The sequence below is a fragment of the Microtus oregoni genome, unplaced genomic scaffold, assembly GCF_018167655.1.
Source record: "Microtus oregoni isolate MIOR12 unplaced genomic scaffold, Mior012 000045F_ref0000178, whole genome shotgun sequence".
In the NCBI taxonomy this organism is placed as follows: domain Eukaryota; kingdom Metazoa; phylum Chordata; class Mammalia; order Rodentia; family Cricetidae; genus Microtus; species Microtus oregoni.
The window spans coordinates 4,260,168-4,401,561 of NW_024543219.1; the positions used below are offsets into that span (position 1 = coordinate 4,260,168).

The following is a 141,394-nucleotide window of genomic DNA, read 5'->3' on the forward strand; positions in this document are numbered from 1 at the left end:
TATATTCTGGGAACCAAACCTGGGTCCATAGCAAGAGAAGAAAGAGATCTTAACCACTGAACCATCTCTCCAGCCACAGATTTATTTTACTTAATGATGGAGGAAGGTCATTGGCTAATAAAGGAACTGCCCTGGCCCATTTTATTGGTTAGAGGATAGGTGGGAGGAGTAAACAGAACAGAACGCTGGGAGGAAGAGGAAGTGAGGTCAGAGACTCCACAGCTCTGCTCTCCGGAGCAGACGCCTCAGCAGAGACGCCATGCCCTGCTCCCTGGCAGACACACGCCATGAAGCTCCGACCCAGGATGGACTAGGCTGGAATCTCCCCGGTAAGCGCACCTTGGGGTGCCATACACAGATGATTAGAAATGGGCTAAATTAATATGTGAGAATTAGCCTGTAAGTGCTAGAGCTAAAGGGCCAAGCAGTGCTTGAAAGAATACAGTGTCTGTGTAATTATTTTGGGGCATAAGCTAGCCAAGCAGGTGGCCGGGGTGCTGGGAATGCAGCCCCACCGCCCTTATTACTTCAACTTTTAATTATGCCTGAGTGTGTGTGTGTGTCCCTGCCCACAGAGATCAAAGGTGTCAGTGAAATTACCTGGCGTGAGTGAGAAGGAAACACAGAACATGTAACAAACCCGCTTAGGGGTTTATTAGAGGGGGCATGCACAGTCCTGGGGAAGTCAGTGTGCAGAGAGAGGGAGGAAGATGGCACGTCCAACTTTTAAAAGCAGTTTAGCACATGCGCACAGGGGTTGACGTGTCTAAGTCATAAGCAGGTGACGGGTCTCATGCATGCGCCCAAGGGCTGTCATACGTGGATGATGTAATCCACGCCACAGGTAGGTCATGCGGGGCCCTTTAACATCCCTGGGGGCCATTAGGAACTTCTGCTTGAGGGCTTGTCTGCACATGCACGGCCCCTAGAACCCAGAAGTATCAGCCTTATTGTGGCTGAAGGCATGACAGTCAGACTGGAGGAGTTGCATGTCATTGTGAACCACTCAATACTAGTGCCAGGAACAGAAGTCAAGTCCTCAATAAGAGGAGCAAGGAGCACACATTCTTAACCACTGCACCATCTCTCCAGCCTCATGGTTTTCGTATTTTGGTTTTTCATGCCATGTCTTATATTTATCAAATTTTACTTTCAAACTTTCTCATTACTTATACATCTCCCCACCCCACCCCCCTTTTAGCTTTGGGAGGATTTTAAATTTTCATTTTTTTAAAAAAAATTGTTTTGTTGTTTCTTTTTCCTCTCTGTCTCTTGGAGGATCTCACTGTGTAGTCCTGGTTGACCTCACGCAATCTTTTGCTGGGGCTACACGTGTGAGCTGTCATAGCTTTCATTTGTTCGGTAGCTTTTGCTGAGAAAAGTTCTCATGGAACCGGACTGACCTCAAATTGAACTTGAGCTCTTACCCTCTCATCCCAGATGTTGTGCTTATTGGCATGAGCCTCCACTTCCTGTTTCCTTTTCCCCTCCAGAACAGGCTTTTCCTCCTCTTCTTTCTGCACCGCTGGCTTATACTGCTTCCCCCTTTCCCTGACTTCTACCTTTATCTCTGTCGTTATTTCCAAATTCTTTGAGAGTTATTTATTTGATTGTATGAGCACTGTATGTTCACGTATGACATTATGCCAGAAGAGGGCATCAGATCCTACTATAGATGGTTGTGAGCTACCATGTGGGTGCTGGGAACTGAACTCAGGACCTCTGGAAGAGCAGCCAGTGCTCTTAATCACTGAGTCATCTCTCCGGCCCTATTATTTCTAATTTATCTTAAATAATTTTAACTTCATAGCACACTCTATATCAGCTTTCCCACTGTCTATTTTATGGTTTCTGATGATGAACTAGTGGGTTCTCACTGATTTTAAATGTATTTTAATATTTTTTTTAAATCTATTTATTTATTATATATGCAATATTCTGTCTGTGTGTATGCCTGCAGGCCAGAAGAGGGCACCAGACCCCATTACAGATGATTGTGAGCCATCATGTGGTTGCTGGGAATTGAACTCAGGACCTTTGGAAGAGCAGACAATGCTCTTATCCTCTGAGCCATCTCTCCAGCCCGTATTTTAATATTTTGATTGGTTTCATGTTGTTCCTGTTATAGCAACTTGTTTTTTCTTCCCTGGGAGGTGCTGAGAATTGAGAACACGCAAGTAGGCTCCTCAATGAGAAGACCTCTCTATAAAACGGAAGCAATATCAAAACAACAGAGGAGTAGGTCACAGCATAGAAACCAGGAAGTAAGAAAAAACAAGGTAACACGACTCTTCCAAATGATCAGACCTCTTCAACTACTGAACTCAAAGATACTAAAACAGGCAAAATGCAAGAAGAGATCAATCATTTACTAGGGAAAAAAAATCACTTCCTCCAAGAGATATGTGTATTTGCCTGACACAAACAGGGAGATAAATGCAATCCAGGAAAGGAAATATAGTAACAGAGAGGTTAAAAAAATCAGAAGGTGGGTTATCACCAAAGATCAGCACCATGGAAGAATAGGATTGACAGAAAATTGGAATTTTGAAGACAAATAGAAATGTTGGAGATGAAAATTCAATGAATCAAAAGAAAAATCAGTGAAAAGAATTACCAATAATCTTGACCAAGCAGAAGAATATCAGGTACAGAAGGCAAGGATACAACATTCAAACAGCAACAAAGGAAAAGTTGTACATCATCAGAGCTTCCAGGACTCTGGGGTATGTATGATCAAAAGACCAAAGACCCGAGACATAGAGAATCTTTTCAATGAAATTATAGCCGAAAATCTCTCTAATCTAGAGAAAGAAATGACTATCGGAACACAAAAAAACCTTTTAGAGCAACAAATATACATGAGCAGAGATGGGCGGGATGTGGAGAAAGATGTACTCTCATTCGCTGCTGCTGAAAGTGTTAGCTGCTGCAGCTATGATAGAAGTCAGTGTAGAGGCTCCTCAAAAATTAAACCTACCCCAGGCATGGTGACGTACATCTATAGTCCTAGCACGAGGAAGCTGAAGGCAGAGCACTCAATAATTCAAGCTCATGTTTGCCTGCAGAGTAAGTTTGAGTCCTGCCTGTGTTACATGAGACCCTGTATTAAAAAACAAAACAAAATGAAAACCTAACACTAGAAACAGTTATACAACACCTGGTACATACCCAAAGATTCTAGATCAACAGACCACGTGGACACCCAAGTTAACTCGGCACTATTCACAGTAGATAGGAAGCTGACCCAGCCCAGATGACCGCAAACAGATGAGTGGATGAAGAAAATGTGGTTTACGAACAGGAATGTTTTTCAGCCATAAAGAGAAATGAAGTCATACGTTTTCAGGAAAACGGATGGAACTGGAAATAATTATGTCAAGTGACATAAGCCAGACTCAGAACAACAAATACCATATGTTTTTTCTCAAATATATCTTAATATGTATGTGTGTGCATGTGTGTGTGTGTGAGAGAGAGAGATAAAAGCAGAAAGGAGACCATGAAAGAGGAGAAAAACGTCTTAACAGGAAAGGGGTGGGTACAAGACTGTAACAGAATGTGTATAACAAGAATGTAGGGGCTGGAGAGATGGCTCAGAGGTTAAGAGCACTAGCTGCTCTTCCAGAGGTCCTGAGTTCAATTCCCAGCAACCACATGGTGGCTCACAACCATCTGTAATGAGATCTGGTGCCTCTTCTGGTGTATATAAGTTAACAAAACATTGTATGCATAATAAATAAATCTAAAAAAAAAGGGGGGCTGGAGAGATGGCTCAGTGGTTAAGAGCACTGCCTACTCTTCCAAAGGTCCTGAGTTCAATTCCCAGCAACCACATGGTGGCTCACAACCATCTGTAAAGAGGTCTGGCGCCATCTTCTGGCCTTCAGGCATACAGACAGAATATTGTATACATAATAAATAAATAAGTAAATAAATAAATATTAAAAAAAGATTTAAAAAAATAAATCTAAAAAAAACATAAACGTAGAGGGAGGGTGATTTCAGAGGAGGAAGGGCAATGGCATAAGGGTGGAACAGTGAAAGGGGAGGGCATATGGGAGAGGAGTGGATGCAAATATTAATAATACTAAAACTTTGTAATAATAATACTAAAACTTCGCATGTTAATTTGTTTTTTTTTTGTTTTTTTTAAAAGATTTATTTATTTATTATGTATACAGCATTCTGTCTGCATGTATGCCTGCAGGCCAGAAGAGGGCACCAGATCTCATTACAGATGGTTGTGAGCCACCATGTGGTTGCTGGGAATTGAACTCAGGACCTCTGTAAGAGCAACCAGTGCTCTTAACCTCTGAGCCACCTCTCCAGCCCCTTGCATGTTAATTTGAAAAGAAAACAATTAAAAATGGTTTTAAACCTGGAAAGTCTTAGAAGAAGGAAGATCAGAAGTTCAAGTTCATCCTCAACCACATAGTACATTCAAGGTCAGCCTACCCTAAATGAGAGTCTATCTCAAAAGAAAAATTGGGGCCTAGGGCGACAGCTCAGCAGTTAAAAGCACTCTTGGCTCAGAGAACCCAAGCTCAGATCTCGAATCCAAGTCAGGATGCTCACAAATACCTGTTACTCTCACACCAGGGGATTTGATGCCTTCTTGTAGCTTCCTGGGACACTCCAATGTGTTATACACACAAACACACCCACACACACACACACACACACACACACACTCACTCACAGAGCCACACACATACACACACAATAAAAGAAATATTTTTTAAAAATCGAACAAAGTACAAATCAAAGTTGGAGAATAACTCAGTGGTTAAACACTTGCCAAGACTATAATGGATAGGGTGTGGTAGTGCAATGCCTTTAATGCTGGCACTCACTCCTTGTCTGTGCAGTTGCGAGAAGTTAGGGATACGTGGTGTAATCCTGTCTTTAAAAAGGAAAGAAGGAAGAAAAGACTTATACACACACACACACACACAGAGAGAGAGAGAGAGAGAGAGAGAGAGAGAGAGAGAGAGAGGTCTGTTGCAGAGCCTGTAAGATTTGAGGAGAGAGTGATAATGTTTGCCTTATGAACATCTCTGAGCTTAGGAAGGATTGGGGAAGGTCTCCCAAACATACTTTCAAATGGGGTGACAGCTTTTTGGTATGGGGTGCACCTGACCTTGGGAGGGCAAAGGTAGAAAGCTGTTCCAATTTTTGCTGGCCTTTTCAAGTCTTCTTTAGGGACTTATTTATTGGAGCTGGAGAGATGGCTCAGCAGTTAAGAGCACTGGCTGCTCTTCCAGAAGAACCAGGTTCAATCCCCAGCACCCACCTGGCAGCTCACACCTGTCTGTAACTCCAGTTTCAGAGATTCTGACACCTTCACAAAGACGTGCACTGCCAGGCAGTGGTGGCGCAGTCCTTAATCCCAGCACTCTGGAGACAGAGGCAGGCAGCTCTTTGTGAGTTCAAGGCCTGCCTGGTCTACAGACTGAGTCCCAGGACACGCTCCAAAGCTAAACCCTATCTCGAAAAAAAAAATTTATCTGGGCAGTGGTGGCACACACCTTTAATATCAGCACTTGGGGGCAGAGGCAGGCAGATCTCTGTGAGTTCAAGGCCAACCTGGTTCTATAACATACTCCAAAGCTCCAGAGAAACCCTGTTTCAGAAACATACACACACATGCACACAACCCACAAAAAACCCAAAGACATACATGCAGACAAAACACCAATGAACAAAAAATTAAAATTTTTATATATGTACATATACATATGGCTGACAAAAAAATTCCACTGTATGTATAATACAGTACCACATTTTCTTTATCTGTTCGCCTTTTGATGGACATCTCTCTGGTTCTCTTTCCTGGTTACTGTGAATAATGCAGCCACGGACATGGGATGTCCAAGTACCTTCAGTGCTGCCTTAGAGTCCACAAGACAGATAGTAATAAGTGGAGTACCTGGGCTGTACAGTGGCTCTATTGTTGGTTTTTCGAGGAACTTTCATACTGATTTCCTTAGAAGTTGTACAAATTTAAATCTCTTCAGTGAATGAGGGCTTCTCTTTCCTGCATCCTTGCCAGCGTTTGTTGTCATTGTTTTCCTCTTTTTTAAAAAGATTTATTGATTTTCTTTTTTTATGTATAGGAGTGATTTTGCCTGTGTTCATGTCTGTGTACCACGTTTGTGCCTGGCACCCACAGAGGACAAAGAGTTTGTAGATTCCCAGGAACTAGAGCTCTGGGTGACTGTGATTTGGGGTGGGAAATGAACCTGGTCCTCTGCAAAAGCAGCAAAATGTTCTTAACCAGCAATCTTTCCAGCCTCATTTGCTTTCTTGAAAAAAATCAGTCTAACAAGAGTGAAACAGAACCTCAAAGTAGTCTTAATTTACATTTCCTTTTTGACTAAGGATGTCAAATACTTTTTCAAGTTTTTGTGGGTCATTTGTATTTTTTCCTTTGAGAACTGTTTGTTTGCCAGGCTGTGGTTGTGCGTGCCTTAATCCCAGCACTCCAGAGGCAGAAGAAGGCAAATCTCTGTGTTTGTGGTCAGCCTGGGCTACAGAATGAGTTCTAGAACAGCCAGAGCCACACAAAGAAATCCTGATTTTGTAGATCATCTTCTTTTTTTTTTTTTTTTTTTTTTGGTTTTTCGAGACAGGGTTTCTCTGTGGTTTTGGAGCCTGTCCTGGAACTAGCTCTTGTAGACCAGGCTGGTCTCGAACTCACAGAGATCCGCCTGCCTCTGCCTCCCAAGTGGTAGATCATCTTCTTAATGCTACTGAATGTTTCTTTTAATATGTAGAAAAATTTTTTGTTTCATGCAATTCCTTTTGTCAATTCTTAGAATCATTTCCTGTGCTATTTGGTCCTTTTAAGAAAACTCTTGCCTGTTCCTATATCTGGGAGTGGGTTTCCTCTAGCAGTTTCAAAGTGATATAAACAAAGCCTTATGCCTTTGTATGTGGAAACTCAGCAAAAAATAGGTGCTATTTTCCAAAATTATAGACCAGACCATAGAACCAAGAAGCGTAGAAACTATAAAAGTCCGTGGCTCCTTAGTTAAGAGAGCTCAAGACTCTTGTGGAAGACCTGGGTTCCATTTCTAGCATGCATGTGGGGGCTCATGCCACCTGTAACTGCCTGTAACTCCAATTCTAGGGGATCTGATGCCAACACATATGTTGCAAGATAACATTTTAAATTTATTTTTAAAAAAGAAATCTTTCACCTAGATAATCTAATGTTATAGTGATAATTTGCACGCTAATAAATAAAGTTAGATTGAAGATCAGAGGGTGGAGCTAACCACTAGTTAACCATAAAAGCCAGGCATTGTTGGTACACACCTTTACTCCCCGAATTTGAGAGGTGGGAGCAGGAAGATCAGGAGTTCAAGGCCACACTAGGCTATGTGAGATTTAACCAGTCTAAAAGACAGACAGAGTCCACATCTTTGATCCCAGCATTTGGGATCCCATGTCTTTAATTCCAGTGGTGGAGGAGGAGACAGGAGATAGGGTGGTGGAGACAGGAAGCGATATGCCTGGGTGGAGAGAGGAATATAAGGCAGGAGGAGACAGGAACTCAACCCTTTTCAGTCTGAGGATTTTGTAGAGGTAAGAACTCTAGTGGCTGGCTGTTGTGCTTCTCTGATCCTTCAGCGTTCACCCCCTAATATTTGACTCTGGGTTTTTATTATTAAGATCAACTAGGATTTGCAGTGCGTAATGTGACATCCACCACAGTAGGGAAGGAGGAATGATTATGGCACAGCTATTTTCCTCTGGGTTTGACATAGCCACCACTGTTTTGAGCCAAATGGCTTTATTGACCCATAATCTAGGTAAGAAGTTTATAGAACTAGACAGGCCTGATATCCCAGGACTATAATGCCAGATAATCTAATAGCAGATGCAAAACTAGTAAGAGTTCAAGGCCAGTCTAGGTAACTTGGGAGACCCTATCTCAAAAGCAGGAAAAAAAAAAAAAAGACTAAGGATGTAATACAGCAAAACACCTGACTAGATGTACAAAGTCATAGGTTCAAATGCTAGAATTGGAGAACGTGATTGGGAAAGGGAGATATAACTCCGATGTTAGGTCTCTAGTAATGAGGTTAGTTTCCTTTGTTTTTGTTTTTTTGAGACAGTTTTCCTATGTAGCTCTGGCTGTCTTGGATCTTGCCAGGTAGACTGGGCAGTCCTGGAATTCAAAGAGATCTGACTGTCTTTGTTTCACGAGTACCACTACTAAAGCTGTGCTCCAACATTGCCAAGCTGGGTTTGATTATTTTTTTTCAACCTCTCTGGACCCTATGGACTTCATGCGACCTTCCCCTGTGATTCCTATTATTACTTTCTATTGCCCAACTTACTGTGGTCATGTGAAACAGAAAAAGAAAAGTGCCTAGAGGTGCACTCGGGAGGCAGAGGCCAGTGGATCACTAAGTTCAAGGCCAGCCTGATCTACAAAGTGAGTTCCAGGGCAGTCAGGGACACACAGAGACCACCCAGGAATGGTTGGCTCAGATTAAAACCCGGACTTTAATTCAGCTTGATTGGCTTATTGCATTGGTAGCGTTACCCACAACCAGGAGATATTTTTACTTATCACAGGTGTCCATGAAAATAAAGAACAGCTACAAAGGAAGAGTCAGTTCTTTTGCAATGGTAGCAGTTTGGAGCAAAGCAACCCCTCTTGTGGGCTATCAAGAATTACAGATCTGAAGAACTGAAGAGATTTCTCTGCAGTTAAGATCATGTGTCTGTGTTGCAACCAGGCAGTGGTGGCGTACATCTTTAATCCCAGTACTGAGGAAGCAGAGGCAGGCAGATCTCTATGAGTTTGAGGTCAGCCTGTTCTACAGAGCAAGTTCCAGAACAGGCCCCAAAGCTAAAGAGAAACCCTATCTCAAAAAAAGAAAAATAAATTATTTTTACTCCTTTAATCTATGACTGTCTTACTCTGTCTCTTTAAAGACTTTACCCTTTTTTAAAAAAGCGTTAATTTTATTTTATGACTCTCTATACTCTTTTCTTCTCTCTCCCAAGCCTATGTACATTTATCCAACACTGTGACTCATTTATAGGTCTTTTATGTCTGAATCTTTCCTCCTTTGTATCTGTAATTCCTTACTGTCCAGGAGCACTTCTTAAAATGCTAAGTGCTTCTTAAAAACTTAAGCTGTGTCTTTACAGAGGTAATACAGCAATGCCTGCTTGCCCGGCCCAGTCCAGCATGGCGAAGCTGCTTGCGACTCTGAGCCCCGGACACCGCCCCACTTCCAGGCATACAGCTGGTCCAAGTTGCAATGAGCAAGCCTGAGCAATATGCTCACAAACCCCATCCAAATACTCTGTCTCACAAAAGAGTCAGAGATCGTGCTGTTGGTACATCCCAGAAAGCCAGTATTTTTAAAACCACCACTTTTTTTTCTGCTGTGGCTGAGCCAGGAAAATCTCTCTTAAAGGAGCTATGGCATGCTGCCAACAAACAGCAAAAAACTGTGTTAAACTCTGTATTTTGTGTTTAAAATTAAGCTCTCTCAGGTTTTTAAGTGGATTAGTCCATCATGTTGGCGCTAATTGTTGCGTGGAGGGGGCCACTTGTTTGTCCTGGCCGCCTGGCTAGCTTAGCCCTGAAATAACCACACAGAAATTGTATTAATTAAATCACTGCTTGGCCCATTAGTTCTAGGCTCTTATTGGCTAACTCTCACATCTTGATTTAACCCATTTCTATTAATCGTTATATTGCCATGTGGCAGTGGCTTACCGGGAAAGATTCAGCATGGCTGACTCTGGCAGCTCCATGACGGCTCTCTGACTCTGCTTTCTTCCTGCCAGAATTCTGTTCTGTCTTCTCCACAAACAGAAGGACCTCCTGTACCACATAACAGTTTTTTCTGCTGAGTATCTATGAACCACATACATGTCTGGTGCCCACGGAGGTCAGATAAAGACATTGGGTCCACTGGAACTAGAGTTTGTGAGCTACCATGTTGGTGTTGGGAGCCAAGTCTAAGTCCTCTGCAACAACAAACGCTTTTACCCACTGTGCAGCCATCTTTCCAGTCTTTTAGGATGCAGTTGAATTTTAGTTTGTAGTATTTGGCTAAAAATTTTTGTATCAGTACTCATCCGAAATTTTGGTTCATAGTTTTTTTCTTATGATGCTAACTTTGTCTAATATCCAAGTATTGCTGGCTTCAAAGAAAGAATGGAGAAGATGTGCTTCCATTTAAACATTTTCCAAGAGTCTATAGAATAATGATATTGACTTATTATTCCACAAATGTATGGCAGAATTTATCAGTGAAGACATTTGAAAGATTAAAGAATTTCTGTTTTTTTTTCTTTTTTGCTCACATTTTTTTAGCAATTAGTTTAATTTCCTTACTAATAATAGATTTGTAAAGATTTTTTTCTTTCTTTGTGATTTATTATTGGTAGGTTTCTAACCCATTTTTGTGGATTATCTAATTTGGTGATGAACACTTTTATAACAACTTTCCCATGGAAAATCTTTTTATTAAACAGAAAAGTATGCCTGAAATGTAATTTTAAGTTTTGAAAATCAGGTCCTAAAAGTGAAGGAAAATGTTTATGGTTGACAGTTACATATTCAGGCAGCTAAGGTCATTCATCAAATCTTATGCTAACACATATTATTCCAAGATTAAACTAACCCAATACTTGTATCTATAAAGTACATTTAATCTATTCCTAGTATAATTTTTAATATTATTTCTTTTTTTTGAGGGGGGGATTTTTTTCAAGGCAGGTTTTCTCTGTAGCTTTTTGGTTCCTGTCCTGGAACTAGCTCTTGTAGACCAGGCTGGTCTCAAACTCACAGAGATCTGCCTGCCTCTGCCTCCCAAGTGCTGGGATTAAAGGCGTGTGCCACCACTGCCCGGCTTTAATATTATTTCTGATATTACTTTTGATTTACTTACTGTCTTAGTTAGGATTTTATTGCTGTAAAGAGACACTATATCGAAGGAAACTCTTATAAAGGAAAACATTCAATTGGGGCTGGTTTACATTTTCAGAGGTGTAGTCTATTATCATCATGGTGTGAAATATGGCAGTGTTCAGGCAAACATGGTGCTAGAGAAGTAGCTGAGAGTTCTACATCTTGATCCACAGGTAGCAGAAGGAAACTGTGTATCACACTGGGCATAGCTTGAGCATAGGAGACCTCAAAGCCCCCTCCTCCCCACTGATACTCTTTCAACAATTTCAGAGTCCACAGTTTTGTATCCATTCCATCTTTTATTTTTATTATTATTAATTAAAACACTACTCAGCCAATCACTTAGGCATATTGCTAGCGAGCTATCTGTTTTGTTTTTGTTTTTTTCAAGACAGGGTTTCTCTCTTGCTTTGGACCCTGTCCTAGAACTAGCTCTTGTAGACCAGTCTGGCCTCAAACTCACAGAGATCTGCCTGCCTCTGCCTCCCAAGTGCTGGGATTAAAGGCATGCACCACCACTGTTGTTCTTAATTTCCTCGGGTTGTTCTTAATTCCTGCGGGTTAGACGAGGGTTACGCTAGAAAAGACACAGACACGCGGCGGTACCACTTGGTACACTTTTTAATGGGAGGGGGAAACACACTAGGAAAAGTAAAAGGAAGGGACAAAGGGAAGGGATAAGAAGAAGGAAGGGAAGGGGCGAACTCGTGGCTTGTCCTTGCTTTTAACGGAGGATGCAAAGGCTTCTGGGAAATGTGTCCCGCGCTTGCGTGCGCTGGAGTCCAGAGGGATGTTGGGAGTTGTAGTGTTGCAAGAGAACAACATTTCACCCTTTTGGTTTGATTAAAAAAAATTGGGGGACCTTAAAGGGTAGGGAATGGGGGCGTAGTCCAGTCTCTCATGGCTGCTTCCTGCTGACTTTGGGCGTTGAGGGGTCCAGGGAATGTCCGATTATCTTGGCAATGTCCCATTGGCGTTTGCGGTCGCTGGTGTAGTTGCTCAATGATGTCCAGGGTTGCTGGCTGGTGTAGTCGGTCAATGATGTTTGAAGTCCTGGCTGTCGTCTGAGGCGGCTGATTGAAGAAATCTGTGTGGCTTTTCCTGAGTAGCTGGGTCATCATTAAGATGCTGGAAGGCAAAAGTTGCATTAGTAAAAGAAAAAAAAAATTAAAAAAATAAAAAAAAGAAAAAAAATTAAAAGAAGGGGAGGGAATTTTTGGGGAGCTGGGGTGAAGAGGGGGGGGGAGAGGGTCTTAGGATGTCCGGGGTTAAGAAATGATAAAAAAAAATAAGTGATACTTATTCCTTTGTGTTTGATCCGTTGGGCTGGCATCCCGGAGCTTAAGGAAACTGTCTTAAAAGAAATAGATTCTAACCATACATCTCTTAACATTTCAGGGGCCACTGCTGCAGTCAGCGCTGACCTGTTACGTAAAAGAGCTTTGTAGAGGAGAATCTGCTTACCACTTGCCTTTGTATTTGATGGGGGTACCTGTAACGACAGCTAGACAGTTATTTATGAATTTAAAGAAGGGAGGGTGTGTTAACACAGCGACGGATCGGGACCATTGTTGTCCTTAGACTGTAGTAGGGGGGCTGAATCTGGCGTCCTTTGGAACCTAAGAGAACAGGGTCCGGTTTGGGTCACCGTGTATGAAGGATTATCTTGAGCTGTGGAGACAAACGGTTAAGTGAATATTTGGTCCTGGGATCTGACTTTTGGCAGATCTGACAGGAGGCTGCTGTAGCTTTTAGGAGCTTGATATCCTTAGGTGTAACAAAGGGAGAGTGGTGGTTAGTGACAGCGGGAGCCTAGATGGGCCTTGGAAGATCGAGGGGGAGGCGTAGGACAGGGAGGAGACGCTCCAAGCTGCCTGTGTGGCCTGTGGCGGAGAGGAGACAGGGAAGAAACGGAAGACTCGCACGACCTGTTGCGGGAGAAGTGGGGCGAGGCTGGCCTGGAGAAGGAACGGTAATGGGTGAGCTGTCGCTGTCGCTCAACTGGGCGGAGCGAGAGCGAGTGGCCCCCCCCAAGTGCGGTGGGGGGGGGTGGAGGCAGGGGGGTTGAGGTTTGTCTGCGGGATCCATAGCAGCGACGGAAGCAGAGGGTCCCCGGAGGGATGGCATTGCACCAGCCTTCCAGATGTGGGGGTTGGTTACAGAGCCCACGACTGAAACGAAGTCTGTCCGCAAAAGGTAACTGGCCCGAACCCAGCTACCGTACGGGGGGAGGAAAAGCCCCGGCCCCGGCTGGGAGGAGACAATTACCACGAACATGGCAAGCCAAGAGCGCTGGCGTCCCGGGCGTTCTTGGGGCGTGCTAACTCTTAACTGCCCCGACCCAGCAACCGTGCGGGAGAGAAAGTCCCGGCTGAGAGGAGGCGATTAAGCTCTTTAGGGCACAGGGCCCGGAGGTGCCACAAGAAGCGGCCCGAAAGTGGACAGGAAAAAGTTAGAAAAAAGGAAGAAAAAAGAGAAAAAAGCCCGGAGCACCGAACTCCGGGTGCGCGGACTGAGCGTTTCGGCCGAGGGCAAAAAACCGGGGGAGGTGGGTTAGCAACCTAGCCCTAGCCCGAGGTGCGCAAAGAAAGCCGGCCAGACAGTCTTTGAACGCCCCGTGGGGAAGGAAGCCAACTCAGGGTAAATCACGGATCAGGATGAAGCTGTGGAAATGGCCGTGGAAACAGGTGGTGGTGAGTGAAGGCTGTCGGTTCTTTGGACCTTGTCGGCGAAACCCAGAGGCAAAAGCCTCGGGCACCGGACAGAGAGGTCTCCGGGTCGATGCGGTGGCACCAAAATGTTGTTCTTAATTTCCTCGGGTTGTTCTTAATTCCTGCGGGTTAGACGAGGGTTACGCTAGAAAAGACACAGACACGCGGCGGTACCACGTGGTACACTTTTTAATGGGAGGGGGAAACACACTAGGAAAAGTAAAAGGAAGGGACAAAGGGAAGGGATAAGAAGAAGGAAGGGAAGGGGCGAACTCGTGGCTTGTCCTTGCTTTTAACGGAGGATGCAAAGGCTTCTGGGAAATGTGTCCCGCGCTTGCGTGCGCTGGAGTCCAGAGGGATGTTGGGAGTTGTAGTGTTGCAAGGGAACAACAACCACTACCTGGCTAGCTAGCTCTTACATCCTAAATTAACCCATTTCTATGCATCGTGTATCGCCATGTTACTGTGGCCTACTGGTAAGGTTCTGTCTGTTGTCCAATGCTTGTCTTCTGTGGTGGTTACATGGTGTCTCCTTGACTCTGCCTACTCTCTCCTCCTCTATCTGCTCAGAGTTCCCGCCTTGTCCTACTCTGTGCTGCAATAGGCCCAAAGAAGCTTCTTTATTAACCAGTGGTATTCACAGCACACAGAGGGAAATCCCACATCACTCCCACCCTTCTGTCAGTAAGGCTCGGTCTTGACTAAAGGTCAGAGAGTTCAAACCCTTTCTTGCTTCTCAAAGGACAAATAACAGGATGTTTGACCAAAGGTGTGGCTTCTGAATGTTTTGCTCCTCAAAAGCCTAACAAAAGGATGTTTGACTTAGGGCATGGTTACTGGGTGTTTGAGATGTAAGGAGGTAATTACACTTGCTTGTTCTTTGTATCATGAAAGTCTTGTGCTTTCCCCTTGTGATTGGGGTATATAAGCACTATGAATAATAAACTTGAGGCTGTTACAGTATTCACCGGATGCCCTCAGAACTCTCTCTTCTGTCTCTTGTCTATTTCTTTCCTCAATCCTCACTCCCCTTTTCAGGAATGTGCAAACAAGTTGGCTGGCTGTGACACTCTAACAAGGCCACACTTCTTAATAGTGCCAATTCCTATGGGACAAGCATTCAAACACATGAGTATATAGGGCCCATACCTATTCAAATCAACAAACACACCTACCAAATGAAATGTATAAATTAAATTTCTATAAATTAGACTGGCGTGATGGTGTGTGTCTTTAATCCCAGCACTTAGGAGACAGAGGCAAAAGGATCTCTGAGTTCGAGACCAACCTCTAAGTACTTTTTTTTTTTAAATGTTTCACATGACCACAGCAAGTTAGGTAATAGGAAGGGATAATAGAAATCACAGGGGAAGGACACATGAGGTCCCTAGAGTCCAGAGAGGTTGCATGTTGGAAATTCGACACCTTTATTACCTGGTCACGGTCCCTCTCCCTATCTGTCTGCATACCTAGCTACCTAACTCCTAGTCTCTCAGGATAAAATAATAAATAGTGAAGGAGAAGAAAATAAATTCAGAGAAGCAAAGCAATTTCTAAAGTCACTATTTGTTTACTGAACCAGAAGGAGGTGGAAAAGCTGTTGTTCCCACAGCCTGGTCTTCTGAGCTGACTTGGTGTTGGGAACAGTCATTCTCTCTGAAGACAAAACAGGTTGAACCAGAAATGGCTGTCTCCAGGCTGAGCCCTGTTATGCCTCTCTAACAGGGTGGGAGGTGCTATACAGAATTCTTGGGAGTGCTATTCAATATGCAGGCCTAGCAATGCAAGGGGTGAGGAGCCATCTTCAAGCCTCTCCAGCTGCTGAGCCTGAGGACCCAACCCTTGGAATGCCGGTCTGTGGCTTTTAATTGGTGATTGTTGTTCTGGTGGAAGCTTCACCCCAGCTCCTGGCACCATATATCCAAAGAGTCTGGAATGTTCAGGAGGAAGTTCCACTCCAAGCCCCCCTCCCTGGAGTTGCCTCAGTGCAGACTCTGCCCCTGAGAAAGCCCACCACCAGCAGCTACATCCCTGAGGGTATTAAAAGCCCCCACCTCGTTGTTTCTCCTCCCAGTCTCCTCAACTTCCCCTGGGACCCCCCAGGTATACTTTGTGTTGTTCCTTTTGGAGACTACAGCTCCCAGCATCCCCCTGGACTGGAAGCCACACAGGCGCAGGGCATTTCTCCCAGACAGCCCCCGTGTTCCCCGTTAAAAACAGGGGTTGCCACGAGCCCCCTCTCTCTCTCCCCCTCTCTCCTTTCGTCTCTTCACACCCGTCCCTTACCTGTTGTTACCCCCCCCATTAAAGTGCACCCACGTGGGACCGCCACGTGTCCGTGTCTCCTTCCTAACCCCGCAGTGTGTCTCACATAACGTCTCCAATCTCTAACCACGCAGACAAGAAAGACAAAAAAGAATTAACACTTTGCTCAGAATAAACCAGGATTTATTAATTTGGTTTGGTTGGCTTACTACATCAGCAGCGGCAGATTCCCATTAACCAGGAATTTAAACTTAACAACCGTGATTTGTTTAATTTTAAAGAAATTACTGATAAAGACTTATTACTGTCATTTTGCTCTTTTTCCACAAAGCTCCTATCTTGGTTTGCAACTCTGTCTCCATTCTTTCTTCTGTTTATCCCACTAGTCAATGTTAGGAATATTTCTTAGTTGAGTCTCCCCGCTGATTCAAATCAATCAGACCAAATTAGACCAAATAAAGATGCCCATGTTTAATGCAGTGCTACCGGATGGCACGGGGAAAGCATGGCGAGGCGAGGGGAAGAGAAAGAAGGGGAGACCACGCAAAACCCAGAGACCATGTGTTCTTTCTGGGAGGGGGGGGAGAAGAAGACCGAAATAGCCTGTAGGAGTGGTCTTGACCCTCCCTGGGGAGAAGTCACCGTTTGGAGTCCGGACCAAGGCAACTCCCAGGGGTGGGGGCTTGAAATGGAGCTTCCTGCTCCATTCCAAAGATGGGTGCCCGGGACTGGGATGAGGCCCCCAAGTATAATAGTCAAACATAAGCCTGTTTGGGTGAAGGCCTCACCCGAGCCCCTTGCATCCATATATCCAGAGTCTGGATGTTTTAGGGTGGAAGTTCCACCACAAGCCCCATCCCCCTGGGAGTTGCCTCAGTCCAGACTCCGCCCCCAAGAAAGCTTGCCAAATGATAACCCCTCCCCAGAGATACTCAAGACCACTCCTGAAGGGTATTTAACCCACCCCACCAAGAACAAACACATAGTTTTCCAGTCTTCCTTTCTAGTCTCCTCTCTGGCGGGGAGGGGCTAAAAGCCATCTGGAGCATTTGTATCCATTAAACCTGGGCTTTTTCTAATTCAGTTTGATTTGTTCTGATCCCCATTACTGTGTGGGCAGAGAGACTCATTGGGGTACAAAAACTTTTCAAAGACCACTATCACAGTTTAAAGCCTAAGCAAGCTTTAATTAAATATTGGCCAGATTGATGGACCCTCTAGCCAGGCTCATCTTTGGTTTCCCAGAAAATGACCCTCAGTCATTTGCAGGGGCTTAATGTATTTCCTATCAGGTCCAATCAGGGGCAAGCAAACCTCCTGACTTTCTTCCTGCTACTGAACCTCCCACCCTCATGTGATCAAGTGCAATTGGGTCAACCAAACTTGTTTAGGGGAGTGGAAACCATAAGTCTTTTTATCTCCCATAAAGAACAGCTTCCAGCATTTCAGGAACTATCCGTCCTTGGGCAAAGGGCTGGCAGTTCAGAGGCATTTTTGTTTTGTGGATCTCTAAAGCATAATAATTAAAACTTAAACTGTAACTTCGGTTCTCACACCTCCTCTGAGTAGTTGATTTCGGACTATTTGCACCAATTCCTACCTCCAGGCAGCCACCATTCCACCTTTTTCTGAAAATGAAAACTTTAAATATCGTGTAAGGATGAAACCTTACAGTACTTGTCTAGTGTGATTCATATTTCACTTAATGCAGCATCTTCAGGTTTCGTCACATTGTAACAGGGTCAGAAGTCCCCCTCCCTTTTGTAAATGGGGGACTATTGATCTGGTGTATGTTTATACCACACAGCACTGAGTAGAGACCCAGTAATAGCCACATTTCACCTAACGTCAACAATGACAGACAATGAATGCATGCATAAGGATACCTCTTTGTGCCTCTGCTCTCGGTTCTTTTTGGTATGTACATAGAAGAGGAATTGCCTGACCATATCATCATTTTTTTTAAATATTTATTTATTTATTATGTATACAATATTCTGTCTGTGTGTATGCCTGAAGGCCAGAAGAGGGCACCAGACCTCATTACAGATGGTTGTGAGCCACCATGTGGTTGCTGGGAATTGAACTCAGGACCTTTGGAAGAGCAGGCAATACTCTTAACCACTGAGCCATCTCTCCAGCCCCCCATATCATCATTTTTAATACTTTTATTTGTTTGTTTAATACAGGGTTTCTCTGTGTAACTCCAACTGTCCTGGAACTCATCCTATAGACCAGGCTGTCTTAGAACTCAGAGATCTGCCTGTATCTGCCTCCTGAGTGCTGGGATTAAAGGCATATGCCACCATGACTGCCATTTTAACTTTAATTTTAATGTGTTGAAGAAAAGCCATGCTGTATGAACTCACAGAGTCTGAGGCAGCATGCACAGGTCCTGCGTGGCTCTGCACCAGATCATCTGAATAAGGCATCATATGTTACTGGTTTCTTTTCTTTTTTTGTTTTTTGGTTTTTTGTTTTGTTTTGTTTTTGAGCAAGATTTCTCTGTGTAGCTTTGGAACCTGTCTTGTAACTCACTCTGCAGACCAGGATGGCCTCAAACTCACAGTCTACGTGCCTCTGCCTCCTGAGTGCTGGAATTAAAGGTGAGGGCCACCACTGCCCAGCATGTTAGTGGTTTCTTTTTGTGACTCCTGAGCGTGCAAATGAGTCAGTCTCTGATACTTAGCCTTTCTCTTGGGGTCTTTTTTTTTTCTTCTTTTGTTTGTCACAACTCTGATGTAATAGGTTATGTTTTTATCTTATTATATTACCCCTTATATTATTATTCCTTAGAAGCCTGTTTGTCTTCTAATGAAAGACAGAACAGGAGCAGACTGAATGAGAGGAGAAGTGAAGAAGAACTTGGAGGAGTACAGGGAGGAAAAATCGTAATCAGGATATATTATTTGAGGGAAAAAATCTATTTTCAATAAAATGGGAAAAAATTTAAAAGGACTAGTCATGCTGTTTTTCACAGACGATGCCCCCTTTACCTTCTTTCCACCCGTGTGCAAGAGCTCCCATTTCTCTACATTCACATCAAAACTTATTTCGTTATTTACATAGAAGCACATACTTATACAAATATATGTGTGTAAATGTTTTATGCGTGTAGGTGTTTTGCTTACATGTATTTCCGTGCATCACATGCCTGCTGTGCCTGTGGAGGAGGAAGAAGACATTAGGTCTCCTTGAACTATAGTTACATAAGATTGTGAGTCACCATGTAGGTGCTGGGAATTGAACTTGGGTCTTCTGCAGGAGCAGTTAGTGCTCTTAACTGCTGAGCCATCTTACTGGCCACCCAGATAGTGACAGACTTCATATACAAATGGAGTCCCTAAGATTATAATGAAGCTGAAAGCATTCTGTCACCAGTGACTCCCCAGCGGCCTCACCCAGGGCAGCTGTATAACTCATGCTTTTGTAGTGATTCTCATTCTGCAGTGCCATTCACACACAAGTATAACATATAATTGTCTACAGCACATAATACTTGATAAGGATAATAAACTCTTGACAGAAGAGATGGTACCAGTTTATTTACTACACTATGTTTTTGTTTTTGAATTTATTGCCCTCTTCTGGCCAACAGACAGTATACTGTATAAATAAATAAATAAAATTTATTTATTTATGTATACAACATTCTGCCTCCATGTATGCCCACACACCAGAAGAGGGCACCAGATCTCATTACAGATGGTTGTGAGCCACCATGTGGTTGCTGGGAATTGAAAGCAGGACCTCTGGAAGAGCAGTCAGTGCTCTTAACCGCTGATACATCTTTCCAGGCCTTTGCTTTTTATTTTCTTACAGCACATTGCTGAGAATTGAACTAAAGGCCCAGAAATGATAGGCAAGTGCTGTAACACAGAGTCGTTCTTGGCCTCCACACTGCTTTTCTTTCTCTTTTGCCTCATCATCTTCTCCTTCTTCTTTTGTAGTTTTTATCATTTTTAAAAAAATAATGTATTTATTTCATGTGCATTGGTGTTTTGCCTGCATGCATGAGGGTGTGAGGGTGTCAGGTCCCCTGGAACTGGAGCTACAGACAGCTGTGAGTTGCCATGTGGGTTCTGGGAATTGAACCCAAGTCTTCTGGAAGAGCAGTTCAGTAGGATGTAACCTGACTTGCAGCTGTAATAACTCACACATGATATGGACTAATAAAATTCTCACCTGATGATGGGGTGGGGGTGTGGCTCGTGAGACACCAAGGAGCTTCACCAAGTCCTCTCCCCACGGGTGTGAGAACTCTCCAGGGTACACTGTCGGGGGCTGTGTGGGTCCAACATAGATTCCCTAACTGGACTGGAACGGAGTCGCGAGGAATAAGCAGACGCAGCTTACATGGTCATCAAGGAAGGGGGAGGATCTCTCCGAAGATCTCTCGTTTATTCTCTAAACAGCTTATATATCATCACATAAATTGAGCAGGAAAACACCTTAGGCTGTATCCTAGTAACAACGGTGCCTGGACTCAAGTCACATCCGCATGTACCTGTATGCTAGCAGTCAGGTAGGCCATGAATTAGCATCTCTATAAGATATCCTCCAAATTACAAAGGGAGGAAGCATCAAACCTCTTAACTCTTAAGTCATCAGCTTCAGCCAACATCTCTTCTCAGGTAATCTACATTATAACAAAAGAAACTAGGAGCAGTACATCCTGGCTATTGTTAAACAGAGACAGCTTGTCTGCAGAGTTACGTGATCAGCTCAGACCGGGCTAATGGCTCTTGTGCCATACAGAAATATGGGCCTACAGTACACTGCTGCTGAAGTCAGTCATGATCCAGGTAGAGCTTCCCAGTGTACAGATGTCTCTGAATAATAACCCAAGAAAACTCATTTGTTCATGAACCTGGACATGAATGGAATGATTTCTTTGTTGTGTTGGTGCCCACGAGAGAGAGAGAGAGAGAGAGAGAGAGAGAGAGAGAGAGAGAAACAGCACATAGAATAGTTGTCCTAATGGTATAAGGTAATTTTAAAAATATATTTTCAAGAGCACTCTCATGTCTCACTAACCAAGTTGAGCAGGATGAATAATGGCCCCCAAGAGATATCAGACTTAGTCCCTGGAATAGGCCAATGTTTTCCACTAAGCAGAGATTACTCTAATAAAATTACTTTGATTAAATTCCCTACTGTGTTAGGGAGAAGGTAGGATATGTAGTTCTAGTTGTCCTAGAACTTACTGAGATCTTCCTACCTGTGCTTCCCAAATCCTGGGACCTGGAACCATCTTGCCTGACCCAGATCTACTTTTAAAAAAATGTAGCAAAAGAAACAAATTTAGTGCTGAGTGGCAATAAATTCATAACTGATCCAGGTTCTTTCTATCAGCTTGGTCCAACCATCATAAACATTTTTATCAATGATCAGTGTCTTTATTATCCATTGGTATTAAGCTGAATTAATGAGCCAGGCGGAGGAAGCCTATAATTTTAGTTCCAGCACTTGGGAGGTAGAGGCAGGTAGATCTCTGTGAATTCAAGGCTAGTCTGATTTAAAAAGAGAGTTCTAGGAAAGCAAGGGCTATTATACACAGAAACCCTATCTCAAAAGTAAAACAAATCAAAACAAAACAAAAAGAACTGAATCAATGGGGGCTGGAGAGATGGCTCAGAGTTAAGAGGACTGGCTGCTCTTCCAAAGGTCTTGAGTTCAATTCCCAGCAACTATATGGTAGCTTACAACCATCTATAGTGGCATCTGATATCCTCTTTCGGCATAAAGGTGTACATGCAGATAGAACACTCATATACATACATAAATAAATAAACAAACAAACAAACAAATAAATAAATCTTTAAGAAAAAAACCAAATGAATCAATGAGATGTACGGTGGTGTCATACGCCTTTAATTCCAGCTCTTGGTAGGCAGAGGCAGGTGGATATCTGAGTTCGAGGCCAGCATGGTCTACAAAATGAGTGCCAGGACAGGCTCCAAAGTTGCACAGAGAAACCCTGCTCCAAAATCCACCTCCCCCAAAACAAACAAACAAAATCCACTGAATCAATGATTACCAACATGTTTTATTTTGATAGGGGTCATCTTAATTCTCTTCAACTTAAGTGATTATTCACTTCTGCAAGTAATTAATTATTCAACATGTTTCAACACATTTTCCAACATGTATGCACACATGGTTTTGTTTAATCATCACTTCCTGAATTCTGTTTTGGATCGTGTTTAAAATTCATGCTCACCGCAGTACATCTGGCCCTTGATATCCTTAGGTTTTGCTTAGTTTGAATCTGTGGATTCAACTAAACCAAATGGAAAACAGAGAAAGCAATGTACCTATCTCAAGTTTATACAGCCTTTCCATGTTATTACTCCCTAACCAACACAGTCTAGCATCTGTTTTCATAGCATTTATATTGTACTGGCTATTATAAGTCATTTAGAGATGATTCAAGGTATATAGGACAATGTGCATAACCTCGAAGCAAACACTCTGCTGCTTTTGCTTTGGGGCATGCGGTGGACTTTCTTTCACAAGTCAGGACCTGCATCCAATCAATCCCTCACAGACACTGAGGGACAGAGAAGAACCTGTGAAAAATAAACTTTTTTTTAAAAGTGACTTTTGGGAGCTGGATAGAGTTCAGGGATTAAGAGCACTTGCTGCTCTTTCAGAGGACCTGAAATTGATTCCCAGTGTCCACTAATGACAGCTCACAACTACCTGTAACTCCCTCTCTGTGTGATCCGATGTTCTCTTTGGACCCCTGTGGGTACCACATGCATGTGCACACACATACACAGCCATATACATAATCAAAAATAAAGTAACTCTTGGGGCTGGAGAGATGGTTCAGAGGTTAAGAGCACTGGCTGCTCTTCTAGAGATCCTAAGTTCAATTCCTAGCAACCACAGAGTGACTCACAACCATCTGTAATGAGATGTGGTGCCCTCATCCAACATGCAGGTAGAACACTGTATATAACTAAAAATACATAACATAACTTGACGCTGGAGAGATGGCTCAGGAGTCAAGACTGCTGATCTTCAGTTGTGGTGGTAGCACAGGCAGAGGCAGGTGGATCTCTGTGAGTTCGAGGCCAGTCTGGTCTACAAAGTGAGTTCTGGACAGTCAGAGCTGTTACACAGAGAAACCCTGTCTTGAAAATCTGAAGGAAAAAGAAAGAGTGCTGACTTTCTGGAGGACCTGAGTTCCACTCCCAGCATTCATATTAGGCAGCTCACAAAGACCCGTAACACCAGCTCCTGAAGAACTCATACCTTCTTTTGGCTTCTCTGGACAGACACAAATACACACACATGCTCACACACATAAAAATAATTTTATAAAGCCAGGCAGTGGTGGCACATGCCTTTCATCCCAGCACTTGGGAGGCAGAAGCAGGTAGATCTTGTGAGTTTGAGGCCAGCCTGGTCTACAAGAGCTAGTTCTAGGACAGGTTCTAAAGCTATAGAGAAACCTTGTTTCGAAAAATCACACATAAACAAAAAGATAATAATTTAAAAAATAATTTTTTAAAAAAAATGCGGAAGCCGGGCGATGGTGGCGCACGCCTTTAATGCCAGCACTCGGGAGGCAGAGGCAGGCGGATCTCTGTGAGTTAGAGACCAGCCTGGTGTACAGAGCTAGTTCCAGGACAGGCTCCAAAGCCACAGAGAAACCCTGTCTCGAAAAACCAAAAAAAAAATAAAAATAAAAATAAAAAAAAAATAAAAAAAATGCGGAGTGTGAGTGCACACACCTTTAATGTCAGCACTTGGGAGACAGAGGCAGGGCATATCTCTGTGAGTTCAAGACCAGCCTGGTCTACAAGATAGCCAGGGCTACATAATAAGTGCCTGAATAACATAACAACACTCAGAAAAAAAAAAAAGATGCAGAAGTGCAATGGTGGCATAGTCCTTTAATCCCAGTACTTGGGAGGCAGAGGCAGGCAAATCTCTGTGAGTTTGAGGCTGGCCTGGTCTACAAGAGTTAATTCCAGGTCAGGCTCCAAAGCTGCAGAGAAACCCTGTCTCAAAAAATAAAAACAAACAAAAAAAATGTGTATGGGTGTTTTGTAAGACTGCTAGAAGCCAGTAAAGGGTGTCAAATTCTATGAAACTGTTATAAGTGGTTTTGAGTGGCCATATGGGTGCTGTGAACTGAAACTGAGACCTATGCAAAAGTAACAGGTGCCTTTAATGGCTAAGTAATCTCTCTATTCCCTAAATATTTTTTTGTTTTTCAACACAGGGTTTCTCTGTGTAGCTTTGGCTGTCATGAAACTCACTCTAGCCCAGGTTGACCTCAAACTCACAGAGATCTGCCTGCATTTCATGAGATTGCAATGATTGTAATTCTATCATTTCTTCCCTAACTCTTTTAGCTTGGTGTGGTGCATTCACTTGTCAATTTAGAATGGGAAGGTTGAGGCAGGAGTACCACAAGTTGCAGATCATCCTGGGCTGCAAAGTAAGAGCCTGTCTCAAAGCACACAGTTCTTCCTCTGCTTGGATAGTCTGCCATTTGGACATGGTTGTAAAGATTTGTTTGGGGTTTGTTTGTTTTTGAAGCAGGGTCATTTGATGTTATCATGGCTGTCCTGGGAAAGGGATTTGCTTTTAATTACCCTATTTTGAATTAAGTGCTCTTCCATTCTGAATTGTGTCGTTCATCCACTCTAGAAAATCCTCTACAACTTTATTAATGTTGCCACACATCAAATCCAGGGTTTACTTCTGGAATGTTTAATAAACATAATATCCAAAATTCCTATGTGCTATGTTAACTACTATCTTTTAATTCTTGTAACATTTCAGTATTTTCCTGAGGAAACACATTTTATTTTTGAAACAAGAACTCATTCCTTTGCGCAGGCATGACATCAGCATTCCAGTTTCCTGCCTCAGTCTTCAAGGGTCTGGGTTGCAAGCATGTGCCTTTCTGCCTGGGGCTTACTGTGAAAATTTTATCTTATACATTTTTAATTTATTTTTGTCATTTTGACACAGAGTCTATGAAACCCTAGTAGGTCTTGAACCCACAATCTTTCTGCTTCATGGTCCCAAGTGCTGGTGCTATGGACATGCATCAACACACACGAAAGATTCTAAATGCAGGTTGCTAATGGAAAGTTCAGTCTAATTTAGCTGTATCAAACTGTCTCTGAAGTTTTCTCTAATAGAGTCTTTGTGATTTTTTTTTTTAATATTTATTTATTTATTAGGTATACAGTATTCTTTCTGCGTGTATGCCTGCAGGCCACAAGAGGGCACCAGATCTCATTACAGATGGTTGTGAGCCACCATGTGGTTGCTGGGAATTGAACTCAGGACCTTTGGAAGAGCAGGCAGTGCTCTTAACCTCTGAGCTATCTCTCAGCCCCAGTCTTTGTGATTTTTAAAAAGTTTTGTGGCTTTTGTTTTGTTTTTTGAAACAGGGTCCATTATGTAGCTCTTGTGGACCAGGAACTCACTGTGTAGACCAGGTTGCCCTTAGACTTACAGATATATGTCTGCCTCTGCCTACTGAGTTCTGGAAATAAAGAAGTGTGCACCACCTGACATTAAATTTATCACTTATCAGTAATGAAAAAACATGGTCTCAGATTTTCAAATCTCCATTATACTTTGAATGTTCCCTCCAAAATACATATTAAATTTTATCTGCTGCTGAGATTGCCAAGGAAATCAGGACATTGAGAGATGTCTGGATCATGAGCTTTCTACCATTTTAGGTGGACTTCTAGAGAAACCCTGAGTCAAACAGTTATTGAAGGAGTGGCTTCATTATAGACGTGATTTTCTGTAGTGCTCAGTTCCTGCCCTCTCTATCTAGCACTTATGACACTTAAGAGTTGCACACCAGATGTGGCTCACTGTTGAAATTTCTAGTCTCTAAAGCCATTAGCTAGGCAGTGGTGGTGCAAGTCTTTGATCCGCACTTGGGAGGCAGAGGCAGGCAGATCTTGTGGTTTGAGGGCATCTGGTCTACAGAGTGAATTCCAGAGCAGTGAAGGCTACACAGAGAAACCCTGTCTTGACAAACCAAAAATAAATAAATAAATCCATTGATGTGGGATTCCCCTCTGTATGCTGTGATTGCCATTAATGAATAAAGTATCTGCCTTGGCCTGTTGATAGTGCAGAACTTAGGTAGGCTGAGAAAACTAAACTGAATGCTGGGATAAAGAAGGACGGAGTCAGGGAGAAGCCATGTAGCTCCACCAGAGACAGATGCTAGAACTTCATCCAGTAAGCCACAGCCTTGCGGCAATACACAGGTTAATGGAAATAGGTTAAATTAATATGTAAGAGCCGGGCGTTGGTGGGACACGCCTTTAATCCCAGCACTCGGGAGGCAGAGGCAGGCGGATCTCTGGGAGTGCGAGGCCAGCCTGGTCTACAAGAGCTAGTTCCGGGACAGGCACCAAAGCTACAGAGAAACCCTGTCTCGAAAAACAAAAACAAACAAACAAAATTAATATGTAAGAGCTAGCCAATAATAAGCTAGAGCTAATGGGCCAAGCAGTGATTTAAACAATATAGTTTCTGTGGGATTATTTTTGGGTCTAAACTGCCCAGTGGTTGGGAAACAAGTGGTTGCCTCTTACAACACGCCCATTGTGGGGTGCCAGATGAAGATGGGACACTTAAAAGAAATCCCACAGTAGCTCAGAATTGAGTATCATAGAGGGTTATTTATTTAGGGGTAGACTCACAGGTTACAGTTCTCGGCATGAATGGGGAACAGCAACTGAATACCGCAGTTGGAACAGAGGCCAGACGTGCACTTTACATGGGCATTTATAGTAATAAAAGGCCATGCCTAAGTCGGCACGTAACTTAAAGGCTACTGGCTGTAGGAATTCCTACAGCAATCCATTAGTCAAATAAACTGTAGTTCTAACTTACTGTGTGTGGCACTCTTGTATAGTACCATCAAACTAAACATATCAGCATAAAGGAACAGTTGTTGTTTTTGTAATTACTAGGGAAAACGTACTTTAAAGTTTAATTATTCACAATACTAATGCTAAATATTGGGGAGATGGACTTTCAGAAAATACACAACTTGTAGCTCGCAAACCTAACATTAAATCTCTCCAGGAGCTTTTGTGTATCAACTCAATGTACCTACAGCTTCGTATTTCCAAACGCCTAAACATAAAAAGATGGTTATCATCTTCAGCAATTATTGAAATGTTATGATTATCACATTTATGTTCAAACAGTAGTTGAAGACTTAAATAAAATACTGATGTTGGGAATGTCCACGATGTAAAGCATCAGAAAGGCTTATTCAGCCTCCCATTGATACATAGACAAGAGCATGACTTAGAGGTCTATATGCTTGTCATTGCATAAATGTGCTTTTATCGTACTTCAGAAAAAAGGGGGGAGGGGATTGGACATGGGTTTTAAACATTGAAAGTATGCATGCAATAAATGCGTTCCTGTATGTATGCACACACCTATGTACGTAGGTTGGCCAGTAGAGGGCACTGGCTCTCCGGGAACTGGAGTGACAGGCAATTGGAAAAAGCCACAGGAGGATGCAAACCCTGGTAGTCTCTAAGAGCAGTATGCACTCTTAACCGCTGAGACGTCTCTCTATCTTATTCCTCCCCAGCTTCCTGTATATGAGACAATGCCAGATGTCCCAGGGCGCCTTGACTGATCCTGCTACTTACACCCCTTGAATGTTGGTTTTATAGGCACGTGTCCGGTGATGTGGGATCTGTTTTGAAATCGTACGTGAGGCAAAAGCAAAACAGCGGTGGTGTAATTCTTACAATTCCAACATTCCAGAGGCAGGAAAAGGATCTATAGTTTGAAGCCTGACTATGCTAGATAGTGAAAAACTGTGTATAATATATATATTATATAGCCATATATTATGTATAGTCATATATAGACCATACAGCAACTTGGTCTATCAAACACTACTTCGATCTAATGCAACAACATCAGCTATAAACCAAACAAACCACCAGACTAGGTGTAGACGACGAACAAAAGACCCTCCCGCGGCTCTGCTCCAAACGCGCCCAGAGGGGCTCCCGGGCAAAGGTCGCTGCCCAAGCGGCCACGTCGGGCAGGAGGAGCGAAAGGCGCGGGTGGCCGAGGCCCCGTCAATGTAGGGCACAGGCGCTGGGCAGGCCCGGGAGCGCGCGCTCTGCCAGGCACCGATGGCCGAGCCCGGACAGCCCGGGTCCCCGGGGCGCGCACCGTCGTGTGGCCCGGCCGCAACCTAGGCGCGCAGGCCCTTAGCCGCCGAGGGCACGGCCGCAGGCAGAGCGCGGTCGGGGCTGTTCCGGGCCAAGTTTCCCGGCCCCACGGGGTTCGGTTCTGATGGGCACCAAGTTGTCCCAACAGATCCCACAAAATGGAGGACGACGTCTCCTCCCGCCGCAGCCATGGCGGAGGTGGGGGACCATTCCCACGGGCGAGGCAAGGTGGAAGTGCCCGCACGGCCGCCAGCGCGCCCGTCCCCTGCAGCCGCGGCCCCTCGGCCCGCCGCAGGCACTGCGGGGTTCGGCCGTCTCCCCGGGTCTTGCGGCCTGGACAGGGAGGACGCCGGGGCATCGAGGCCGCGTAGCTCCTCGGGCAGAGTCGCGGGGGACCGCGGCGACCGTCTGGAGGCCGATGCCCGGTGGCCCGATCCCGGCCCCGCGGGAAGCCTCGACGAAGACTCCTCCGCCCCGAGGCCGCACGGCGATCCGTACCGCGGGCCTCGCCTCTCGGGCTCCTGACCCCGGCGGACCCGGCGAGTGGGGGCGGGGCGGGGCGGGGGCAACGAAGGAGGGAGGGAGGAGGGAGGGAGGGAGGAGGAGGGAGGGCTAAGCCTGAGGCTGGCGGGGGGGTGGGGTGGGGGGGAGGGAACGGCAGGCACGAGGGCGTGGCCGAGCTTTGACGGACAGCCGGTCTGACTACCTCACCCTGAACGAAGGCCGACGGAGCCAATGGACATGCCCGAGGCACTCCGGGCCGCCTTCGCCAGCAGCCAATGAGCGTGCGGAGGGCGGGGCCTCCCTGGGCTCCGCCGCGCCGCCGCCTCCTCTACCTCCTCCTCACCAGCGCTAAAGCCGGGACTGGACCGAGCGGAGTTGTGCGTGTCGCCGAAGGGGGGTGGGCCGGGGGAGGGGAGGTTCGTTCCGCGGAGCTGCAGCCAGAACCGGGTGAGGCTTATCCCCGCTGTCTTTCCTGTCGAGGGCCGCGGAGAGTGGGGGTGGCTGGGAGCAGCGCAGCCTCGGGAGGAGGAGGCGGAGGCGGGGGCGACTGGGGAGGCGGAGATGGGTGAGGGCAGCCTCGGGAGCCTCCCACCGACCCGGGCTTAGCAGCCCGCGGCGGCCGGTGTCGGCGCTGCTGCGTCGGGGCCTCGGGGTGCGCTGGGGGCCGCGTTCATGTCCCGGGCGGCTTCGCGTGCGACTCGAAGGCTGAGGGGCGCGGGAGCGTCTGGGTGGGGCGGATGCTGGGGCGGGGGGACGCAGGGTGGGGGTGGCGGCGGCCGGAGGTCTCGGGGTGTTTTCCTTTCCTTGCTGTGGGCGGGTGAGCGCGTGGGCGGGTGGGCAGTCGGGTGAGGAGCCCGTTAGACCCTCCCACCTAGTGGCTGCACTCTCACCTCGTCTGTCTGATCTAGCTTCCAAGTTTTCTGTGGTGGGGGGGAGCCGCTTAAGTCCTGCGGCATATTTTCTTTCTCTCCTCTCACCGCGCTGTGCAGCAGCTTCTAGTCTTAGTGGATCAATTTCTTATGTCTGACTTGTGCATGTCGTGGTCTCCAGAGGCGTAGGAATCTTAGGTCCCGGGCAAGTGCTTGCGGCAAATGGAATCAGTTGTTGAACACCTTCCACCTTCTTGGTACTTAATTGGTGGCGGTGACGCAGGGTGGACATGGGAGAACTAGGATTCGAATCCCTTGCTGGCTTGGAGGACGCGCTTATCCTTCTGCGCTGCTGTGCACTCTTCCTAATTCTGAAACTGCAAGGACTAGATCGAGCTTGATTTGCTGTAATTTTTTTTAGTAGTTGGTCTCTGTTTATTTGGAGAAGTTGCTAGAAAAGCTCTGGAATGATTTCACCTTTATACTGACTCCTCTGGTGGTCAGGGTTGGTGCTACCTCCTCGCTATTGGTGCTAAAGGCTTTTGTTGTTGTTTTTTCTTATTCTAGAACCTTCAAGCCATTCTGGTGAAGTAAGGAAAACATCTCCTTTGTGAGTCATTTTGCGTATCTTTCCTTTTTAAAACTACTAGGATAGACTATTGCATATGAAGTTTGCTTTTCTGTTACTTCGAAAAATTGCTGCTTGAGTGAGTGGTCTCTGGCCGGAAAGCCGAGCCAGTGCAATCTATGGCAAGAGTCACACCCGTAAGTACCACTAACGTTGCTGTTTTTTAGAATTCTTTAATGAGACTAAGCTCGAATTCATTAAAATGAGGTTTTAAAGTAAAAGTTAAATACCTAAAAAATTACTGACAAATGCTTTAAGACTGAGGAAGAGCAAATTAGCGAATTACAGTTCGTTCCCTTTTTTTTTTTTTTTTTTTGGTTTTTCAAGACAGGGTTTCTCTGTGGCTTTGGAGCCTGTCCTGGAACTAGCTCTGTAGACCAGGCTGGTCTCGAACTCACAGAGATCCACCTGCCTCTGCCTCCCGAGTGCTGGGATTAAAGGCGTGCGCCACCGTCGCCCGGCTCGTTCCCTTTTTGAAAGATTTTCTTTCCCATGTATAGGTGTTCTGCTTGTATGTCTGTGCCATTTGGATGCAGTGTTCAAGGAGACCAGAAGAGGGCAGGGGATCCTTTGGAACTGGAGAGCAGGTTGTGAGCTGCGTCAAACCCTTGGAAGAGCAGCCAGTGCTAAAGGCTTTTGTTTTAAAGGCTTTTATTTTAACCACTGAACCTTCTCTCCATGTAGCCTCTGTGATCTCTCATGTAGTACTTCTTAGACGTATCTTTTTATTTTTAAAAAATACTTAGTGTGTGTGTGTGTTGTCTTTGTGTTCCTGAGGAAGCCAGAAGAAGGTGTTGAATCTGCTGTAGCTGGAGTTACAGGTCTTTGCCAGTAGGGTCAGTTGGATGCTGGTCCTCTGGAAAAGCAGCAAATGCTCCTAACTGCTGAACATCTATCTATCTAGCCCCTGTCCGATGTAGGGTATAGTATCAGACAGTAGAATTCTCTGTCTACACCCCCCCCCTCTACAAGAGTTACTAGTGTTTTTAACTGCTGAGCCTCTCCATCTCCCTAGTCTCCTTCCCACCTCCCTTAGCAACCCACATCCAACAGGGTTTCTCTGTGTAGCCCTCTCTGTCCTGGAACTTGCTGTATAGATCTGACTGTCCTCCAACTCAGAAATCCTCCTGCCCTTGCTTTGTGAGTGCTGGGATCAAAGGAATACAACACCACACACAGTTCAGTCTCCATTCTTAAAAGCTAAGAGAGAGCCTGGTGCCCTCCTTTAATCCCAGCATTCAGGAGGCAGAGGCAGGAGATCTCTGTGAGTTCGAGGTTAGCCTGGTCTACAAGAACTAGTTCCAAGACAGGCCTCAAAGCTACAGAGAAACCCTGTCTCAAAAAACCAAAAGAAGGAAGGAGGGGGAAAAAATGACTATGTCAGCCTTTGCTTCCCTTTGAAACTGCACAAGTCAGGCTGCTATCAACTGCGTTTTTCTTCTCACTATCTTACATTTACAGTTCATCATGAAGGGAAGTTGGTGCAGGAACCTAAAGGCAGAAACTCTAGCTACTTGCTTGATTGTTCCCCATGCCTGTTTTCTACAACCCAAGACCACCTGCTCCTGGGGTGACACCACCCACACTGCGCCAGGCCCTCCTACATTATTCAACAACCCAGGAAATGCCCTACAGACTTGCCTACAGGCCAGTCTGACTGAAAGCATGTACCAATTTTTATTCTTTTTTAAATTTTCATATAAAAGCACCACATAACAAAATTAAATTGACCCAAGGTCTAAACAACTGTAAAGCTTAACATTGAATGAACAAAGGATGTGACTGCTTCAAGGTATGGTTGAGGAGAAGGTTTTTATTGTAGCCTTGAGGATAGTACAGGCAGAGGCATCTGTAATAGTCCAGAGCAGGGCCTTCAGAATGGTTTGAATCATGGACTTGGAGGGGGACCAAAGAGAAGAGACTAAGAGGGCACATGGCCAGAATGGCCAGGTTATATAGGAATGAGAACTTGGGACGGGAAGCCTCGAGGTTTAGGGTGGGGTCAGGGTGAGAGGAGAGAAGATCCACAGGCACCTAAGGCCCGGAGGTCAGCAGACCTTTTTGGTATGCTGGGAGGCACCACTTGTTAATCATATATCCACAGTTTCATTGGACCTCATGAGATAGAAGTTTTAAAGTATTTGCCTATACATTGCCAGTATACATTTAGAGACTTTACCATTTCATGGTTTTTTTGCTTTTTTTGTTTGGTTTTGAGACAAGATCTTGTTATCCAGACCTAGCTGTCCTGGAACTTGGTAAGTCAGTGGTTCCCAACCTTCCTAATGCTGCAACTCATTTTTTTTTTATTTGTTTTGAGACAGCATCTCTGTAGTCCTAGCTGTCCTGAAGCTCTCAAAGTAAACCATGCTGCCTTGAACTCATAGAGATACATTTGCTTCTGCTTTCTGAGTGCTGGGATCAAGGAAGTGCACCACACAAACTCTGATTCATTTTTTAATGGCAGTTTTCACTATGTTGAAAAAAATCAGAATCTTCCATTTTATCTATTAGCTAGGTATCCTATTAAAAAATATTACTGTTTATAGGTAAAATTTTCTATTGGAAAAATAAAATCAGAGAACAGTAACCCGTCAAGATTTAAAACATCTAGGGCTGGAGATGTAGACTAGATGTATGACACTTGCCTAGCATGTATAAGGTTCTACCGTCAGTCTTGGAACATATTAAGCTATACTCTTGTTTTATATCCCCATTTTGTTTACAATCCAGAGAACTTAATTCAGTGAGATGTAGTAACTTGCTCAGTGTAGTATAACTAAGTGGTCAAACAGTAACTTTTCTCTTTTGAGCAGAGTAACTGAATGGTTTCATGTCAACAAGCTAGACGCATCAGTTAGTAGAGAATCTCAATAAAGGAAAGGTTTCTGAACCAGGCAGTGGTGGCGCTTGCCTTGAATCCCAGCACTTGAGGCAAATGCAGGCGGATCTCAGTAAGTTCAATGTCACAGCCTCCTGGCGATACACAGATTAATGGAGATGGGTTAAGATAGTTGTGTACTGTCATGTGGGTGCTGGCAATTTGAACCCTGGTCCTCTAGAAGAGCAGCGTGGTACTCTTAGCCACAGAGCCATCTCTCCAGCTTTAGTTTGGTTTTTGTTTTCTTGCGTTTTTTTGTTTGTTTGTTTGTTTTTGGGACAGGGTCTTTGTTTAGCTCTAAATGTTCTGAAACTTGCTATATAGACCAGACTGGCCTCAAACTCAAGAGATCCTCTTGCCTCTGCTTCTGCCTCTCAAGTGCTGAGCAAAGGTCCACCTGCTCTTCAAAGGTCCTGAGTGCAATTCCCAGCAACCACATGGTGGCTCACAACCACCTATAATAGGGTCTGATGCCCTCTTTTGTTCTACAGGTATACATGCAGAGTACTTATACATTTAAAAAATATATAAATAGGTGGGCAGATCTCAACCAGAACTGTTACACAGAGAAATCCTGTCTCAAAAAACCAAAACCAAACAAGCAAAAAACACCAAATAAATGAAATTAGAAAAAAAAAGAAACATACATTTTTTTTAAAAAACAAAAAGGTGTGTGCCACCATGCCTGGCTGAGATATATATATATATATATATTGATATTGTTTTTCAAGTTTATTGTTTTACTTGTGTGTCTATGTGGACATGTGCAGTTGTGGATGTAGGTGGTTGTGTAGTCTAGAAAGAGGGTGTCACAACCCCTGAGCTGGAATTAAATGCAGGTGTGAGCCTCCTGATAGAGGTGCTGGAAACCGAACTCGGGTCTTATGTAAGAGAACAATACAAACTCCTAACCGCCAAGCAATCTTTCCAGCGCAAACTTTGTTATTTTAAATTTAAAGAAAGCCTAGGCTATTTTTGTTGTAAGTGGAGAGTAGCATAAAGTGAGCAAGCACTGTTAGCATCAAATTGCATAATTCCCATCAAACACCAGAAGTAGAATTTAACAAAGTGGTGAACAGGAAAATAGAATGAGTATCATTTGAGTTGTTTGTTACAGTTTTATCAGTGCTATTACTACAGTAAAATGAAAATGCTCCTTTCTGTCTCTTACAGATTCTTCGGTGTGGGTAAACACTCAGTGGGAAGATCAGTTGACGGTACAGGCTCATGCCTTCCTAGGAAAATTGGCCATGGCGGCTCACCTCACAGATGTGGGTTCTTCAGCCAGTGCATCTGGAAGCTCACCAGTGGAAGATGATGATGTTGTGTTCGTTGAATCAATACAGCCTCCAATTTGTGCTCCAGCAGTAGCTGAGGAAAGAAACTTTGTAATTGCATCTTCAAAACATGAAAATCCACAAGGAAATTACTCCATAATTCCTCCTTTAAGAGATTTTACATCTCAGAAGGGAAATATATGTGAAACGATTGTTATTGATGATGAAGGGGACACAGAAACAGATGGAGGGGAGGAGAAAAATCCTACCAATTTTACTGAATGGGGACCTCGTGGAAACAAAAACAGTACCAAAAATTTGGATTTCTTCATTTCCAGTCTATCAAGAAGTAAGGTAAATTCAGGAATGGGTACTAATAGTATCACTACAGAGTTTACTAATTCTAATGTTACAGTTTTAGAAGCAGGTGAGATAGGGAACGTAAAGATTGTACATCACTACCAACTTAGGAGATGTCACTCACGGGTTTAGTGTTAATGTACAAACATCCTCATCTTTAACTTCACAGACCAAGCCTGGAGTAGGACCTTTTAATCCTGGTAGGCTGGATGTAGCAGATGCGCTCCAGAATGGAAGGTGTGCAGCACATCCCAATCCTGGTAAGCAGTAAGTTGTATTATTTGCCTTGTATTGAGTACATTTAGATTTCTGTGAGTCTGTACTCATGTGCCTGGAAGTCAGGGCTGTCTTCCTCTCTTGGTCTCTACCTTATTTTTTGAAATAGTATGTATGTATGTATGTATGTATGTATGTATTTATTTATTTATTATGTATACAATATTCTGTCTGTATGCCTGAAGGCCAGAAGAGGGCGCCAGACCTCTTTACAGATGGTTGTGAGCCACCATGTGGTTGCTGGGAATTGAACTCAGGACCTTTGGAAGAGCAGGCAATGCTCTTAACCACTGAGCCATCTCTCCAGCCCCCTGAAATAGTTTTTTTTTTGTACTGACCCTGAAGCTCACCAGTTCAGTTAGATTGGTTACCTGGCAAGCCCCAGGGATCTATTTTTCTGTCTTCCAAACAATGATGTTATAGATAAATGCTCCTTTTTTGTTTTTTCTCTGTGTAATCTTGGCGATCCTAGAACTTGCTCTGTAGAGAAGACTGGCCTTGAACTCAGAGATCTTTTTCTTTCCTTTTTAACCTTATGTAATCATTAGCTGCTCTGAAACTCACTATGTAGATCAGGCTGGCCTCAGACTCAGAGATCCTCCTGTCTCTTGTCTCCTGAGTACAGGGATTAAAGGTATGTGCCACCATTACTGGCTTAATCTCTCTCTCTCTCTCTCTCTCCATCTCTTATCTATCTATATGTCTTAAAAATTATGTGTGTGTGTGTGTGTGTGTGTATATATATATATATATATTTTTTTTTTTTTTTTCAAGACAGGGTTTCTCTGTAGCTTTGGAGCCTGTCCTAGAACTAGCTTTTGTAGACCAGGCTGGCCTAGAACTCACAGAAATCTGCCTACCTTTGCTTCCCAAGTGCTGGGATTAAAGGCATACGCCACCACTGCCCGTCTTATTGGTTTAATTTAAAAAGAAAATTTTAGATTATAGTGTGTGTTTGTGTGTCTGTGTTTGCGTTTGCGTGTTTGCTACAGCTCATGTAGTGGTCAGGAGGGCAGCTTGCAGTGATCAGTTTTCTCCTACTGTATGGGATCTGAGTATGCAAGTCGAGTTTTCAGGCTTGGCTATAAGTGACTTTACCCACTAAGCCATCTCATTGGCCTGCCTTTTGTTTGTTTTATTCTGTTTCCCACTTGATTTATTTAGTTTCACGTGGGTACTGGAGATCAAACTCAGGTCTTCATGCTTGCACAGTGTGGGACAAGCATTTTACTAGTTATGCCAGCCATCTCAGCTCCCATCGCTGTTCTTTTTAGAACTCATATCTGTTATGTTCTATATAGAATAATTTATTGGCTTTCATATGAAGATAATGTTACTTAATATACTTTTTTTTTTTTTTTCGAGACAGGGTTTCTCCGTAGCTTTTGGTTCCTGTCCTGGAACTAGCTCTTCTAGACCAGGCTGGCCTCAAACCCACAGAGATCCGCCTGCCTCTGCCTCCCGAGTGCTGGGATTAAAGGCGTGCGCCACCACCGCCTGGCCCTTAATATACTTTTGAAGTCTTGTATCTGGAATTTGGAGAGGGTAATTTTTGTAAAATCTAAAGTAATGTATGTCTTAACTGTTTTTAAGGGCTGAATCAGTGACTCTTAGGGCTTTTCTAAAGTTATGTATGTGGCTGAGAAGGGGACAAATATGCGGTTTGATATTTAGTGCTTTTTTTTAGGGTGTTGACTTTTAAGGACCTAACAACTCAAAGTTAGGTTTGTGGTGCATACCTGTAACCCTAGCACCTACTTCATGGGTAGCTGTTTTCACATGCAGCTTTATCTAAAGAAACTGATGAAAAAGTCCAGGTGCAGCGTCACAGGTCTTTATTCCAACAGTGGGAAGGTAGAAGCAGGTGCATCTCTGCATTTAAGATCAACCTGGTCTATATAGCAAGTTTGAGACCAACCAGGGCTACACGGTGGGATTCTGTTGCCTCCGAAAGAAATCTATAGAATTTTTTTTGTCATCCTTGTGTTTTTTTGTTTTGCTTTATAAACATTTCTAGCTAGTTAATAATTTAATTTATTTATTTTACACTCCAATCACACAGTTTCTCCTCCCTCCTTCCCCATTCCCTCCCCCCATGATGATTCAAAGGCATTGTACTTTTAGTAACTAGGTAATTACTGTTTCTCCTGAAACTTAATTAGGAATAAGATAAAAACTAATAAAATATCCAGCTGGGGAGATAGCTCATAGGTAAAATGCTTGCTGCCTAAGGAGCGGTAGTGGCCCATGCCTTTAATCCCAATATTTGGGAGGCAGAGGCAGGTGGATCTCAGTGAGTTCGAAACTAGTTTGGTCTACAAAGTGAGTTCCAGGACAGCAGGGTTGTTAAACAGAGAAACACTCAAAAAAACCAAAAAGGAAACAAAAAAAAAGATTAATAAAATGCTTGCTGCCTAAACATGGAGACCAGAGTTCAAATGCCTAGACTCCACATAAAAACTGAGTGGGTGTGGCAGCCTACCTAAAATCCTAGCACATGGGAAATGGAATCTTGCAATCCCTAGAGCAAACTATGTAGTCAGATTAACTGAATTCAGTCAGTGGAAGAAATGGCCACAGATTTTACAGTGGTTCTACTGCTTGCTAAACTTTTGGATGAACTGTCTAACCTCTAGGTCTTAATTTCCCGTGTGTGTGTGTGTGTGTGTGGTGTGGTGTGGTGTGGTTTTGTTTGTTTTGTGTTTTTGAGACAGGGTCTCACTATAGCTCCTAACTGTCTGGAAACTCACTATATAGAATAGGAGAGCCTCAAACTCACAAAGGTCCAGTAGCACCATGCCTGTCTGCTTCCAGCCTTAATAATCATGGGCTTAACCCTCTGAAACTGTAAGCAAGCACCTAATTTAATGCTTTCTTTTATAAGACTTGTCTTGGAACCAGGCGGTGGTGGCGCACACATTTAATCCCAGCACTTGGGAGGCAGAGGCAGGAGGAGCTCTCTGAGTTCGAGGCCAGCCTGGTCTACAAGAGCTAGTTTCAGGCCAGGCTCTAAAACTAGTGAAACCCTGTCTGGAGAAACCAAAAAAAAAAAAAAAAAAAGACTTCTCTTGGTCATAATGTCTCTTCACAGCAATAGAACAATGACTTAAGACAGCTTCTTCCAGTCTTAAAATACATCCCGAACATGTGGCATAAGAAATTTTGACTAAGACTTTAAGTAGAATAGAAACACTAATACTTCCCTCTCCCCCCTCCCAGTTGGTAAATTAACTGATTTATTTAAAGGCAGGATATACAGAACTGAAGCCGTTCTAGAGCTCAGCCAGTCATGTTGGCCTCTGCAACACCATACCCAGCCAGAAGTTCTTATTTAGGAATTTAAATATTTGCCTTGTAAAATTGTACACACTTTACGTATGTGCCAAACTTAAAGTGATTTTTTATCAGATAAATTACCATCTTAGGCAATATAATAATGGTATCTTAGCCCTGGAGAAATGGCTTAGCGGTTAAGAGCACTGCTGTTCTTCAGAGGACCAGGGTTCCATTTCCAGCACCCACATGACAGCTCATAACTGCCTGAAACTCTAGTTCCCTGGAATCTGACCCCTTCACACCTATGCACATAAAATAAAAGTTAAATAAATTTTAAAAAAATGATATCCTTGTTTCCTAATTATGTAAAAATGTGCTTCCCTTAAGTATCAGTAAGTCCACAAAACACAACTATTTTGGTAGTTGAGGATTTATTCCCCCATAGTCTTAGCAATGACAAATCTTGTAAAAATTGCTGTTTTTTTCCTGCTGCTGCTTAAGTCTGGTTGGCTGTTTAAGTTAAGTAAGCAGAGGAAGTGATCCCAGTGTAACTTCTATTTACTCTACAGTTGGTATGTATTCCATTTATTCCTTACAGCACTAGGGAATTAGGTATAATCTCAGTATATAACAGGAAAGCCCTTCCCCTAGCCCCTGTCTCTACCAGGTAGGCCCTGTATCCACCAGATGGAGACAATTGTGGAAACAGGTGAACCCACGGGAAACATTTCATACCCATTTGAACAGTAGGAGGAATGCTGGATTGATTGTAAAGTTATTTTACCTTAACCACATGCTTCTGAGTCTCTTAAAGCCTTAAATTCAAATGTGTCCTAATGTATATTTTTATTTATTCTATGACTTTTTCTTACGCATTTTGCTTTTAAGATTCTTGGATTTCCCAGTCAGCATCATTTCCTCGTAACCAGAAACAACAAGGAATGGATTCTTTATCACCAGTGGCCTCACTTCCTAAACAGAATTTCCAGCCCTCAAACCAGCATCTTACTAAGCCTGTTAAAATCACTTGTGCAAACTGCAAAAATCCTCTACAGAAGGGGCAGACAGCTTATCAACGAAAAGGATCAGCTCACCTCTTTTGTTCAACCACCTGCCTTTCTTCTTTCTCTCATAAACGGACTCGAAAGACACGGAATGTAGCTTGTAAAAAGTAAGCAGACCTCAGTGTTTCTCCATGTGGGTTAATGCCACCAATATAAACAAATACTCTGGATACAATTGTAAGCTAGACTTGTAGATGTTGCAGAGATGTTTTCAAGTTGTTTTTTATTTTCTTAAAGATTTATTTATATATATGAGTGTTCTATCTGCATGTACACCTTTATACCAGAAGAAAGCATCAGATGCTACTGTAGATGCTGTAGCCACCATGTGGTTGCTGGGAATTGAACTCAGGACCTCTCGAAAAGCAGCCAGCACTGTTAACCACTGAGCTGTCTCTCCAGTCCCAAGCCCCCATTTTCAGGTTTTTAAAAATTGGGGTACTTAGTTCCCTTCTCTTAGGTGCTATGATTGCGCCCCCCCCCCCTTTTTTTTAGGTTTTTCTTGAGACAGCGTTTCTCTCTGTAGCTTTGGTGCCTGTCCTGGACACCACTCTGTAGACCAGGCTGACCTTGAACTCAGAGAGATTTGCCTGCCTCTCTGTAATTAAAGGTGTATGACCACCGCCCGGCTTATTTTTTTAATGTAATATATATATAATTTTGTTTGTTTGAGACATGGTTTCTCTGTAGCTTTGGAGCCTGTCCTGGAACTTGCTCTGTAGACCAGGCTCGTCTCACATAGCGAACTCACAGATATCCACCTGCCTCTTTTCCTCCGAGTGCGGGATTTAAGGCTTAGACTACCACCGCCAGGTTCAAATTTATTTTTATGGGGCTGTAGAGATGGCTCAGTGCTTTAGAGTACTGGCTGCTCTGATTTTTCCAGCATCCAGGTTAACTATAGTTAACTCCAGTCCCAGGAAATCCAGCACCCTCTTTTGGCCCCAATGGGCATTGCATCCATGTGATAAATATACATGCAGGCAAAATAACGATACATATAAAAATGAAAATAAAGAAAAAAAAATTTAAGAGTGTGTGTGTGTGTGTGTGTGTGTGTGTGTGTGTAGGTAGGTAGGTACAAATGCCCCAAAATTCAGAGATGTTGCATCACCCAGTAGCTAGGGTTAACAGCTGGTACTGAACTGCCCCATGGAGGCTTAAGTTCTCTCTACAGCAGCACATGCACCCAAGAGCCATCTGCTTAGCACCATTGGTTTTGCTTTTTCTTACCAATGGTTTAGTTTGTTTGCCTGTTTTAGCTTTTTTTTTTTTTAAAGAATTTATTTATGTGTATGAGTGTTTTGCCTGTGTCTTCAGTATACTCTGTGCATGTCTGGTTTCCTCAGAGGCCCAAAGAGGACGCTAGGTTCACTGGAACTGGAGTTATGGACAGTTGTGAGCCACCATGTGGGTGCCAGGAACCAAACCTAGGTCATCTGCAAGAGTAACCAGTACCCTTTTTTGGGGAGGAGTCAGGGTTTCAAGATGGTTTCTTCATGTATCTGGCCTCCAACTCAAAGAGATCTGCCTGACTTGCCCCAAGTGCTGGAATAAAAGGTGTGTGCCACCACCACCCAGTACAGCCAATGCCCTTAAACACTACGCTGTCTCTAGCCCCAATGAACAGCATTTTTAAATCTTTCTAGAATGCTAAGAATTTTAGTGCTTTTGTTGTTTTGTTTTGTTTTGTTTTTTTTGAGATAGGGTTTCCTTATGTAGCCTAGCTTTCCTGGAACTTGTTCTGAGACAAGACTGCCCTCAAAGTCACCTCTGCCTGCTTCTGCCTCCCAGGTGCTGGGGTTAGAGGCGTCTGCCGACACTGCCTGGCCTTCTGTGCATTTCTAGAGAGTTTACACTTGAGTTTTCTTCTGTATTATTTAGGGAATATAGTGGAAGTAAAGTTGAGAGTGGATTTTAAATCATGGTGATCGTAAGACGTTTGTTTTCCCTTGTGTTACAGAGATTCTCCTATGAAGACAGCAACGGTTATTCCTCCAGTGGAGTCAAGCAAGTCCTCACCAGAATTTTATACTGCATCTCTGTCTCCCTGTGAATACTACCAGGATCTCAGAAAAGAAGTTTTTACAAAGTCAAGATGTATCATGTGTAATAAGTTAGGAGAGGTCTGATTCTTTATACAACTACTATTTAGGCTCATAGGCATAGTGCTGAGTTTTAAGTCCCACTGTAAGCTCTGTCATCTACATAATGTCTAGATTCTAGATTCTTAGGTTGGAGAAACTACTAAGATGTTAGAATTCTGTTTATTAAAAAGATTTACCACTGAGTAGTGGTGCACACCTTTAATCCCATCATCTGAGAAACAGGAACAGGGAGATCTCTGAATTTGAGCCCAAACTGCTCTACATATAGTGAGTTCCTGGAGAGCCAAGGCTATATAATAGTGAGACCTGTCTCTCCCCTCAAAATATATTTATGCATAGAGATAGATATACATCATTTTCATAGTGTAGAAAGTACGTGTCTATTTCTGTGGAATTAATTGTAATTCAGTAATTTAAGGACAATGAAGAAAGCAACAGATCCTAAGAATGTGTGGGGTAAATAGTTGGATACATGTTCAAGAGGAGGAACCAGATATTATTCAGGCAGTCCTTTGTTTTATATTATCCTCATTAGCTAAATCTGATGTTGAGTAACTGGGGGCCATTCAAATGAAAGACATAAATGTATTTTAGTTACAGCTTTAGAACCACCTTACTGCTAAATGCACAGACACATTCTACACATGGCTGATGATTCCCTTCATCCACCTCCCAAATATTTTTTTTTTTTTTTTTTTTTTTTTTTTTGGTTTTTCGAGACAGGGTTTCTCTGTGGCTTTGGAGCTCGTCCTGGAACTAGCTCTGTAGACCAGGCTGGTCTCGAACTCACAGAGATCCGCCTGCCTCTGCCTCCCGAGTGCTGGGATTAAAGGCGTGCACCACCATCGCCCGGCCCTCCCAAATATTTTAAAGAGATTCAAATACTGTAGGGCAATAAATTGTAAAATACTATCTTAAGAAATTTTGTTTTCTTTTAGGTTCGTCATGAAATCAGTATTAACAGTGTAACACATAAACTGTGTAGTAACAATTGCTTTAATGAATACAGACTGACTAATGGTCTAATAATGAACTGCTGTGAACAGTGTGGCAAGTATATTCCCAAGAATACTGGACACAAGGTTCTGATTTCGGGTCAGCAAAAGAGCTTCTGCTGCCAGAATTGTGCCAGTGAATATAAAGAGGTAATTCCTTGTTTCATTTGTTTCTGTAATACTATTTCATGTATATGGGTGTTTTACATGCATGTTTGTCTGTGCATCATATGTATCCTTGATGCTCTCAGAGGCTAGAAAAGAATGTTGGCTCCTCTGGAACTGTAGTTATAGACAGATGTGAAGCTACCATGTGAGTCTAGGAATCAAACCCAGATCCTCTAGAAGACCAGCCAGTGCACTTAACTGCTTATGGAATTTCTCTAGCCTTAATTTAAAAAAGAAAAAGAAAAATATTTATTTATTATGTATATAATATTCTGTCTGTGTGTATGCCTGCAGGCCAGAAGAGGGCACCAGACCGCCTTACAGATGGTTGTGAGTCACCATATGGTTGCTGCGAATTGAACTCAGGACCTTTGGAAAAGCAGGCAATGCTCTTAACCACTGAGCCATCTCTCCAGCCCCCCTTAATATTTTTTTAAAAGATTCATTTATTATGTACACAATGTTCTGCCTGCGTGCATGCCTGTAGGTCAGAAGAGGACACCAGATCTCATTAAAGATGGTTGTGAGCCACCATGTGGTTGCTGGGAACTGAACTCAGGACCTTTGAAAGAACTGCCAGTGCTCTTAATCTCTTGAGTTCTCTTTCCAGCCCTGCCCCTAATTGTGTGTGTGTGTGTGTGTGAGTGTGAGTGATTGTGTGAGATTGTGTGCATGTGATGGCAGTTCCCGTGGAGGTAAGAAGAAGGCATCAGATCCCCTGGAGCTGGAGTTACAGGCATTTAGGAGCTAGCTGTACAACATTGGTTCTGGGAACAGAACTCAGGCCCTCTTCAAAAGCAACACTATCTGCATGCCTCTGCCTCCTTAGTGCTGGGATTTAAGGTGTTTACTGTCTTAGCCAGTTTATGCTTAGTTTTTTGTTTGTTGTTTTGTTGGTTGGTTTTTCAAGACAGGGTGTCTCTACATAGCCCTGGCTGTTCTGTAATTTACTCTGTAGATTATGCTGGCCTCAAACTGAAAAGATCCACCTACCTCTGCCTCCCAAATGCTGGGATTAAAGGCATGCCCACCAATGCCTGACTTTATACTTTTTTTTTTTTAATATACCTTGTCTGTATGGATCATGTTTCAAAAGTGTCAGATGAATTGCCAAACTTCTTTCCCAATTCAACGCACATTGTTTCATTCCCACCAGAGCTTTCGTGAAGTTGTTATTTTTCACTGTGTCCCTATGTTTCCACTTCTGCCTGTCAGTTGCAGCGTCCTGATAGGTGTGCTCTGCCTAGTTCTGCTTGGTTTTATATTTAGCAGTATGAGTGCACTGCTTCATGTATCTTTGTACACTGAGTGCAGATCTTGATAGACCTTATTTCTTTGATAGCTAACTGTGAGCCATTGCCTGATCTTATTTATGTATTTCAGTTTTTTAAATGTCAATAAAATTATAATCTCTATTTCTTTACAGATAATGGAAACAAAATCAAAAATGTCACTTTTACAAAATAGAAAAAGGAATGCTGTCAGAGAAGAAAATGAAAGACGATTATATGAATCAAGTACACTTTCAGAGAAAGTAGGAGAAATACCAGAAAAAAAGGAGAAGATTTCAGAGGTAATAGAAATTGCAGCAGAATGTAACTTAGACACATCGAAGGAGTCACATGTGAACTCAGCCCCTGAGACAGCCATGCCTGATACAGTTCAAGAGCACCTGGGAGACGGGAGTTCAGACTCTGGTATGTCAGGTGTGCTATCTTCAGATCCAGGCTCCTGGCCCCGGATCTTGAATATGAAACAACGTGATATTCTTGTCAAAAATGATCCACCTCAAATAAGAAATTTTCATTTTCCAAAGGACAACACGGGGAGGAAGTTTTCCGAAACGTACTACACACGGATCCTTCCCAGTGGTGAGAAGGCCTCCAGGTCCTGGCTGCTCTATTCAGCCTCCAAAGATGCGGTGTTCTGCCTGTATTGCAGACTGTTTGGGGAAGGGAAAAATCAACTGAGAAATGAGAATGGGTGCAGAGATTGGCAGCATCTGTCCCATATTCTTAGTAAACACGAAGAGAGTGAGATGCACATCAACAACAGCGTTAAGTATTCAAAGTTAAAATCTAAGCTGGAAAGTAAAGCCGATGACAGTATAGACCACAGACTTTATGAAGATGGGGAAAATGGTGTACTGCTGTTGTACACATAATGTCCTGTCTGCTCTAGACATGACAGTGTCTGCATCACCCAGAAAAGTTTAGTACCAGGAGCCAGTACCATTACACTGTGGCACTCTTAAGTGGAGCTCTTACAGGAGTTCATTTCCAGTGTGTCCAATAGCAAATAAGTAGTGAAAATATTCCTGTCCAGATGCAAAGGCAATTGGAGTGATTATTAAAAGCAGTTTAACCTTGTTAAAGTTATTCTCAGAGGACTCCCACTTAACGGCCCAAGAGCCAGAGAATTCAAGATACATACGTAATAAGCATTTTTGACATTGTTAAAGGAAATATGTTCAGGCCAGGCAGTGGGGGTGCACACCTTTTAACTCAGCACTCGGGAGGCAGAGACAGGTGGATCTCTGTGAGTTCCGAAGCCAGCCTGGTCTACAGAGCAAATTCCAGGACAGCCAGGCTATACAGAAAAAAAAAAAACCCTATCTTGGAAAACCAAAAAAGAAAATACTCAAACAGTTTAAGAACAGAATAGAATCTGCAGCTACAGCTATTTGCTAGTAAACCAAATTCTTGTTTTTTTTTAAAACATTTTTCTCTTTGTGCAAATCAGTTCATTTGTTACACTAAATAAAGGTAATTTGAATTTATTGGCTTTATATTTTTTGTTTTCAATTTAATCTGTAAATGTTTTAGCTTTTGTTATATGAGAATTATAATTATAAAGAATATATAGCTATTTTTATGTTAGTATGAATACAAGAATCATTAAAAAGTGTATATGTGTATGTAGCTGCATGGTAGTGGCACATGCCTTTATTTCCGGCACTTGGAAGGCAAAAGGCAGGCAGATGTCCGTGAGTTCAAAGCCAGCCTGGTATCCATAGCAAGCTAGGACAACCAGGGCTACACAGAAAAACCCTGTCTAAAAACTAAACAAAAATGTGTGTGTGTGTGTGTATTTAACATTTCAGTGGTATACTTTTTCCTGTGAAAGTATATTCCATGTATGAAATTTGAAAAATTATGTATCTAAGAAAAAAATTTTCAAGATTTAATTCATTGTATTTTTTTCTTGTATGAAAATCCTTATGTGGTAGCCATAGTTGGAGCTTGGGACAGAGACTCAGATATGGGTTTTCTCAATATGGCCAGTGAATTCCTGATAAGGAGACTTGGTGAATACAGTATTTTTCCAGACGTTGGGGGTCAGGTAGCTGTAGGTCTTAGAGATGGCAAAGGTTGGCAAAGTTGCCCAGGGTGGCAGCCCTTGGCTGATTTTAGATAGTCAATACCAGCCATCATCAGAAGCTTCTTGGGTACAAGAGCAGAGACGATGCTAGTGCCTCTGGGGGCAGGGATGAGACATACCAGCAGAGTCTCAGTGACCTGTCACCTTTCATGGAACAGTGTGGGACTTGTCGATCTTGTTCCCACAGTAGTCTCTCTGTGTAGGAACAGTGGAAACCTTGGTCAAGATGATGGCCCCTTGGATGGCAGCTGTTACCTTCTTGGAGCACTTAACAAGATCAGCATGACCATTGTAGTCCCCAAAACATAGTGACAACGGGCTGGAGAGATGGCTCAGTGGTTAAGAGCACTGCTTCTCTTTCAGAGGTTCTGATTCAATTCCCAGCAATTACATGGTGCCTTCATCTGGAATATAGGCATGCACACAGACAGAACACTATACATAGTCAATCTATTAAAAAAAAATGTGACAAAAGCCTTGAACCTGGTCTGCTGGCCAGCCTGAGTCTGCTTCCTCACTGGCATGATCTTTAGAACCTCATCCATTAGGGATGAACCCAGGAAAAAAGTCAGTAATCTAAGATTCCTTAATGGACAGGGAGAACAGGGAGATCTTGAGATCTCCAAGGACTTTGGTAGTAAGCCCACAGAAACTTAAACTAGCTCTTCTATTTCTATTCACCTATATTCTGTGGGCTTGGTTATTTTTCTCCTGCCATGTATGTTTGACTTGTTCCATTGGTGTCCCCGATGCCTTTCATCCCTCTGACTTCCTCTCTCTGCCTGAAATCCCACCTCTTCTCTCTTGCCTAGCTATTGGCTGTTCAGCTCTTTATTACACCAATCACAACAACATAATTTTCACACAGTATACAAATATCCCACAACAGACTTCATGTCCTTGACTAGACAGCCTAGCTTGGTGATGTGTTTCTATTCCTTGTTTTTGGCTTCACCTCCACAATCCTGGAAGCCTGGACCACAGCCACAACCTCTACTGCTACTCCCGAAGCCTCCCCCAACCCTGGACTCCAGGGTTCTCCATGCCCTTCTCGCACCAGCATCATCTGTCATTTGATGTTTTCCCAAAGAAGAATAAGCAAATCTAAAAATTTTGATGGCCATCTAGGTTCCTGATCACTCTGAATTTGATAATTTTCTCTTGCTTCTGATTTCTGATAGTAATTTTATCACCTATTAAATTCTTAGGATGTATGAGTTGGTTTTTTTCCCACCTTTGGGGCTTGTGATTTGAATAGGAATGGCCTCCATGGACTCCTGTTTAAATATTTGACCCACAGGGAGTGACATTATTAGATGTGGCCGTGTTGGAGGAAGTGTGTCACTATGGGTGGATTTTGAGGTCTCAGCTCTCAGCTCCTTCCCTAGCACCATGTCTGACTACACTGCCATATTTCCACCATGATGAACTATAAGCTAGACCCAATTAAATATAAGAGTTGCTGTGGTCGTGGTGTCTTGTCTCTTCACAGCAATAAAACAGGGCTTTTCTTGTGAAACTGTCTTTATTAACAATGACCTAAGTGATGCTTTCTTCTCCGTGGGAACACTTGCACATTCAATGATGCTACTGCGTGAGAGCATTTGTCAGAATACCCACTAAATCATTTGTGTTAAATTGTACCTTGTTTCAAGCCAAAGATGCAGTTTCAATTGGTGGAGTGCTTGCGTAGCATACAAAAAGCCCTGGGTTTGGTCTTGCAACACTGCATTAGCCTGTTTGGCAGCAGGCCTATAATTTCAATACTCAAGGTAGAAGCAATCAGCAAGGGTCAGGTCACTCTGGGGTATATGAAACCCTATCTCAAAAAAAGAAAAATTACTTTTAATTATTCAGGATTGGGTCTAAATCATTTATGATGGCTTATACCTGTAATCCCAGCACTAGGGAAGCTGAGGTTGGAGGATTGTTATTAATTCAAGACCAATCTGGGATACATAATGAGTTCCAGTCAAACATGAGCTATTGTGTTATATAAGATACAGAGGTAGGAGGGTCTCTGAGTTCAAGGCCAGCCTGGTCTACAAGAGTTAGTTCCAGGACCGGCTCCAAAGCTACAGAGAAACCTTGCCTCATAAAATAAAAAAAAAATAGAAATGGGTTAAATTAATATAAGAGTTAGCCAATAAGAAGCTAGAGCTAATGGGTCAAGCAGTGATTTGAATAATACAGTTTCTATGTGATTATTTCAGGTCTAAGGTAGCTGGGCAGCCGAAAGAACAAGTGGCTTCCTCCTACAGCCAGGTCTGCACAGAGAAACCCTGTCTCACAAAACAAAACATACATCTGTACATGCATACATACATATTGTTGTGGGGAATTCACCAGAAAAGAATACTCAGACATGTATTTAAGCCAATACAAAATCTTTATTAGCTGATTAGCTGGCTGGCAACTACTCTAGGTGTTTGTAGCCCCAAGTCTTTCTCAGGGTGAACTTTTAAACACAAAAACCATGTCCTGGGTTGACATACTTCAGTTAGCAAGAACAGTTATCCAGAAGTAGAGTTGCAGAAGTCAAAACTCAAGGTTAATACATTAAGAGACGTCCCTAGAACTATGAACTTTGATGGATTATGTCTTTGTCTTCACTTTGGTAGGTGGTGCTGTCTAGGTGTTGAATTTTACAGCCTGAATGATATTTCATGATGGAGTCCGTTGTGCTCAGGTCTGGGGTCCTTTTGCAGTATGTGTGTTTATGTACACACACATAAAACCAGTGAGATGGTTTAATGGGATGTCATGTTTTAATTATTATTTTATGTGAATTAGTGTTTTGCCATGCATGTCAGGTCTCCTGGAACTGAAGTTACAGACAGTTGTGAGCTGCTGTGTGGGTGCTGGGAATTGAACCCAAGTTCTCTGGAAAAACAGAGCCCTCTCTAGTCTTATTTATTTTTTTTTTTTTTTGGTTTTTCGAGACAGGGTTTCTCTGTGGTTTTTGGAGCCTGTCCTGGAACTAGCTCTTGTAGACCAGGCTGGTCTCGAACTCACAGAGATCCGCCTGCCTCTGCCTCCCGAGTGCTGGGATTAAAGGCGCCCTCTCTAGTCTTAATGGGATGTTGTTATTATATGCTAGAAACCATGTTACCTGCTCCATCTATATTATTTTTTTGAGACAATGTGTCATGCATTCCAGGCTAGTCTCCAACTTTCTACTACATAGCAGAAAGGATGGCCTTGTACTTAGAGTCATCCTCCCTGGATGGTCCATGAAAGCCATCAATACATTTTCAGGAGACAGGTGTGGTGGTGCACACCCTTAATCCCAGCATTTAGAGACAAAGACAGACAGATTTCTGAGCTTTTAAGACCAGCCTGGTCGAGTTCAGGACTGCAAGTGTTATGCAGAAAAACCCTATCTCGAAACCAAAAAGAAAACAATTTTTTTTTCAAAGAGTCAGACATCAAAAGTGTTTTCATCATGGCATGGAACTTACCTTTTTGCTGTGTTGACTTTTCCACTGACAAGCACAAACAAAATTAGCACTATGAGTCCCAGTAAGTATGGTGGCATTCTGTAATTCCAGGATTTGGGAAGTTGAGCAGATTGCCATAGGTTTGGGGGCCACCTTAGCTGCCTACTGAGTTCAAAAGCAGCATGGGCTGCATATCAAGGTCATGTCATGGGGGTAGAGATAGCTCACTGGGCAAAATGCTTGGGATGAAAAGCCAGCATGGTGGTATGCATTTATAATCCTAGTTAGTGGTGGAGAGGCAGAGGCAGGCAGATTCCGTGGATGGAGTGGCCTATAAGCCAGTCTCATTTAATCAGTGATCTCTAGGCCCCAGTGAGAGAGACAGAAACACACACACACGTCTCTATTTATGTGTGCGTGTATAGTAATATATCCATATAGGTACAGTAAATATATAATATGCATATACATACATACATATTGTAAAAATACTGGAAGAGGAGATCTTGTGGGGAGCTTTAAGTATGCAGCTTTCTATGAGTTGTCACCCAGGCTGGGGTAAGCTTTGGGTGACACAGCAGCAGCCTTTGAGTCACCCATGCTCCTGTAACTAAACCTTCATCCATACTGCTGTAGATAACCCCAATAAATTTATTGACTTACTAAATTGATATTGGAATATTGTTTCTTTGGTCTATCATTGATACCCTATAGGGGGTAAGTAGTTCGACACCGTGTTTCAAAAATAGAATGGACAGCTTCACAGGAAAGACCTACATGAAGACTTGTGTACCTGCACACGCATACATACAACACAAAAGCACCTGTTCCCTTGCTTAGTATGAATGGAGGGGTTAAATCAACATGTGTTTTCAGTTGTGATGGTAAAGTGTCGTCAGTGTGACAAAATCTAGTCACCTGAAGACAGGTCACTCAGCATGTCTGTGGAGACTGGTCACTCGGCATGTCTGTGGGAGACAGGCCATTCATTCAGCGTGTCTGTGGAGACAGGTCCTTAGCATGTCTGTGGGACATCATCTTATGTTAGTTTGGTGGGAAGACTCAGCTTTTTGTTTGTTTGTTTTTTGAGACAGGGTTTCTCTGTAGCTTTGGAGCCTGTCCTGGAACTCACTTTGTAGCCCAGGCTGGCCTCGAACTCACAGAGATCCGCTTGCCTCTGTTTCCTGAGTGCTGGGATTAAAGGCGTGTGCCATCACAGTCTGGAACTTACTTTTGTCTTGACTTAATTTCCTGCTCTCTATCTGGAAGCTATGTTCCTCTATGACAGCTCTTTCCTTCAATCACCTGCTAGAGTGATTTCCTAACAACAAAAAGCAGTCTTCCGCCTGAGTATTTTACTGATCCAGTTTTACTAGCTTTTAAAGGTTGCCTTTAGAAAATGTCAGGGGTTGTAGCACGTTGAACTCCAGAGACAGAGCCCAGCAAGTGAGAGACTGATGGGCCCTGGGCCACTCTGTGCCTTCAAGAAACCAACTATACACAGGCAAAGGAGAGAGCCTAAGAAACCAAGAGGCCAATGCCATCAGACGCATTCTCTGTGTGTACCTTCCTTTCTGGGAGCACAGGAAGTACCCAGATGCTTCTGTTAACTTCTTAGTTCTCTAAGAGGGGCTCAGAGAGGTGACAGACCATGTCTGCTGAAGAAAAGGGGAAATCTAAAGTGGCCACACTTTAATCCTAGCACTTGGGAGGCAGAAGCAGGAAGATCTCTGTGAATTTGAGGCTAGCCTGGTCTACATTGGGAGCTCAAGGACAGCCAGGGTTATATAGTGAGACCCTGTCTCAAAATAGCAATAAATGATAATAATAATGAAACTTTTAAAAATGGAAAATTATGGCCAGGCAGTGGTAGTGTATGCATTTAATTCTAGCAGTCAGAAGCAGAAATGGGCAGATCTATATGAGTTTGAGGCCAGCCTGGTCTTCAGAGCAAGTTCCAGGATAGCCAGAGCCACACACAGAGAAACCCTGTCTCAAAAAATAAAAAAAAAAAGAAAACCTATATTCTGCCTTCAAGATGAGAGAAAAGAAAAGAAATGCAAGGACTGTAGTGTGTCCAAGATTTTTTTTAGGCCTTCTTCTTGGTCTGTTCTGAATACTGCCCCATGCCCAACCGAGCTCATCCTGGTTCGTCATTGATGGCATCGTGAAGAAACTGGGAGAGATGAGCGTTCTGTGATAATTTCCTCTGAGGTTGAAACACTCCATCCTGCAGGATGCTCTTTAAACAGAAAAGCCAGCAACTCAAAGGAGCTTCAGAGAGTTCCTGGGAGACTGAAGGAGCAGACCAGCTGAGCTGACTGGAAGCAGTTTAGATCAACTGAGGAAAGGACAATCTCCAATCTACTGAGCTGCCTGCAGGCTGTGGACTGTGCTCTAGGTTCCTCGCTTTATGAACTATCGCCCAACCTGAGGTGAGCCTTGGTGATACAGCCGTCTTTGAGTCATTTCTGCTCCTACAAGTGTCCCCTCACCCATATTCCTGTAGGTAACCCTAATACTCTGGTTCACCAAGTTGGACTTTGGAGGTGTCTGTGCTTTGGCCTGTTGTGGGCTCCTTATCTGGAGTGAGTAAACATGTATGTTGTATCCCTCAGGAAAAATTCTGTCATTTAACAATGTGGAACAACATTACTGCAGAGAACAAGCAGCACAAGGGAACGAAGGCTGTGAAGAAGGAAAAGGAGGAAAAGAACACTGCTGCCTACAGAGCTAAGAGAAACCTGATGCAGAGGAAAGGGGGTAGTCAGGGCTGCAGAGAGCAGGAAAATGAAGAGGAGGACAAAAAGGTCGAGGAAGAGCAGGGAGAAGATGAAGGAGATGATAGCTGGGCATGGTGGCGCACACCTTTAATCCCAGCACTCAGGAGACAGAGGCAGATACATCTCTGAATTTGAGGCTAGCTTGGTCTACAGAGTGAGTTCCAGGATAGCCAGGGGCACGCAGAGAAACCCTGTCTGGAAAAAACAGAAAAAGAAAAGAAAAGAAAGAAAAAGATGATGATGAATGAGTTGGTTTTGGCAGGTCTTGTCTATCTGTAAGCGTGTAAGACCCCCTTCATAGCTCATCTCTTTTCTAAGTTATTTTTTATTTTATGTGCATTAGTGCTTTGTCTGCATGTATGTCTACATGATGGTGTTGAATTCCCTGGAACTGGGTTTACAGACACTTGTAAACTGCCATGTCGATGCTAAGAATTGAACCTGGGTACTTTGGAAGAACAGTTAGCACTCTTAACTACCAAACTGTTTCTCTAGCCCTACAACTCACCTCTTTTAAAAAAAAAATCAGGAGCCGGGCGATGGTGGCGCACGCCTGTAATCCCAGCACTCGGGAGGCAGAGGCAGGTGGATCTCTGTGAGTTCGAGACCAGCCTGGTCTACAGAGCGAGTTCCAGGACAGGCTCCAAAGCCACAGAGAAACCCTGTCTCGAAAAAAAAAACCAAAAAAAAAAAAAAATCAGGGGCTGGAGAGATGGCTCAGTGGTTAAGAGCATTGCCTGCTCTTCCAAAGGTCCTGAGTTCAATTCCCGGCAACCACATGGTGGCTCACAACCATCTGTAATGAGGTCTGGTGCCCTCTTCTGGCCTGCAGACATACAGACAGAATATTGTATACATAATAAATAAATATTTAAAAAAAATCATTGAGAGAGTCTGCAATCTCCACGTGAACCAGAGTGGGACTGAACCAGTTACCTAAGACACAGAGAGAGCCGGGCGGTGGTGGCGCACGCCTTTAATCCCAGCACTCGGGAGGCAGAGGCAGGCGGATCTCTGTGAGTTCGAGACCAGCCTGGTCTACAAGAGCTAGTTCCAGGACAGGCTCCAAAACCACAGAGAAACCCTGTCTCGAAAAACCAAAAAATAAATAAATAAATAAATAAATAAAAATAAAAAAAATAAAATAAAAAATAAAAAAGACACAGAGAGAACAAGCTCCACGAGGAGCAAATCCAGTCCCCAGGACACAGGCAGATCAGGATTGAGCCAGTGATCAGATCCAGAGTCAATGATCTCTACCGGAACAGGTACAGGGGAGTAATGTTGAGCAAGTGAACCAGAGACTGCTGAGGGTCCAGACATGAATCTGGGACATTAAAGGCAGTAGACCTAAGCCAACACTCCAGTGGGTCTGAGCGATAGTCTAGGACCTCCCAGGAACTAGGCCGGAGCCAGGACCACTGTCAGCCTGGGCGTGAGTGAATCTGGGTCCTCCAAGGGAATAGGCAGGAACCAGAGATCTCAGCGGGGCCAAACGCAAGTCTGGGACCTCAGAGAGAGTAGGCCTGAGCCAGGTCCTCTGCGGGTTGGGGCATTGGTCTGGGACATCAAAAGGAATAGGCAGGAACCTGAAACCCCTGCGGGTCCCAGGGCAAATCTGAGGAAGTAAGCAGGTCCTCTGTGGCGTGTTCAGGCGCATCCAATCCTGGGACCTCCAAGGCAATAGACCGGAACCAGAAACCTTAGGTCCAACTCCAACTCTGGGACTTCTGCAGGAGGGAATCCAGACCAGGATTTACAGATACAGGTCAAAGCCAGCAGCCTAAGCCAAATTTGCCCTGAGATAGCAAATTCCAAGGGAGCAGACCAAAGCACAGGAGCACTAAGCTACCTCTAGGAACAGGAATAACCAACAGGGTAAATAGAACTGTTACATTGATTGTACCATGAGGAACAACCAACCATCTGAGCTTTGGATTCACTGGCACCTAGAAAATTATTCAACAGAATCTCAGAGCAATGGTGACGCTCGCCTTTAATCCCAGCACTCAGGAGGCAGAGGCAGGCAGATCTCTGTGAGTTCGCGGCCAGCCTGGTGTACAAAGGAAGTTCCAGGACAGCCAGGACTGTTACACAGAGAAACCCTGTCTTGAAAAATCCATGAAACAAGCCTCTGATCTGCAAGCCTCCTGTATAAGATATTCATAAGATGCTGGGAGGCTATTGTTTATGGGAGATAACAAGCCATATGTTTTCAGTCTCATAAATACCTGCTCTGGATGTGCTTGATCACACAGGCAAGAGCTATGTAGGCAGGAAATACATGTCAGGATGTATGCTTGCCCCTGATTGGACCTAATGGGAAATGCAATGAATTATGGATTTTACTTAATTCCTTGCCATACATGATTCTAGTCCATTTCCCAGGAACCTGGGTATGGACCAGCCCAGAGCCCATCCACCTGGTCAGTAGTTAAAGTTTGCTTCAAATTTGACTTTCAGCTGTGATAGTGGTCTCATTCCTGTTCGGTGGGATTAACAATCATTCAAAGAATCAGTGTTTTAGTCCTTGATGGGCAGGAATTGAGAGACCCATCTGCCTCTGTCTCCCCAGGGCTGGGATTAAAGGTGTGCGCCACCACATCCAGCCAGTATGGAGCTGCTTGAGTCACTGTGCTCCTCGAGCCAGTAGTCTGTTTCTGAGTAGTATTTTACCACAATTACACGCTGTTTAGGTTTCTAAGCAGGTGCCCTTCCCATTCCCAAGCTCACTCCTGTCTTTGGGAATGCCCTATTCTTTCTTTTCTTTTCTTTTTTTTTTTTTTTTTTTTTTTTGGTTTTTCGAGACAGGGTTTCTCTGTGGTTTTGGAGCCTGTCCTGGAACTAGCTCTTGTAGACCAGACTGGCCTCGAACTCACTCAGATCTGCCTGCCTCTGCCTCCTGAGTGCAGGGACTAAAGGCGTGCACCACCACCACCTGGTAACTTTTTTATTTTTTTAATAAAGTGTCTCTGTTTCTATTACCTTTAGAAACACACCTTTAATCCCAGTAGCTGGGTGGCAGAAGCAGGTAGATCCTGAGTTCCAGGTCAGGTTGATTCACATAGCAAGTTCCAGAATAGCCACGGCTACTAGTAAGACTGTCTCAAAACAGAACAACAACAAGCCAAGAACAAAACCACACCACTAAGTACAATGCTTAATCCCCTACCAGTGCAAGTCTTTGTTTACAGTTTTTGTTGATTTCATCGAAAGTACCAGCGTGTTCTCAACCCTCTGCTGCTTGCCATCGTGATACAAATTTGTAATGCCAGTACTTGAAGGGTGAAGGTGTACTGATCATGATTTCAAGGTCACTATCAGCTACACAGTCAGCCTAAAGTGTAGGAGACCCCGCCACAAAGAAATAAAGCTCCTAAGAAGATTTGCATACAAAGTCCCATGAACATATTTTTCCTTTTTCTTTTTTTTAAACTTTAATTTTATTTCATGTGCATTGGTATAACGATGACAGATTCTCCTGAACTGGAGTTACAGACAGCTGCGAGCTGTCATGTGGGTGCTGGGAATTGAACCCGGGTCTTCCGGAGGAGCAGTCAGTGCTCTTAACCACTGAGCCATCTCACCAGCCCCCATATTTTTTATTTTTCTTGAATAAAAATTTAAGAATAGGTTTCAGGGGGGAAGGCAAGGGAAGGAAATGGGAGAATAGGAGGGAGGGGGGCAATCTTCAGTTGGATTGTAAAAGATATGAATAAATTTAATTAATAATAAAAGGTTTCATACTTTTACTAATTTTTAAAAAGCTGCTATAATACACACACACACACACACACACACACACACGAAATGACTGTTTTACCTGTATATATGTGTACCATGTGTATGCCTGGTGCTTAGGACCTGGTGTCGGCGCCCTTAACCACTGAGCCATCTCTCCAGCTCTTGAGTTCCTTCCTTCCTTTTTTTTTCTTTCTTTCCTTAACAAGGGTATAATTCTACTTTATTGACATTCATGAAAACAGCACATACAATCAGTCAGTCTCTCTCTCTCTCTCTCTCTCTCTCTCTCTCACACACACACACACACACACACACACACACGTCAGACAATCACCCAGATGGAAACAACATGAAAGTCACAGGCCACGAAAACCAATAACTACCACCTCAGTGCCCTGCCATCACAACCACCTTCACAGCCAAACCAGTTATGCGCAGGATACACACATCCAACCACCTGGTTACAGCACCCTTCCTCCGCTATACACGTGGTGCCGACACAATCACTGTCACAGAAACATTTCCAGTCAGGCACGCACACAATCACACACCCTAACCACAAACCTGGGTCGCAACAGGCTCCCAACGCTGGCAGGCTTGCAGCACACCCAGAGGAGACACAGCCACCTAAGTCACTGACACATCCTTCAGGCGTTCCTGACACTCCCACCTCCATGGAGTGCATCTCAGGGTTCAGCCTGCAGCGCCTGACTTTGGGACCACCTCATCCGCAGGATGCCTAATGAACTTGTCCCACTCTTGAGTTTCATATTGTAAAAAAATATTAAGTTGAAGTTGGGCTGGAGAAATGGCTCAGAGGTTAAGAGTACAGACTGTTCTTCAAGCGGTCCCCAGTTCAATTCCCAGCAACCAATGGTGCCTCACAACCATCTGTAATGAGATTTGGTGCCCCCTTCTGGCATGTATGCATGCATTTAGACAGAACACTGTATATGTAATAAATAAATAAATCAAATTAACTTTTATGAGAAGCTGCTGAAGTTCTTTTGGGTGGCATGTGAGCTTAGTTTTCATGGCCTTTGAGGATTCTCTTTGTATGTGGCAGGAAGTGTATTCGATAGGGTTGAGAGGTTCAGAACTGCTCACAAATCTTAAAGTTTTGCTCCTCGCATCCTTAGAGAATGTTTGTGATGTTAAGTCTGTGGTCCATAGAAGTTCATGATCTAAAAAAAAAAAGAAGTTCATGATCTGTTTATACTAATTTGTTTCTGTTTTTTTTTTTGTTTCATTTTTTGAGACTGTATGTTTCTGTATAGCTTTGGCTGAAAGACCCCAGTGGTGGGCAGTCTTTCAGGCTAAGGAGACCCTCCCAAGGAACAGCGAGATCACTCTTCGGATGCAAACAGCAAGAGGCTTTATTCAGTACACAGGTACCTGGGGCGACTTAGTCTCTCGGAAGACAAGCGCGCCTGCAGACTGGGGGAAGGTCTTTTTATAGGAAAGAGGGCAGCAGAAGCAGATTACAGAAGCAAATGCATTGTTAGTGGTCAGTTGGAATGGGGCAAGGGGCACAGGTGGTTTTTCCTTTCCCAGCACAGATGTATGGGAACAGATATCCTGTTAATTGATGTCCTGTCCAAATCTATGGATATAAATATCCTGTTTTGCAGCCAGGGACCCTGACCTTACTCTGCACTTACAGTCGTTCATCAAAAGCTTTGTGAAATGACGTTACAGCAGCCAAGCTGGGATCTTTCATAGGGGGAGTTGTCTCTTCTGTGAATTACTGATATTCTAAGTTGGGTACATGTGCTGACTATAGGCATCCTGTTTCCCTAAGCAAACGGGATGTTCTCATTAGAGCAGGCCAGCTGCGGGTTCCTTATCGCTTGGGGCCAGATGGCTGACCGGCTGACCGCAGATATCTTGCCTGGCTTCTCTGCCCTTGTTCTCAAGTCGAACTTCCCTGCTCTAATGTTACTTGTGTTGCTCCAAAGTTTAAGCCTGGAATTGCTGCTGCTTAGCTGTTTGTCTATACTGTGGGGGTCTTTCATGGCTAGCCTGGAATTATTACTACTAGTAGACAAGTAGTAGAACTAGTCTACTCTGTAGACCAGGTTGGCCTTGAACTCGTAGATACCCACTTGCCTGCACCTCTCCAGCGCTGGGACTGAGGGCGAGCACTACCACCACCACCAGGTTCTGATTATACTAATTTTATAAGTAATTTCTTGGAGTTCTTGTCTGAAGTCAACAATCAACAACACATCCGCAAGGTGGTGCAAGCCTTCAACCACAGCTCTTGGAGGCGAAGACAGTGGTGGCAGGGTCTCTGTGAGCTCAAGGCCAAGCTCTACTGAGAGAATTCCTGGATACCAGGGCTAGGTAGACCTCGTCTCAAAAAAAAAAAAAAAAAAAACTGAAAACAACCTCTCCCCCAAAAAAACAAAACCCAAAAACAATTGTTTCAGAAAATTGGATTGTAAGGCTTTGGACAAAGTTCAGTGCTGGCATGTGCAAAGACTCGCGTTCAGGTCACAGCTCTGAAAAAATAAAATTGGATTGCTTAATTAGGAAATTATTTTTAACAATTTTATTATTTTTGTTATGCTTTTCTGCTTCCGAAGAGCTAGCTAGGATTATGGGTGTTTTATTTGTTGAAAATATTGTTTTATTTACATTTTGTTTTGTTTTTTTGAGTTAGGGTTTCTCTGTGAAGCCCTGGCTATTCTGAACTAGCTCTGTAGACCAGGCTGGCCTCAAACTCACAGAGATCTGCCAATCTCTGCCTCCTGTGAGCTGGGATTAAGGGTGTGTACCACCACCACCCAGCTGGAAGTAATGTTTTATTAAACGTCGTTTACAAACATGTTAAGTTGCAGGGGGGTGGTGGCCCGTGGTGTCAGGTGTGGTGTGGTACACATCTTTAATTCCAGCACAACTAGGTGGATCATGAGTTGGAGGCTAGCCTGGTCTATAAAAGGAAGGGCAGTCAGGGATATACAGAGAACCTTGTCTCAAGAAAAAGGTAGGAAGACATTTTTTTTCTTTTTTCTTTTTCTTTTTTACACTACTTTGCTGCGCAGCCTGAGCTGACCTTGAAATCTGTATCCTTCTTCCCCGGTCTACCCAGTGCTGAAAACATGCAAATTTTCATTTTCCTGTCCAATGATAATTACCATAATATTCAAAAGGGTAAATACATTCCCGAAATTATTGTATTTCACACCGTAGTGCACACATATAATTTGTTCCTTACATGCAGTTTCTGACCTGGTGTCTCAGGGCTGAGGCCGGAGAATCGAAAGTTCAAGGCCAGCCTCAGACACGGACGCGTCCAGATGCAAAAACCGAAAACAACCCCCTACCCGAGAAGTCTCCACTGTTTTAGGACGCGTCGGCCCCTCGGAGTGGACTGCACGGATCGGCTCGCCCCCGTGTGCGCACGCGCCCAGCTCGTAAACGGTCCACGAGCGCGGAGTTTGCGCAGGCGCGTGGCGGAGGGGCGGGCCTCCAGCCCGCGTCTCTTCTCCCAACCGCAGTTTGAAGCGGCGCCATTTTGAGCATTCGGCCACCGCGGGCGTGATTGCGGGGAGGCAGGGCTCCCCTCCTTTACCTGGCTCTCCTTGCTTCGTTTCCATAGATACATGTGGAGACGGGCGTGCACCGACGTCTAGGCCGCACCAGCATCCGGGGCGAAGTCGCTACGATGATGTTAAGAGGAAACCTGAAGCAAGTACGCATTGAGAAGAACCCCGCTCGCCTTCGCGCCCTGGAGTCGGCGGCCGGCGAGAGCGAGCCGGTGGCCGCGGCGGCCATGGCGCTGACGCTGGCCGGGGAGCAGGCGGCGCCGCCCGCGCCTTCGGAAGAGCACCCGGACGAGGAGCTGGGCTTCACCATCGACATCAAGAGTTTCCTCAAGCCGGGCGAGAAGACGTACACGCAGCGCTGCCGCCTCTTCGTGGGGAACCTGCCCACCGACATCACGGAGGAGGACTTCAAGAGGCTCTTTGAGCGCTACGGCGAGCCCAGCGAGGTCTTCATCAACCGCGACCGAGGCTTCGGCTTCATCCGCCTGGTGAGTCTGCGGCGGGGAGCGAGGAGACAAAAAAAAAAAAAAAAAAAAAAAAGACTGCGGGGGCTGCGGCTCGGCGTGGGGGCGCCACAGCGTTTCTGTCCCCTGCCAGCCTCAGGTTTGTCGCTGCGAGCGCCCAGGTACCCGCAGGGGGGCGGGGTCCCGGTTGACGGTCTGGCCAGACTGAATTAGTGTTGTCACGAGGTGAACTGGGGGAGGTAGGGGAATGAACGAAGTTGATGAGAAATCTGAGCTGCGGATTTGTTCCTTAAAAGAATGATCCACTTCATCGTTTTGCTCTTTAGGCGATGTGTGTCTTGAAGGACAGGGGATGTAGCTTGGTGGCGGAACGCTGGCCTAGCATGCTCAAGGCCCAGGGTTCCATCGCCAACATTTTAACAAGATTTCCCCCCCCTCCCCCTGCACTGACTGCCTACAGTCAGTCTACCCTAAGTCACCCAGGTCTGCAGACTCCTGACATTGGTAATTGGGGCAAGAATGGGTGCTACGCTGTATTTGATTTAATCCAGCATTTAAGTATTATCCTACAGCTTCTTTAAAGAAGAAAAATGTCAGTATGTAAGGCAAGATTATTCCTGGTTTATCTGTTTGAAGCAGTTTTATTATCACCGCGTGTGTGCCGGGGCATACGTGCATGCCATGGCATTTGTAGCATGTGCTCTAGAGGTCTGACCATCGCGGTGAGCAGTGTGGCAGCAGCAGGAAGGCATGCATGGTGCTGGAGCAGTAGCTTAGAGCTTACATCTTGATCCAAGAAGCAGGAGACTAAAAGAGCTAACTGGAATGAATGGCTGGGCTTTTGAAACCTTAGAAGCCCACACCTTTTCAAACTACCACACTAACAACCATTAGTGCAGGGGGGCATGCATTATACACAGAAGTGGTTTTTGTTTTTACGGTTAGACCTTTGTGTCTGACTTTTCCTTGTTTTTCTATAGTGCTGGCTGTCCTGACCAGTCTAGTCTTGAACTCTGACTGCCTCTGCCTCCTGAGTGCTGGGATTAAATAAAGCTGTGAGTCACCACTGCCTAATTTGTATACGTTTTATCTGTTTTTGAGAGAGAGCCTCTGTATATCTCCCAGACTGACCTGGAACTCCGGATCCTCTGACCTTGGTCTTGTGTGTACTGGAGTTCCAGACACTACTGAGAGGTCTTGTGGAAGCTTTCCATTGGAGCTTCTTTTAAAATTCTTCTTTTGGTATTTGTATTTGTGCATGAGTTTATTTTTATTTTATGTGCATTGGTGTTTTGCTATGGGTCTTCGGGAACTGGAGTTACAGAGAGTTGTAACCTGTCTTGAGGGTACTGGAATCGAACGCGGGTCCTCTGGAAGGGCTGTCAGTGAGCCATCTATCCAGCCCCCAAGGCAGTTTCTCTACACAGAGAAGACTGTTCTGGAACTCACTCTGTTGACCAGGCTGACCTCAGACTTAGAGATCTACCTGCCTCTTCCTCCCAAGTGCTGGGAGTAAAGGTGTGCGCCACTGCACTGCCAGATTTACTATTTTTACTTACGTGTGTTTGTATATGTCTGTGTGGTGGTATGTGAATGCAAGTGTCCCTCCCACCAAAAGAGGGAGTTGGATTCTCTGGATCTGAAGTCAGAGGTGGTTGTGATCTACCTCATGAGGTGATGGGAACTGAAAACAGATCCATACAAGAACAGTACACGCTAGGGCGATGGTGGCGCATGCCTTTAATCCCAGCACTCGGGAGGCAGAGGCAGGCGGATCTCTGTGAGTTCGAGACTAGCCTGGTCTACAGAGCTAGCTAGGTCCAGGACAGGCTCCGAAGCCACAGAGAAACCCTGTCTCGAAAAACCAAAAAAAAAAAAAAAGAACAAGTATACATGCTTAACATTTGAACCATCTTTAGCGCCCCCCCCCCCCCGCATAATTTTAAATTTTGAATTTATGATCCTCTTTTTCAGCCTTTTGAGTAGTGGGGATTATAGGCCTGAACCACTAAGACAAGGTACAAATGTTTTGGTTATCTCTGAATAGGTTGGACTTATTAGTGTTATTTATAAAAATAGTTTTATAGATATGATTTTCCAGAGGAATGTAGTTTTTAGATTGCAAACATTTATCTACTTTTAGGAGAATTTTTTTGTTTGTTTTTCGAGACAGAGTTTCTCTGTATAACAGCCCTGGCTGTTCTGAACTAGCTGTTTTAGACCAGGCTGGCCTCGAACTCACAGAGATCCTCCTGGCTCTGCCTTCTGGGTGCTGGGATCAAAGGTGTGTGCCACCACCGGCTGGTGAGAAGTTTAATTTTTTACATTCATTTGTGTGTTTGTAAATGTTTTGGGCATGTAAACGTAGTGCAAGTGTAGATGCCACAAGACAACTTGTAGGAGTGTTAGTTCGGGGGATTGAACCCGGGTTATCAGACTTGGTGGCATCACCTTTACCTGCAGGGCAATCTTGCTGGCCTTTTATTTACTTACTTTTTTTTTTTTTTTTTTTTTTTTTGGTTTTTCGAGACAGGGTTTCTCTGTGGCTTTGGAGCCTGTCCTGGACCTAGCTCTGTAGACCAGGCTGGTCTCGAACTCACAGAGATCCGCCTGAGTGCTGAGATTAAAGGCGTGCGCCACCACCACCCGGCCTACTTACTTATTTTTAAGTAAGTTCATTTTACTTTACATCCCAGCTGCAGTTTCCCTTTCCCCCCTCCTGCTATTCGTCCCCTTCCCTGCCATGTCAGCTTTTACTATTATTATTTTTTAAATATTTATTTATTATGTATACAGTGTTCTGTCTGTATGCTTGCTGGCCAGAAGAGGGCACCAGATCTCATTATAGATGGTTGTGAGCCATCATGTGGTTGCTGGGAACTGAACTCAGGATCTCTGGAAGAACAGTCAGTGCTCTTAACCTCTGAGCCATCTCTCCAGCCCGCCTTTACTATTATTTAAAAATAATTTTTTTTAGATTTCTTTTCAGTTATAAGTGCCTGGTATAGATAGATTTCTTAATTAACAGCTCTTTGTGGTTCTTCTTGAAGAAGTCCCAGGGCACAGTGAAGAATATTTCTGTTTTATCATTTATTCATTATATATACTTATCTTGTAGCAAAAGTGTGAAATCTCCAAGTAGGAGGAAATTTTTTCTCTTTCGATTTTTTTTAAGATTTATTATGTATACAATGTTCTGTATGTATGCCTGCGCGCCAGAAGAGGGCACCAGATCTCGTTATAGATGGTTGTGAACCACCATTTGGTTATTGGTAATTGAACTCAGTACCTATGGAAGAAACAAGCAGCTCTTAATCTCTGCGCCATCTCTCCAACCCTCTGTTTGGATTTTTTGCTAAATTTGTATATGCGCATGTGCACACACATGCTCTCAGTAGTATCACACATGTAGAGGTCAAAGAACACCTTTGGAAGTCTGTTCTCTTCTACCTTTTGTGGGTCTTAGGAATCAAACATCAGTCATTTTGCTTGGTAATAAGCACCTTTACCTGCTGAGCCATCTTACTGTTCCAGTGTTTGGAGAGATAGGGTCTCATTGAGAATCAAGTAGCAAGTAATTTGTGGACTGTAACAGTTCTTGCCTTCCTGTTAAGAAGCAAATGTGAGGGCTGTAGAGATGGCTTAGTAGTTAAGAGCACTGGCTGCTCTTTCAGAGATCCTGAGTTCAATTCCCAGCAACCATATGGTGGCTCACAGCCATCTTGTAATGAGATCTGGTGCCCTCTACTGGCCTGCAGGCCTTCTTGTAGGTAGAACACTATATACATAACAGATAGATAGATAGATACATACATACATACATACATACATCGTCTTTATAAAACAAAGAAGCAATTGTGAACTGGATGGTGATGACTTATAGTTTTAACCCCATCACTTGGGAGGTAGAGGCAGGTGGACCTCCTGGATTCGAGGCCAACATGATCTACAGAGTTCCAGGACAGCCAGGGTTACACAGATCCTATCTCGAAAAACCAAACGAAAACAAAACAAAACAAAACAAAAACAACAAAACAACAACAAAAGGAAATCAAAACCCTACAAGAGCTAATGGTAGTGTTTGCAAATAATGTGAATGAGGCTGACAGTGGAGATTTGATGCTGTGTCAGCCAGGCATGGTAGCACATGTCTGTATCTCAGCACTCACAAAATAGAAGCAGGGATGGTGGAAGGGGCGCCTTTAAGGTCTGCCCAGGCTTCATAGGGAGACTCTCAAAAAACAAAGCCCATAAATAAATGAACCAATCAACCAGTATCTAAAATACTGAGGTATGTATAAAGAATTATTGTTTGCGTGGTAGTTCTGGAAACTGATACTTATTCTCAAAGACACCATTTTTATATTTGTTTATTCATTCATTCATCCATCCATTCATTCATTCATTTATTGAGGCTGGTTTCTCAGTGTATCCATCCCTGGCTCTCCTGGAACTCACTTTGTAGACCAGGCCGAATTCAGCTATTCACCTGTCTCTTGTCTCTCAAGTGCTGGCTGGGATCAAAGGTGTGCAACACACATCCTGACTGAGGTTTTTTTTTTTTTAAGCTTAGAAATGTTTACAATGATATTTTTAATACCTAGTAAAGAACAAGTTGATGATAAAAGGGACCCAGTATTACCCAGTCTCCTTAGAGCTTAAACCACTAGTTTAATTTTTTTGTTATTCGACTTTAAAAATAACTTTTCCTTTTAAAAAGGAATCCAGAACACTGGCTGAAATTGCAAAAGCAGAGCTGGATGGCACCATACTGAAGAGCAGACCTCTCCGAATTCGCTTTGCTACACATGGAGCAGCCCTCACGGTCAAGAACCTTTCTCCAGTTGTTTCCAATGAGCTTCTAGAACAAGCATTTTCACAATTTGGTCCAGTAGAGAAAGCTGTTGTGGTTGTGGATGATCGTGGTAGAGCTACAGGAAAAGGTTTTGTAGAATTTGCAGCGAAACCTCCTGCACGAAAGGCTCTGGAGAGATGTGGTGATGGGGCCTTCTTGCTAACAACGTAAGTTTTCACTGTCTTCCTATGTCCTCTTAAATATAGAGTGTGTCTGTTTGGAATTCTGATGTTTGTTGGTTTCTTTATTTTATTTTATTAATTTTTTTGAGGCAAGGTCTTGCTGCATAGCTCTGGGTGACTCAGAGCTTGCTATGGAGACAGGCTGGCAACTGGACTAAAGCTGTGCATGCACCACCAGGCTTGACTTTGGTTTTTCAAGACAAGGTTTCTCTGTGTAGGACTGTCCAGGAACTCACTCTGTAGACCAGGCTGGCCTCAAATTCAGAGATCCTCCTGCCTCTGCCTCCCGAGTGCTGGGATGTTTGGTATGCACCACCACCACCTGGCCTGGAACTCTACGTATAGCAAACCTTGAATTTATAATCTTCCTTATTCAGGTTCCCAAGTACTAGAATTAAAGGCATGTGTAGTGCCTCACTGGCTCAATGAAGTAAGTTTTTGTTGTTGTTTTGAGACATAATCTTACTATGTAGACCAGGTTGTCATTAGCCGTACTGTGTAGCTGTGGATGACTTAGAACAGCTTAACTTATCTAGTTGCTGGAATGACGGGTGTACGTCCATGCCCCATCTGGGGACAAATTGCTGATTGTTCAGCTTAATGACTGTCAGACTGTTTTGCAGAGTGGTCGTGTCACTTCTCATTCTTCTTTTTCATCAGCAATGAATGACAGCTTTGTATTTCACTGGAGGTTAAATTAGATTGTTTTGTTTTTCAAGATAGAGTTTCTCACAGGGCGGTGGTGGCGCATGCCTTTAATCCCAACACTTGGGAGGCAGAGGCAGGCGGATCTCTGGGAGTTCGAGACCAGCCTGGTCTACAAGAGCTAGTTCCAGGACAGGCTCCAAAACCACAGAAAAACCCTGTCTCGAAAAACCAAAAAAAAAAAAAAAAAAAGATAGAGTTTCTCTGTAGCCTTGGATCCTGTTCTAGAACTCACTCTGTAGATCAGGCTGACCTTGAACTCACAGACTTGCTGGTCTCTGCTTCCGGAGTGCTGGGATTAAAGGTGTCTACCGCCACTGCCTGGCTAAATTAATTTTTTTTCTGATAACTAAGGTTTTGTATGCTTTTTTGGTCAGTGTATCTCCTCATGAAGTATGTAGACACCCCCCCCCCCCATTTTAAAAATTGTGTTGTTTGTTTCTTTTCCTGAATTACATAATCTAGGTACACATAAATATTGTAAATATTTCTTTTAGTGTGTGGCTTGCATTTTCTTTTTTTCTTTTTTTTTTTTTTTTTTGGTTTTTCGAGACAGGGTTTCTCTGTGGCTTTGGAGCCTGTCCTGGAACTAGCTCTTGTAGACCAGGCTGGTCTCGAACTCACAGAGATCCGCCTGCCTCTGCCTCCCGAGTGCTGGGATTAAAGGCGTGCGCCGCCACCACCACCCGGCCAACATTTTCGTTTTGTTTTGAAACAGGGTCTCACTATGTGCTGTTTATGTAGACCAGGTTAGCCTCGAGCTCCCAGAGTTCTGCCTGCCTCTGAAGAATTAAAGATGTGTGCCACCATGTCCAGCTAGTGGCTTGTGCTTTAGGAAGAATGGGCAGTGCTGGGGAAGATAGCACTTGGTAGCCAGGCTCAGTTGTTGAACTTTGCCAGTCTTGTAGTGTGTAGTTTAATTTTTTTTTCCCGAGACAGGATTTCTCTGTAGCTTTGGAGCCTGTCCTGAAACTAGCTCTGTAGACCAGGCTGGTCTCAAACTCACAGAGATCTGCCTGCCTCTGCCTCCCGAGTGCTGGGATTAAAGGCGTGTGCCACCATCGCCCGGCTATCAAATCATCATTCTTGTATGACAAGCACTTTACTGACTGAGCCGTTTCTCTTGTCCCATAACTCTGGGTTTGGCATCAGTTGGGCACTTCATTTGTGTTTTTCAGTCATTTTTTCTACATGTTCCCATATTTGTTAAAAATGAATAAAATAAATATCAATTGTGCCTATAAATGCAATTTAAGTCAAGATTTAAAAACTTTTGTCATGTAGAATGAAATTTAAGTTAAAGTGAGATAAAAGACAAAGGAATCTTCCATAAGGAGTGGTAAGCATAATGAAACCACAGGTGCTGACATGTTAGCACCTTCCCAATTAAAGATAAGATGGGGCAGTCCCTTAAATACTTAACTCCACTTATTCCTCATTCTTTTTGGTATGTGATGTGATAATGGAGCTTGTGACTGATTTTTTTCTCATTTGTTTCTGAGACTATTTAGAAACAACAAAAGGGAGAATTAGGGTGACATTGTAAATTTTTTTTTGGCATTGTAAATTTTTTATTTGTCAAGTTCGGTTCCCGAAGGTTATCCTTTCCTTCTTCCTTAATGTTACCTAGTGGTAAAGGTTAAATTTATAGTACCTGACATGCTTGGATGTTCCCTCCATCCCCCCCCCCCTTCCTCCTTCCTTCTTCTTCTTCTTTTTTTTTTTTTTTTTGGATTTTCGAGACAGGGTTTCTCTGTGGCTTTGGTGCGTGTCCTGGAACTAGCTCTGTACACCAGGCTGGTCTCGAACTCCCAGAGATCCGCCTGCCTCTGCCTCCCGAGTGCTGGGATTAAAGGTGTGCGCCACCATCGCCCAGCTTTTTTTTTTTTTTTTTTTTTTTTTTTTTTTTTTTTATAAGCAGGATCTCACTATGTAACCCTGGTTATCCTAACATTTCCTATGTAGACTAGGCTGGCCATAAACTCACGGAGATCCATCTGGCTTTTATATTGTATCTGTCTGAACTTGATTCTCATTATCCTTTGGCTTCATATAGTTAACCTTGTCATTTCTGAATTGTATGATGTGTTGTCAGAGGTACTTAGTGTATTTCCTTCTTGAGTCTGTAAAACACTTTTGAGCTGGGTGGTGGTGGTGCACACCTTTAATCCCAGCACTTGGGAGGCAGAGGCAGGTGGATGTCTTTGAGTTTGAGGTCACCCTGGTCTACAGAGTGAGTTCCAGAACAGGCTCCAAAGCTGCAGTAAAACCCTGTCTCGGAATTTTTTTTTTTTTTTAATGGGACTAGAGAGGGCACTTGTAACTCTTGCAGAAGGCCCAGATTTAGTTCCCTAACATGTACAGCATTTCACAACCATCCCTAACTACAGTTCCAGGAAAGCTGGTATCTTCTTGATTTATGGGCACCAGACATACATGTACTGTACTCACATACATGCAAGCAAAACACTCATACACATAAGAAAATGTAAATAATTTTTTTTTGACAGATGGGTTTGGAAGCAGTTATTGAAGCAGTGTGATTGTTTCAGTTTTTGTGGGTCCTTTACCCTACAACTCATTCTAGCCCAGACTGACATGGACTTGAGATCATTTTTGCCTCATAGTCCCTAGTGCTGGGATTATAGGTAAATCATAGTAACCATTGAGACCCCCCCCCCGCCGACGTGCATTGGTGTTTTGCTTGGATTTATATCTGTTGAAGGTTCAGATACTCTGGAGCTGGAGACACAGACAATTGTGAGCTGCTATGTGGGTCCTCTAGAAGAGCAGCTAATGCTCCTCAGTATGCTAAGCCATCTCTCTAGCCTGAGAAATCTTTTTTGGGGGGGGTGTTATCATATGGGGGAGTTGACACAAGGTTTCTCTGTGTAGCTCTTGCTGTCTTTAAACTTGCTCTGTAGACCAGGCTGGCATTGAATTCATAGAGATCCACCTGCCTCTACCTTCTGGATGAAAGTCTTCTGCTATCACTGCCCAGCAAGAAATAATTTTCCACCTTTCTGCCCTCTTCTTTGTTCTTTCTTTAAATTATTATTATTATTTTTTCATGAAGAAGGTAACTTTAAGTTATTTATTTAGGCCATCTCCTCTTGTAAGCAAAGGGATGGAAGATCAGTGTAATGGTCACTGTAGGATACAAGGAAAGATGAGCTTATCGCCCCATGCAATAACCATGGTCCACAAAGTAATGGTCCAAACCAGTGCTGTGGTCTCTTGCTGCCTGGGGGAAGGTCCAGGTTCTCTACTCATCTTCATAGCCAGTCGGAAGTGGGTTCACATGATGGTTGTGGAAGAGGGTATGGTTCCCATCTCCCCAGGGGAAGGGCTTGGTCCTGATGCGGAGATGAGGGTAAGCGACGAACTCGGGTCTCTCGTGCTCTCCATGCTGCGACTTCAGGAAGATGTTGATCATGCTCACTCCCACCCCGGGTAGCGCCACGAAGTAGGTGAGGGCCTTCCACATGCGACCTGAATCCTCCTCGCCGTGGGCGCCACTCGACATGGGCTGCCCCACCCGTGGCCCGGCCCAGCAGCCCCGACACCCCAGACCTGCACACCGACGACACCATCTTGGAACTACCCTTTCTTTAAGTTATTTAATTTTTTTTTAATCTTTTTTTTTTTTTAAGTTTTTCGAGAGAGGGTTTCTCTGCAGCCATTTTTTTTTTTTTAGGTGTATAAGTGTTTTTCTGCATGTATGTCTGTACTGGTAGAGCCAGGAAAGGGAGTCAGATCTCTGTTGTGAGTCACCACGTAGGTGCTAAGAATTCAACTTGGGTTCTTTGGAAGAGCAGCAGTGTTCTTAACTGTTGAGCTAGCTTTCCAGCCCCGTTCCTCCCCTTTTTTTTGAAATGAGTTCTCCATCCCACCCCCCCTTTTTTTTTTTCCAAGACAGGGTTTTCCTGAATAAGTCTCTAGCTGTCCCGGAAATAGCTCTAATTAAAGATTTATTTATTTTTTATGTATACAATGTTCTGCCGACATATATGCCTGCATCCAGTAGATCTCCTTTAAACCACTACTAGAAAGTTTGTGTCAAGTCGACAAAACAACTAAACAACACAGCTATCTTGGCTACCTATTTTGACCCAGATATTAAAAATTAACTGATTTTGTTGCAGGGTCTCACTGTGTAGCACTGACTGTCATGTGGAAACTCAGGCCGTAGACCAGGCTGATCTTCAACTCAAAAATCCTTCTGCCTCTCCAGTACTGGGGGTTATATATAGGCTTGTGCCACCACACCTGGCTTTATTTTTATATATGGATATGCATGATTCTTGGGACATTTTTCTTTACTGTGACATTTTTCAAGTGAATATTTTATTATAAATTTTATTTATATATTTCCTTTTTTTTTTTTTTGAGACATTGTTTCTCTGTAACTTTTAGTGCCTGTCCTGTAACTAGTTCTTGTAGACCATACTGGCCTCAAACTCACAGGGTTTCTCAGTGTGGCCCGGGTGTCTAGGAACTAGCTGTTTAGATCAGACTGGTCTCAAACTCACAGAGATCTGCCTGCCTCTGCCTCCCGAGTGCTGGGATTAAAGGCGTGCGCCACCACCGCCTGGCCATTATTATAAATTTTAGGAGAGTGCTAATTGTAGTCATGAAATTAATTTTCATTAATGCCTTTATACCTACCCAGAACACCTCGTCCAGTAATTGTGGAACCCATGGAGCAGTTTGATGATGAAGATGGCTTACCAGAGAAGCTAATGCAGAAGACTCAGCAATATCATAAGTAAGACTTGATTAATAAAGTTATTTTAGATGTGTGTGTTTATTACTTTTTTTTTTTTTTTTTTGGTTTTTCTAGACAGGGTTTCTCTAGCTTTGGAACTTGTCCTCGAACTTGCTCTGTAGATCAGGCTGGCCATAGAGATTTCGCCTGCCTCTGCCTCTGCCTCCCAAGTCCTGGGATTAAAGGCGTACTCCACCCCTGCCCAACGTGGTTTATTACATTTTTCTAAAGTACTATTAGAGCATAATTTGGTTAATAGAGTGGTTTGGTCTATATGGAATGTTGTTTTTATTTTAAAAACTATTTAATTTTATGTGTATATACCTAAGGCTATGTATATGCACTACATGTGAGCAAGAGCTCGCAGGAGTCAGAAGAAGTGTTGGAGCTTCTGGAACTGGGTTATAGATGGCTCTGAGCTGGCTTATGGGAGCCAAACATGGGTCCTTTGCAATAGCAGTAATTGCTCTTAACTGTTGATCCATTTCTGTTGTAATAGTAGGGGCGGCGGGCCGCTTCCTGCCACCCAGCCGCCCGCATTGTTAGCTTTACCCGAAATAATTACATGGAAATTGTATTCTTTTAAACACTGCCTGGCCCATTAGTTTTAGCCTCTTAACCCATTTCTAATAATCTGTGTAGCACCACGAGGTGCGCTTACTAGGAAAGATCTTAACCTGTGTCTGTCTGGAGTGGGAGAACCATGGCGACTCCTTGACTCAGCTTCTTTCTCCCAGCATTCTGTTCTGTTTACTCCGCCTACCTAATTTTATGTCCTATTAAAGGGCCAAGGCAGTCTCTTTATTTAACCAATGAAATTAACACAAGCCAGAAGTCTCTCCCCCATCACATTTCTTCAGCCACATTATTTCCCCCTTTTTTTTTTTAAAAATGTTTATTTTATTTATTATGTATACAATATTCTATCTGTGTATATGCCTGCAGGCCAGAAGAGGGCACCAGACCCCATTACAGATGGTTGTGAGCCACCATGTGGTTGCTGGTAATTGAACTCAGGACCTTTGGAAGAGCAGGCAATGCTCTTAACCTCTGAGCCATCTCTCCAGCCCCCTATTTCCCCTTTTTAAACATAGATAAAACTTGATAGTTTTACTTAGAAATGTCTCTACTTTTGTCTTTGTTTGTTTGGCTTTTTGTGACAGGGTTTCTCTATAGATTTGGAGCCTTCCCAAGCCTGTCCTGAAACTAGCTCTTATAGACCAAGCTGACCTCGAACAGAGATCCACCTGTCTCTGCTTCCCAAGTGCTGGGATTAAAGGTGTGCGCCACCACCGCCTGGCAAGTTTCTACTTTTTATTATTTAATTCTTTTTATTTTTTTTAATCTTCACTGTGTAGTTCTGGCTGGTCTGGAATTTGCATGTGGGTATGTGCACATGAGTGCAGGTGTCAGTGGAGGCATCAGAGCCCTGGAGCTGGGATAGAGGCTTAGTTTTTGAGCTGCCTGACATGGGTGCTTGGAATGAAGCTCTAGTCCTCTGTAAGAGCAGGGAGTGCTCTTATGTGCTGAGCCATTTCTTGTCATTTCTTTCTTTAAATTTTCTTGTTATTATTTTAATTTTGAGTCAGGGTTTCACTGTGTAGCCCTGGATGGACTGGACCTCTCTGTGTGGACCAGGCTGGTTTCAAACTAGACTCTCCCTGTTTCCGCTTTAGGAAAGCTGGGGTTAAATTTGTGCAACACCATACCTCTTATTTTTCTTTTCTTTCCTTTTTTTCCCTCCACCCCAATTTGAGATAGGGTCTTTTTTTTTTTTTTTTTTTTTTTGGTTTTTCGAGACAGGGTTTCTCTGTGGTTTTGGAGCCTGTCCTGGAACTAGCTCTTGTAGACCAGGCTGGTCTCGAACTCACAGAGATCCGCCTGCCTCTGCCTCCCGAGTGCTGGGATTAAAGGCGTGCGCCACCACCGCCCGGCTGGTAGTTTGTATTTTTTCTTTTTTTTTTTTGGAGACAGGGTCTTTAATTCAGACAGCTCCCCTCCTTTCTTAGACTCTGCATGCCCTCCCAATATCAAATCCTGTGCCTACTACTGACCTAAATTCCCAGTCCTTATATGTGGTTCTTGTTTTTATTTTTTTTTGGATTTTCGAGACAGGGTTTCTCCGTAGCTTTTTGGTTCCTGTCCTGGAACTAGCTCTTGTAGAACAGGCTGGCCCCGAACTCACAGAGATCCGCCTGCCTCTGCCTCCCGAGTGCTGGGATTAAAGGCGTGCGCCACCACCGCCTGGCCTTTATATGGTTCTTGTTATTTGCCTCCTTTTGCTCCGTGATAATTTTCTTTGTTAGTGCTTGGAATTGTGTTGCTTCAGCTCATCTTTCCTTTAATTACAAGAAAAATGAAAATTCCAATTGTGAGGTTTCTGTAGAAGAGATGAAAATTGTGCCATCATTAATTATTATTATTATTTATTTATTTTTTTGGAGATAGGGTTTCTCTGTAGTTTTGAAGTCTGTTCCTTGATGTCCTAGAACTCAACCAGTCTGCTTCAAACTCACAGAAATCCACCTGCCTCTGCCTCCTGTGTGCTGGGATTAAAGGTGTGTGCTGCCACCACCCAGCCTTTTTTTTTTTTTTTTTTTTTTTTTTTTTTTTTGAGCCATTGGTCTCACTATGTAGCCCTGATGGCCAGGAACGTAGTGTGTTGACCAGGCTGGCCTTCATCTCATATAGATAGATCCCCCTGGCTTGCTTCCTGAGTGCTAGGATTAGAGGCATGCACCACTAAGCCCGGCCCATTTTTTTCATTTAGTTGTTTGCTCATTTATTATTTGAGTATTGAAAATAAGTATATACTTAGTTGTGATATAAATTATGTTACAACAGCACAGCTGTTAAGTATATAATTACAGACAGAGTATCAGTTTGTTATCTTTAACCCAACTACTTAACTTGGTACATAACAAAATATTTTTATTACTAAGAAAATCTGATTCTAAGACTCATTGGGTTTGTATGTTGCAGGTTTTGTTATATATAGTTGTTGAATGAAAATGAGAAAGTCTTTATGGGTGGTAGTAATGATAACATGGGTTAGAGTATTGCATTTTGTAAGTTTGAATCATTGTCTTATTACTTATTAGTTGATGTTCTTGTGAAGTTTCATAAATTCATGTATATAGACACTTTCATGATATTGTCATGAGACAATCTATTATGCCTCACTGTTCAGGCCATAAATACTATAAATGTCCAATAAGTAATAGTTGTTATTTTTCTCTATTGTGGTTTACCTTTTAAGCATACATTTTTGTACGTTTTTAATGTTAATATAGGGAAAGAGAACAGCCACCACGGTTTGCTCAACCCGGGACATTTGAATTTGAATACGCATCTCGATGGAAGGCTCTTGATGAAATGGAAAAGCAGCAGCGTGAACAGGTTGATAGAAACATCAGAGAAGCCAAAGAGAAACTGGAGGCAGAGATGGAAGCAGCTAGACATGAACATCAATTAATGCTAATGAGGCAAGGTAAGAGATGTACCACTGATATGTGTTAGTATTTTGTTGTGATTGTGTTTTTGGAGATAGGGTCTTTCTATGTATACCAGCTGGCTTAGAACTTAGTTCTGCTTTTCTCTGCCTTCTGAGTGCTGTGCATTTGCATTAACTTGCCAATTAGGAGTTCAGAAACGAGTTATGATTCAATATATTAGTTAAAAATTTTTCATGAGAACTTTTGTGATTGTTTTAAAGACAGAGTCTTACCTGGTAACTCAGGTTCTTCTTGAATTCCTGATTATGAATTCTTCTTGAATTCCATCTTGAGTATTGGGATTGTATTGAGTATTGAGTATTGGGATTGTAGATGTAAGCCACAACTCCTGATGAGAGTTTTAACGACAAAAACCAACCAAACAAAAAACCCCAGAAGTTGAGTAGGATTGAGTATCCCTCATCCAGAAAACTTGGTAACAGATTTGTTTCAGATTTGGATTTCTGGGTTTTAGCTTTTCCAATGTAGAATGTTCATTCAGCCTCTGAAAGTGTGAGGGAGCTGGAGAGATAGCTCTGGTTTTTCTGGAGGATCCAGGTTTGATTTCCAGCACCCTTATGGCAGCTCACAACTGTCTAAAACTCCAATCCCAGGGATTCTGACGTCCTCTTCTAGCCTCCTTGGGTACTGAATGCAAATAGTTCACAATCATACATGCTCTCAAAACACCCAAACACATGAAAATAAGGGGGAAAAAGGTGTTAGTAGGCTGGGTCTGTTGGTAGGTTACATGACTAGAATGAATAAAGCCCACAATTATATTTGAAGTGGAAGTGGTTGTTGAATGCCTGTACTTCTAGGACTTGGGTGAAACTGGAGAATAGGAATTTCAAGGTTAACCTTGGTTAGCAAGTTCCAGGGCAGCCTGGATTACAAGAGACACTGAAAAAAAAAATTTTTTTTTTTAAAGATTTATTTATTTATTATGTATACAGTGTTCTGCCTACATGCATGCCTGCAGGCCAGAAGAGGGCACCAGACCTCATTACAGAAGGTTGTGAGCCACCATGAGGTTGCTGGGAATTGAACTCAGGACCTTTAGACATGCAGGCAATGCTCTTAAGCACTGAGCCATCTCTCCAGCCCTGAAAAATTTTTTTTGAGTTTCTTACGTGAGTGGCATTGCTGGAGGTAGTTGAAGTTTGTTTAACTTTAGTAGTAATACAGATATCATTCCATTGAAAGAAAGGGAAGCATAGTATACAATTTGTGTAAGATAGGAATGAAATAAATATCCCCCTCTCCTCCCTTTTTTTTTTTTTTTTTTTGAGACAGGGTTTCTCTGTGAAGCCTTGACTATTGTGGAAATCACTTTGTAGACCAGGTTGGCTTCGAACTCACAGTATCTGCCTGCCTCTGCCTTTGAGTGCTGGGATTAAAGGTGTGCATCACCACTTCCCAGAGCCATATGTAAAATTTTATTTGGTAGAAAGATTATGATTAAGTACTGGCTTTAAGGTTATATTACTATGCATTAGAAGAGCACTAAAATGGCGCTATGATTTTTGTTAAATTATAGAGTACTTTTTTTAAGCATACACAAAGCTACGGATTCAATCCCCAGTTGGACCTCAGGTTTAGGGGAGGGAGGAGGGAGTATCAAATGATAACTGGTAGAGAAGAAAAGATTTATGTGTTCAAATAACTTTGGGGAATCAGAAAGATTAGGTCCTTTTTCTTTTTTTAAAAATTTTTATTTTTTGGTTTTTTTTTAAATATTTATTTATTTATTTATTATGTATACAATATTTTGTCTGTGTGTATGTCTGCAGGCCAGAAGAGGGCCCCAGACCTCATTACAGATGGTTGTGAGCCACCATGTGGTTGCTGGGAATTGAACTCAGGACCTTCGGAAGAGCAGGCAATGCTCTTAACCACTGAGCCGTCTCTCCAGCCCAATTTTTTGGTTTTTTGAGAAAATGTTTCTTTGGAGCCTGTCCTGTAACTAGCTTTTGTAGACAGGCTGGCTTTGAACTCACAGAGATCTGTCTGCCTCTGCTTCCCAAGTGCTGGGAATTAAAGGCGTGCGCCACCACCACCCTGCTAAGAATAGGTTCTTAAAAACTGGGAAGAACATGAAACTGATAACTCAGTTTGTAAGAGCAGTCTTTGAACAAAATTTTTTTTAAATACATATATATTTTGCCTGCATGCATGTCTTTGTAACACAGTATGCCTATTGTCTTGGAAGCCGGACTAGGACATTGAACCCCCGGGAATTGGAGTAACCCGTGGTAGTGAGCTGTCATAGTACTCATACCTAGGTGCTGGCATTCAACCATGAGGTTCTCTGGAAGAGCAGCCATTGCTCTTTTGAGCTCTCTCTAGCCCCCAAGAGCAGTCTTTTCTTTTTTTTTTTTTTTTCACTTTGAGACAGGGTTTCTCTGTGTACCCCTAGCTGTCCTGCAACTCACTCTGTAGACCAGGCTGGCCTCACAGTGGAGATTTCTAGAGGCCTCTCAAGTACTGGGATTAAAGGAGTGTAGCACCAGTGCCCACCTTCTAGCCCTGTTTTTTTTTTTTCTCTTTTTCTTTAATGTAGATTGTTTTGTAACTAGATGACCTTGAAGTTCTAACTCTGAAGCAGAGGATGACCTTGATTACTCTTCCTACCTTCAACTCCTAAATTCTGGAATTGAGTATATCAGTATCCCCCCCCCCCTTTTTTTTTTTTTTTTTTTTCGAGACAGGGTTTTGCTGTAGTTTTAGAACCTGTCCTGGAACTAGCTCTTGTAGACCAGGCTGGCCTCAAACTCACAGAGATCCCCCAGCCTCTGCCTCCCAAGTGCTGGGATTAAAGGCGGGTTAAATTTTCCTTTTGAGATGTAGGGCCAGAGAGGAGGGGAGGTCTCAATGTAGCCCAGGTTTACCCAAAACTTGGCTATAGTGGAGGATAAATTTGAGATCCTGATTCTTCGCTGAAATGCTGGAAGTATAGGTGTATACTACTATGCCTGGTGTGACAAATGTTCACTGTTATGTGGTACCATATGCTTGAATTCTCAACGTTTGGCACATACCGGCTGGAGAATCAGGAGTTTAAGGTTATTGTCTGCTATATATAATGATTTAAAATTTGGTCTGGATTTTATGAGGTCCCGTCTCAAATACCCCTTTCCGCTATTACCAAAAGAAAAAAGAAAAAAACATTGATGACTCATCTCTAAATCCTTTTGCTAAATTCTAATTTCTGTTAGGATAAAATAGATGTCGTTGCTCCTGTATATAATCCCAGCACTTTTGAAGCTTAGGGAAGGTGGATTGTAGTGAGTTTGAAACCACCTCGGGTTACATAGTGAGTTCTAGTTTGTTCTAGGGCAGTTATTCTCAACTTTCTTAATGCTGTTATTCTTTAATGCAGTTCTTCATGCTGTGGTGACCCTCAACCATAAAATTATTTCTATGCTAATTTATAAATAATTTTGCTACTCTTATAAATTATAATGTAAATATTTGTTTTCCCATGGTCTTAGATGACTCCTGTGAATAGATTGGCCCTATCTTTTAAAACAACTCACAAAAAATTAAGATTAAAATAAAAAAGAGATAGCCAGGGAGATGTCTCAGCAATTAAGAGCACTGACTACCTTTCCAGAGGACCCAGGTTTGATTCCTAGTACCTACAGCTGTCTGTAACTCCAGTTCTAGGGGATCTAATGTCCTCTTCTGGCATCCTTGCATACCAGCCATGCGTGTTGTAGACAGAAACTTGGAGGCAAACTATTCATACATATAAATCTTTGAAACAAAAATAGAAAGCAGTAGAACCAGTATTTTCTTAGCTCTTATATGCTCCAGTAATAGACATTCCACGCTTGGATGTGAAAACTCAGAAAAGGAAGGTTAAAAAATTCTAATATGTAGTAATATTTTTTTTAGATCTAATGAGACGTCAAGAAGAACTCAGACGCTTAGAAGAACTCAGAAACCAAGAATTGCAAAAACGGAAGCAAATACAACTGAGGTAAATTAATACCTAACATAGATGTATTTCGTTGTATGTTTTATTGATAAAATTCTCTTATCCTTTGTAAGTTGTGAAAATAGTAAAAATAATGAATTTTTTTTTTTTTTTTTGCTTTTTTGAGACAGGGTTTCTCTGTGGTTTTGGAGCCTGTCCTGGCACTAGCTCTTGTAGACCAGACTTTTTCCAGAGATAGATACATTTAATGCCGGGCGGTGGTGGCGCACGCCTTTAATCCCAGCACTTGGGAGGCAGAGGCAGGCGGATCTTTGTGAGTTCGAGACCACACATAGGAAATTGTGTTTCTTTTGCTGGTAAAGGGCACTCTTTGCACAGATTTTGAGGTTAAGTGTTGCATGTAATTAATTGTAAGAATGTTCAGTGATTTGCCAGACTTTTTCCAGAGATAGATACATTTAGATTGCTATTTTGCTTTAGTTTTGTTTTGAAATAGGTTTTCACTGTGTAACCTGAGTTGGCTTGTCACTGCTATTGTCTACCAGGTTGTCCTCAAAGTCTAGAACATCGAGCCTTATTTTCCCAAAATGCCAGAAGTATAGACTCTCTGGGCGATGGAGGCACACCCTTTCAATCCTAACTTCTGGTAGGCAGAGAAACCCTGTTTCAAAAAAACCAAAAAAAAAAAAAAAAAAAAAAAAGTATAGGCTCATGCTACTGTGTTCAGTTTATGCAGTGCCTGGGCTCTTGTGTGGTAGATAGACACTTTACCAACTGAGTTACATCCCCTGCTCAGGGGCATGGGCATTAAAAACACTTAGTCTTCAAAGTTTCAAAAAACATACGTTAATTTTTTTTTTTTTTTTTTTGGTTTTTCAAGACAGGGTTTCTCTGTCGAACAGTCCTGACTGTCCTGGAATTCACTTTGTAGACCAGGCTGGCCTCTAACTCACTGAATTCCTCCTCACTGAGATCCTCTGCCTCTGCCTCCCAAGTGCTGAGATTAAAGACATGTACCACCACCACCTAGCATAAGTTAACGTTTTTAAACAAGACTATGATAGATAAAACAAATTTGAATTTTTTTCATATAAAAGTAGTAAGGGGTAGGAGAGATGGCTCAGTGGTTAAGAACACTGCCTGCTCTTCCAAAGGTCCTGAGTTCAATTCCCAGCAACCACATGGTGGCTCACAACCATCTGTAATGAGATCTGGTGCCCTCTTCCGGCCTGCAGATATACATGCAGACAGAATACTGAGAATACTGTATACATAATAAATAAATTAAAAAGAAAAGAAAAACACTAGTTGCTTTTGCAGAGGACTGAGGTTAATTCCCAGCACTCAAAACTGTCTGTAAATCCAGTCCAGGAGATTCTATGCCCTCACACAGACACACATGCTGACAAAATATCATAGCCTGGTTGAGAGCTACTCTTATACTTTCAGTGTACCTCACAGTTTGAGAGCTCCTGAGGTGCTTTTCCTCATCAGGAAAAGGACACTCATGGTTTCTTTTTATGTAAACAGTTTTTTGTTTTCATGGAAACTGGTCTAGATCTTCTCAGTTTCTCAAAGAAAAGGAAGCTTCTTCCCAAATTTAAAACCTTATTTAAATCCAGCTTTCTCTTTTATCTCAATTTGTCAGCTAGACTTTTGTATAGTAATGAATCCTATAGATAACTGCCACCACCCCTTCCCACTCCAGGAAGGAAGACAACTAATCAAAACCAAATAGAGTGTGTAAGAGAAAATCCTAATTGCTACATAAAATTTAACACATGAGTCTGATAGAGTTGAATAACATAGTCACATTGAAAAAGTGATTTGAGAGCTGGGCGGTGGTGTCGCACTCCTTTAATCCCAGCACTCGGGAGGCAGAGGCAGGCGAATCTCTTTGAGTCCGAGGCCAGCCTGGACTACAAGCTATGGAGAAACCCTGTCTCAAAAATCAAAAAAAAAAAAAAAAAAGTGATTTGAGAGTACTGAAGAGATGGCTCTGTGGTTAAGAGTACTGACTGCTCTTCCAGAGGTCCTGAGTTCAATTTCCAGCAACCACATGGTGACTCACAACCATCTGTAATGAGATCTGTTGCACTCTTCTGGCCTGCAGCCATACACGCAGACAGAACACTGTCTATACAACAACACATAAGTAAATCTTACAAAAAAAAAAAAAAGAAAGAAAGAAAGAGAAAAAGAAAAGAAAGGAAAAACGTGGTTTGGAACCTAAATAATCTTTTGTTATTTTGTTTGGGTTTGAAACAAGGTCTCTTGTAGTTCAGACTGGTTTCAAATGTAGCCTAAACTGGTCTTGAAGTTAGTATGTAGCTGCAGTTGGCCTTGAAAAAGAATGGACTTGGTAAGCTGAAATTTTTAGACAATAGAATATTTGTCATGCGCTGTAGAGGAATGAACTATCAAGCCAGGAGAAGACATGTAAGGCGTCGTACATGCTTTTTTTAAAATTTATTATGTATAAATAGTATCCTGCCTGCATATCTGCCTGCACTCCAGAAGGGGACACCAGATCGCATTACAGGTGGTGGTGAGCTACCATGTGGTTGCTGGGAATTGAACTCAGGACCTCTGGAAAAGCAACCAGTGCTCTTAACCACTGAGCCATCTCTCCAGCCCCCTTACATGTTTATTTTTAAGTAGAAGAATCTACTATTTACAATCTAAAAAGAGCAGGTATTGTATGACTCCAATTACTATAGAAAAAATAGCAAGCTAAGGAGATGGGAAGATCAGTTTTTAAGGTTAGAGAATGGAGGTGATGATGTGGAAAATTATTTTAAAGATTATTTTCATGTGATGAGAGTACTGTATGTATGCTGTGGAAGTCAGAAACAGGCATCAGATTCCCAGAACTGGAGTTACAGGTGGTTGTAAGCCTCCTCGTGGGTTCTTTGAACCCAGGTCTTCCACAAAAGCAGCAGGCGCTCTATTGATTGATGGATTGGTTTCTCAAGACAGGGTTTCTCTGCATAACAGCCCAAGCTGTCTTGGAACTAGTTCTGTAGATCAAACTGGCCTCCAACTCAAGAGGTTCACCTCTTTCTGCTTCTGAGTGCTGGGATTAATGACGGGCGCCACCACCTCCTGGCTATAGCAAGTGCTCTTAACCTCTGAGTCATCTCTTCAGGAACTCAGATTTGTAGGGCAATAAAACTGCTTTGTATAATCCTACCTTTTTTCTTTCTTTGAACCTACGACATGCATACCAAAACTGAACCCTAACAGAAACATTGAACTCTGAATGTTAATGTGTTATTGGGGTTAACGGATTTTAACAAATGTGTCATTCATGGGAATGTTGACAGTAGGTTGTTGTGGATTTCGGTATGGAAGGAAGTATTTGGGAATATAATCTACCACTCAATTTTCTTACGAACCTCGAAAAACAAAAACAAAAAAGAAAACACAAAACTGCTTCTAAAAGAAAAAATAGTTACACACACATGCATGCAGGGCAAGCCATACATTTATTCCATAATCTAGTTTTTTGTTTTTTTCTTCAAGACAGGGTTTCCCTGAAGTCAGAACCTGTCCTGGAACTAGCTCTTGTAGACCAGGCTGGCCTCTGTCTCACAAGTGCTGGGATTAAAAGTGTGCACCACCACTGCCCAACTCCTTGTTTTTTCTTGTTCTTAGTAGCCTCTTATTGTGTAATCTAGTTTTAAGGGTATAGGTGTTTGTGTTTGTATTGGGGGCGGCATGCACTTTTGAATGTGTACCGGTCTCTATGCTACAGGCTGTCTTTCCTTTTTTCAACTGCTGAGATCATAGGTGTGTGCTTCCATATCCAGCATTCCGAACAGTTTAGGAACTGTAGTATGAGACCCAGGTTATCACTGTTGGAGAATGAAGAAAGACAAGATGAACGGTGTATGTTATATTAGAATCACTACTGTGAGATCAGAGGGTTTTAATATTGATAGGTAAACGCAGATGTTCAAGTATGTGATTAAACTAATGTTTTCATAGCGCTATTGACTAAACGACCCCAGAAGCAGTGATGTCAGCAACAGTGAGCACACCTACTTTTCACATTCTTGTAAGTGATTTTCCCTAATCAAACAAGCCATGGTTTTTGAAGAAATTGTATTAATAGTAAGGAAGTACCTACTAACAAGGGGACTTTAACAAGAGTAGATTATGTCAGAAGAACCTGGAAACCAACATGACAGCTTCTCATGGCCAACAGTTTAACCAAAAGAAGGGAGAAAGGTAGAGAGGTTGAGACAGAAACAGAGAATGAGATCATTAGCTTTTAAACCATAGAACAAAATTTATATAAGTTCCATACTGCTAAAAGTATCAGACAGTTAAATACATAACAGGAAAAAAGCAGTTCTTTGAAGTAGAATTTCATGTGTCAAATTAAAAAGTAAAGGTGATAAATCACTGGTAAGAGTATAGTAATAATTATAGAAAAGACAATTTTTCTTTTTTTGTTTCACTATGTATTCCATGGGGGTCCTCTTATTTCAGTTTCCCTATGATTGGCAGTCCAGGTGTGCCTTACCATACCTAGAAGATAATATTTACTGATGAATGTGAAAGTGGACAAATTCTTGAACAACAGGACTTTTGCATAGTGTTAATACAAATAAAACTGACATCATTAATAGTTTATATGGTGGATGCTGGAGAGTTCCCTCGGAGATTAAAAGTACGCGCTGGTCTTTCAGAGGACCCAGGTTCCATTCAGACACTTGAAAAGGCAGTTAACAACTTTCTCTAACTCCAGTTATACAGTTCCCCCTTCTGGCCTCCTCAGGCACTGCATGCACACAGTGCACAGATACATTTTACATGTTTTTTAAAAAATATTTTAATGGTATATTATTGTTGGAGAGATGGCTTAGTGGTAAAGAGCATTTACTGCTCTCCTTGAAGTTTTTTTTTTTTACTATTTTTAATTCTATTTATGTAATGTGTATGGGTGTTTTGCTTACATGTTTATGTATGATATGCATACATGCATGCTTCGAGTGTCGTTAGATTAAAGAAGAGGGAACCAAACTCTTTGGGACTGTATTACAAATAGTTGTATTGCCATGTTGGTGTTGGGAATGGTTTTCTGGAAGAGTAGCCAGTGCTCTTAATTGCTCTCAGCACCCATGTCAAGCAACTTATACTGTCTAACTTGGGAGAAGAACAAAATGCTCTGGCCTTCATGGACATCTGCACTCACATATTCATGCATAGATGTTTACATACACAATTAAAAACAAATCTTAAATTTTTGTATTAAGGTTAAGTGGAAAAAGAGTAAATTCAAAGTAGAGATTCTTAGTAGACAGCACTGTGACTAAATGTCAGAATTTTTCATTATCCTAATGAGACACTTCATATCATGCATTTGTTGATATTTCTCAGTAAGGATATAGCATATGATATCTTTTCAGATATTCTTGCCATGCATAATCCCTTTCTTGTCAGGAGAAAAAGCTAGACGAGTGCAAATTAAAGGGTTGTCTACAAAATAATAAACTCTCTTTAAAACCAACCCCCACCCCCGTGTGTGTGTATGTATAATGTGTTTATGTGCACTTGCCATGGTGATCTTGTAGAGTTAAGTGGGTAAATTATTGGAGTCTTTTTTATTTTCTGAGGTTCAGGGATTAAACTGGGGTCTCTAGCTCATAGGGGCAAGCACTTGTATATCCTGAATAGGCTCAATGGCCTTCAGTTTTTTTTAAAAAGAAGCCAACACTGGCTGCAGAGGTGATTCAATGGTTAGGAACCATGTCATACTTCCACAGAGATTCTGGGATCAACTCCTGGCTCTCACATGGTGGCTCAGAATTCTTTGTAACTCTAGTTCCAAAGTATCTGATGCCCTCTTTTGGCCTCTGCATGCATGCACATGTATCTGTACACGTACACATACAAACATATAGGCAAGCAAACACTCATACACAATAAGGTAATAAATAAGCCTTTGTTTTTGTTTTTGTCTTTGTGTATCCCTGGCTGTGTTGGCCTCATTCGGTAGTCCAGGCTGGCCTTGCACTCAGAAATTTGCCTCTGCTTCCCAAGTGCTGGGATTAAAAATGTGTCACCACACCTGACTAAATTAATAGATCTTTTTTTTTTTTTTTCCCCTATGAGACAGGTTTCTCTGTGTAGCCTTGGCTGTCCTGGAACTCCCTGTAGACAAGGCTGGCCTCAACTTCGTGGAGATTCACATAACTTTGCCTCCTAGGTGCTGGAATTATAGGTGTGTGCCATTACCATCCAGCCTTTTTTCTTTTTTCAAAGTAAGTAAATCTTAAAACAAAACAAAAAAACCTGAGGCCAGGCAGTGGTGGTGCGCATGCCTTTAACCCCAGCACTTGGAAGGCAGAGACAAGTGAATTTCTATGAGTTCGAGGCTGGCCTGGCCTACAGAGAGAGTACCAGAACAAGCTCTAAAGCTACACTGAGAAATTCTGTCTTAAAACACCTAATGAAGAAAGAGCTAGGGAGGTTTCTTAGTGGGTCAGAAACACTTGATGTGCAAACCTAACCACCTGAATTGGATCCCTGAACCCAGATGGAAAGCTAGTTAAGGTGGCAGACATCTGTAATCCCTGCATTTTTATTTCCAGATGGAAGGCAGGCACTGTAGAATAGAGACTTTTGGGACATGCAGTAATCTGGAGGATGTAGTAGGAAGGCAAAACTGAGAGATCCTGTCCCAACAAGGTGGAAGGACAGCTTCTTACCTCATATATGGACTGTGATGTACATACACAGAAGCAAATACAAAGTTTAAAAAAATTGACAAAACAAAATCAATCGTACAATCATTTCAAGCCAGCCATGATGGCACATGTTTGTAATTTCAGCACTCAAATAACAAATAGTTACTTGAGGTAGCAAGAGTACTGTGAAATTGAGGGAACTTGAATGAGAGAAAGTCTCAAAAACAAATAAATAGTAAGTAAATAATGCAATCTTTTGCAAGTTTTCATCATGTATCATTGCAGACTGCCTGCTTCATTTCTTTTCAGACTTTTATTTATGTGCAAGTGTCTCTATGTGTGTGCATGTGTAATCCCAGTGCATGTGGGTTCCCACAGAAGCTAGAATGGGGCATCAGGTCATTGAAGCTGGAGTTTCAATTGTGAACTGCCATCATGGGTGCTGGGGATCTAGTTCTGGTCCTCTGCAAGATCAGTAACTTTCTGCCAAGCCATCTCTCTAGTCCCTCCCTGCCTGGCTTTTCTGAGTATATTTGGTTTTCTATCTGTTTTTCTTTGAGTACTTGAATACTAGTTATGCTTCCCTGACATCTTTTCCTTTTTATTCTTCTGAGGATCTACTTCTACCCTTTTTCACCATGCTTCTGATTTCCCACTGTTCAGCTGCCTGCCTTACTCTATTGAGGATGCTCACTGCTCTCAAACTAAAAAACATGGCAATATATCTTCCCTTTCTCTGTTTCCTTTTTTCTAGCAACTGAAGAGATTTATAGCTTCTTTGCCCTGTTTTTCAAACTCCTAGTAATATCTTCCTTGATCTTCATAAAAGGGGGCAAGTCTCTTCATAAAAGAGACTGAACTGTAAGAGATTGGAGAGAAATAATTAAACTCCCAAGATATTTTAGCAGTAAAAGGACCTTGCTAAGCCTGGTGAGTTGAGTTTAAACTCTGGAAACCATTTGGTGGAAAGAACCAGCTCTCACAGGTTGTCCTGACTTTGATTTGTAAGATGTGGCACATATGTACCCCACCTCAATACATAAATGTGAAAAAGAGAGAATAACCAAATGTAGTATGGAATTCCTATTAAGGCCTAAAACATAAGGAAGCTGTAGATGGGCACTTCGGTGAAAGTTGAATCAAGGATTTTATTTACTTTGTGTCATGATGGCTAAAGGCAGTGAAGGACCTCTAATCGTTGGAGCCCACCTGAGGGAAGATGAGGACTCTTCTGTAACTTGTCTGTAGGCCAATATGTTGTATGGCACAAGAGCCATTAATTAGCCTGGTCTGAGCTGATCACATAACTCTACCGACAAGCTGTCTCTGTTTAACAATAGCCAGGATGTACTGCTCCTAGTTTCTTTTGTTATAATGTAGATTACCTGAGAAGAGATGTTGGCTGAAGCTGATGACTTAAGAGTTTTGGTGCTTCCTCCCTTTGTAATTTGGAGGATATCTTATAGAGATGCTAATTCATGGCCTACCTGACTGCTAGCAGACAGGTAGATGCAGACGTGACCTGAGCCCAGGCACCTGGTTGCCTAGGAGACAGCCTAATGTGTTCCTGCTCAATTGATTTGATGATGTATAAGGTGTTTGAAGAATAAACGAGAGATCTTTGGAGAGAGATCTGGCCCTTCCATGATGACCGTGTAAGCTGTGTTGGTTTGATTCCTCGCGACTCCATTCCAGTCCAGTTAGGGAATCTGTGTTGGACCCACACGGGCCCCGACACTTGTCCTCTGATTTCCTGTGTACACGGTGGCATATTATGTGTGCATGCACACACGCAAATATATAAATAAAATTTAAAATATTGAAATCAAATGGAGAAACAAAAATGTGTTTTTTAACATTGTTTCTGTGTTCATTCATTCACAATTGCTTGGTGGTTATTTGTAATGCTAATACCATGTGAGGTTGGATAAAGTCTGCTTTTGTAACTTTTCTATAAATTTAAAAGCATTAGAATGAAAAACTGTTTCAGTGTTGGTATAAGGTAGTGGACAAAAGAAATAAATTATAAAATTTATACTACCTAGTTGTGGTGGCGCACGCCTTTAATCCCAGCACTCAGGAGGCATAGGCAGGTGGACCTCTTTGAACTTTGAGTTGGAGGACAGCCAGGGTTACACAGGGAAGCCCTGTTTCAAAAAACCAACCGAAAAAGAGAAAGAAAGGGATGTGATGATGATTTCTATTTGGGGAGATGGCTTAGTACTTGCTGTGCAGTCCTGAGGAACTCCGTTTGCATCCCCAGTACCTACTAAAGCAGCCCAGGTTTAGCAGCTTTCCTGTAATCCCAGGGTGGAAATGCCTGTAATGCCGAAAGTGGAAACAAGGCATTAACTAAATCAGTGTGGCAAGTTGGCTATGCTGTCTGAGTAAATGAATTCTGTATTAATCAAGAGTCCCTGCCTCTTAGCAAAAACAATTGAGAGATATTAAGGAAGGAAGACACCTGATGTTATTCATCCTCTCTTCTCCACATGCACCTTCCCTCACTGTTGGCTACAGATGTACACCAGTGTGTCTATCTTTTTTGAGAGTGTTGGAGATCTGACCTCAGGTCCTCATACTTGGTAAAATAGGCTCTTTATCGGTTGAGCCATCACATCAACACTTACTTTGTTTCTATTTTTTAATATTTTGAAATGTCTCACTATGTAGTATCCCTTGGCTACCTTGGAATTTGCAGTGTAGATAATCACAGAGATCTGCCTGCCTTTGCTGGGATTAAAGTCATGTGCCACCAAGCTTGATTATGCAGACATGGGTTTTCATTTACGCCAGGGTGACCTTGAAATCCTTTTTTTGCGGGAGGGGGGGTGTTTTGGTTTTGTGTGTAATAACCCTGGACGTCCTGGAACTAGCTCTGTAGATAGACCAGGCTGGCCTCGAACTTAGAGATCCGGCTGCCTCTGCCGCCTGAGTACTGTTTTTTTTTTTCTTCCCTTTTTTGTGATCTTGAAGTTCTAATCCTCTTGCTTCCACCTCCCCAGTACCAGGGGTACACTCAAGTACCATGGCACATCTACTATAAAGTGCTGGGCACCAAACTCAAGGTTTCATACATGCTAGGCGAGCACTCTGCTAACTCTAGGTATACCACAGTATCAGCTTCCAAACCAAACTTTTAAAATATATTCTTTGTTTATTTATTTTAAAAATCTTTACATTTATGTATTTATGTCTGTGCATCACATACATGCCCTTTGCTCAAGGAGGCCATAAAAGGGCATTTGCATCCACTGAAATTGGAATTACAGATGTAGGTGCTGGAAATCAGACCAAGGTTCTCTGGAATAGCAGCCTGAGCTGTCTCTCCAACCCCTTACATCATTTTTGGCAGAGTCTGACATGAGCTTTGTGGCAAGGAGTGACCTGAGCTCATGTAACTATGTGATACCTTTGTTCTTTTCAATGGGTGTAAATATTTATTTTACTGTAGAAAATTCATGTGTTTGATTATGGGGTGCCGCTCCAGATTTCACAAGGAATGCAAGTCATATTTTACTATATTTTTCTTCATTCTGTTTTTTTTTTAGACTGTCTTTCTGTGAACCTAGGCTGGTTTCAGTCCCCCTGCCTGATTCTCCTGGGTGCTGTGATTATAGTATGCACTATCATGCCTAGCTTTGAATTAAAAAAAATTGTTCCAGAGAAAGAGAAAGAGGGTGGATGGGTAGGTAGGAAATTGTATAGGTGTGTCAACATGTGTCTTGTGGCTATTAGAGGATAGCTTTCTAAGGCTGGGTCTTTCCTTCCACCGTTGTGTGTGTTATGGGAATTGAACCTTAGGTTTTCAGCCTTGCATGGACTTGGTGATAAGTAATTTTAATCTGACCCACTAAGCCATTTCTTTGGCCCCTTGGCCTTGATGTTTTAAAATTAGAAAAAAAATGGTATTAAAATACCCTGGCTCCTGTTGTCTTTGACACTTTTGAGTCAGGGTTTCTCTGTTGTACCCTTGGCTATCCTGGAACTCACTGTGTAGAGCAGGCTGGCCTTGAATGCACAGAGACTGTCCCTGCCTTTGGCTCTTACAGTCTTTTAATATGGGAAATTTTAAGTGGGGCATATGGCTCCTGCCTGTAATTGCAGCACTTGGGAAACTGAGGCTACTGTGTCATGAGTATGTGGACAGTCTAGCTGAATAGCCAAAACCCTGTCCTAAAAGTGCAGTACTTGGGAGGCAGAGGCAGGAAGATCTCTGAGTTTGAGGCCAGCCTGGTCTACAAAGAAGAGTTCCATGATAGCCAGGACTACACAGAGAAACCCAGACTAGAAAAATAAAATAAAAGAATGCAAAACAAAATAAAACTTTAAAAAAGTATTTTTTCCACAGTATATGAATGTGAAATTTGTGTGTTTGGGTGTGTGAGTGGGGAGATTGATATGTGTCAGTGTACTTTTTTATAAAAAAGATTTTACTTATGTATTTATTTTATGTATATGGGTGTTTCATCTGTGTGTATGTCTGCACACTGGAAGAGGGCATCAGATCCCATGGGACTACAGTTGCAGATGGTTGTGAGCTGCTGTGTGGGTGCTGGGAATTGAACTCAGGAACTCTGAAAGAGCAGTCAGTGTGCTCTTAGCTGATGACACTTCTCTCCAGCCATGGTGTGTCTGTGGAGGTCAGAGGACAATCGTGAGTGTCTATGCATACCTTCCATCTTTTTTTTTAGGACTGAATCTCTTTTGTTGTTATTGGGGATGCCTCTCATGTTACTGTAGGAGCACTAGGATTATAGACTCATGCCACCTTGTTCAGTTTTTCCTTAGTTCTGCGGATTAGAATTTGGAGTCTTTGTTTTTGAATAACAAGTTTAACTATAGTACCATCCTGTCAAACTGAAAGTATTATTTTGACAGTAAAACTTAATATGTTAATAATGTCTGTGGAAGTTGATAACCCATTTGTCTGACTTTGTTACTATAGCTTGCTTGCTTTGTTGTCAAGGCATAGCTTTGAATCCAGGCTAGCTTTTAGGTTACTATGTATCCCAGGCTATTCTCTAACTCTTGAAACCTTCCTCTCTCTATTGAGTGCTGGGATTACAGGTTTGCACCAGCCTACCTAGCTTCTTCTCCGCCGCCTCCTCCTCTTGTTTTTCTGTGTGTGTGTACGTGTGAGCATGAGCGTGTGTGTGTGTGTGTAGATGTGTGTGTAGATGTGGAGGGAAAGAGCGATATGAATATGGATATGAGTGACTGGTGAGGTCAGAAGAGGACATTGGATTTCCTTGAGATGGAGGTACAGGCAGTTGTGTTCCATTCTATGTGGATGCTGAGGACTGAACTCGTATCTTTTGCAAAAGCAGGAAATGCTCTTAACTGCTGAGCCATCTTTCCAGCCCCAGAAATTTCCCATGAATTCCCGAGTTTTCCTTCTGGTAGTGGAAGAAATACTTTAGCAAACATGCTTTTTTGTGGTAAAATTGTATATAAACCATACAGTAGTATGTTGCATTTTGAGAATTTTGCTGAGATTCTTAATATAGAAAGGTGATTTAAAAGAGTACTATAAAAATTGGCAATATACTATAGGAACATGTATTTCACTTTTCTGGGAACAGGTTCTCACTATGTAGTCCTGGCTGGCCTAGAACTTGATTTGTAGATCAGGCTGGCCTTGAATTTAGAGAGAGATGCCTGCCACTGTCTCCTGAGTGCTTAGATTAATGACTTGTGTCACTGTATTTTTACTGCTTAATCCACTACTTAAATTACCATTTTTTTGTTTTTTTTAAGACAGGGTTTCTCTGTAGCTTTGGAGCCTGTTCTAGAACTCAGTCTGTAGTCCAGGCTGGCCTTTAACTCAGAGATCTGCCTGTCTCTGCCTCCCAAGTGCTGGAATTAAAGACATGTGCCACTACTGCCTGGCTTAAAGTAGTATTTTTCTTGTTTTTGTGTGTGACAAATATTTCAATTTGACTTGATTTAATGCCAATACCATGAGAGAATATTACTTTAGTATTATCATCTGTTTATTTTCTTAATCATTTTGTAGTTTATTATTTTAATATTATACACATACAAAATAGTGAAGTTTACTTTCTTTTAGAAAGTGTCAGTAAACATTTTTTTTTTGAAAATATTTATTTACTTATTATGTGTACAATATTCAGTCTGCGTGTATGCCTGCAGGCCAGAAGAGGGCACCAGACCTCATTACAGATGGTTGTGAGCCACCATGTGGTTGCTGGGAATTGAACTCAGGACCTTTGGAAGAGCAGGCAGTGCTCTTAACCGCTGAGCCATCTCTCCAGCCCAGTAAACATTTTTCTTTCAAAAAATATTTTTTAGCTGAGTGGTGGTGGTGGTGCCAGCATTCAGTAGGCAGAGGCTGGTGAATCTTTATCTGAACTACAGAGCAAGTTCAAGGACAGCCATGGCTACATAAATAAATCCTGTTTGGTGTGTGTGTATAATTTTATGTGTCTTAGTATTTTGCCTGTATGTATGTACGTGAGCCACATGTATATCTGGTGCCCCTTGGAGGTCAGAAGGATCCTCTGGAACTGGAGTTACAAATGGTTGTGAGCTGCCATGTAGGTATTGGGAACTGAATTTGGTCTTCTGTAAGAGCAGCTGATGCTCTTAACTGCTGAGTCATCTCTATAGACAAAGCAAATCTTCCCTCCTTCCCTCCTTTTTTTTGTTTTTGTTTTTTCCAGACTAGGTTTCTCTGTGTAACAGCCCTGGCTGTCCTGGAACTTGACCTTGAATTTAGATAGACCCACCTGCCTCTGCCTCCCAAGTGCTGGGATTAAAGGTGTGTGCCTCTGCTGCCTGTCGTAAATATTTCTTGAAAGGCACAAAATAGTATGTAGTTCAACTGCTTTGCTACTGTGGCCTCAAACTATCCATAGACAGAAAATGACTCATTTGCAGTTTTGTATTGACTATTCCAGGGAGTTTCCTTAGTGGGCTGATGAACATAGAGAAAAAAGAATTTATAATGCCCCCTTTGCATAATTGAATTTTTCTGTCGGTTCTTTGTGGTAATGTTCTTATAGTTTCCTTATTTAAAAGTTTATTAGCATATATTAATTATATATAACAATTCATTATGACGTTTTCACCTGTATGTAGTATAATTTGTCCATATTTAAGCACGTTACCCTTTCTTGCTTCCCTTTTATTCCCATTGTTTCCCTTCTTCCCATCTGTGAATGTCTGTGAATTTTGCTATGTAGGTTATAAATACAGACTTTTCTTTTTTTTCCCTCCTCTCTTTTATCCTTTCCTAGTGTTGGATTAGATTGAACCCCTCTCAGTTCATTCTTTGTCCATGCTAGACCAGTCTTCTATCACTGAGCTACATCTCTTGTCCTTGATCTAGTTCAGACAACTCCATGCTAGTCCATGCTAGACTCAGTCCTGTGATCCTGTGTCTCAGTGGTCCACTGATGAGATCACAGAGCTTTGCCACCAAGTTGGCTGGAGTTCCTTGATAGAAGCATAGGTACATGTTGTGACTCTGATTTTTAGTTGTTCTTGATTTGAAGGCTTGTAACAAACTAGAAGGTGAGATCTAGGATGTCCTTAGTTACAAACTTGGCATACATAATGTAATTTTCAGAATTTATTCAAATTACTTTTTCTCCAATGGCTCAAATGTCATAGTGCTGAAATTTTAAAAAAATGTTTGCAGACATGAGGAGGAGCATCGTCGTCGTGAAGAAGAGATGATTCGACACAGAGAGCAGGAGGAGTTGAGGAGACAGCAGGAGGGCTTTAAACCAAACTACATGGAAAATGTAAGTAGAAGACTGCTTAATCAACACGATTTCATTAGTATGTTAGATGGTGTGCATTCAGAAGTTTTTAGATTTTGTAGTATTTAATAGTATACTTTCTGATTCTTGAATTTTTTTATGGTTGTTAAACAAGTGATTGTGTTAATGTCTTTTAAGTAATATATTCATTGAAGTAATATTTATAACTTAATAAAATGGCTGTTATAGTTTTTCTGTTTTAATTGATTGGTAAGAATACATGCTCTTCATTAAGATACCTTGATAATACAGGCATCGTCTCTACCTGATGTTTGCACTGTACCATTTCAAGAATTTATTTTTGAAAATTTTAGATATATGCAGTGTCAACCATAATACCTCTAAACACAGCTGAACTTTTTGTTTTGTACATTTCTTTTTCTGAATTATTTTGTATAAAATACTTAGCATTATTCAATTTTGTTAATCAGTGTGTTACTATTAAGCCCACATCTGAAAAGGTCTTATAAGTGTATTTGTAGAGTGGGCCTTTCATGTTGTCTGATGTATTCCCATTAGCTACAATTTGTAGGAGCTTTCCTCCTCCTTTCTTCCTTTCTTTTCACACTGTGCACCGTTATGTAGACTAGAGCAACTCTTCTATGGACTTTTCCTGGTTATAGGTTATTCAACACAACTCTTCTGTTCCTGAATTTCCTTCACAGTAGTCCAGGCTTAAATTTTTGAAAATTATTTATTAGGACTTGGCAGCTTGTGCTGTGGTTGTGTTTGGAGGTCAGAGGACAACCTTCTTTTACCTTATATGTATTCTGGGGATCAAACTCAGGTCTCCAGGCTTGTTTTCAGCAAATGACTTCTCGCCGTGCTCATGTTTTTTGTTTGTTATTTCACAATAAAGGCGGCTCCATGAATACTTCAAAAATACTAAATTCTCTAAGTTCTTAATGATAATTAAGCAAGAATTTCACTGTTTACTTGAATTCTGAAAAATATCCACTGTTATTTTTCTTCTCTTGTCAAAAGCCAGATACTTTAAGAACTAAAACTTACTTAGTAAATTTCTGAGTCTGAAAGTATTAAATCTTTGGTGCTTTTTTTCAAATCTCTGTTCTCATTCTTTTGTATCTGGGAATGATTTTTTTTCTTTTTAATAAAATGAAGAAACACATAGTAAAAGAAATCTTATAGTAACAGGAAGTGTTTGTTCTACTAAGTATTCTTTGCATGTAAATTCAGTTAGATAAATGCCTGTAATTGTTCTATCAACAAATTAACCAATGAAAAAAATTTAAAGCCTTTTGAATTTTTATTTATTAGTTTCTAGCTTTATCTTTCAATTATCTTTTCCTTCTTGGATACTAAGCATTTAATGACTTATTTTAAACTTGCAGTCTCAGTAGTTTTCAACATAAATCTGTTGTTCTTAACTGTGAAGATGCTGTGTAATAATGTAAAAGGAAGTAGAATTTAGCATATTTCCAGACTAATACTGGTTTATTACTCTTCAAATAATCATCATGTGTAAGCCATATATATTTCTTAAAGAATTTCCACGGAGGATTAAAAAATTCTACCTACTTTTTTATTTATCTGAATATTTACTAAAGGGTTCTTTCATAATAAAATTGGTATATACTAACTTTCTTGGTGTTTTTCCCGACATGAACTTTACATGTTTTATAATGAACATAATCATTTGTGCTGCAATTAATAATGTCATTCTAGTGGAGTAGAAAGGAAGAAGTAAAATATTACATTTCTAAGCTTTTAAAGAATTTTCTTATTTTTAAACATAAGTTGGTTGCATCATTAATGCAGTTGCATACTTTTGAAGTAGCTGCATTTTTTGCTTAGTGAATATTAATATAGATTTTAATATAATTGGATATTAATGATGAATGACTAGTTTCAATTTTATTTTTCTGCTTGTAGAATTAATTTGGAAACATTTTTTATTTTAAAATTGAATTATGAATTCCTTAAGTTTTGGAAGGGTAAAATTTATGTGTGTGTAGGGAGGTGTTATGAGTGAATGTGGATCTCCAGGTATGGAGATCAGGGGACAGCTTTTGGGAGCTGGCTTTTCCCTTTCACCATAGCTTCCAAATATGGAACCTACTTCAGTTGTCTGTTGTATATGAGCTTTTACTTGTTGAGCCATCATGCTGGCTATGTAAATTTTTGTTTTTCTTTCAAAAAGGAAAGAAAAAGTAGGTGTATGTTTGTGTGTGACTGTAGAGTGTGTGTTCAGGTTAGCATTCTCTGCAGCTGGACTTGTAGACTGTGTGAACTTGCTGACATATTTGTTGGGATCTAAACCCTGCTTCTCAGGAGAAACTGCAAGTATTCTTACCTGCTGAGCCATCTCTTCAGCTCCTAAATTCATAAGAAAAAAAATCATTTTCTTCCAGAAATCTTTTATTTTATTTTTTTAAAGATTTATTTATTTATTATGTATACAACATTCTACTTCCATGTATGTCCACACGCCAGAGGGCACCAAATTTCATTACAGATGGTTGTGAGCCACCATGTGGTTGCTGGGAATTGAACTCAGAACCTCTGGAAGAGCAGCCGGTGCTGTTAACCACTGAGCCATCTCTCCAGCCCCAGAAATCTTTTAAATTAGTATAAAATTTTATAGCTATCTAGTGATCTTTGGGAATAGGTGAATTAGTCATAAAATACTCATGCTGGGCCGGGCGATGTTGGCGCACGCCTTTAATCCCAGCACTCAGGAGGCAGAGGCAGGCGGATCTCTGTGAGTTCGAGACCAGCCTGGTCTACAGAGCTAGTTCCAGGACAGGCTCCAAAGCCACAGAGAAACCCTGTCTCGAAAAACAAACAAACAAACAAAAAATACTCATGCTGCTTTTATTGTCATTTCTAAAGTAGATTATTATTTACTAGACTAGAATTGGATTTAAACATTTACTTTTCAAATTATTAGAAAAAGTATGTTTTGCATACTTACAGCCACATAATAAAAGTCTGATTAGAATAGCAAATTATAGTCTTTGACTGTCCCTTTTCATCCTACCAAACCTTAAAAGACAACATGCTACTTGTGTTTTTGAAAGATTTTGGGGAGTAGTACTTTTAGATGGATCATTGTGTCAAAGCACTTGCCAAGCCTGAAACCTAAGTTTACTGGGCCCCACACTGTGAAAGGACATGACCACCTTTCAGAAGTTGTCCTCTGACCTCTCACATGCTCTGTGACATGTGAGTAAAAAACACAAAAGGACTGTTGGTGTTGGGGAGGTATCTCAGAGAGTAAAATATTGACTGTGCAAGCATGAGAACTTGAAATCTGATGCATGACCAGGCATGTTTGTAATCCCTGCAGGATCTCCAGGGGTTGCTGGCCAGGTGAGCACCAGATTCAGTGAAAGAGAAGTAATTGAGGAAGACATTTCCCCAACAACTTCTGGCCTTCCTATGGCATCCTACGAGCAGGGGTACACGTACACATACATGCCCATGTGTTGAAAGTTGGAGATAGTGGCATATGCCTATATTCCAAGCACTTTGTAGGTCAAAGCATGATAGTTACTACAACTTCAAGACTAGCCTGTCTCAGAAAAACATAAAGTAAAAAGTTGTAGGCTAGGTAGTGGTGGCGTATGCCTTTATTAATATCAGCACTCTGGAGGCAAAGGCAGCTGATCTACCGAGTTCCAGGATAGCTAGGTCTATACAGAGAAACCCTATCACAAAAATAAGTAAACAAATAAATAAATAAAAATAATAAGAGGAAAAGAAGAAAGCTGGCTTGATGAGATGGCTCAGCAAGAAAAAAGTGGCATTTGCTTTGGAGTCGGATGACCTTAATTATATTCTCTAAGACTGACTACACAGTAGGTTAGGTTAGAACCAGCTCCCAAAAGTTGTTTTTCCAAGTATATAAACATGTACACACATGCATAATGGATGAACAAGAAAAGGAATAAAAATAGAAGAAATACTCTTGAGACTAATTCTGATTCATGTAAAATACTTGAATTATGTTGAACCATAGGTTGGAATATTTGTAATTCTGTTTTTCTTTTCTTTTTCGAGACAGGGTCTCTCTGTATAGCCTTGGCTGTCCTGGAACTCTGTAGACCAGGCTGGCCACAAACTCAAAGATACACCTACTTCTGTCTCCTGAGTGCTGGGATTAATGGCATGTGCCAACAACCCCTAAGTAATAATGTAGCATAGGATGAAGGACAGAACTTAACATATTTAGATATATGATAAGTCAGCCTTAAAATAGTTATTTTTTGTCATACATGTCTTTTGGAATTCTGGGGATATAGTTAACTTTAAATTGTCATTCTTATTTTGTACTTAATTTCTGCTTAGAAAATGTCAAACTCCTTGATAATAGAATAGCTGTTGTTACTATAAATTAACTATGATAGTTTCAGTCTTGTAACATGTCTTTCTTTTCACTATCTGAAGTGTGTGTATGTGTGTGTATGAGAGAAAAAAAAAGAAAGAGCGAGCATGTATATGTATACATTTAAATTTTTAAATTTCACATGTACTTGTGTTTTGCTTGAATGTATTATGTGTGCCATGTGACTACCTGGTGCCCTTGGAGGTCAGGAAATGACTTCAGATTCCCTGGAATTACAGTTACAGGCAGTTTTGAGCTACCACATGGCTGCTAGGAATTGAGCCCAGTTTTTGTTGTTTTGTTTTTGCTTTTTTTAGACAGTGTTTCTTTGGGTAATAGTCCTGGCTGTCCTGGGACTCACTTTGTAGACCAGGCTGGCCTCAAACTTGGGGATCCATCTGCCTCTGCCTCCTGAGTGCTGGAATTAAAGGCGTGTACTACTTACTACTGCCTGGCTGAGCCCAGATCTTTTGAAAGAGCTTCCAGTGTTCTTTAACCAATGATCCATCTCTATAGCCCATATATATGTATGTATGTATGCATGTTAATTTATCAGTTTAGAATGTATTTGACTATGGTGTGAAGAGTATTTAGGTTAAAATATGATAGATGTACAGTGTTTATACATTCCATACTTACTTCAGAATCAATGGGAATTTTATGAGATTATTTTTTATAATGGTCTTGTGATTTTTCACATTTGGTTATTTCATATGCTATAAGTTAAGAAAATTCAGCTGTCAAGTAGTATAGGATACCATAAGTCTTTTATTTTTTGATATAATTTATATAGGATCAGACTTAAATATGAAGTTACTTTTTTCTAACAAAGTATATATTAATGCTTGGTTTTCGTTAACCAAAGGGATAACATTTCATATCTATTCCAGATATTCTACATTAAGTTATATATATACATTACTTGTGGGGTTTTTTGTTGATTTTTTTTGTTTGTTTGTTTGTTTTTTGAGACAAGGTCTTACTATGTGGCTCTGATTGTCCTGGAACTTGTAGATCAGGCTGGCCTGCAATTCAGAGATCCATCTGCCTCTGGACTGCTGGGATTATAGACATATACCATTACTCCCTGGAATTGACGATACATGCACACAGTGAACTTGGAAATAGTATATGCTATGTCAGTTATTTATTCAAGCTGTGTTCCTTTAACATCGGACTTCCATTGTAACACCCGTATCAAGGCTTGAAATAGGGCTGAGAATGAAGCTAAGCCAAGAGAGCACTTAACCTAACATGTATGAAACTCTGAGTTCCATCCCACACTGCAAACCTGCATGATGGTACAGGTTTGTAATCTCAGCACCGGCGAGGTGGAGGCAGGACGGTCAGAATTTCAAGCTTTTTATTGGCTATATACTAGGTTGGAGACCAACCTTGGGTACATAAAACTGTGGCTCAAAAAAAGAGGAGTAAAACCCAGGGATGACCTATTTATAATTGAGTGGCAGCATGTCCCTAACACCAAAAAAAAAAAAAAAAAAAAAAAAAAATACCGCACGTCCTAACAATTGTTGGAAGAGGAAAATATAGTGAGCCAATGATTTAATATTTATTCATGAATGTTATTTTTCAAATCCCTTAGGAAGAATGCTTTGATTTTTGGAGACAGGGTTTTAGAAACTAGTCCTGGCTGTCCTGGAACTCACTCTATAGACCAGGCTGTCCTCAAAATCAAGAGATCCTCCTGCTTCTGCCTCCTGAGTGCTAGGATTAAAGGCTTGCCTGGCCAGCTAGGAAGAACTCTTTAAAATTATGAGTATCACCTTGTAATGTGTCTTTCTCTGTTCTGTCAGCCAGCCCCCAAATAGTGACATGAAGACTTAATAATTTTGAAAGCTCAACCTATAGCTTAGGTTTATTCCTGACTAGCTCTTATAACCTAAACTAACCCATTTATATGAATCTATGTTCTATCATGAGGTGTTACCTCTCTTCCATCTTCTTGTACCTCCTGTTTCCTCTCCATATATTGTTTATTTTTCAATAAATAAACCTTGCCTGCAGATCAGTGCAAAGCAGCCACACTAGTCAGCCATACAAGGCCAGGCATGCTCTGTATAGCCTGACTGGCCTGGAACTTACAATTTAGACAGCGGGTCCTCAAATCAGAGATCTCCCAACTTCTCTTTATCCCAGCAACCACACTAGTTAGCCATAGAGGCTAGGAGATGGTGGTGCACACCTTTAATCCCCACACTAAAGAGGAATATAAAATGGGAGGAGACAGGTCTCACCTTCAGTCTCTCAATCTGAGGTTCTGGGAGGCAGGATTTTTCATTTTCACTTTGAGGTAGAGGTAAGAGCCAGTGACTGGTTGCTTTGCTTTTCTGATATTCAGGTTGCACCCAGTATCTGTCTCTAGGTTTTTATTATTCATGCTATATCTCTGTACTGTCTCACCTTTTGTGCCTAGATTCTCCTTCTCTTTCTTTTCTCTCCTTGCCTGGCTCTTGGCTGTTCAGCTTTCATTAGTTAATTAATTGTTTTAAAACTATTACATGCTTTCCTTTTTTATGATTTATTTATTATGTATACAGTGTTTTCCCTGCATGTCTGCCTGCAGGCCAGAAGAGAGCACAAGATCTCATTAGGGATGTTGTGAGCCACCATGTGGTTCTGGGAATCAAATTCAGGACCTCTGGAAGACCAGCCAGTGTTCTTAACCTCTGAGCCATCTCTCCAGCCCCCCGTTCAGCTTTTCATTACACCAGTCACAACAAATACAACTGTGCACAGTTACAAATATTTCACAGTGACCTTATACGTGCTGGCTCGGGGTCTATAACCCCAGTATTTGAGAGGATGAAACTGGTGGATTACAAATTCAAAGCTAGCCTAGAAATACAGTTTAGTGACAGTCTGCATAGCTTTCTTAAGGTTCATAGTTCCTACTGAGTACTTGATACACAGAGTGATTTCCTATACCTTTTTTTGGTTGTGCTTTTTGTTTGTTTTAGAGACAGGGTCTTGCTCTGTATAGCCTGGAGTGGCCTGGAACTTGCTATTTAGACAGCAGGTCCTCAACTCAAAGGAGATCTCCCAACTTCTCTGCCCCCCCAATTTTTGGGGTTAAGAGTGTGCATGCCACTTTGCCTAGTAAATCCTTACATTTTTTTTTTTACCTAGAAATAATTTTATGTTTGTCTGATTTAGAGAAGATTCTGTCATTGTGTACTTGGGAATATAGTTTTGCTAAATTAGTAGGTAACAATGTGTGATACCTCCATGAAATTATTGAAAAGTACTTGAGATCCATCAATATTTTGAATCATTAGGTTTATGCTGGAACTCAGCTCTTGATTTTAAAATGTTGAACAACTTTTTTAGTGATGCTTCAGATGCCCTTAAATATGTTGAAATCACTGTGGTAGTATAGTTCAAGTTTTTAAGCAGTAAATGGGTTTGAGGAAACATGGGAAAGAGTTGGAAATTCATATATACAATTTAAATAGTACAGCGTTCTCTATGAATAGTGCTTTTTGAATTTGGATGCCAACCATGAATTGGTCTTTCATACTATATACATGCAGGAGATGATCTCAAGGAATGGTACTTTAAGATTTTAGTGACTTCATCTGCACTAAGGGTCAGCAGATTGGAGAAGGTCATGTTCATCTGCATGCTTTCTGTTTTTGTAAAATGAATTGAAACACTTTGGTTAGTTTGTTAACATCTGCTTTGCCCTACAGAGTCTAAGTTGACTAGATGTGAACAATAATATTATATCAAGAGTGTATGGCAAGCAAAGCCTAGAATATTTATTACTTGGCCCTGTTTGCTGATTCCTAATCTGAAGTCAGTATGGTAATTGGGGGGGATCTTAAAGAAAAGGCTCGGATTATCCAAAGTCAACAGTCTGTAAATTACAATGCAAATTAATTAATTTTTGTTTCCTTTCCAGTGCTTTTAGAAGGCCTATTGAGCAGATCTGCTCATATCGTAAGCTCCAAGGTTCCTGAGGAATCCATATTAGGTTCATGATATTCTTATTTATAAGTCAATGCAAGAGTTAACGAAGCAACGGCTAAAGAGATGCTGAAACGCTATTCTTTCTGGTTTCCAAATTTTTTTAGTTTTCTTCAGTAGAGGTTTAAACAATTTTTCTTCTGATGTTGCTTCCTCTTAATCAGTAGTGTTAACTTTACTGTGTTGATGCCTCCATGTCAGTCTTTTTTTTTTTTTGTATTTTATATGGATATTTTCCATTACCTCCATGATTTATTTATAAAATTGATTTGCCCTGGTGTAACATGTGCATACCAAAAACAGGAGGTTTGGGAATAATAAAAGTCATTAATTGGAGCCAACAAGGAGAAATGACACCTTTTTTTTCTTATTTATGATATGGTTGGTAGGTACACATTTATTTTCTGAAATGATGTATGCATGTTTTAGATAAGTTGTAATTTTGTATTTTTCTACATGGCTATTCCTCTTTCCTTCTAAATTATTTAATGAGTTAATTTGATTGGCTTGTAATAGAATGTTTTCCTTTTTTAGAGGCGTGGAAAGGAGTCAAATAGCTGACCATTCAGAGGAATGTTACAATTAGTTTCCATAGCTTTTCATTCTGTGGGAATAGTTGAAGGGATGGTACTGAAGGTTTGGACTTTGATCTGACTTGCAGGTCAACTAGTCAACAGACTTGGACATGTTGATAAAACTCTAAACAAATGATACAGTGATTGTAATGGTCTTAATGTATTTGTAACCATTTTGGCTTATTTAAAAGTTTTTTTTATTGAACTATATATTTTTCTCTACTCAACTCACTTCCTCTCCCTTCCCCTCCTACCCTCTTCCATGGTACCCATGCTTCCAATTAAATAGACAATTTTTTGTTTGTTTTTCTAGACAGGGTTTCTCTGTAGCTTTGAAGCTTGTACTAGAACTAGCTCTTGTACATCAGGCTGGCCTTGATCTCACAGAGATCCGCCGGTTTCTGTCTCCTGGTTGCTGGGATTAAAGGCGTGCACCACCACTGCCAGGCCAGTTTGGTTTTTTACACTTTCACTTATTTAACTGGTTCTTTCTATAAGCAAAAGACTTGTAAATATTAGGGAGGGTATACAGTATTTTCAGGAATTGTTTTTATTGTGTACATAACAAACGAACAGAGTCTAGGTTGTTAATTAGAAAGCTGTCTATCTTGGGGTACATAATTGAAACAGACTTCTAATTAAATAAAACTACACTAGTTAAGCTTATGATATTTGCTGATGTTATTGAAAATGTTCTTTAAGATTTTGATGATTAGATATATCTGACTGGAAGTATTGGTCCGGGGCAGGAGAGATGTCTCTGCTGTTAAGAGCATTGGCTGCTCTTCTAAATTAGATCTTAATTTTTGACACCTATATGGTAGGCTCACTGCCTGTTGTAATTCCAGTCCCAGGGGATCCATGCCTTCTTGTGGTCTCCAAGGGCACTGCATACATGTGGTGTACCTACAGGAAAACATCCAATAAAACATATTGATCATTTTTATTTAGATATTTAATTCTTTAATTATGCTAAAATTTTGGTTTTATTAATAGCTTACAAGTTAAACTTAGAAGTTTCCATAAAAATTATACATATGTTTATATATGAATATATATATCTGAATATATATATTTCTAAATTTCCTTTAAGTAGTCTTAGCTATCCTCAAACTTGGAGACCTGCCTACTTGTTTCTCCCAAATGTTGGAGTTAAAGGCATGTGCCATCACACCCAGCATTAAATTACTTTTAAAAATAGAAGATACAAAAATTAGCTTTGTTAGAAGAATCACACGGCCAAGCCTAATGAACATGGGGTTCTTTGCTCTATGATTCATATATAAAAGTTTTTTTTCTGAACACATCTAATGGAAGTTATTAAATATCTTATATGTCATCCTCCCTCGTATTAAGGTACAACTTGGTGTTTCAGACATACATCATATCTCTCGTCCTCCTCCTCTCATATTCCTGGAGTTTGTCTATAGCTATAAACTGTATAAACACAGTTTGTATATTACCTCTGATTGTTCAACCCAGCCTTTTCCTCTTGTTTGATTTTTAGTGCCTACAAATTAGATTCTAAGTTTTAAAATGTTTTTGTTTGCTGTTATGCTGAGTCTTTAGAGGTCAGGGTTTGTGCATGTGTATTATAGTTAGTTAGATGTAAGCTGAAAGAATCAAATAGTTCTTTTGTGTTTATGTTCCCTATGGGCACATAGAAGTGTTGACCATAGGGGCTAAAGCTTGTAGCCCTAGTACTCTTACGGTAAGGCAAGAGGATCACAGATTTGAGGCCCCACCATGGGAGTATGTACTACATAGAGAGATGTTGTAGATTAAAAAATAGGTAGGCTGGGAAGTAGAAAAAGACAAGATCTCCTGAATAAATCTACTGAGTAAATTGGGAGTGTGGGTATCATGGGAGAGGGTAGAAGGGGGAGGAAGGGAAAGGAGCGGAGAAAAATAAATAGCTCAAAAAAACCCAATAAATTTTAAAAAAGAAAAAATTAAATAAAAGAATAAAATAAAATGGTTTTAAAAAGGTAGGTAAGTATATAGGTAGGTAGATAATCTGCAGTCATAGTTTTAGCTGTACTTTATGAGTCACCGTGCCTTTGTGTATTCTCTTAGATCAAGTCCTTTGTAGATAGTTAGAAAAACACAGAATGACACTGAGATAAAGCTACTGGACTCATAGATTTTCATAATGGAATCACATAATGAATATAATTTAAAAAAAATCCTGTCAGTCAACTTTTTTTTTATCTGTGTGCTTGATTTTCAGCATTCCTAACTTTTTAATGTGAGGATTCTGTTCACTTTACATTAAGACTGGTTTCCATTACAGAAAGATTTTTCCATTTAGATGGGGAAAATTCCTATTATTTCCTGTGCTATAGGAATTTTGGTACAGAGTATGTAGACAGAGAAGGACCTTTAAGAGGTACAGCTAAAGAGTTCTTACTGGTTTAGAGAAGCATTCTCTCTATTGGAAGAGTTTATTTTCATGGTTTTCTTTAAAATTTTCACTGATAAAATTGGTTTATTATTCTACTGTGTTGTAGGTGTACTGTATGTCTTTTCATTTGAAATGGTAAGTTTTAATAATTTTTGATTCAGATGGTAAGATCTTTTTTAACAAATATTTACCTTTTTTGAGTAAGTGGATAAGAGAGTCAGCAATAGAGAAAAGAAATGGTTGGTCTAAACATCCTTTGGAAATGCTGTTAATATCTGTAATATAATTAATACTTTGATTTAGTAAGTGTTTCAATTAGTAACATTTAAAGAAGCTTGTTACTTCTGCTCTGTGACTTTAGTGTAGAGCCATTTTGCAGGAATTATTTTACTTGGTGGTTATATTCTTCAATGTTTTTAGCTTTAATACCAACAGCATAAAGCTATATAGTATCACCCAAATGTCAAGAATTCTGAATTCAACTAGATAAATGAGTATTTTAATATTCACTGCTGGTGGGCACTGCAAACCTTGATTTGTAAACATTCTCTACTGGTGATATGCTTAAGTTATATTATTGATAATTATAATTGTGTTTTCAAAGACTTTTTGAATAATTTGAAAGAACAAAGTTTTGGTAAGTTTACTTTTTGTCTTACGTCTTCTGTATTTTAAATTTTGTCTTTTGCAACTTCAAATTTGATATAACTAATTTTTATTTAGTACTTAAAATCTAAAATTTTAAATTCTGTTACTTTGAGCTACCTACTTAGAAAAAACTATTTGTCAACATATTAGTGCTTCTACGAAACTATTGGCATGATTTAAACAGCAAACAAACATTTTCTCCTTCATGAAGTATATGTGTAATTCTTCATAACATTGGACTGTATACTGCCTTCTTCTTCCATTATTGCCTTTCCATGGGACTAATTTTAGATTGTCTCTTGTACAGTTTATGTTTTGTTCTTTAGTTCATCTTTCATAATTTCACATGGCATCATAGCCTTAGTAGTTTGGTATTAAAATTAAATTTGAAGAATTATTAAGTATTGCTGATATATTCTAGCAACCAAAAGCATCTTTTTAGTGGCACATGTATGTAATCCCAGTAGTTATACTGAGAAAGGAAGATCAAGATTTTTCACGAACACCCTATCTCAGGGAACAAAACAATTTTTTTCAGTGAATTTGCTATGACAATTGAAAATTATGTCATGAATATATATCATCATGTAAGTGCATTGAAATATTCTCAATGCAATATATGTGTTCATATATTAATTTATGTAAAATGTGTGTTTTCTCTTGTCTGCTGATACCTATTAGATTGTTTTTATATGGTTATATGCAATTCAGTCTCAGAAATATACAATGTACTAAAAACAACTATTGATTTTCCTGCATTTTAAAGCTTAAAAATCTATTATTGAGTGAAAGCTCTTAATGTTTTAAGTAATCTTCGTGCTTGTTTTTACTTGAATTTCTGATTGGACAAAGAAACAATTATTTTTATTTTAATGAGTAATAGAATAAACTTGATAATTGATTATTAAAATTTTATTTTGGAGGCTAGATTTCCTATCCAACTTTGGCTTGTCTCTGATTTTCCCTCCTTGCTTTCTTCATTTTTTTGTTAGACTCTTAAAAGTAGTTTTAAATTCCTAGCCACACTGATGGGAAGGCATGGAGGTTTCCCTCATGCCTCCTCTATTGTATCCTTCCACTATCTCCGTACTAGCATGGGATGTTTGGTGAGCACATCTTGCCACATCAATAACAATTATAGACAATAGTTTAGGGTTTATTCCATGTGTTACGATTATGAGGGTTTTGAAAAATGTATGGCTTTTACCATTCTGATATTGGACAGAGTATTTTTGTGTGCCTGTGCACGCGCGCGCGCACACACACACACACACACACACACACACACCTCTACCTACACACCCCTACCTACACATATACCTTTGCTGTTTTTAGTCTTTCCTCCTTACCTTTACACTCCCTGATCTTTTTAGTGTGCTCATGTTTTGTTGTTCTTCATTTAAGATTTAAATTTTCTCTGGATCTTAAAATTTTAACAGGTCATTTCTTCTTAGTGTTTTGCAATAATTCTTCTTTCCTAGATTTAACATAATTTATTTGAAGAAATTTTTGTTGATTTCAAGGTTTAGCTGCTATTAACATCCATGGACAGTTTTGTTTTCAACTCCCCTTGGGTAAATACAAGGAAGTGATTTGAATCATATGGTAAGAGTAAAAGGGTTATGTCACCACCAGACCTTCTTTCACAGTGTTGATGCTATTTTGCTTCTCTGCAATAACGACCGATGATTCCTCCAGTTACTTCTCATCTATATTAGCATTTAGTAATGTCATTGATTATTGGACTTTGAATATTTGAATACTTTGTCTCTCTCATTCTCTTACTATTTGAATCCTTTTGTTGTCCTCCTTTTCCTCCTTTTTTTGGTCTCTTATTAATTTTTGTTTATGTGTATGAATCTTTTGCCAGCATGTATGTCTGGTGTGCCTGGCGCCTGGGGAGGCCAGAAGAGGGCATTGGGTCCCCTATGGATGGTATGAGCCATAGTGGGTCCTGGTAATTAAACCTATGTCCTTGGTAAGAGCAGCCAGTGCTCTTAATAACAGAGTCATCTTTCTGGCCTCTTTCTTTTAAATTTTGATTCTTTAATGATATGTGCTAGAAATTTCATTTAATCATGATAAAACTGAGGACTTCTGAGGCTGGAGAGATGGCTTAGTAATTATTAGCATTGGCTTTTCTTCCGGTAGACTCGGATTCAGTTCCCAGCACCTACATGGAAGTTCACTACAGTCTGTAACTCCGGTTCCTTTAAGAAAACAAAGCAAGCCGGGCGATGGTGGCGCACGCCTTTAATCCCAGCACTCGGGAGGCAGAGGTAGGCGGATCTCTGTGAGTTCGAGACCAGCCTGGTCTAGAGAGCTAGTTCCAGGACAGGCTCCAAAGCCACAGAGAAACCCTGTCTCGAAAAACCAAAAAAAAAAAAAAAAAAAAAAAAGAAAACAAAGCAAAACAAAAACAAAAAAGTGAATGCCACTACCTGTAGTACGAGTATTTTAGAATGCGTGTATTCAAATTGAAGGCAGAAAGTCACAGTTATAATCTGGGAGTTTATATTTCATCATGTATTTACTCCTTCTCTAATCGTGCATTATATGGAATTTTGGATGTCGTTTTCAATGATATAAATTAAAAGTGTTAAACTAGCTAGGGATCATGGCTTGAGCCTGTAATCCCTGCACTTGTGAGACTGACGCTGGAAACTTGATTTAATGGGAGGTCAATCTGGGCCAGGCTAAGGCTAGCTTGAAAAGCAAGCTGGGGAGAGAAGAGACTGGAGAGTGCCAGGTTTTTCTAGCTTTTTCCTATGTTGATTAGGTTGGCAGCAGTCAGTCTCTGCAAAACTTTTCCTAATTTTGTTTGGTTGATAGCTTACATGATGATAGTTTTGGTGCTATTCTTTGTGCCTAGGAAGAGTATTTTAGCTAACACTTGCTTACTGGCAGTATTTATTTACTATTTTTTTCATGGAAGTTTGACTGGTTAGTACCCTGTTACACAAATTTCCTTACTAAAGCAAAGAAAATAAATTGTAGGTATGGTAGACATATTTATAAATTTAGGTTTAGAAATATTTATGGATAAGATTGGATCTTGTTAACTATCAGAACTTTTCTTTCTATATTGCATGTGTTCAAATGTTTAAAAGTGTCGCAAATTGTTCCCTAGACAATTCTTACGAACTTCTTAAGATTGTTGATTATGGCCATTGAGATAGCTTTAAAAGGAAAATATACTTCACTTTTGCCCTGCAAATTCTGTGATTCCTCTAAATTATATTGCCTTAAAATAAAACACAACAAGCTAGCAATACTTAGTACTCAGTAAGTATTATGGTTCAGTATGTAAAGGGGCTTACTGTCAAGCCTGGTCCTTGATCCCTGTATACTTGGTGGAAGAAAAGAACCAGTTTTTTTGCAAGTCCTTTGTTTTATATGTACATACACACTCAATATATGCAGATAATTGTAAAATCCACAAACAACCACACCATTTGATTATGTGAAATGTATATTTAAAATCATACTTCTAGCTTAAATATTAAATGAAAAGTGGTATTAGGTGCCAATAGTGACATATTAACCATGCTTTGGGAATAAATTTTGGGAATAATTTTGGGACTAATGTATGTTGGTGTAGACTTTTTTTCTACTTTATGTTTTTATAGGTAGGAAGGAAGATTAGAACTTTAAAGTGTTCTCTTTGTGGGGGAGGGGATGTGTAAAGTTGGCTCAGTTGTTAGGAGAATTGTCTGCTCTTTCAGAGGTCTTGAGTTCAATTCCCAGCATCCACATGGTGGCTCAACGCCATCTGTAGTGAGGTATGGTGCCCTCTTCTGGCTTGTAGGCATACATGCAGACTGAACACTGAAAGCATAATAAACAAATAATCTTAAAAATAAAGTTCTCTTGGGTCTAGAAAGATGGGCTAGCATTTAAGAGTATGAGTTACTATTCCAGTGGACCAGAGTTTGATTCCTGGCGCCCATGTCAGGTGACTCAGAACCACCTGTAACTCACACTCATGTGATATGTGCATGGTAAAACATAAAATAGAAGCTTAAGAGATGGCTGAGCAATTAAGAGTATTGGCAGCTCCCCGAGAGTACCCACATGGTGGTTCACAATTGTCTGTAACTCCAGTTTCAGGTCATCTTATGCCCCTTTATGACCTCTGCAGGTACCAGGAAAGCAGGTAGTGCATAGATATTTATGTAGGCAACACACCTCTCTCTGTATAAAATAGTAATAGATAAATATCTACTCTTAAAAGAAAGTTTTTAAAAGCGAGATTAGCAGCATATACTTGTATTGCATCACTCGAGAATTGAAGGTATGAGTGTATGGAATTTTTGGCCAACCTCGGCTACTTAGTAAGGCCCAGTTCAGCTCTTCTAAATGAGACCTTATTTCAAAACAAAAAGATATACAGCAACAAAGCAGTAGTTTCTCAATCTTTATGGCGTCCAGGTTCCTTTATACTAATTAAAATTTACTCAAGACATGAGTTTTTTAGTTTTATTTATAGTTCCCATTTTACAAATTACAGCAGTGATTTAGAACATGTTGAGGTTGTAGAGATGAATGGTCCAGTGCTTAGTTGCTGCTCTTCCCATGGCCCCATGCTTGACTCCCAGCACCCTTATCAGGTGGCTCACAACCACCCATAACATCTTTTTCTGACTTCTGTGGGCATGCACACACATCACACACACAAATAGAGATAGTATAGAGTAAATTAAAGAATTTTACATCCCTACTTAAGGAATGGAGTCTTATTTTTACTATGTGTCGTTAATGTTGAATAACTTTGTGAAGTGTAAGTGGTAAATTTGTAAATTTGTTTAATATTCTGACATTCAAATAGTTATCTTCCCATGCTTGCTTTTGTATTTCATGAATTGCAAAACTATCCGTGAAGTCAAATGTGCTTATGTACACCTTTATTCCTGGCAGCTGGCCAGGGCTATACAGGGAGTCTTTTATCTTTTCTCTCCCCACCCACTCCTCCCCCCCCCAGCAAAAAAATAATAATAATAATTTTTTACATGGATAATACTTGGATGACAGTTTCTTAGAAATGCTTTTGAACTAAAGCCTGTTCTGCCTTGAATTTAGAGTAGAACTTCCGTCATGAAAAAAATTTAGGCATCATGTAAAAAATTATTGGTCTTTTAAGCAAATCATCTAATTTTTACTCTCTTTTACACAGAAACTATATTTCTCAATATGTCAGCAATCAGATGTTGAAGTTCTAGGTAAAAATGTTACTTTGTGTTGAAAGTGGTTTGTCTATTGTGAGACCCAATCACATAGAAACTATTTTTAAAATAACCATCCTCTTTTATAATGTAGTAGAAGGCTGTCTGTGTGCTCTGTTCAGTTATACAGAGTAGTAATAAAGTCTTTGATGGGTTTAATAAAGTTAGTTGATTTTTTTTTTGCTGCTTCATTCAAATCTTCATAATCATACTTTAAATTAGATGTATGTCATTAATAATATGAGTACATAGTGGGTTCAAGTCCCCTGATTGTGTTGAAATATCAGGAATTGTTTTTGCCATATTGGAATGTCATGAATGTTGGTATTGTGAAAATGCTTGATAAAATTCAGTATTATAAATTTAGTATTAGAACTTTCAGTGTTAAATGTTTCTTTGTATGTTTTCTGAAGGGGTACTTTTTGAAAGTACTTTTCTGCTACGGTGGGATTACTTCTCTCAGTACTTGGCTTTGGAAAACAGTTGTACTTTGCTTCTTATTTTGTCATCTGTTAATTTATAATTCTTTTATGGAAAGACAATGTCTTACAGTTTAAGTTAATTTTAGGTAGGGTTTTTACTGTTGGGATTATTGAATGGCGGCCTCTTGTAGAAATAGGCCGGAGAGTGGTGCAGTTGGTAAGTGCATGCTCTCCAAGTACAAGACCACAGAACCCATCTGCAAAGCCAGGCGTTGCAGTCATAAATGGTTATGTAAGCCTGTAATTCCAGCCTTGGTGTGTGTGTACATGATGGGCACTGGGGCTCAGTTTCTGAGACTCCAACCTCTTACACTTGACGAACTTGAGGTTCAGTGAGAGATTCTGCCTCAAAATAAAAAGCTGGGCCTGGTGCTATGGCATGTGCTTTTAATCCCAGGCATTCAGGAGGCAGAGACAGACTGATTACTAGAAGGTTGAGGCCAGCTAAGGTTACATAGTAAGTTCCAGACCAGCCAGGGTTTCAAAAAAAAGAATGCTGGAAGGCTTTGCATGATGTCGTACACTGTCAATCCCAGCACTCAGGAGGCAGAGGCAGTTGCATTTTTGTGAGTCTGAGACCATTCTCTTCTAATCACAAATTCTAGGACAACCAGGTTCACACAGTGAAACTCAGTCTTTTTCCCACCCCCAAATTAAAAAAAAAAAAAGGAAAGGAATCAAGAAAGCACACCAGTTGGGTCTTGATGTGCCATTTGAACATTTCATATAATACACTTGTGTACACACACACAAAGATCATTCTGCCTGATAGATAGGGTCGAATCTATTTTAAAACTTGAGTTTTCATTGTAGTTTTATTTTGTTGCATGAAAATCTTGAAGATTTCCTTTTGTATGTGTGCACGTGTGTGTGTGAATGTGTGTCTCTGCCTGCCTACATGAATTAATGTGCACCACATGTGTGCAGGTGCCTACAGGGACCAGACAAGGCTTTCAGTTTTCCTAAAATTAGAATTGCTAATAGTATGAGCCATCCATTTGCATGCTCTTTAACTGCTGACTCATCTCTCTAGACCTCTTGAATTAAAGTCTTTTATTTTTTTAAGATTTTTTTTTCTTTTTAAATTTATGTGTAGGGTTGGAGATATGGCTCAGTTGTTAAGAGCAGTGATTGCTCTTCCAGAGGACACGGGTTCAATTCCCAGCACCCACATGGCAGCTCACAACTGTCTGAAAATGCAGTTCCACAAGATCGGACACCTTCACACCAATGCACATAAAATAAAGTTAAATAAAAAATTAGAAAAAAACACAAAAATTAAAAAAAAAATAAATTTATGTATATATGTGTGTGCCATATATATACAGATACCTTGGAGACCAGAAGGGAGCACCAGATCCCTTGCTGCTTAATTTAGAGATGGTTATAAGCTACCTGGTTTGGGTGCTGGAAACTGAACTTAGGTCATTGGAAGAGTAGCAGTTGCTCTTAACAATGGGCTATTTTTCTAGTCGCCATTAAAAGACTGTTGATGTTGGTTACAGTTTTTCAATTTACACTATAATGAATACTTACGACAAAGTTAAAACATCACAAATATCTAAGAAAATGTTAACTTTTATCTGTTTTAAAATGTATTAAAAGCTATTCATGCCTGAGGCTAATGCTCAGTTCTTGCTTATCCTACTTGAGACCCTGAATTTGATCTCCAACATTATTAAAAGAAATTTTTTATAGGAGAAGGGTCTCTTGCGTTTTGGGTTAGCACACAGTTGTGAATTCTTCAGGTTGGTGTGAATAGACAATACCCTAAGTCTCACTTTCAGGTTCTTATGTTACTGTGCTATTGTATTTCAGTAGAAGTTTGTGACAATAGATTTGGAACATAACAATCTCCTGAAGTCATGAGAAGGAAACTTAACTAATAAATACTTAACATGTTTAAAGTTTTTTCTGTATAACATCTGATTAGTCATCGTTTTGATCTTATGATCTTGTGTTTTTCATTTTTGAGACAGAATTTCACATAGACCTGACTCACCTGCACCTCACAGAAATAGATACCTTTCTCCCTCTGCCTTATGGGAGTGCTGGGACGAAAGGCTTGCTTTACATGTCCAGCCTTACTTATTCTTGCTTTTTCATATGTTAATGATAGTATCTGTTAACACATAAATTTTATAAGAAGAAAAAACATATTTCTTAGGAAGTTGTATTTACATTTTATAAATAATATGGTAAAACATTTCTTTTGGCTGTGTCGTAGCTTTGTTCATTTCACATTGCTTTATTAAATTATTTATTTCTTCAATTCTAAGCGGGCAGGACTTTTCCCGCCTCATACCTGTGCTAGGGACTCTGTGTTTGGTAGAAAGGTGCTCTGCTACTGAATCCAGGGATGTCTTTAAAGAGCTTACTTACTACTTCTTACATTATAGCATTTTAGGCCCTTGATTTTATATGTTGTTTTCTCCAGCATTATACCATCATTAAGCATTTATGTTTAACAATAGTTGCTTTTCCCAAGAATAATTGTTGTTTCATTCAGCCATGGATTGAATTGAAACACTCATTGGTACTTTTGTGTTAGAGTACTTTTCATGGTTTCAGCATTTAATATTTTGGTTAAAGTGGTATTGCAATTTTATTGTTATTGATTAATTTCATTGGCTTAATTTTGAAGTAACTGGCAGTAAATAATTTTTATAAAGTAGCTATGTAATGAAATTTCAAATGTTAATTTATTATGACCTGACTCTTGTGTTATAATTCTACAGTGCATCATTTCAGAACTTGGAAAATGAGAAACAGTTTATTCATGTTTTAAATAAAACCACTGCTTTAGTTAAAGGAAAGCAATATTACATAAATCTTTTTATAACTGCTAGTGTAGACCGAAGACTTAGGGTGTATATATAGACCAGAGGTGGAAGAATGCCTGACTAGTTGAATAAAAACTCATGGATCTTTCATAAGTTTTATATAATAAAAACAGCCTGTAACCTTAAGAATTCTGTAACGTGGAAGTTAAATATAATTGGCGTTATTCAGGGTAGGTGTATCTTTGATGAAAGTTTCTTTGGAGTGACAGCATTAAAAAGCTAGCAGATTTTATGTAGGCTGGTTCATTTGTAACCTGGTCTTATTGTATCAAGTGAATATTCTAAGCACTTAATGCTTATTAAGCCTTGGATGCTTGGAGTGTTTTTTGTTGTTGTTTTTGTCTTTTTTTTTTTTTTTTTTTTACTTTTCCCTTTCGTTTCCTCTTTTCTAGTAGTCTTGCTAAGTAAATAATGTTGGAAAATTTCAGAATTTTTTATGGAAAGTGATATCCCAACTCACTCTTTTCTGTTTGATTTTAGATGGGAAATGTCAAGTCATAAGATCGATAGGTTGACTCTGACAACTATGTTTACTTACAGAGAGAACAGGAAATGAGAATGGGTGATATGGGTCCCCGAGGAGCAATAAACATGGGAGGTAGGGATTTGAAGCAAAAGACTTATGTAACTTAACTTACTTGTAAATATTTTGGGACTATATGCTGTTCATGGTATTTGTATGCTGAGAACCTGAAACATGGAACCAATTATGAAGGTGATATTTCTTATATTTAATAAATGGATTTAAGAAGTGTCTAGGAAGAATATTTTATAGCTGAAAAATACAATTTGATATATTCTGTGAAAGAAGCTTTTAAACTAGGTTTTGATGCAGGGTGCAACAATTCTAACCATTTTGCTTAAATACAATGCTATAATATTGTACAAACCAAGTGTCATTTTCCCTTGGAAATTGACAGATTCTAATTTGTATTTTCACTTGATTTTAGAGTTACTATTTTAAATTTTTACTTTTTGAGCCGGGCGGTGGTGGCGCACGCCTTTAATCCCAGCACTCGGGAGGCAGAGGCAGGCGGATCTCTGTGAGTTCGAGACCAGCTGGGTCTACAGGAGCTAGTTCCAGGATAGGCTCCAAAACCACAGAGGAACCCTGTCTCGAAAAACAAAAAAAAAAAAAAAAAAAAAAAAAAAAAAATTTTACTTTTTGTTTGAGACTGAGCCTTTTTATTTACTTTACAAAATGTTTTAAATGTTTTTCATGGCTACGGTATTTAGCATGGAAGTATTTCTTCATAGTCTTCTATGGCTTGTTGAGGAAATCAGATGCCTTACATGTCTTTAGAGGAGTTGCAAAATTGTTAAGAAATAGAATCATAAATAAGGTAAGGGAAAAGTGTATAGATATCATGACTCTTATTAGTAAACTTAAAATTTGAAGTGGTATACTTTAATCATTGGCCAATGAATTACATTTTACATAACTTTTATATTAAATTGTCCCATAGAAACGTCACGAAATTGAAACTTGTATAATTCATATGTGCATGTTGTTTTAACAATTATACTATCAGAACATATAATGCATTACCAACTAATATATTCTTAAGATTTGTAGCATATGAGAATAAGGAATTGTATCAATATTTTCTGAAGTTAGCCATGAAAAAAAAATACTTGTAATTCTAGTTCTTTTATTCTTAGTCAGATAATCTAGAATAGTTTATTACTGTCCTTTTGGTCACTTTTCTTGGCCTTCAGCGTGTGACTTAGCATTTGTGGTATGCAAAGGAAGCATGAAACGTGGCCCTTGCCCCATGATCCTATCTATGCCGTTAGTGTGTGGACATGTGGAATCATTAGTATAACAAGATTTCTGAGTTGAAGCTTTGTATATAATGGTGATATGACTCAGTATTTTTTCATAGTAATTTATGGGGAATGCATAAAGTAATAGATGGCATTTTTTAAGGACAGTAAGATTATGAAGTTCAATTTCAAAGAATTTTTGCCATTCATCTCAGAATCAAACTTTGACTTGTAAAATTTTAAACATTTTTTGGTAGTGCAGAGAGATCTGAAAACATTCTTTTGCTTAACACTTTTATGAGAATACCCTTTTGTATTACTTAATTTAGAAGAAAAATAAAATTTTGCAACATTTATTAGGAAATCATAACATGCTTTTTAGCACTCAACTCTCCTAAAGTCTTCAGTCAGTGTTAAGACCTGATGGTTTATTGCAGTTCCCATCTTGTTGAATTGTTGAGTTGTTAAAACTGTCATAGTACATCAAGTTTCATAAATGGGCTAGGGTTGTAGCTCAGTGGTTGAGCTCAAGGCACTGTATTTGCACCACACAAATTCTGTTGCTGTTGATAGTGTGGCATCATCATTTTTGATGTATTACAAGTGGACACACCAGATAATGCCGACATTTCTTAGATTTGTACAGGTAGGAGGCGGAAAATAGGTCCACGTTACTGATAGCTGGGAGTATTACTTGACATGTTCTGACTTGTATCATTAACTGTCTGAACTCTCATAATACTAATAAAGAGAAGGGGGCTGGCCGTGGGGGTCTCATACCTATAATTCTGGCATCAAAGAGGCTGAGGCAGGAGTATGTGACAGCAAACCCCCTAGGCTACACACAAGACCTCCCTTTTAAAAAAAAATGAGGGGAAAACAAAGGTCTTTAACCTGTTTTTTTTTTTTTTTCAGGAAAAATTGAACTAAGAGGGCTTGTAGTTGTTGCCATCTGCCTTTCTTTTCTGTTATATCCATGTTTATAACTGTATTGAGGAAGTAGAAATTATTAACTTTAAGTGTTGATTAATTAGAAAGAATATGTTGCAATTAAGGAACTTGTTTCCTTTGAAATTGGTTGTTTCTTGGATTAGAGTTCAAAGAGCAATAGCATGGATTGGCGAGGAGTGTGACTTTCTTCTTTCTCCTGCTCCTTAGTCTTGACACTGCAGTATTCAGCTGCTTTAGGTCCTGTGCCATGGACTTACTGTGTTCTTAAGAAAGTCAGTTCTGAATATCTGAAAACTGGCCATGTATTGAAATAGTAGAAGAAATCTTGATTTTGGCATTAGTTTTTGGTTTTGGAGTTTTATGGTTAAAAAACTCATCCCTTAAAAAATTAAAAATTAAAAATAAAAAAATCATCCCTTAAAATGTTTTATTTCAGACTACCATACATGTTGACGTACAGCTCAGACAGTATTGTAATATGACTCAGGTGGATATCTTAATGACCTAATTAGAAGTCTGATTATGCCTCTTTTCAGAATTTCACTTTTTAGAAGTACTCCCTAATAATCATTTTCTGTTTGGATGTAACTGTGTTTTAAAACCTGGTTTGACCTGAGTAAGATTTTTTTTGTTGTTGTTTAGACTATTTATTTTAATATAAAATTGAAAAGCCATTCTTTGGTAAGTTTTAACAATTTTGTAAAAGCCAAGGGATTCTTTTTTATAGCTAATGTTGTGCAATTCCCTGGACTGATTTTCCTTTTTAAGATTCATTGTTTTGATATGCTAATAGTTTTAGCTGTATTTAGTTTTTGAGTGCCAACCCTTTACCGTTTATTAAGGCTGGTGGAATGTAAAATTATCAAGGGTCATTTCTTTAAATTAAGCTACACTTAGTATTTCTGATTTTTGAAACTTTGAATATCTTAGTCTCAATTGCTCTAAAAAATTGACATGGCTTTACTTATTTCTTGTAGGCTTGTTTTAATAAAGAGAATTTTACTGTGTATATGATGCTGTTTTGTTGATGGTTTAGTGTTCCATTCTTAAGGAAGGAAAATTATTTTGATAATAGTTTTGTTTTTATGAGTTATAAAGTTGTTAATGTTCACTAAACTAAGATAGGACAGCTCTAAGTGTAGATTGTTTTGCATAGATGCATTTAGCCCAGCACCTGCTGGTACCCAAGGGCCTCCTCCAATGATGAGTATGAATATGAACAACAGAGGAACTATACCTGGCCCACCAATGGGCCCTGGTCCTGCCATGGGACCAGAAGGAGCTGCAAATATGGGAACTCCAATGATACCCGATAATGGCACAGTGGTAACGTATCACTAAAATTATTTTGATTTTATTTTATAACTAAACATTTTTTCTGCCCCAAAGGTAACTTCACACTTATTATAGCCAGACATCATTGCTTTTGGCAGTACAGATGTACAGCCAACGAAGAGAAAGCAACTTGGTTAAGTTTTTATTTATTTGAGACAGTTTTAAGTGGCCAGATGTTATGTTAGTATTGCCATCACTACTTACTTTGCTACCTCAATATAGAAGATATGTGCCACTACAGTTATTCTTCAGTACTTTTAATTTACATCTGTCTTTGAGTGTATGGATGTAATGCTAAGTGTTTATATTGTGCTTTTTCTATGTAGACTATTTACCTTTGGAAACAACTCTACTATGTATGAAATGACAGATTTTAGTTTTTATGAAAACAGTATAATTTATTTCAGACCATTTACTTCACTGGAAAATAGTTAACACTAAAACTTTATCTTTCTAAAGCTTTCTAAAGGTACACTGTTATCTTCAGTAAAAAAGGTACTGTTTTATGAAAAGTATTAATTGCTTGTATTAGTAACCTAAAAATACAGATTTTTTTTTTTTGGTCTTGATCCAAGAGTGTGAAGATATCTTTGTATGGGTAAAACATGAAAATTGACTTTCTCAGTTGTAATTTCTGTCATCTTTGCATATCAGGTAGCAGGAAAGGTGCCTCTTATTATTTCTGAGGCCTTAGAGTAGGAAAATGTTTCCTCATGTAATGCTTGTTGATAGTTGTTCTGAAAAGTAAAATTGGTGACTAGATTTCAAAAAGGGTGTTTGGTGTTTGGTTTACCATACCAAAAGTTAAAGTTCCATTGGTGGCTAAGAAGGAAGATGCACTAGCATTTAACTTAGACATGCCATCATTCTATGTCTGTGGTGATCAGAAGGGACTAAAAGGAATACACTGTGCATTGCAGAAATGAAGCATGCACTGGTTTTCTTGATATCATTTTAAAATTAATTATACAAGGGTCATAGAAAAAGCAGGGTCATAGTATCTAGGACAGTCAGGTGGCACATAAAGAAGTCGATGCATTTCGGAGAGGCAGCATTTTTGTAATGTAACTCCTGAAACTTGAAGTATGTTGGTTAAGTTTCTCTTTAGCATTTAATCGTTAGCAGTAACATAGACATAACCAACCTATATTTCTACACATTACTTAAAATTGTAAATTTAATTTAAATGTCATCTTTGGTGGTTTTTTCTTTTTTTTAAGACAAAATTCTGTTCATCACTTGAGATTAACTATTATAAAGTGTCACAGAATAAATGATAGAGATATTTAATGTGTTCTCAATAATTTGTTAAACAGTTCTTGAAACTTAATCTTATTTTCTTAATACTAGACTTTAAAGGATAGTATTTCATATGTCTCTATTAAGTCCCAGTTTTTTGTGATGTTCATGTTAGTGCTTTGTGTTTTAAAAGCATTGATTCTCAAGTTTATAGAATGTTTACTTATGAAATAGTATGATGCTGCTCCTCAGTTTTACATCTCTGATTTCTTTTTAAAAAGTATCTTTCTTGCCAGGACAGATGGTGCATGTTTATATTATAGTCCCAGGAGCTGGGAGGTAAAGGTAGAGGTAGAATCATGAGTTAGAGGCCAGCCTGGGCTACAGATACTCCATCTCAGAGCAAAATGATATTATGTATATATATTTTACATTATAGTTTAATGTAGTTATAAGCTTTTTAAAAAGGGATCAGAGCAGTGTGATTGGGCATAAGGAGGCATTTGCTTATGTCAGAATCAGTTCGTTTCACCAAATGGGGCATAGCTTAGCAACTTGTAAATCTTCAGATGCTTATTATTATTTATTTTTTTAAAAACAGGAACTAATTAAATTGCTCCTTTCTTCCTTCTATGTTTGATCCTGACTCTGCTGGACTTTCTGCTGAACTTCCTGACATCACCACTTGGGATTTTGCCAATTTTTCTTGTCACTTATATTTTGGCGTGTTCCAAATGGACTTTACTGTATGTCATTATAGCACAATGATAGGTTTCCTCAAGGACCTCCGTCCCAGATGGGTTCGCCTATGGGAAATAGAACAGGTTCTGAAACTCCACAGGCACCAATGAGTGGTGTAGGTCCTGTGAGTGGAGGTCCTGGTGCTTTTGGTAGAGGAAGTCAAGGGGGCAACTTTGAAGGCCCCAATAAGCGTCGGAGATACTAAATATTCTTTCATTCCCGGCTGTTTAGAAAAACACTTTCAATGGTATGCCTTTATACGTTGTCTGTTACCTGGAAAAAAATGGTTTTATTGTTAACGTACGTAGATTGAAGTTTTTCTTTTGTAAAGCTTGAGGTTTTTTTTTTTGTATTTTCTTTTCATAAGCTTTGTAGATTAGGTTAGTGATAAAGATGCCCATCATTGTGAATGTTGAAATGTGTTGTGATCATAGCTAAGAATAACTATGCCACATTATTATTAAATCTATGTAGTTACTTAATATCAATAAAGAAATGATTTTGCCTAATTTAAAAATGTTCTTAGTGGTATTCCCTCATGACTTTATAAAACTTGCTGTGGTTGCTTTAGCTAATCCTATTTAAAAGTGGAAATGATTTTGCTTTTCTGTTTGTTCCAATAACCCCGAAGTCAGACTGTTAGTGAAAGCTGATGTCAGTGGGGATCAATAGTGTAGTGTTGTAGTGTATCTGTGGGTGGGAGGCATGCGGCTTCAGATTGTATAAACCATCCATATTGTGTAAAATTAGAGTTGTTGCTTACATTTCATATAGATTTTGACTATTCATATATTCTGAGAAAGGTTATTAAGGATCTCTTTGTTTTGTGCTGATTTTTTTCAAATAAATCTTTTGAATCTTGAACAAAAATGTTTGAAGGTAAATCTCTCTTGATTATAAAATAATTCATGGTTTTAATCTTGTTCCATCACTTATTTAGTATCAGTACCTACGTTTCCCCTATTGTCACTTGACGAGTTAGTGTTAAGTTTTCAACCAACCAGTCAACCACAAACAGACAGCATCACTAGAATGTCAGTGAAAGTGGATTTGGTCTTATTCTCCAACAGTTCGCTTAGCCACTGAAGCATTTCTTCTTGTTTTCTAGAAGTATTTTAAAACGTAGTGCTGTGTTGGAAGTACTTCCTTGTGTTAAGCCTGCCCAGTAACCCTGCCTGATGTTAGTACTGTTCAAATGCTGGTTCATGTTCCCTCCCACCTTTGGTAGGCTCAGTAGCATCTGAGTAGATTCGTCTAGGAAAGTCCATTTTTGAATTTTCATTTTCAGTACTTGGGAGAAACTGATGCCATGTTGTGGTTTTCATTCCATAGTATTTAAATTTTCATATGTAGATGTAGATTCTCATATTTAACATATCCAGTTGACCAGCTAATGATCATAGGTGGTACTTCTCACATAAAAATTTCTGTGTATTCGTATGTTGTCCTTTTACAGAACACCTGTCTGCAGAGTAGAATGTTCTGGGGTAGATGGTATTTTTGTAAATAGTTCCTGCCTCCTTTTGATGAAAGGTATGTCATGGAAAGATGACTTCAGTCAATCAAAATTTTACATAAAAGCAATTGGTTGTAAAGCATGACAAAGATGTAACCTTTTGTACCAAATAATATTTCATTTTTTTGTTTAGTGTTTTTATTCTTTTCAGACAAAGCAGAGGACAGAAAGTATTTTCTAAATGTTTGGAATATTCAGAAATTTTGTGTTTAGCAATTACTTGAAAATAATAAATTTGATATTGTAAAATAATAGCCACTCTTAATTCCCATTACAGTTTTCATAAGTATAAGGTGATGGGACGTGGAACTTGTTTTAACTTTTAACAATTTGGGAATTAATGAGTTCTTAATTGCAATTTTAATTGATTTGTTTTAATATTTTAACTGTCTTTCTGTTACTATCTCTCCTCCAGTATTTGATTTAATTCTGAATTAAGATTCCAAGATGCTTAATCATTTGTTGTTAATACCAAGCTGCCTTTGTCCAAGGCTGTGAAATTGTGTAATTTATTGAAGAACATTTGAGTGGTCCTAGTCTCCTGAGAGTTTAGTATTCAGGCTCTACTGTAGCTCCAAGAAAAGTCTACTCAGCCTTCCTTTCCTACATCAAGAAAACCCTGTTCTAGTACAGGAGGTTTCCCCAGAAGAGTCAGCCTCTGAGTGACCCATGACCTCCTTGTTACCCAGTTGTTAGTGCTTTTGGTGTCTCAGCTGTCTCATTCCATTTGCCTCATTAATTAGCATACCATTGGTGATTTGCTTAAAGCTGGTAGGAAAAATGCAGTATAGAAAACAGTTTCCACTTTCTGATTTAGTGTGAAGTTATGTATGCTATCAATTCTTTCAGCAAAAGTTAACGTGATATTATTTTAATCTTAGAATACTACAGTCTTTTTTTTTGTGTCTTGAAATAATCAACTTTGAAGTCTTGCAGAATTCAGGATGCGTATGCTAATTGTAGTTCATATAAAATAAAGGAACATCCAATTTTATCATTGTTTTGGAATTTCTTGCTTTTATTTTGTAAGTAAACAATTTTCTTCTTGACAGATGAGATTTTTTTTAAAAAAAGCTTGGTTTATCTGTATTTTGTAAATTTTATTCTTTGTTTTGGGTATTTATATAATCTATGTTCAGCACCAAACATTCAGTAAAATATCAATTTTTTTTTTTAGATGTCAGTGTATTTGGGGTATTATGTTAGGTGTGATTGGTATTTACTAGCAATACGATATGGACAGGGGCCAGGCTTTGGCTCTTGTTTCTTTTTTTTTTTTTTTTTTTTTTTTTTTTTTTTTTTTTTTTTTGATTTTTCGAGACAGGGTTTCTCCGTAGCTTTTGGTTCCTGTCCTGGAACTAGCTCTTGTAGACCAGGCTGGCCTCGAACTCACAGAGATCCGCCTGCCTCCGCCTCCCAAGTGCTGGGATTAAAGGCGTGCGCCACCACCGCCCGGCTGGCTCTTGTTTCTTAAACACTAAATTGTAGCTTAAAGTTTATTCAAAAATATCTTTGAATATTAGAGTAACTTATTTTTATGTAAATTGCTAAATATCACTGAGTGACTAATAATAGGAAGCTAAATTGACAGTTAAAACATCGATTTTAACGAGGAAAAGGATGCAACTGTGTTATCAAACGAATGAGATTTTGTAAAGGAATATGATCAGATATGTGGTCGAAGCTTTAAAAGTACTGAAATGCAGTGTCAGATGACACTAGCCCAAAATCAAAGCTCTTTATCCTTTGTTTACCTTTGTTGAGGCGGTGGGCCTGGGGGTTTGAGCTGATGAATGCGGGGAACTAAAGTCTGATGCAGTAGCTATTGTCAGAGCACCAGACAGTTCCTATCTGAGGGTTAAGAGGATCACATGATTAAAGTATCCTGTTACAAGTTGCTTGCGGCAGACAAGCTGCACATGGCAGAAATGTTTTTTTCTATAGAGGTCACAAGACTCTTGTTTGTTTGTTTTTTTCCTCACAACTCCATTCTTAGACTGTTTCCTCCAGTCTTTCGCTGTGCAGCTGCTTATGAGACCAGTTGGGATACAGTAAACTGTTCTGTTGATACAGATATGTGGGGTGTGTCTTTTAGGGTAAATGGAGAAGGCTTCCTGAAGAATCGAGTGGTGGTTCAATGTTCTCTGGATGCTAATTTAGTTAGGGCTTCTCAGGTAGTAAAATGTAATCTTAAGACTGGCAGGATGGCTCACTGGATAAAGGCACTTGCTACCAAAGCCTCATGGCTTAAGTTCCAACACTAGAATCCACATGGTGGAAGGAGAGAAACATCTGGCACGTTGTCTGTTGTCTCTGAATGCATATGCCACACACATGCAGCTTCATAAGATGTAACCCCCCCCACCCTCTCCTAAGGGGGAAAAAAATAAAACCTTTAAAAAAATTAATAAAATTCATAAACCACCAAAGTGCTGTCAAGTATCATCCCTTCCCTCGGGAAGCTGAGACAGGAGGACTGCTTCAAGGTGAAGGCTAGTTTGGACTTAATTGCATGTGCCAGGCAGCATAAGGAAAAGCCAGGCCCTGTGGTCAGGGTTTCAGTGTTGCTCTCATTAGGTGGATGCTTTCCCAGCTGAGACACTGGGTTCATTTTCCAGTTCCACTGAATGAAAGGGAAACAAACAAGTCTCAAGAGAAAGCAGTGCGTATTTGTCTTTTGTTTCCTTGTGTTTACCTTCTACATAGACATTTGTGGGCAAAATTTTCTTTGTTTTATTGGTGGTGGGAAATAAATGGATATAGCTAAAATTTTACATGCATCTTTTAAAAATACCAACATTTTTAGGCCACCGTCATACAGTATATTAATTTGTATATATCAAATCAAAATATATCATTATAAAATTATGTTTGTAGAAATTTAAAGTTATCTTTTTGTTTAAGTATCAAATGCACTGTTTGTTTGTTATAAGCAGTATGTTTTTTGTTGTGGGGTTTCTTGATTACTGAATAATAAAGCTTTAGTTGCACTGTGGTGGTGTACACATTTTATCCCAGGGACGCAGATGCAGGTGGATGAGTTTAAGGCCTGCCTGATCCACAGAGGAAGTTCCAGAACAGCCAGGACTATACAGATAACCTGTTTGAAAACAAACAAATAAATAAAATAAAACTTTAAACATTGAAGACACTTAAAATTCCTGTGACTGCTACCGTTTTGATGTTTGATGTTTTTATAAAACTGTCTGGATTATGACCACCTCTAAAAGTTCCTTTTCATTGTTGTTTGTTTACATGATGAAGTTTATGCCTTATTTTCTCTTTTTTTTTTTTTTTTTGAAGAACAGAAATAATCTGTTATTTCCAGGTCTGAGTTAACGAAAATTTCAATGTAGCAAGTATTCAGGTACATATACAGGTTCAAAAAGGATCCCTTCAGACATGCATGACTGAAATAACCATTGGTACTACTTACTATTTCCCTCTTTTCAAGAGCGTAATTACTTGTCACTTAAAAATGGCTAAAGGCAGTGTTGTTCGTTTTCAGTGTGTGTCTTTCTGTTTTAAAAACAACTACCAGGGGCTGGGAAGATTGATCAGTTGTTAAGAGCATTGATTTATAGAGAGGACTACCTTTATTAACGCTAGTTCCAGAGATCCAGTGTCCTCTTATAACCTCTGCAGTCACTAGGTGTACACGGTACACAGACATCCATGCAGGCAGAACACTCACACTCATAAAAGAAGATAAAAGAAACAGGTCTCTCACAGGGGCTGCTCAATATTTGCAATGGCATTTAATCCTGTCTTGTAGAAACTACCTACCTCAATTCCCTGTGAGGGACTTCAGATCTCAAATTAAGATTAGGATTAGTACAGTTGGGTAGAATTAAGTGCAAGCATACTAAATTTGAATACATTGTTCCCATATTTTAAAGTTCAGTCAGTAAGGTAATGTCTGGGGCCCTTTCTTAAATGCTGTATATAAGCAGTTTGACAGTATTGAAGACTTCAGCGTTGGTAATTTACCAAATCTTTTTTGGCTTATGTTGTAAAGACAGTCACATTAAATTTAATTCATGTATTGAGCACATCATTTAAAGTACATAAATACGTTAGCGTGAAAACTTCAGAAGCCACATTTACTCGTTACATTCCATGCTTTCTTACTGGGTCTTTGAAGTAATTCTGTGTTCTAGCTTCCACCGGCTAAATGAGATTCTGCATGTTTCTGGGTTTTCAAAGAACTGTGTAAATCTTACGTATATTACCTTTGCTGTATTTGACTATGGGTTACCTACATTACAAGTTGTGTAATCTCATGCAAAAAGATATAAAACATTGCATGCATTTTAGCATAATTAGAGATCATTTTTTGAGTATTTTCAATTACTATATAATTATTTCACTGACTTCTTAGATTTAAATGTTAATCGATACGTTTATGAATGAATGAGAAACATTAAACTGAATCTTAAATTATTCGGTAATTGTTAGTAATTTCTGAACTTCTTGGTCTTAGCAGTATCAAAAATTTCTCCAGAATATACTTTAACCTCTGTTAATTCTTTCAACTGGTTAGAAAATTTTGTACTTACCTGAATTTGAATATGTTACACATTATTTTCATTTTGGATCAATTAATTTAGCAGAATGAAAATGATCACTGAAATAATTGTCTACAAATGATGTCTTCTTAGCCAAACAGTTTCTGCACAGTGGGGTGCTGGAAAGATGGCTCAGCCATTCAGGGCACTGGCTGCCCTTGCAAAGGATGCACTTGACAACCCATAATAAGCTGTAACTTCAGTTCCAGGGGCCCGATACCTTCTGGCCTCTGTGTGCACTAGACTGTAGCTGGCATGCAGACTAAAAATGAACAGCTTTTTACAAAGATAAATTGGTGCAAAAACTGGGTCTTCTATGGGACAGCAGCAATGATCGTCCTTCTGTCAGTGTTTCTTGGATCTGAGTGAGGACGCTCTCTAAACACAGATCTCTGAGCCTCCATAACACAGATTTTGGGCTCTCTACCCCAGTGTCTGATTTTCAGCAAAATTGCAGAACCAAGGAGCACACATTTCTTTGTACCAAGGTCTCACGTGATACTGGTGCTGGTGGTTTGGTGATTTTCCTTGGTTAATGTGTTAGACTTGTTACTCAGGTACAGGGCTGGCAGGCAGAGACATGCGCCTGTCCCTGGATTTGATCCCTGCCACCGCCCAAAAAGGTAGAACTGCATTTTGGGTTATGTAATTTTTAAATTTATTTTGGTCATAGCTTAATATCATAGTATATTGTAGGTTAAGATTTCTGTCCTCCCAATCTAATACACCCCTGAGTATTTGTTGACAATCAACAAGCCCTGCCAAATATGGTATCTCTGATTGGAAAATGTAATAGCCCCTGGGTTGCTTCATATTAGATTGACAGGTTTTGTCACACTTTTTTGAATTTTTGTTTTATTGTGTTCACAAATGAACTTTTTTTTTTTCCCCCAAGACAGGGTTTCTCTGTGTAGCTTTGGCTGGAACTCACACTGTAGACCAGGCTGGCCTCGAACTCACAGAGATCCACCTGCCTCTGTCTCCTGAGTGCTGGGATTAAAGGCATGTGCCACCACCACCGCCCAGCTCCAAACCTTCTTAACAAAATGAAGATGATTATGTTGAAAAGTACATTTTGTGAGGAGGGAGCAGAGAATAGATTCCTTGAGCTTGGGTTTCAGCCAGGCTAGCCCACTTGGCAAGATGGGGGAAGTGGAGAGCATCTGAAGTACTTTTGTCTCCATACTCGTGTGCTCCTGCACATATGTACACACCTAAATAAGTACATTCTGAAAGTCTCACTAAGAATTTCCCTCTGCTCATTCTTGTCTGTACTAGTATTAGTGATATTAGTGATAAAACAAGCTACCAGGTCATCCTTGGAGTTGGTATATTTGGAGTCCTTAATGCCAGCTCAAGAGGCACTGGAAACTGTTGCTTACATCCTGGATTAGCATCCCCAGAATGATAGCATTTTGCTGTGTTTGTAATGGGTTGACTTTGGTAACTGCATTTCCTAAGTGTATAAGTATTCTAAAAAAATCTTCGTTTCTTGGCCGTATTTTTCATTAGTCATGTTAGAAAATAGTACCCATCAAGGAATTAAAGAGAAAAATAAGTAATCTTATTTATTTTTGATACCAACAAAGAATGTATTCTAAATGCATCTATGTGTTTATTAATTGAAAATTATGTATATTAAGATTTTTATAATGATAGCCCATAGATACTAGATTGGCAGTAGTTTGTTTCAAATATGAAGGCAGAACAGATGTGGCTCAGCTGTCTGGAGGCAGAGGCAGGGGGATTTGAGTTCAAGGTCATCTCGGGCTACCTAATGAGACCTTGTTTCAACACAAAATACAAACAATGAGCATTGTAATATCAGATGGACTCATGTCAACTTGTACTAAGACAATCCATATAGGAACCGTGTTTTCATTTGGAATCCAGATACCTGCCTTACTTTCCAAAGGTCACCCTTGCATAGAATTTTTGTGTCTCAAAAATTTCGCCCAAAGTTTAATTGTTGAAGCATTTTGTGATTTTTTTTCCCCCACCAACCTAAGAATTTGACTTTGTGGTGATTCTTTTATCTGCAATCAAGAAAGTCGTCGCCTTCCTTGTTTAACTAGTCTTTAAAAAGAGTTTTTAAAATTATGTGTGTGAATATTTTGCTTGCATGTATATCTGTGCACCGTATGTGCCTGAAGCCTGTGGTGGTCAAAGGAGGTGTTGGATTTCTTGGAACTGGAGTTACAGATAATAAACTACCATGTAGATGCTGGAACCTGAATCCAGGTCCTTTGAAGGAGCAGCCAGTGTTTTACACACTCTAATCCCATATTTCTAGCTTTGTAACATAGCAAAGGCACACTTTCTTTGTTTTTTTTTTTTTTTGGTTTTTTTTTTTTTTTTTTTTTTTTTTTTGGTTTTTTTCGGGACAGGGTTTCTCTGTGGTTTTGGAGCCTGTCCTGGAACCAGCTCTTGTAGACCAGGCTGGCCTCGAACTTCCAGAGATCCGCCTGCCTCCGCCTCCCAAGTGCTGGGATTAAAGGCGTGCGCCACCACCGCCCGGCAATTCTTTACTTTTAAACACAAAAATTTGGTAAGAATGGGGAAGTGGCTCTTGGGGCTACCCTAGGAGCTTCATGTGTATGCAAGTGCTCTCAGAACTGTGTTGTTGGTCCTAATGACAACAGTTTAAAAAGCAGACAGCGTGCACATCAGCGTTTGCTATCCTCGAGATGACTGAAATCTTCTGAATCCAAATATGCTTTTCCTCCCTACCCCACATGTACTTACAGCAGCCCCAAACTACTTACTGTATGTTACGTTCCTGGAATTTAGATTTATGTGTTGGAATTAGCTGGCACATTAACATTGTTGCTTATGTGTTGTCACATGGCAAGATTTATTTGGAGCCACTGCAATTTTATAAAAATGAGGGAAATTTAAAATGTTTTGGAAAATGACATGTATTGATATTTTTAATTTCTTCCTTGAAATAAAATGTGTTTAATTTTATTTGCTGATTTTGCCACAGGGAATAGGGGTAAAGTAAATTAAGCCTCAGGGTTTCATACCCCCTTTGAGATCACTCATTGGGTCCAGTGTTTATGGAAACCCTATTTCTTATAATGTGAGTTGCTTTGGAATATTGGACTAATGGAGACGAAAGATAACCTGTCACAAGTTGCTGCTTATGCTCTTATAAATTGGTATACCATTAAGTATATGTTAAGTACGTTAGCCATTATCTGGAATTCTTAGTCCAGAATTGATCTCCCACAGCTACTCTGCTGCTTCGTGTAGCCAGTGCTTTCCCAGGGACCCCCGTAGGCATATGTGTTGTAGTTGAGAAGAGCAAATGCCGTGGAAAGAGCTTAGCGTGTGGGTGCGAGGGAAGCAGCAATGCAGCTGCCCTCTTTCAGCTAAGAGTGGGGAACACTTGGAAGGAGAAGTCAGTGTTAGTAGAGTCAGGGGTAGTCGGGTGATGTGAGCTCGCTTGAGCTGCACTGTCAAGTGGTGTACTGTCTGGCTATTGAGTGAGTATTTGAACCTTGTGAGCCTGTGAAACTGAGTTTTTAAATCTGTTTTTTGTACCTTCACTTTCCGTATTCAGGTTTTTTAAAGAAAATTGAGTATTTGAATTACATGTAGAAAGGCTAATACCAATAAATGTAAAGTAGCTTATTTTAGCTATTGGAGTGATAATTGGATATATTGTGCTCAAACAAACTATTTGTGTAGTCTTATCTCTTGCTTTTAGAAACTTGAAATGTTCTTATACTGGACAGGATTCATCCTAACACAGTGACTTTGCCAAATTTTATCTTACGATTTGTGTTCCTAGAATCCGTAATTATGCTGATACAGGTTTGACCTTTCAGTGCTGGGTTGTAACAGAATGGTTATTGAAGCATGAGCAAGTCTCTTATGCTCCCTACCCTCTGAAAACATGAAAAAACAGTTTAAATATCCTCTATTATGGATTCGAATTTGTGAAAGATCTGTTACTTTAAGCAAAAATAGTGGGTGTTTGCCAACTGAGCAAGGAACGAGTTGTAGCTCACAGTTCTCTGGCGGTGAGTTATGCTGTATCCTTTTCACTGTTATTGTATCTATTGCCTGCTTGATAATCTAATGTCAGTACAGGATGCATATATCCTGAAAAGGATTCGACATACAAAATTTCTCTTAAATGTATGTATGATGTTCAGTTTTGTTCCATTTCAATGCCAGGCCTGCCCGGTGTGGTAAGGCAGGTTGATCACAAAATTCAGAGTCATCCTCAGCTAGACAGTGGCTGGTATGAGTTAAACCAGACCTTGTTGCAAGAAAACTAGCATCAGCAAAAATGGCAGCAATCCAACTCAGTGGTAGTGGATTTGTTTAGCAGTTGAGGCTCATGATTCAATTCCCAGTCTCACAAGAAGAAAAAGAACAAAGTAGGAACCCTAGCCATTACATAGTGATTTACCATTGTTTCCTAGGACGTCCTTATTGATTGTGAATGAAGGGCCAGTTCAAGCACAGCTGTGTATTTCCTACTGAATGTACCCAAATCTGCAACTCAGGTCCCTGTTGTTAGGATTTAAAGTTTAGTGGTATGTGGAAAGTGGTACTGTGTTAGTAATAAAGCACACAGAAAGTGCTTGTGTGCAAGCCTTTTGATCATATGGTGGAAGGAGAAAATGGCCTCCTGCTCATCTTGGGACTTTATATGCATAGTACTAATAAAAAGAAAGCACTTTGACAATCTGGAAGCAAATAAAAGTACTTCTGGGAAGTTTGGTAAGAAGGCACGAGGATGATAACATTTAAATAGTTCATGTAGGTGTCTTTAGGTAGCTAAGTTTAAACTGGCTGGGTTCATAGTAATGCTCTAGGAAGCAGAGACCTTGGGTACTTGAATATTCACACACACAGGGTTAGGACACTTAATGACAGTAGGGAGTATTTGAGATTCTTATACAAATAATGCAGAGTGAATTTAGCTGGGTATTGCCAGGAGAGAGGAAGATGCAAAGCGTTCCAGGAGTTTGTAGTGTGAAAGGTAAGTACAGGAACGATGGCGGAAGGATAACTCTAAAAGAAGAGCTTCTGCTTCTTTACTGCAAGCAGGTGTTCAGCAGTGGGTCGAAAGGCATTAAAACACTGCAAAGCTTTCCTGTGTGATAAATAGTATCCTCAGGTGCTGGCGAGATGGCTGAACAGTTAAGAGCATGGGTTTGATTCTCAGGCACCTGCATGGTGGCTTACAACCATCTCTGTAAATCCATTCCCAGGAGATCCAGCACTCTCTTCTGGCATGTGGATACAGCATGCATATTATTCACAGACATACATGCAGGCAAAATATGCACGTGTGTTAAAAATAAACTTAAAAATTATTCTCAAGGTATTATCATTAGTTACTGAGACCATGACAACAGCTAACCATTTCTCTTCTTTTTGTAATTGTCTCCACAAAGTCTTGAGTACATCCTTTTAAAGGAGTAACATCTGGTCTCCTCTCTCTCTCTCTCTCTCTCTCTCTCTCTCTCTCTCTCTGTGTGTGTGTGTGTGTGTGTCTCTGTCTCTCCATCTTTCTGTCTTCGAGACAGGGTTTCTCTATAGCTTTAGAGCCGGCTCCCTTTTCTTTTTCAAATGCAGCCTCTCCCCATCTATAATGTGAAAGATTTATTTGAAACTACAGGACTTTGATTTATCCTCAGTCTTCTCAGTTCAGTACCTCCCCACCTTGTTCCCTAAGCTGTTTGGTGTCTTGTGTTTCCCTATTGTTTAGTAGGTTGCTCAGGTAGTATTTTGTCACTCTTTTCATTTCATGCCCTGTAAGTGTACATGTATTTAGTTCTTAGGCCTCCATCTTATTTATCTTTATTAGTACTCAAGTTATTAGCACACAGTGCTTGCCATTTAGTGCAGGTTGCCCTTTCTCTACAGACTCCAAATTCATGGATTCAGTCAACATTTGGTTCATACTTAAAGGGTTTTTTATGTCAGTCCCTAAACAGTACATAATAGTTCATGTCGATGTAGCATTTTATTAGACTGTAAGTAACTGGTAGTTTAGAAATCTATGTGAGGACATGGCATAGGTTTTATGCAGAGTCCCCACTGCTTAATTAGGGACCTGATCATGGGTGTGTTTTGGTATCTTGAGAGTGTTCATAGGATTCTAAGGGGAATTTCAAGAAAAAAATATATAATTAAATTTTAAAATGAATTTTCCTAAAATGAGTGTGAAAGTGTACATCTGTAATTCTGCCTCTCATCAAGACCAGCCTGGGCTAATCTACACAGTGAAGAGTGGGTATTTCAGTATCAATAAAAGTATGCTAATGAGAAAACTGATAGTGTACTCATTCAATAAATATTTATTGACCATTTTTGTCTCAGCCTGTGCCTGTAACAATAAAGAAAATACACTGGGTCCTTTTTTGAGTTTGAGGTCTACTAGGCGGCAAGAGAAATATGAGAAGAAAACTCATAAACAGATTCTTAAATACACCATTATTTAAGACCAAGAAGAGCCAGACAATGTGCCACCCAGTTTTCATTCAATAAAGCATTATATCAGAATAAGCACGTGGAAGACAGGGAAAAGCTGAATGGATGAGCATCAAGACATCGTTCTCTGAGGCTGGAGAGTGAATGATCAGACTGGCAGTATCAGAGAAACTTAAAACTAAAATTACAGTGTGTTTTGCATGTCAGTTTTACAAAATGCAATGGTGTTTGGTGTTGGATTCCCAAGCTGGAAGACTGGAGTATCTAGAAGTTTCCTGGGCCTACGACAGTATCTGCAGGAAAAGTGGCTTTTCTTTTTAAGTGTAAAGCTAAGCCAACCTGGTTTTATTTTGTTTGTTTCCTCTTATTTTTTCTGCATTGAAGAGAAGATTGAAACTAAAAGTGGAAAGAATTAGCTACTAGGAACTCAGATGTGAAAGGTTAGTCTAGCAGTCGAGGCCAGTGCACACCATGTTGGTGGTCATCCTTTACACAGCTCCACACACTGACGTTCTGCTTACAGAAACTGTAATGATTTCAAGGTCAGGGTGTAGTCAGGACTGAGTCCTTGAACAGGTTTGGATGAGCAAGTGGGTATTTTATAAACCCATCTGAGCTACTCCTCGGGTATAGTCTAGTGCAGAAACCCTTGACCTATGTGCCCGAAGTCCCCAGGAACCTTACCAAGCTCAGTGTAAAGTCTGTAATTCATAGTTAGGTGTTACTTGCAAAACAGCAAAATATCCAGATTGGTCTTTTGTGTTTATTATTAAAATACTTGGGAGAGGCTGGGTGGCGGTGACACACACCTTTAATCCCAGCACTCAGGAGGCAGAGGCAGGCAGATCTCTGAGTTTGAGGCCAGCCTGGTTTATAAAGTGAGTTCTAGGACAACAGAGAAACTCTGCCTGTCAAAAAAACAAACTTCCAAAATAAAAAATGCTTTGGAGAATTCAAGTCACCAGATTTCCTTGGCGTTTCACATGCCTGCTTCCTTAACAGTGGCCACTGGGTTTCCACTGTGGTGTTTGGTAGTAAACCCCAGGGTTGTGTGTTAGGCCCATATCCTACTAAGCTGTGCCACCATTCCCCCTGGGCTAATGCCTGGTACTATTCACTGGGTGGTTGTTCATACTTTAAAAGTTATTAAAAATGAGCTTTTATAACTATTTTTAGTGTTTATAAGATGTCAGGTTTTTTATGATATATATTGACAGTTTTCTTTATGGTGTATTCGCTTGTTTGGTCTTTATTTGTAAAGTCACCTTAGTGCCTGCTCTGCATTCCAAAGTGAGCTGACAGCTGACGTCAGTGTGCACATGCTGCAGGGTCTGTCCTTTACACATCAGTTGGGGGGGGGGTACCTCGTATTTGAAAGGATTTTGGAACTTTTCAAGTTATATTGCTGATATTGTGTTCATCAGTGTTCCACTAGTTTTATATCTTTTTAGTGCTTTTCCACAGAAATGAGTGGACTCAAGTTAGCTAAAACCAGTTTGTTCTACATAGCCATACATAATATGTGAGATATAAAATATATTTTAATACATTTAATAAAATGATGGTTAAATATTTTATCCTTGTATACCAGAGTAAACAGGGAACAAGTTTGGAGAGAGAATTAGCTCTGTGGAGTATTACAAACTTAATAGATTGTTTTGTATAGAAACTCAATGTCTTTACTATTTCCCTAATACCCTATGTTATTTTTATTAGCCTGTCTCTGGTTCTTAACCTCACCCAGGCTCCCATCTATAGGCAGGCCTGCCTGTTCTGCTCAGTTCTGAGCTGATTTTATCTGGAGTTCCAGAAATGCCCCTCTGGGATAGAAGTACTTTTGGCCACATTAATACAGGTTCAATTAGGCCACTTGACTGCTGGGATAGTTGGCTCATTGTTTTGTTTTTCCTTTTGTTTTTATTTGTCCTTCAATAGTTCTTTTGACCATCGGAGTCAAAAACAAAATTAACTGGGTACTATATATATAGGAATAATACAGAGTTTGGGGTCCTTCAAAATAATTTGACTACCTTGTTAAAGTGATTTAGAGTTAAGTATGTTGGCATACACCTTGTCCTAGTAATGGGAATACAAGGTACATGGTCATGAGTTGGAGGTTAGACCTTTCTTGGAAGTCTGAAATCTAAAAGATTCAAAATCTGAAAGTTTAGGCCGTTGGCATGATGCCACAAGTAGAAATCCTACCTGACTGAGGGCTCACAGTGAAAGCAGGGTCATCAGAATGCTGTGCATCGCTCCCTCTGTACGTAAAACCTGCAGGAATCGCTTTTCCTAGATCTGTCACTTGCTGACTGTGGCAGTAAGTTCCAGTAGATCAATTAATTCTAGCTTGATTGACACAGTGAAATTTAGGGTAGCCCCAGGGCTACATAGTGAAGCCCTATCTAATCAACAAAAACAAAACCCACTTACTATACATATACAAACATCCCTGAATTCTTTCCAACTAAAAATTGCAGAACCCAAAACATTCTGTTCCCAGGCATTGTGCTATGGGGATGTTTAATGTGAAGTAAACATTAATTTAATGGAAATATTTGGGGCTCTTAGGCCACTCTGATGAAGCAATAAAAGGAACATAGTATTTGGTCAATAAATGATTTTAAATTGTGCGGGGCTTAGGGATGAATTATTCTGAGATGTTACTAGTAGTTACATTTGTGAATGATAGCGATTGCTTGGGCATAGGTAAGAAGCGGTATGTAGTGGTGTGCACCTTTAATGTCCACATGCAGATGGCTGACGCAGGAGAATCATGAGTTCCTGTGCTGCTACATGACAAGACCTGTCTCACAAAAGCCACCAGAACGTCTTTTTCTGTAGTGGGCGTGGTAGACAGTAAAAAGGTCCATTCAACAAATGTTCTTCTGAAGCTAAAGGCAGCATGAAATAGATGGCAGGTTCCTTTCTGCCAGAAACCCCAGATCTCTGAAAGATAATAGAGGTAGCACACTGTTCACCAATGAAGAACAGGCAGCACTGGGACTCGAACAACTGGAGACTTGTTTCCATACCGTGAAGAAGGGAAAACGCAAGGATTCTGTTGTACAAAAAAAGGAGTTGGGGTCCTTTTGTCTAGGAATTTGGGTGGGTACAAATGCCTGTTCTTTTTCCAGTAAGTTACATCTGTTTGGGGGATATATATGACCAAATAGCATCTCATAGGACATGTTGGAACCTGGGAAGTAGGTACAAGGCTGTAGAAACTCATACTAAGACTGGGAATCTAGATCTACTTCTGCTGTTAAGAGTCATTGAGATTCTTAGCAGGGTATTCATGCTGGTTAAGTCTTGCATAGTGATTTGTGCCTCTAGTCCCAACAACTTGGGAGGAAGGCTTGGCAAGAGTTGAGAGCCAGTTTGGTGCTGATCTCTGTGACCCCCCCATGGTGGAAGGAGAGAACTGACTTTCCAAGATCTCTGATTTTCACATATTTGCATTGTACACACCAACATGGATATAAAAATGTTAAAGGCATTTGGATTTGGTTTTCAGATAACTTGCTATTTGGGGAGATTTCAATTTGAAGCACCTTACACTCCAGGCAGAGAAGAGTTAAGGCTTTACGGGCTGAGAGTAGAGAAGTCAACATCTGCCGGTTGGTGCAGGGTAGAACACATGGGAGCGTGCCCAAAGATTGGGGCCCAAGCAACACAGAAGACCCGTGGATTATTACTGAATTATGGTTAGGACTTTGGTTAGTTGCCTGTTAGGAATCTATGGGAAATGAAGGGAAGGGCTGATGTTTGACTTTTTTAAGTCAAGTTATGATAATTAGGATCAATGTCATGATGGAAGATTCTGCAACATTTAAAAGTATGCACATAAAAATTCTTGATGCTTAGGGAAAATATCTTCGCTTATTGTCATCAGTAAAAGACGTAGCAATTGGGCTAGAGAAATGGCTCAGTGGTGAAGAGCACTTGTTACTCTTGCCGAGGACCCCTGTTCAGTTCCCAGCACCCATGTCTGTAGTCTCACAACCAGCTTCTGACGATCCAGCAACCCCTTATGTCCCCTCTGGGAACTGCATTCATGTATACAAACACGCCCAGATACATATACATAGTTGAACAGTAAAAATTTCAAAAGGTAGCTGTTGATAATGAAAAGGTGAGACACACTGGGCTGTGGTAGCGCTCGCCTTGAATCCCAGCATTTAGGAGGCAGAGGTAGGTGGGTCTCTTAGTTGGAGGCCAGCCTTGTCTACAGCCAGGACTATACAAACACTGTCTTGAAAAACCAAAAGGGGGGGGGGGGAATAAAAGATGAGACACAGGTCACTTGGTGGTAAAATGTTTGTAGCTGAACAGTGCTGACATATTCAATAAACATGCATGTAAAAACGTGGCGCCGTGTTGAGGCTCTGTTTGATATTTGGATCCATGGAAGACCTCCCCTCAGAAAACTGCAGCTGCTCGTGTTACACAGTGTGCTCCAGAATGGGGTATTTATAATACATGCTCTTATTTGTGATGAGTCAGTTTTTAGCATGAAGAAACTAAAGATCAGAGTAGACTAACTTTGTTCATAAGTTAGGTATAGAATGCCACTTAACTCCAACCTCACTATTCAGGGTAGAATTACTGATTTTGTGTATTCCATAAGTTTTCATGCAGACATAGGACACTTGATATATTCAGGACATACATATGTACACACTGTGTATGTACATTATTTCTCTGAAGTATTTTAGACCTCATGATAGGCTGTTTTATATACTCAAAAGGTCTATAGGCTGTTTTATATACTCAAAAGGTCTTTTGGGCAGTTATGTGTCCCCGTTCTACCATATGTGGGCATGTGTTGTGCGAATGTGTTCATAGAATAAACAGTGGAGCAGCTTAGTTATTTGGGTCATAATTCCATTTGATGTCTATTCTGTTTTTTTTTTTTGTTTTTTTTTTTTTTGGTTTTTCGAGACAGGGTTTCTCTGTGGCTTTGGAGCCTGTCCTGGCACTAGCTCTGTAGACCAGGCTGGTCTCAAACTCAGAGATCCGCCTGCTCTGCCTCCCGAGTGCTGGGATTAAAGGCGTGCGCCACCATCGCCCAGCTTGATGTCTATTCTAACTGATGGGAATTTTTTATTCTCTATATCCCAACCAGTTTAGCACCTAAGATCAGTAGACATATTGGCAAAGCATTTCCAAAGCTCTTGGTCATTCTCATCACGGAAGCCTCTTTAGATGTTTCTTTTCTAATTTGCTCCCATGTAACGTAGTTGACAACCCAAATCACTGCTTGTGGGCTGGGTTGTATATGTGGTTCGAATAAGACTTTTTACCCCCACCTACTTCTGCTCAAAGTATAATCCACCTCCCTGTCACTGGAGATATTTGTGATGATTTTGCCTGAGAGATGAGAAAACACTGGGTGTGGGAGCAGTTTGTATTTTAGGTCGTTATTTCTGGAGAATAAACTGGAAGGCGGCCAGGATGAAAAGTAAGAGGGTGAGTGGTTGCAGCAGCAATGTGGAAGTTCGTGACAAGGGGTGGTAGACAAAATGGGCCCAGCATTAAGTTGGAAGTAAGCCAGGTGTGGTTGTAGGCCCCTTTAATTCTAGCACTTGGCAGGCAGGCAGAGGCAGATGGATCTCTGAGTGCCAGGCCAGCCTGGAACTGAGTAGTTAGTGCCTGTCTTAGAAAACAAAGTTTAGTTGGGTGGCAGTGGTGGTGCTCTCCTTTAATCCCAGCACTCAGGAGGTAGAGCCAGGCGGTTTGCGGAGGGAGTTCCAAGACAGGCTCCAAAGCTGCAAGAAACCCTGTCGCCAAAACCAAACCAAAGTTGAAAATAAAGTGATGTCTTCTGGAGGATGATTGTGAGACTGAGACCAAACTGGACTGTGTAGTGAGACTGTCCCCAAAACCTAATACAGAAAAAGTAGGCCTAGAAGGTACTGAAGAGCCTTAGACCTGCTCCCCTAGACAAAGAGAAGTGGGTTGGGGGCCCTGCAGAGTTACAAGAAAGGAAACCCAAGTGAGAAATGAGATGGTTGCTGTTAACCTTGAGATCCTTTGTGGTTTTTGTCTGTCTGGGTTTGTTTGTTTGTTTGTTTTGTGGTCACTTCATCTAAGAAGAGAAAGAAAACATTTTGGGGTGGTGAAGCCCTTTCTGCTCTGCTCTGTTCTGATCTAATGTCCTCGCTCAAGCATTGGGTTGTGAATCTTTTCCCATCACTTCTAGCTCCCTGTCTGGTGAATTAAATTTTTGTTGTTGTTGTTTTGGTTTTTGATTTTGTTTTAGGAGACAGGGTTTCTAGTGTGGCTTTGGAACCTGGCATGGAACTTGCTCTGTAAACCAGACTGGCCTCGGACTCAAAGAGATCTGCCTGCTGCTCCTGCCAAGTGGTAGAATTGAAGGCCTGTGCCGCCATGTCTGGCGCCTTTAACATTTTTAATGAAAAAATTTTATTTTTATTTTATGTGTATGAGCATTACCTGAATGTATGTATGTGCCTCACATAGGTTTCTTTTGCCAAGGAGGCCAAAACAAGGTCCCCTGGAACTAGAACTGCCGTGTGGGTGCTGTAACTGAACCCACATCCTCTAGAGCAACAAGTGCTCTTAACCACTGAGCTGTCTGTCCAGCCCTCCAGTGCCTTTTATTAGCATGGTTGACAAATTGGCTGACCTCTTGGGGATGGCAATAATCTATTTGAAAATTGAACTTTTAAAGAAAACATTGCAGCTCTTTTAAGTTCATCTTCCTCCTTAAACTGAATGAGTTTACTGGTTCAGGGATGCAGTGCCCATTATTCAGCATTCAGAGGCATGTCAGGAGCTCCAGCTCCATGCCAGCCTAGCTTTCATAGTGGGGTGCTGTTTAAAATAAGCAAAAGAAAAAAAATGGCAGTCAGTGTGGTCAGCCAAACCTGATTACACTCTGATGGTTTTCAGTGACTGTATTTTACTTTGACTATACAGGTGGTGCTGAATTTTTGTTTTTGAAAAGCCTCGTAGTTCTGGGCATGGTGGTGCAGCCCTGTAAGTCCAGCTGTCCATGAGCTGAGGCAGGTGGATCACAGGGTCAATCCTGTCGTGCTACTTAGCTAGTGCAGTTATTCGTGCAACTTAAGACATCTACTTGTCTCCTAAAAAAGAAGAGCGAACTCAGTGGTAGACTTGAGGCCCCAGGACCAGCTCCCTGTATCTGGTGTATGACATCATCTCGGGAGGCTGGGGCAGGGCAGTTGCCTCAAATTCATCACTGCCCCGGCTTATGTTCAAGTCTGATGACCCAAACATGGGGATTTATCTTTGCTTCCTATATTAACCACTTGTAATTCCAGCACATGGAAAGTTGGAGGAAGGAAGATCAGTTCAGGGTCATCTTCATCTACATAATGTAAAGCCAGTGTGGAATACACAATGTCTGTCCTCGGAAACAAAGTTAAAATCGTATTTGATGACATCAATTTGTATATTATTATATTTTATGTATTTGCAAGCCTAACATTTCTTTGCTCACACCATCAAATATTACCTGTAACCTTTGATGGGAAAAAAAACGAGCTGGTTGGAGAAATGGCTCTTCCAGAGGACCCGAGTTCAATTCCCATCATCTAGATGGTGACTCACACCCGTCTGCAACTCCAGTCATATATGCAGACAAAACACCCATATACACAAACATTTATATTTATAATCATATTTATAATCATAAATATGACAGGAAAAGATAAATTTCTTCTATAAAATATCCTACTCTTACTGCCTTAGTAGCCTGAATTTTCTGTTACAATGGAAAGGGCCATATTGGTTGTGAGGTCTAGTGTTCATGGGCTCTCCTGTCATATTTACTAAAAGAGCCCCCAGCCTTAAAACATAAGACCTCCAAACACGTATTTCTTGGGAAAGAATCCCTGCTGTTGAGAAGGGAGCATTCTGGTGGAAAGTCATTTTTACTAAGAAACTAGAGACGTCAGGAAATATCACCTTTTCTTTAGGTTACTTTATAGCAAGAATTTTTTCATTGTGTTTGCCTTTAAGTACTGTTGAGTTTTTACTATTCACGTATGATTTAAATAACAGCCTGCTTAATATTGGGCTGTGGTATCTGCTTTATACAGTTATTTCTTTGTACATTGAGTGTCGTATATATCTGATACCTGGTGAGTAAGTCTTATTTTCTACCACTCAAAGGCCTGGGGAATGATACATTGGTAGAATGGGCCTTTTCCTGGAAGGAAGGCGTCTTTAATATTCTTGCAATCATAGGATTATGGATGGTAGTGTGTATGTGAGTATATAAAATGCCCCTTTTAAAATCTTTGTGTCCTTAGAGATGCTCCTTCCTACTGTTGGAATTTAAAGATGGCACAAGAAAGACGCCGTGCAACAGAAAGAACTCACGTGGAGGGTTTTATTAGTGGAGAGCGAACAAGAGGGAAAAGAGAGGCAGAGAGGGCTGGAGGGAGACAGAGACAGGCAGAGAAGGAGAGAGAAAGGAACAGAGAGATGGGAGGTGTGCAGGGCCCTTTTAGAAGGGAACATAGTGTCCACAGGAGGTGCTCTTCTCAGGACTTAGCCTGTCAGGACCGCAAGGGCAACACAGTACAGATGCCTGAATACTGACACCCACACTTGGCCAATACAGTGGTTTGGTTTGATTTATGGCACACTTTAAAAAATTATAAGGTTTCATAACTAAAGCTTGGTTTCTATAAAGCATTAAAGTACACAGCAGTTCTGTGGATCCCCAGTAAGCATGTTCAGAACTTTGTAAGACCTTTAAACATGAATATTTCATCCAGATTTGAATTTTGGACAGTATTCCTTACGCCAGGTGTAAGATTTAAGTGGTACTTCAAAACACTCCAAGTTTAGGGAGATGTCTGGTTTTCTGTGTTTATATAACTTAAAACTTAACTCTCCTAACTTAAAACTGAATCTTTTGTATTCATAGTCTCTCTCCCTCCACATCTACACACACACCCCTACCTACCTAAAACTTTGGAAATAAAAAAGAGAGACAAAATTCCTAAGAGATTTCTAGTCAAATAATGACTTTTTTCCCCAGACTGTTATCTGTCTAAAGTGTTAATGTATTTATTTATGAAGTAAACAACATAAACCTTTTTTTTTAAATAGAAGAAAACGGTGTGTGTGTGTGTGTGTGTTGGGTGGCCTGTGTCTTTAATCCTAGCACTCAGGGAGGCGGAGGGAGAGGCAGATCTCTGAGTTCAAGGCCAGCCTGGTCTACAAAGCTAGGTCTAGGACAGCCAGGGCTACACAGAGAAACCCTGTCTCAAAACAAAGGAAAACTGAACCTAAATCTGATAGTTGTGACTATTACACTGCTATTGTGCCCTACTTTATTCATGATTCCAGCATGTTATCCTAACACATTTTGCAAGCAGCAGATTGTAATTGCATGTTTCATGCTCTGTGGAGAACAATACCTAAAGTGTCCCGACGGGTACTTGATGGAGCACAATAGCTGTAGCTGACCTTGGTACAAGCACCGAAAGTTTTTAAAATGTGTGTTCTGCCTGCACGTATTGACAGTTCATATGTGCCTGGTGCCCACTGTGGCCAGCAGGTGTAGGAGCTTCTGGAAACTGGAGTTTATAGTCATTTATGAACAACCATATTGATGCTGGTATTCAAACCCTAGATTTTGGCAGCTCTTAACTTTGGAGCCATCTCTTCAGCTCCTATAACAAGGCTTTAAAGTTGTGTCAAGGGGCTAGTTATCTGTGAAAGGGAACTATGATGATGAAGGCTTAATTTAAAAAAAATTTTTTTTTCTGTTTTTTTCCTTTTAGTTTTCCAGAGACAGGGTTTCTCTGAGGCTTTGAAGCCTGTCTTGGAAGTCACTTTGTAGACCAGGCTGGCCTCGAACTCAAGAGATCCGCCTGTCTGTGCCTCCTGACTGCTGGGATTAAAGGTGGGCATCATCATGCCCGGTTTTCCTTTTAAGTGGACCGTCAAGATGGTTCTGTG

The 141,394-nt window shown here is 40.7% G+C and overlaps 2 protein-coding genes and 1 pseudogene across 6 annotated transcripts; 2 read left to right on the top strand and 1 right to left on the bottom strand.

The window, feature by feature from the left end:
• Window positions 1–29,016: 29,016 nt before the first annotated feature.
• Window positions 29,017–45,336, top strand: Zmym5 (zinc finger MYM-type containing 5). 5 transcript variants are annotated; one of them, XM_041634250.1, is made up of 8 exons: window positions 29,017–29,093; window positions 30,083–30,125; window positions 34,198–34,655; window positions 34,831–34,921; window positions 39,102–39,384; window positions 41,241–41,403; window positions 42,324–42,530; window positions 43,975–45,336. In XM_041634250.1, exons 3-8 carry the CDS (start codon window positions 34,275–34,277, stop codon window positions 44,710–44,712), a joined length of 1,863 nt encoding a protein of 620 aa, XP_041490184.1. In that variant the 5' UTR covers window positions 29,017–29,093; window positions 30,083–30,125; window positions 34,198–34,274; the 3' UTR covers window positions 44,713–45,336. The 5 variants fall into 5 exon arrangements, with proteins under 5 accessions (XP_041490184.1, XP_041490187.1, XP_041490185.1 ...); XM_041634253.1 differs by lacking the exon at window positions 30,083–30,125 and adding an exon at window positions 30,166–30,280 and having other exon boundaries at window positions 29,084–29,093; XM_041634251.1 differs by lacking the exon at window positions 29,017–29,093 and adding an exon at window positions 29,125–29,298.
• A 14,080-nt stretch (window positions 45,337–59,416) lies between these two features.
• Window positions 59,417–119,405, top strand: Pspc1 (paraspeckle component 1). The gene is made up of 9 exons (XM_041633960.1): window positions 59,417–59,935; window positions 64,632–64,933; window positions 70,326–70,421; window positions 73,715–73,911; window positions 77,816–77,900; window positions 92,223–92,328; window positions 113,396–113,453; window positions 116,730–116,899; window positions 118,908–119,405. Exons 1-9 carry the CDS (start codon window positions 59,567–59,569, stop codon window positions 119,091–119,093), a joined length of 1,569 nt encoding a protein of 522 aa, XP_041489894.1. The 5' UTR covers window positions 59,417–59,566; the 3' UTR covers window positions 119,094–119,405.
• LOC121434958 lies at window positions 68,890–69,246 on the bottom strand (annotated as a pseudogene).
• Window positions 119,406–141,394: the final 21,989 nt, after the last annotated feature.

Excerpts from the sequence above, each read along its gene's own strand:
- Zmym5 (XM_041634250.1), top strand. The coding sequence starts at position 34,275 with ATGGCGGCTCACCTCACAGATGTGGGTTCTTCAGCCAGTGCATCTGGA. Across the intron at positions 34,922-39,101 it reads TGCAGCACATCCCAATCCTG|ATTCTTGGATTTCCCAGTCA; the intron begins GTAAGCAGTAAG and ends TTTGCTTTTAAG. Across the intron at positions 42,531-43,974 it reads GTGCCAGTGAATATAAAGAG|ATAATGGAAACAAAATCAAA; the intron begins GTAATTCCTTGT and ends ATTTCTTTACAG.
- Pspc1 (XM_041633960.1), top strand. The coding sequence starts at position 59,567 with ATGATGTTAAGAGGAAACCTGAAGCAAGTACGCATTGAGAAGAACCCC. Across the intron at positions 59,936-64,631 it reads GCTTCGGCTTCATCCGCCTG|GAATCCAGAACACTGGCTGA; the intron begins GTGAGTCTGCGG and ends CCTTTTAAAAAG. Across the intron at positions 113,454-116,729 it reads AGGAGCAATAAACATGGGAG|ATGCATTTAGCCCAGCACCT; the intron begins GTAGGGATTTGA and ends TGTTTTGCATAG.